Source organism: Salvia hispanica, chromosome 4, assembly GCF_029641045.1.
Source record: "Salvia hispanica isolate PSC_SH4W2 chromosome 4, Shi_PSC_v1, whole genome shotgun sequence".
Classification (NCBI taxonomy): Eukaryota; Viridiplantae; Streptophyta; class Magnoliopsida; order Lamiales; family Lamiaceae; genus Salvia; species Salvia hispanica.
The window spans coordinates 4647232-4785553 of record NC_142695.1 but is presented as its reverse complement, the minus strand read 5'-3'; the positions used below and the strand labels follow the sequence as shown (position 1 = coordinate 4785553).

Here is a 138322-nt window from a genome sequence, read left to right as displayed (position 1 = left end):
AATCATTAGGTGGTCAAATCATTGCCTAAAATTGTGATTATATAAAATAAACTTAGTACTATATTTTCACTATTCCACTAATGATTAATTACTACTATATTAATAAATTTACTTTTTTATGTTTATGTGAATATTTTTATTAAAATTGTAAACTTTTTATAATTGATGTACACTTTAATTTAATTACAGTTTTATTATCACAAGTAATGTTAATGTTAATGTGTTATACTATGATTTTTGTTATTGCATGCATTTATATTATTTTTATGCTAGGTAGATATTGCTTATATTTTTAATATTTAGATTAATCAAATACTCCCTCAGTCTTCCGTATCCTATTTTGACGTGACACGAATTTTAAAAAATATAAAAAAAAAGTGATTGAAAAAAGTTAGTGATATGTGAGTTCAATTTTTATATACTCCCTCCGTCCACAAAAAATAGAGCAATTGGTGTATGTCATGGGTTTTAATGTATAATTGGTAAAGTATGAGAGAAGGGAAAAAAGTAAGAGAGGAGAAAAATAAGTGAGAAGTAGTATTAGTGGAATGATGTGCAGGGTTATTATTTGTTGAAAACTTTCCATAAATGAATGTGCTCTATTTTTTGTGGACGGCCAAAAATGATAAATGTGCTCTATTTTTTTTTTTGGACGGAGGGAGTATTAATACTATAAAGTTAGTGGAATCAAGTTAGTGGAATGTAAAATCTATTACCAACAATTAGGGATGTCAATCTAGCCCGAAACCCGCGGGTCGACCCGAATAATCCGGTAAAGTCATAGGGTTAGGGCCGAAAAATCGCAACCCAAATACAGAATAGGGCTACGCGGCTGACCCGTTCGGGTCAGCGGGTTATGCGGGCTGGCCCGGGTGGGTTGCGGGTTAGCCCATGGGTTGAGCATTTAAAATAAAATGTAATTAAAATTTTGGGTTATATACTTATATGAAGTATATATGGTAATTACAATATTAAAAGCAACATTGATTTGAAGTATGTATGTTAATTATGTATTTTCTCTCAAATTGAAAGTTGAGGTCATATGGAATATAGATGTTATTGATATTTACTCATATTAAATGCCGCATTACGTCTTTCCTCTTGAAGAGAATGATCCAGTCGAAACTTCCAAAGTTATTAATGTACGAAGAATGTCCTTAAGTTCATAGAATTTATTTTTGACACATGCTATCTATACTATCTTTTTTAACTACTTGAATTTATTTTATGAGTATATAATTAAGAATGCAATTCAACTCCTTTTAAATGCATGATTTCCATTTAATTGTAGTCACATTCACGTGTTCTACTAATTAGCGATATGTTTATGTATTTTGTTTCAATTTTCAATTGTTATTATTTTATTTCTCTTGATCACTTTGATAATACTTTACTATTTGTGATAATATGGAGTAGTATTTTTTTTTATAAGTTAGAATATTGAATTGGATAGAAAGTAACACATAAGATCACTTTTGGCCCGAATAGCCCGTGGGTTAACTCGAAACCCGAAGATTTAGGGCTAGGGCCGAAAATTTATAGCCAGAAAAATTTACAATCCGAATAACTCGCACCCAAATAGCCCAACAATCCGAGTGGATTGGCCCGAACCCGAGCGGGTTAGCCCAATTAACATCCCTACCAACAATAATAAAAATGATGTGGGAGAATTAATAAGGGATAAACTAAAATAAAAAACTATACACAGGGTGACAGAGTGAGATTAAATTAATAGTTTGTGCATCGCACACAACATTTAGGTTATCTGGATAAATTATTTAATAGTTGTGTCGCTTTTAAAATATAGTAAATGATTAACGACGATATATACTCCCTATTTAACAATATTAAAAGATGAATCATTACAACTACTATGTCAAATTGTTAATCAGCATGAAGGCAAATGAAGGCATCCAACTAGACCAACGAAAAGTAATTTGAAAGCCCATTAATACAAGGCCTATATATTTACATACACACCAACAAAAAAGTTCATCACCAAATATATTGCTAGTATTTGTTGTTTTCTAATTTCTAGATGTTGGTCTCTACAATTGTTGCTGTGGTGCTAGGATTGATCGTCCACCTCTATATTTCTGTGGTGGCAAAGCCGAGCAAGATACAGAAAGCGTTGAACAAACAAGGAATAAAGGGTCCCCCACCAAAGATCCTCCTCGGCAACATCCTCGAGATCAAGAAATCCCGGGACGCAGCCGCGAACACGCCTTCCGAAGCCCTCCACAACACCGCCTCCGTATTCCCATTTTTAGAGGAATGGAGGAAGCAATACGGTATGACGCAGCACTCATTCCAAAAGGAGCTTCTTAAATTTAACTTTGTTTTTGTTTTTTTTTCCTTTTAGGTAAACTATTCACGTTTTCTATGGGAAGTCTGCAAGTGCTATATGTGAGCGATCCAAATATTGTGAAGGAGATTGCAACAACGACGTCGCACGACTTAGGGAAGCCTGCTTACCAGCAGAAAACACTTGGTCCACTTCTTGGCCAGGGCATCGTCACGTCCAACGCTGCGATCTGGGCACGACAGAGAAAGATCATAGCTCCCGAGTTGTACATGGACAAAGTTAGGGTAAGTAGTAGTAAAATACCGAATTCACCCACTTTTCTTAGGACACATAATTGGAATTGAATTGTAAGGAATTGAACTATACTCCCTCTGTCCCTTAAAATATATATGAACTTTATAATTTAGAAAATTATTTTCTCTCTGATTTAGGATGGATAGAAATTATATTATGTATTTTTTGGGTGATGCAGGGAATGATGGGAATAATCACTGAATCGGCCGACATAGTGGTGAATACTTGGAAGCAAGAAATCGAAGGCCACAATGGTGGAGTTCTCGACATCGCTGTGGACAGTTATATGAAGAGATTTTCGGGAGATATTATTTCAAGAGCTTGTTTTGGGAGTAATTATGCTAAAGGGCGTGACATTTTTTTGAAGCTTGAGGCTCTCCAAAAGCTTGTGTCCAAGAAATTCACGAGTGTCGGCCTTCCCGGATTAAGGTATAACTAGTAATTAATGACTAATTAAGCAGAAAATAGTAGTAATACGCATGTGTCATATATAGGCATCTTCCGACAAAGAGCAATAGGAAGATTTGGGGTTTGGAGAAGGAAATTCGGTCATCAATACTGAAGCTAGTAAAGGAGAGAAAAGAAATTGGATGTGAGAAGGATTTGCTGCAAACTCTTGTTGAAGGAGCAAAGGGGACTTATTCAACGACATCTGCGATGGATCAGTTCATCGTTGATAACTGCAGAAACATATACTTAGCTGGCTTTGAGACATCTGCTGTTTCAGCTTCTTGGTGTTTAATGCTGTTAGCATCGGACCCCGAGTGGCAAACGCGCATTCGGGAAGAAGTAGAGCAAGTCTGTCGGGGCCGAGTCCCTGACTTAGACATGCTACGTGAGATGAATCAGGTTTGATCAGACGATCATTTTATAATTAGATACTATACTTTAGTTTGATTTTAATAGATTTTTTTTTTATATTTGCAGCTACACATGGTGATTCAAGAAACAATGAGGTTGTATCCCCCGGCGCCAACCCTGGGTAGGGAGGTGTCGAAAGACTGGAAGTTAGGGAACGTGCACGTGCCTAAGGGCGCGAACGTGTGGACCATGGTGGCCACGTTGCATACAGACCCTGACATATGGGGTCCAGATGCTCTCCAATTCAAGCCGGAGAGGTTCCAAAATGGGATCTCGGGTGCTTGCAAGAGCCCCAAGTGCTACATGCCCTTCGGGTTTGGACAGCGTGTGTGTGTCGGGCAACATCTGGCCATGGTGGAGCTTAAGTACCTCATGGCTCTAATCATCTCCAACTTCTCCTTCACTTTGTCTCCCAACTATGTCCATAAGCCAGAGATGACGATTAATATAGAGCCTAAGCATGGAGTTCACATTTTAATTAACAAGATATAATTAAGATCAGTACGTACAAGTTGCTTTTTTTTTGTTGGCTAATCTTTTAGTTAAGTTTGTGCGCATATGAGTGTCTTTTTCCTTCTTCTTTTGTAGCAATTTATATATATGGTTATGTGGGTGATTTGAAATTGTACTAGTATTTATTTTCTCTATACTTTTTGACGATATCTCGGAATTACAAATGGTAGATTAGGACTAAAACACAAGTACCTCCTTCTAGAATCAAGTTAGAAACTCGTAAAAGCTCAAGTCTCTCGACTTTATTAATAAAGATGTCAAAACTTTTAAATTATACGCATCTCTCGAATATTGTAGAAAATCCACATAAATTTAGTGATTTAATTATTTATTTTGTGTTACTTATTTTATGTTATTTTGTAGAAACAGTTTATTTAAATTATTAAGTTGAGTTGAGAGTATCTATAAGTTCCATTCGGATTTTTTACCATTTCTTTCCCTAATGTATTATGAGGTCGAATCGCATATGATCCTAATTTATAAATAAGAGGATTGTACTCTCTTTGTCCAATTGAAGATAACTCATTTCCCTTTTTAGTTTGTCCTATCCAAAATAATTCATTACTAAGATAACATCTTTATCTCTATTTTATTCTATTTTTCTTATTTTACTTTCTCCACTCAATATATAAAATAAAACTGTATAACCGTCCAAGAAAGAGGTCATCTTTTTTGGGAGTGGGGGAGTATATATAGCTGTGACATCCGTAACCCAAATCATATATCATATTGCATAATTACATATTTTTATTATAATTATATGATGAAATATTTTTATTAGAATTATAGAGTTTTAAGTAGGTTGCTATATAATATTTTGCTTAGTAAATTATGTGAAAGAAATATAGTTGTACATGCACATATATAAGTATGCGTATGTGTGTGTAAATTTAACTATAAGCGTGGTTATATTTAGTGATCTACTTTAATATTATATAGCTAATTTCTTTTTATGCATATTATATGTACATTTGGGCGTACGCCCAATTTAAGAAACTTTTTAATATGATAAAACCTTAGCCGGCATAGTAATTTAATAAAAGTATATGTACATAAAATGAGATAATACGTGGGAGTTGGAGAAGCAATGCATGTACATTTTTATTACTTGAACTAATTTAAAGCTAGTGACTAAGCTTTTACGAGGACACCTCCATATATTTGAGAGTATAATTGAGGAAATAAGAAAAAGAAGGGGAAGAAGCCTGAGTGCAGAGAGTAAAAGAGCTGGAAAAAAAATAGTACATAGTTTAAGCTTATGCAGTTAGGATCGAGAGTAAATTAGTAGATGGAATCAGGAGTTCAATTAGCTAACTTATCGTATCCAGATGTATATAAATAATATTTTTAATTTTACATATCCAGATGTGTATAAATAATATTTTTAATTTTACATATTTTATGTGCTTCTTTGCTAGGTATTTATATAAAGTGAATAATTGAATTATATGATGTGACTCTGATATGATTATGTGTTACTCTCTCCGTCCCGCTTTAGCAGTCCCATTGACTTTTCTGCCCTCTTTTTGTAAAAATTATAAAAAATAGTTAAAGAGGAGAAATGGTAAATTAAGAAAAAGAATAATATAGAGAAGAGTCTTATCTACATTATTGTCTCTATTACTTTACCATTTCTCCACTTTAACTATTTTTTATCATTTTTCCAAAAAGATGGCAGAAAAGTCAATAGGACTGCTAAAGCGGGACGGAGGGAGTATTTGATATCAATAGTGGAATATGATAGAAATATGTAATTGATGCAATTGTTATGTTTGCACATGGTTTTGGAATTATTTGAATCATTGGATTAAAGAGGATCTGTGACAGTCATGCTCTGGGTCAAATATTATGGCAATGGATCTACGGGTCATATATATGTATACAGTGGCAATGGGACCTATAGGTCATATATACAATGGCAATGGACCTTCGGGTCATATATATGTACAAAGACAATTGGACCTTCGGGTCATATACAATAGAATTTCGGGCAGATACCAGACTTGATTTGTGACAGAATAATAAACTGAACAGAGTGGCATATGCATATGTATATGAAATTATTTCTAATAATTGTTGGTTATTGTTATATGTATTGGTTAAAGAATATGTTCGATTTTTGAGCTGTGGAATTAAAGGTAAGGTTTATATACACTGAGTTGTGGCTCATATAAACCACTAATATTTTTCAGGAATAAGATATCAGTGAACCTTTTGGGTTGACGAGAGCAAAAGGAACTCCACATGTTATCAAGGTCGGCGGCTGACGCATTTTGGCAACCTTCTTCTCCTTATCATTTTTGCATATAGATAAATGTATAGTATATAGAGTGGTGAGAGGGTCCACTACAGTTTAGAATTGTTTGAAATATGTACTTGATAAATATGTACTTGATAAATGTTGATTTTTGAAATGATATAATATATGCATTTTATGTATTCGAAATGTGATTATTTATTTTAAATTTAGAATTTATTTATAGTAAATGCAGAAGTAATAAGAGTTGAGGTCTGACAATAACTTAATAGAAATGCTTTAATATGTAAGAGAAAGGAAAATCATTTGCTAGGACATACTCCCTCCGTCCCAGTTTTATAGTCACATTTTGTCATAAAAGTCCGTCCCATATTTATAGTCACATTTAGAATTTTCCATATTTGGATATAAAATTTTATCCCATTATTCACTAAAATTACACCCAAATGTCATTATCAACATAAAAATAAACCAAAACAAAAATAAAAAACCAAAAAGTCAACAAGGGACCCACCTTCAACCAACTCACTTAATTTATTATACACACCTTCATCTCACTTCATTTATTACACACTCCACTATCTCACTCTTCCATCTCACTTCATTTATTACATACTCCACCATCTCACTTCATTAATTACCACACTCCATCAATTTCTTAAAACTCGTGCCCTAACTAAATATGATTATAAATGTGGGACGAAGGGAGTATTTGTCAAAATAATTGTAACCTTGGGCAAAATCGTCATATCGATACTTTCCACAAACCCCAAACACAAATCAAACGTCAGCCAGCCCATTATCACTGCGACCATATTTTCTATCAAACAGTACATAAGGAATGGAAAAGATTCAATATCAAAACTTTTGAAAGGCCAACTATCAAGTAGTAGTACTAATGGTAGAAATTTTCACCACAGCCAAATGAATTCTAAGAATACTGTTATATTCAGACCAATCAAAAATTCTAAAAATTCTCAATCATTTTAAACATTCTCTTCATTTTCTATCCACAGTACTGCACCCACAGATTAGTCTAGTCAAATGGTGGTGCATAAATTATTAGAAATAAGATTATAAAAATTAAAACCATCAGTTTCCAACACTATTTATTTTCCTTTTCAAAATCCCGCATGACTACCTACATATTGTTGATTCATGTTGAACCATATGCCATTTTCCAAATGCAAACATAGGGATGTGATAAAATTAAAATAACTACTTTTCAATATATAATTAAAAAGGATAATAATATTAATTCTGGTTGTAAATACTCCTCAAAATATCTCAAAAATTTATAATATGTACTTATCTCTCTTGATATAAATTATTTTTCGCAAAAAATATATCAGTTAATAGGAAATTTTATAAGAATTATAACGATATGTTCAGATCACGTTTGGATAATAAAATTTTAGTAATAATTTGTATTTAAATTTTCGTATATTTTAATAAGTAGCTTTATTTCAAAACAAATCTATCAAAGTATTCCAATACAATTTCTCCCTCCACTTAACTCACTTTTAACACAATTTCTAAATTCTCGTGCCGAAATGAAATGTTTCTATTACAGAGGAACGGCGGGAGTAGTATTAAAAAATACTTTAATTTATGTCATTTTTTATATAAGAATTCATTATTATGAATGATAAATTCAAAAGTAGGGTATATGATTTCATCTGAATTCCTTTTTCATAGATTTATTATTGATTCCTTATAAATATAAAATTTTATTTTCATTATAAATATTTTTACAATTATTAATTTAGTATTTAAATATTGGATGTAAATGTAATGCCGATACATGGGATATTGAATTTCATGCGGTCAGAAGCTCTAATGTTTGGCTACTGATCAAACATTTAATAAAGTCAAAAAATCGAATTCCCATTAATCTCACATGAGTCAATCCATAATAGAAAATAATATTTATTAAAGTGCCAAAGTGTCACGGGGTATATAAATCTTGAACGAAATTTTATTTTTTCTGTGGAAAACTTCTAATCAAGAACTTAAAGGTTGAATTCGTCCTGTATATGTTATATTTAAATATAATTATTGACCTTACGGAATAGGTTAATCCTATACTAAATCATTATTTAATTGAATTTGGTCTACAGCCTCTAGCAATAATCTGGAAAATGGATACTAACCCAATAATAGCTCTTCTAGAAATCGTGGAAATGGATACTCACCCAATAATGGACGAACAATATTTTAGTTAATTAATGATAAAATTATCTATAACAGTTCATAGTATTCATAGGAATTCTTGATCAGCTAGTCAAATTTGATCAGCAACTGAAGCACTACTTAATTGTTACCATCAACTATTGACTCATTTACTAAGTCAATCCACATTAACAACAATTGGCTGCCAACCAACTGAACCATGCCATATTTATTTAAAGCCCATAATACTACTCCTACTACATGTGACATGTCTATATATACACACACTAGAACTAAAAGTTGATCACCACATCATCAACCAAATACATTCCTAGTATTTGTGCTTTTTCACTAAAGAAAGATGTTTCTCTCAACAATTCTGGCTCTGGTGCTCGGATTCATTGTCCACCTCTACGTTTCTCTGGTGGCAAAGCCTACTAAGATACAAAAAGCGTTGAAGAAACAAGGAATCAACGGTCCTCCCCCAAAAATCCTCCTAGGCAACATCCTCGAGATCAAGAAATCCCGGGACGCTGCCACGAATGCTGCTGCCAAGTCTGGGCCGCCAGCCGTCCACAACACCGCCTCCGTATTCCCATTTTTAGAGCAATGGAGGAAGCAATACGGTATGATGCATCAGTCATTTTAAAATGTTCATGCATACAAATTTAACTTGTATTTTATTCCTTTTAAATAGGTCAAATGTTCACATTTTCTCTGGGGAGTCTGCAAGTTCTATATGTGAGCGATCCAAACGTCGTGAAGGAGATCACAACGACGACGTCGCAAGACTTGGGAAGGCCTGCTTACCAACAGAAAACATTTGGCCCTCTTCTTGGACAGGGCATCTTGACATCCAACGGTGCGATTTGGGCACGACAAAGAAAGATCATGGCTCCCGAGTTGTTCATGGACAAAGTTAGGGTAAGTAAAATATATAAAAACACCTACTTTCCTTGGTGAATATGTTATGGATTCTAGTGTCTCACATCAATTGTGTAAGACAATTGATGTAGGAATTATGGCCATGACCAATAAGGACGTTGAATCTTAAAGGGGTCGTAACACGGTCAATCTTTAGACTTTATTACCCCACACATTGGTTGTTTAACACAATTACATCTCGTCTAAGAGATTAGTTATTTTGGGATGAATTCTCATATTTAGTCTATAATAGAATTACAAAAAATACTATACTCATAATTTAGAATGAATAGAGTATTTTTTGGTCAAGAAAATACTAGTAGTACTAAGTCAGGGATGGTGATGCAGGGAATGATGAGCATAATCACTGAATCGGCAGACACAGTGGTGAATACATGGAAGCAAGAAATCGAAGCCAACAATGGTGGAGTTCTTGACATCGCTGTCGACAGTTACATGAAGAGATTTTCGGGAGATATTATTTCGAGAGCTTGTTTTGGGAGTAATTATACTAAAGGGCATGATATTTTCTTGAAGCTTGGGGCTCTCCAAGAGCTTGTGTCCAAGAAAACAATGTCTGTTGGCCTTCCCGGATTAAGGTATAACTAGTTATATAGTAATGACTAATTAATGGACTAAGCAAAAAATAATCTTTCTCATGTATATATATAGGCATCTTCCGACAAAGAGCAATAGAAAGATATGGGCTTTGGAGAAGGAAATCCGGACATCAATATTGAAGCTTGTAAAGGAGAGAGAAGAGGCTGGATACGAGAAGGATTTGCTTCAAACTCTTGTGGAAGGAGCAAAGGGGACTTACTCAACAACATCTGCGATGGATCAGTTCATTGTCGATAACTGCAGAAACATATACTTAGCTGGCTTCGAGACATCTGCCATTTCAGCTTCTTGGTGTTTAATGTTGTTAGCTTCGAATCCCGAGTGGCAAACGCGCATTCGGGAAGAAGTAGAGCAAGTGTGTCGGGGGCAGGTCCCCGACGTTGACATGCTTCGTAAAATGAAACAGGTTAGATGAGACGACATAGTAATAAAATGTGAGTAAGATAAAGAAATATTAGTTTGATTTTTATATGTTTGTGTTTGTTGCAGTTGCATACGGTGATTCAAGAGACAATGAGGTTGTATCCGCCATCGCCAACCCTAGCTAGGGAGGTGTCGAAAGATGTTAAGATAGGGAACGTGCACGTGCCAAAGGGCGTGAACGTGTGGACCATGGTGGCCACGTTGCATACGGACCGTGACATATGGGGTCCGGATGCGCTCCAATTCAAGCCCGAGAGGTTCCAAAATGGAATCTCGGGTGCGTGCAAGAACCCGAGTTGCTACATGCCGTTCGGGTTTGGACAGCGCGTGTGCGTTGGGCAACATTTGGCAATGATGGAGCTTAAGTACCTCATGGCTCTAATCATCTCCAACTTCTCCTTCACTTTGTCTCCAAAATATGTTCATAAGCCAGAGATGACCATGATGATAGAGCCAAAGCATGGAGTTCACATTTTAATTAACAAGATTTAATTAAGAAGAGTACGAATAAGTTGCTTTTTGTGTTGGTTATTCTTTCAAATAAGTTTGTACGCAAATAAGTGGTTTTTCTTCTTTTTTTGTATGCATTTAAGATGGTTAATTAGTTGGTCTTATTTGTCATCTCTAACTTAATTGACAATGTATTGAAATGGGAAATTCAGCTGGTCCTACATGGCTGCATTATTATATAATTTGCACATTTATTTACGTAGCTAGTGGAACTAGGCCTAATGATTGAACGATGTATAAAAAGTCCTTAAATCCGTGGAGTTTGGTCGAGTGGCATGGGACTCGTCCATCCTTAACCAAGTGGTCAGGAGATTGATCCTTGCCTTTGAGTATGAAGCAGCTTAAATCCTTGAGCCAGCTGTCTCATCATTCGAGGTGCCTACAAATCAATGTGAGAAATAGTCATTGGGTCAATTGTTTTATCCATCGAGATGCTTACAAATCAGTGTGTGAAATAGTCAATGGGCTCACCAATCGAGGTGCCTACAAATCAATGCGGGAAATAGTCATTGGGTCAGTTGTTTCATCCATCGAGATGCCTACAAATCAGTATAGGAAATAGTCATTGGGCTCATTGATGGATATACTTGGTAACTAAAAAAAATCCATAATATCTAATGTAAGTGTAGATGAGTATTTGTCGTTATATGGTAAGTTTAAGGAATGTTGGACTAAATTTATTTAAGCCATTATTTCTGTTTTAGTAATATTTTTAATCGAATGTTTAAACATGTTAATATATGAGTAATCAAAGCATTTTAATTTTATGCTTATACTACTAAAAATTTTAAAATCATTTAAGCCTAAGTGAGGTGTGTAACATTCTAAGCTCTTTTTATTTTGTAATGGGAAATAAGGCGGCCATCACATTCATTCCTAACGCTACAATTACCATTTTTTAACAGTCATGCACCTTTATTGAAAGTTCAAACCAACTTGTCTGAAAATTCTCTCAAAAAATATTTAAAATTGCAATCATAAATCTACACATGGATATATACTGATGATTGCCGCCTTATATAAAAAGATATGTCTATCTTAGTTAATTAAGCAAGTCAAGCAGAATTAATTTCTTCATTATTTCCCTTTGAAAAGCAATACTGCAAATTCGGAGTTTACTATTTTCTCTTGACTTGAGCGTTAATGTCAATCTTAATCAAAATGCGTTGCCGTCTTGTCAATTCTCGATTTCACAGTTTGTCCCAACGATTGGGTCATAGAATATCTCGGCGCCTTTCGTTTTCTCGTTAGATGGAGTTGTAGACAAGGCATCAAACCTAAGAATCTACTCCCTCTGTCCCATTAAAAATGAAATGTTTTTCTTTTTTTTATTGTCTCATTATAAATGAAATGTTTCCTAAAATAGAAATAATTATATCTCTATTTTTTCATCTCTCTTACTTTACTCTCTTTTTATTAACACACGAAACAACTACATAAAATCTCGTGCTGATTTCTAAATCATTTTAAATGGGACGAAGGGAGTATTTGATTTATGATATTGTTTTGGAACTAGAAAGAATATCGAAATAGACTAGGATTCCACTTGGACTTTGACTAAAGAAATAATACAAGTGTTTCCAGATATCTCAGTTCATTAAATTATCAACGAAAATTTTCATTTTTAAACTTTCATCAATAAATTTGGTCCTGGAATTCATCTCCGGAAAAACCCGATCCAGTATCAGGTTGACTTTTCATATGTAATACTTGCATGACCAACTTAGAGAATTACTATATGATACTCCTCTGGCCCTTGAAATATAGGGACTTTGAATACGACAAAAAATTTATTTGAGATTGATAAAATATGAGAGACATAGGTAAAAAATGATTGAAAAATTTTAGTGGAATTATGAGGCACGCCTCATAAGTGATGAAATTTGCCAAAAATAAAAATTGTGCCTCATAAGTGATGAAAGTTTGCCAAAAATAAAAATGAACTAATTTTTTGAATATAATAATATGGAAAAGGAAGACTATTATAATTTGGGACGAAGAGAATAATATATATAGTATTCCCTCTGTTCCTTTGTAATTGAATCATTTTTTTTTTTCACTCGGAAGGAGTATATTACTTGGACTTGTCGTAAGGCTTGCCTTCATTTGTCAGCCTTGCTCATCCAGTGCTTTTTGTTGAATCGAACATCTTCGGATGAACTCTTAATCTAAAAGCTCCATTATAAATTTATAGTTGATCTTAAATTTGGTACACCATCTTATCTCTATCTCGAATTTTCTTTTACTCTAGTCCTACTACTCTATAGAGATTTTATATGGGCTGAATTAAGAATTCCAAAGAAAATTAGGATTGGGCCTTCAAATGAATCTTGCATACCCAATAATTTTAACTTTTATTCGTTTTACTGTATTAAATAATTAATCTTGCCCTAAATGTTTTGACCTATATTACAAATATGGTTCTTAATTTTTTATATTAATTATTCCCCAGGGTTAGGAGTACAGAAACTCAATTATTATTGTTATATAAAAAAATATTAATTCACATGCACAATTTAACTCAAATAGGAGCTCCTCTAGGAACATTATCAATTAGGACTTGACCATGACAAATATGATAATCAATTAATTATCTATCTGCCATATCATCTACAATAATGTAAAAGATTTATTTAAAGATTATCGTTCAGATATGCAAAACATTATATCAATGACCTTATATGAATTATTTAAATTTTGGCGTTGTCATGTATGCTAGTAGTTTTCTAGATTTGCTTCTTTGTGTTTATGGTTGCATTTGAATTGATGAATCTTCACTGCTTTTTTCAAATTTATTGAATAACTGGAATTGTGTTTCATGTTATTTTCTAGGGCATGAAACTCCACAGCAGGAGTGTTTTAATCTCACAACATAATATTTAAAAAAATAATAGTATTTGATTTTATAAATAAATTACTGTATTGTAAGAGCACAACACCCCTGTTGAGCTTGGATCCATGCCCCATTTTTGTGTATTATTTTCTGATTATTGTTGACTTGATAGTTTGAATATAAATCCGCACAATCAAACTTCTGCGCTACTAATACTATAAAGTTGAGCATAACCGATTTTGGCATTGCATGAAAAAATCTGCTAATAATATTATAAATTGGTCAACTTTCATACATATTTAACAAACTTGCATGGTATGAATTCAAATTCTGCATATTAAATTACACAAATTTAGTGTGCAAGGTAAAATTTCGGCTTACTCATATTATACATATCAAATTATATGCATATTTAATATGAAAGATATGAATTGCATGCATATCATAAATTCAAAGCATATGTATAATGCAGTCAGCGACAGGTAGTATAAGCTAGCTAGCATGATGAAGTTGACGGGATATGTAAGCAGAAATAGATATAAAAATTTATTGACAAAAAAATATGTTAGACTTCTATTTATTTTTGTTTAATTTATAATTATGTTATATTTACTCATCCTATCGTTTAACTTGTCAGATAACATCACCATTCATTGGTTTGAAATAATGTAGTGCTCTAGTTACTTATTTATAATTTTTATTTTGAGGTTAATAGTCTAGCTAGTTAATTCTTATTTGGCACGAATTTCAAGTTTTTACAGCTCAACAAATTCAAGAATATTTGGAGCGTGTGCCATTTCAGTTGAGCTAATATATAAACTAATGGATCCATTAATTGTTCCAAATGCGTTAGATTATATTCAAATTTGAATGCAATCAATGCACCGTGCCTCCAAAGTTGTCTCTGTTCTTTCCGATAATAATTTATACTGTATTAATTTTATATCATATTTTTTTAGAATTATACGAATACTGAAATATCCATAACTACACGACCGGATTTTAACTCAATTTAAAAACAGTAGTACATGGTAAAGAAACAAAATTACAAGGGAAAAATATGTCATATATGATCACACTGTCAATTTCTTATCTATTACAAATATTTACTGTTTTATGGTAGGGGAAATAAATTAACGATAAGATAAAATTAAAAACACTTGGACCAATTGTGTATGTTGCTCCTGTTCACATGTTGTATATATATGTAAAACCAATAAAACGTCACTGTCAAGATATGTTTAAATTGTACTAGTAATATTGATTCAGGGAAACGTTTAAATAATAGTATATTATTTTAGTTATGAGATGGGAGAATTATTTTTTGATTTTTAATCATGAAAATACGAAGGGTGCGCCTGTCTTGATGTATAAGCATTTAATTATAAATCATAGTTGCGACTCTAGTTAATAATTACTATAAATCCAAATAAACTATTAAAACTGAAAATAAAATTATTAAAAAAAGTTTAAGACCTAGAGTATCACACTTGGACAGGGGACCATAGTAATAACTAATAACAAGTCATGACTATCTTTTCTAAATTAAGCACAAAAATTACAAATAGTTTTTGAAATAAAATTATAAATCGAAGTATATCTTCATCAAAATCAATCGACGTTGGCGACACATATATGGCAGTGCAGAACCTCACCTCACATGCAAAATTTTATGTATTTTAGTCATACCAAATAGAACAGACAACACTGATAACTGCACTGACTTTCAGTACATGTAGCAAAGAGACCAGATCTTGGCATTTTATAAGGTCAATTAATAATTTGGCTAATTGCAGCCCAAAATTATAACAAAAATAATGATGGGGCTGTAACATTTTTTCCAAATACTGCCAATGAAGTACAGAATATGGGGTTTTGCAAGTAATTAAAACCCCTTTTGGAAGAAACAATCAATTCACTAATATTGGTGCGAATAAGGGTAGGAAACAACAAAAGAAATAAATGCATAATTTATTATTATTTTTTGTTGTTTAGTAAATTTGTTCGTCCATTTTAGTGTTGGCATTAATGCTTACCGTGTTTTTGCTTGCATGAAAATTTGGATCCTTTTCAAGATATCAACTGGGTCAAACAATTTTCGATTTTAGGGTTAATATTGTTAGTTCTATTCAAATTCATCTTTGTATATTATATGACATTATACTGCAACCACTAATTTGATAGGTTGTTTATCTTATATCAAAATTGTGCAATTTTAATATTCTCTTGTGATCCTTTATTAAATGTAGATCTAATAAAGGATCATTAGTCAAACTTTAGATATAAGATTATCAATAGGGGCTTTAGCCCCTAATGAACCCAATTTTTTAAAAAATCTATTATAAAGTTTCAAAATATGTTCATATTTTACACATATTATAGTATAAAAGCCATTATTGATAATTTAAATTATATAAAAAAAAATTTAAATAAAAATTTAAAAATTTAGCCTCTACTCATATTCATTTTTGTGTCCGCCCCTGCAACAATATATATACTTCCTGTCGAAAGTGTGTTTATCCATACCATTTTTAATTAGTTACATATCTTACCCACAAAACTTCAAACTTTGAGCCTATAAATATATATTGATATATCATCTACTCAACTTGGATTAACAATACACCAATAATTACGATTTTCCAACATAGTCAGACCATGAGTTTTGAACAATTGAATATTTGAATTCTCTCGCCTACGTAATCTTTCGAAAATGTAATCTCAGCTCATTCTCAAATTCACCCGACAATCACCAAATTAAAATTATTGTTTTTTGTTATCAATAAATAGTTTTGATTATTGAATAAAACAATAAATACCCCTCATTTTTATGGAAAAAATATACTAGGGGGTCACTATTTTATTATTAAATGTATGAATCCGATTTCCACTGAGAAAGGAAGTTATCCTGCAAAAGGATAAAGCAAAATGGATAGAAGTTCTTGGGTTTGAAGTTTGAAGTAACGCATAGAAGTGAGAAAAGCATGTAATTGCCCCATATCTGGATTTTACCATGATTGGATACAACCACCAAACAAAATTCTAGGACTCCACAAAGCTGTGTTCGAATTGCATAGATTCTTGTATTAAAGGCTAATTAAAAAGGGTAGAAAATACTTTCTAAAAAGGAGAAATAAAAAGAGAAAAACAAAAAGAATATAAAAGTGGGAATAGAAGCACGCCAAGATACGAACCCCAGGATTATTTACCAGATTTTGCCGGCGTGACGCCAAAGGCTGGCAAAGCCCCCACTATATATACTACTACTATATCCCATCCAAAAATACTCCCATTATATGAAGTAAATTGAATCAAATTAGAAGCCTATAAAAAAAAGGATACTACTACTATTTAGTTTTAAATTGAATAGAAACCGCTATAATATTATTCTTGCTATGATGAGATATCTAAATAATTTTCCTTTTTAATACTATTTTGCAAGAGAAAAAATAAAGAAAAGCAAATCTCTCTAAATACGTTAAGTGTGTATTAATATTTAACTAATTAATTAGTTAGTACCACGCTATGTTTGATAATTTTCAGGCATAGCTTAGAAAGAATATACCAAGCTCATAGGAATTCCAATTTCGAGATACATAAGAATTCAATTTACACACATATGTGTGTGTGCGTCCGTGTGTGTTTTTTGAAGGGCATTTAGCATTCAATTATGATTAGTCAAAATACTAGTATTGTATTAGACCATTAATAGGCATTACACATCTCAATGTTGTCGACTTCAAGTGAAACCAGTTACCACTTTCCTATAAATACAATCATATATAATAGTAATTGTATTATGTTTAAATTCCAATCCTTTTGAGATGGTATTAAATGGATTAATTAATTATTTGATTATACATACACAAATATATAAATGTGTGTTAATATTATATTGTTTGGGCCAGCTTCCATTCTCTTTCTATTCCTCTCGTCCCATCTGTTTTATTGCAAACTCCTATAAAAGATTCCAATCTCCTAATTCTGTTATTCTTTTTTAATGATAAATAGAGAGAGATTCACATGGTACTCACTCATGGTGCACAAAATAATCTGGAATATATATCCAATTTTTAAAGTATAAAATAATTAGTAACAGTTGAAAGTAATGAAAGGACAAAATGCAATTGGGTAGTGGGCAACGTCCCCACATTTTGAAACTAATTAATGGCACTTTCGAATTTGTACTATTTTTTTATTTATATACAACTTTCGAATTCGTATAGTTTCTGTATTTGGTATTTATTTGTTTTGGTCGGAATCTAATGAGCTCGGTATTGTCATTTAGCTATTGACGACAAGCCCTCTAGCTAGTGGCTGGGCTTGGGAGTACCTTTTTCTTTGTATTGCAGTTTTTTTATTCTTTTTTATGTTAACTAACAATAAGAATGTTTATATCTACTTTAATCACACCAAAATTTATATGGAACGAATGCATTTAGAGTCATATACGTACGATTATTCATAACTAGTACTTTTTTAGAGTAATTTGATTGTGGATTCATAATCTCTATTTTGTCATTATTGGTGCTTTTTTTTTAAACTTTATTACTTTGTTGAACTGGTGACTTGCTTTTTATTTGAGATTTCAACACTTTTATTTCATTCAGCCCAAATTAAATTAGTGTAGGTCTTATACTATTTTTCCGGTAATTAAGAGTAATTTAGGTGTTTCGTGTTGTTTTATTGTTTGGTTTGGTTTGGTTTGGCGTTGTCTTTTGTGTGATTTTATCCCTCTCTTGCTGACCTTTTCGTGGATCAATTGGGTCAACTTGCATTGTCTTTGAGTCATGGTACTGTTCATATTGTAGTATAGGTCTGTTGTTTTTCTAGACGTTTTTCATTTGGTTTGTTTTACTGTATAAGTCAAATTCACTTTCTTATGAGTGTAAGCAATACACATTAATTTTTTAACTAAGGAAAAAGCCTAAAATATGTTCTCAGTCATTAACTGTAATATAACTAAGACAAACCAGAGTAATTCATTTTATTTTGTGCGTTATGCAAGAATACTTTTTTTAAAAAAAGTTGATTCTGTATTTTGTATCTCCACCAATGCACTTCTATGTGGATTTTGACATGTCATAGTTAGCTCACAATTATAAGAAAACATTACACAAGGCATAATGTAAAAAAGCATGTCTGGTATCATGCAGGGTATTGCATTGTAATTTATTTATACCTTTGAACATTTACGTGGAGTGTAAATTTTGTTGTCATAAAGTTAGTTTACAAAAATTAATAAAGTTTGGGATGTTTAGTTAATCCTTTTATTGTAAAAAAATAAGCTAAGATTTGAAAACCAATTTTGCTTGTTTGAAATCTCAGTAGCAAGGAGAATATTTATGGATACCGACCATTTATTCTTCCTTGATATTCTATAAGCAACATGGAGATTGGCAGGGAGCAATTAGAGAATAAGAAGTTATGTATCACAGCAATGACTGTATTAATATATGGGCAATCAAATAAATAATACCTCTATTTTTTGAATAAAGATCATCAAATCACACATTTTAAGAAAATTATAAAATTTAATACAATTAATTATCAAATTTGTGAAAATATTAAATGGGGATAAAATGGGAAAAAATGTCACACTTATTTTAAAAAATTTAAACGAAACACTTATTAACAAAATAATGACAAAACGTTAATGTTGATTGACTGGTCTTCTGTTTAAAAAAGATGGCTGACAAGACATATAAACTGTGATCTATATTTCGATAAATAGTTGGGTAGTTACATTACTATTCACTACAAAAAAAGCGCTCGTTTGTGAGCACCAGAGTGCTAGCAAAACTATATAAAAGTGCTCGCAAATATAAGTTTTGCTAGCAGATTGTGAGCAAAAACTCTGCTCGCTATAGCGCTTGTAGCAAATTTGTGAGTAGTTTTTGCGAGCAGAAGTTCATTTGCGACCACCTTTTTGCTCGCTAATGGTGGATGTCGATTAAACTATGTATGTGCTCGCAATATTCCTAGCACCTCCATTTTGCTCGCAATTCTTCTAGCACCTCCATTTTGCTCGCAATATTCCTAGCACCTCCATTTTGCTCGCAATTCTTCTAGCACCTCCATTTTGCTCGCAAATTTTCTAGCACCTCTTGTGCTCATTATCGACAGCTCTTTCTGCTAGCACAAAATTGTGATTTGTTCTCGCATTATCGACAGCTCTTTCTGCTAGCACCTCTTGTGCTCATTATTTTTCTAATTTATTATCTGGATAACCATAAAGAACAAAATTGAAATTGACAATTTATAAAGAACAAAATTCAAAACTTACATTAAATCCAACAATAGTTCTAAAACAAAACAATAGTTCAAAACTTACACTTTCAGTTTTTACTAATTCGGTTAACCTTTTTAGTAAGATCCAACAATAGTTCTAACATCCTCTCATTTTCTTTCTCAAATTCAGCGCGTAACTCCATTTTTTGACGCGCTAAAGCAGCATCACGCTCTGCACTTTGACTATCCAGCTCCGCTTTCAACGCTGCATTTTGCATCTCCAGCTCCGCATATCGCTGCTCCTGCTCCGCGCGCATCTCAATTGTGATTTGTTCTCGCATTGCTTGTAACTCTTCCGTGCTAACGCCTGAGCCCCCAGTGGACGAACTGCTAGCATCAGCGAAATAAATGCTTGTGGCCTGTCCAGCTCCGGGAATTTGTTTTCTCTTCATATTCTTCACAAAAAGGTCAAGGTAAATGCGATCAAAATCTGGATCTACTTCCCCAGCAGCCCGCAACTCATCGGCTCTTGCCTTAACTTGCTCCTATGAACATGTATAATAAGACTTCAAACCAATGCAGTAACTAAAAGATAACAATAAGCAAGTAAGCATCAGTTAAGCATCAGAACTAAAAGAAGAAAACAGTAAGCATCAATGCCCCTTGTTTGCATAACTAAAAGATACAGATATTAATCAATCAAGATATGGTCTACTCCAACCAATGCATGCACATGCTATATACGGTCTATTACAACCTGCATATGACCCTAAAACTCGTAGAAAGCAATGCATTGCTGCCAAATTCAATCTGAAATGGTGCTAAAGGATTTTATCTGCTACTCTCATAAATCAAAAGAGCCAAGAAAACAATTTAATACATGAAATGAGAAGATGGTGAGGTTTCCAAACTACAACACCTCTTATTTCAAGAGTAATCAAGAATCAGATTTATATAGCACACTCACATATATGCTCATCACCTGTTCACTCCTTCATAACAAACCTTTTATTTCAACAGTAATGATATCAGCAAATGGTAAACCCCCTTCAACACTGCCTTGGTTTTTCATGAAATGCTCACATAGAATCAATCATGGAAGCATAGCATAGATGCAAGGCAGTACCCATTTTTCTTCATTTAAAATCCCAAAGATGCAAGACCAAAAAATGCTTGATATCTTATTTAATTTCATATTTTGGGGGTGATCATCAAAGGATCAAGTGATTATCATAGTCACTACTACCATCATATTCATATTTACTTCCAGCAGTTGTCACTAAAATATTAATTATATATAAATAAATTTGTAAGCAAATTAATTTGAGATTACCATTTTTTCTATGGCGCGCTGCGAACACAACTCCCCCGGTGAATCTTTGCCTCTTCGCGTGTGAACCCTTATATAAAATTCTACAAACTTAGGCATCTTCCCATTATTCTCTTTAATCTGCAAAGAATATTCAAAATGATTAATGATAATTAAAAAATGAACAAGTTAAACTACAAAATGTAATGTCTACCATCTTTTCCACTGTAACGTCAAATGAAACAGATCCGTTACAATGTGTGCCGGGGGCTTTCTCATATCCTTGTTTACGATTCTTCGAGCATCTCTCGGAAACCTTGATAGACGCAGCCGTATTCCATGCTTTAGTGTAGTCTTCCCACAATGCATCCGTGAAGTAAGCAGGCTTTCTTTTCCTATTTTTCAGTCTGTAGATATGATTGCCATACTTACGCTTGCATCTTGTGTGAAAAGCACTTTTGGCAAGGTCTTGATTATAGTTCTCAATATTGGCATGGGCCTGCCAAATCATATAAAAGAAAAGAAAAAAAAAAGTTATATAACAAAATATTAAATAAAATATATAAAAATTCTATAGACTTCCCAGCAAATGTTAATAAAGAAAAGAATTCAGTTAGATCAAGAAATTCTAAGCTACAATTAGAATATCAAGTAAAACATTGACCATTCTTTACTCTAATGGATTATAGTTTATACAATTACCTTAAATTCTTGCCAATAGGATTCAATGCATGAATCATCAAGTTTTGCTTGTGAGAATGCAGTTGGGTGCACTATATTTTGGAAAGCATCTTTCAATATGTTCGCCACAGCTCTGGAAGGGTACAATCTGCATATCAATATATAGTTATAAACTTTAAAATTTATAAAAAAATGTATAAAATTATCTATCCACTTACAATCCATCATTCCTGAGATGAATGAATATACGGCCTTCTTGATCATGTGTAGGATGGTCCTTCACTGTACCATTTCCGCTCACTGTATCATTTTCCTCCAATTCTTCCTCTTCGACATGAATTTCTTCCTCATGAGCATTTTCTTCATCATCATCGAGAAGAGCCAACCTGCGTCCTCGTCTTGTAAATCCTCCTCGCATTTTTCTATCCAACCTACTACTGACGATAAGAGTAATAGTAAGTATTATCCAATCTGCGAGCCTATTGCTGCCATGTCAAGCCTAAAAATACAATTTCCTCAGATTTCTATTCAGAGTATCATTCTATAGAATATTGTAAGGAGGCAATACTATAAGACCCACATGTGACCAAACATAGAAAGATTTAAGTGCATAAGCTATATGTTAATGCATACAATTTTAAACAATATTCTATGAACTTATCAGTAACATCATGCTAGATTAATATAAACCAAGCTATACTCACCAATAAGATGAAGCTTCAGTTAGGCCTTTCAGTCTAGGGCCAGTAGCAGCAGATCAACATAAACTACAAAAGAATAGCCAGATTAATAGAATGCCAGACAGTTTAGTTCAACATTCATTTCACACAGCCACTAAATGAGGTTAATTAATTAGGTACTGACATAAAAACGCCCCATTTGAATTTACTAACACATACACATAGATAAACAGAGAAACATTTCATATAAAGTACCAGATGTACCCTATAAACAGAGAAAATTTCATATCTTATTCTGAATGGATGTAATTGTCTACTTTTGAAAATAAAGCACATAAAGTAGGGTAACAAAACAGGCAAGTAGAGCAGCCAATGTAGGATTATCTTTTTTTATTATTACAAGATCATATCCACTTTGTGAGGAGTAAATTAAAAAGGAAACAGCAATATATAAGACATAATAACCATAATCAGCTTGATTAAATGACTCATCAAGATCATAGCTAGAAAACTAAGAAGATGGGTGCAAAACATCAAGCTAGAGCATCAAACACTGTACGTTTCAGGTAGACATCTATACAGTCCAAATGACCATTAGTTGATATAATATCCTTTGCATATCTCAAACTCGAACGCAACCTAAAACGAAATCTTCTATAGCTGCTGTTTCAACAACTTGAGGGTCCATTTCAATTACTTCAGTTTCAACCAAACAAAAAACTACAAGAGGCATATAGAAACTACCCATCCTTCTCAATATGCAATGGTCCAATTTCATCAGCCAGCCCATAGGCAATTGATGAACACCCAGGCCCTGAATAGCACACAACTCAAAACAGTAACACATGAATTTAAAATGGATGTAAGATCATATAATCAAGTCAAAAAGATGAAGCACAATAAAAGCATATCATAGAGATCAGATCCACTTCCATTCTCCTCTAATTCTAAACAGCATCATCACTATATTTAAACATGTAGCAAGTAAGAAAAAATTAAAACTTGAAAACAAAAGTCAAAATTAACATACAACCACATTTAGAAGATGAAAAGCATAATTACTGAGTTGAGTCTAATACAGATAATTATTCAAAATCTCGTTTATTTTGCATGTACAAGAAATCAAAATTTTCATTTCCCAAAGCCTTGTGGTAATAATAGCAAGATCTTGTAAAATTCTTAACAAACAAACGAAAGCAGAGATGTAAAATTAAAATTAGTATATATGAGTTGTTACCTGAGTTATGTTAAACGCTGATCTGAGATTGAGATGTTAAACGAAAGGCAGCAATGAATTCTCCCTGCCTGAACAGCCCCCCTCTTGTGCAAAACAGTAGTAAGTACAACAATAACTGATCTGCACAGAACTGCAAATATCAAACTCATTTCTCTTGAAGCATTTCCTTAGCAACTAAAAATTCACAAGCCTGGAATCAATCATCTAGTTTCAGCAAAACCACTAATAAGTTCCCAAAACTAATTTTTTGCAAATTGAAAAGGAATTTCAGTGCGCCATCAATACAACAGCTCTGTAAAACTTTCATCCATGATTTGATTCATATTCCAGAAATTAGGAAATTTTACAACATATTGATCACAGTGCAGTTTTCATCACTCTATTCAATTGTTGGTTTTCAGAAACAAAATTCACCTCCAAAACTACAGGATGTCTCCAGGAGAGGTTGAAGGCGGCGCAACTACGGCTGATGGGTTTCAAGCTAAAATAGGTAGCCTAACTAAAAATATCACACAGAACTATGAATGTTTGATTAAGATCTGCAAAATCAAATTCAGCAACTATTATGTATTAGTGAGGATCAGTGAATCGATGAGAGGATCAATAACCTCTTTCAAATTAAACAGTTGCAAATAGAAAATAAGCAAGCAAATGCCGACCAACACTTTTCCGGAAATTGTAACAATCAAAACAGAAAATTGTGGAGAATTCCGTAAGCAAGCCGTGAAAAGGAAGAGAGGAATCACCTATTGCAGATGATCGAGCATGCAAACGAAGTCAGAGAGAGAGAAAAACTGCATCGTCGTCGAGCATAGAGGAATCGCCTATTGCAGACGATCAAGCAGGGAAACGAGGTCAGTGAAATCTGCTCCGTGACGGTGAGAATCTCTCGAAGACCAGAAACTGTTGCAAATTCATATCACGGTGAGAATCTATCGAAGACCAGAAACTGTTGCAAATTCATATCACGGTGAGAATCTATCGAAGACCAGAAAACTATCGGTATCGTTTTTCATATCACGGTAGAATCGGTGAGAATTAGGGGGAGGAGATGAGAATTGGGGAAGGAGAATCTGTGAGAATTGGGGGAGGAGAGGTGAGAATTATATCGAGAGATTTATGAGAATACCACTTCAAGGAATTTAAGTCTTTTTCATTTCCAAGACTTCAGAATTGCATTTTCAATATGTTGGACTTCACGATTGCTTTCTCCCAATACACAATTAAGTCTATATTTTACATTTTATAATTTTATTAATATTAATTAATTATAGTTATCATTTTTAAAATAAAATATTTCAAAAATGATAACAACAATTAATATTTTTAGATTTTACGAAATTTCAATAATTAGACGAAACAATAAAAATAAGATAGTACTTACATTTTGAGATAGCATCAATGTCCAAGAACTAGTCGTAGTCATCTTCATCTTCATCGCCATCTTCCTCTTCTTCTTCTTCTTCTTCTTCTTCTTCTTCTTCTTCTTCTTCTTCTTCTTCTTCATCCTCATCCTCATCCTCATCCTCATCTTCATCCTCATCTATAATCTCTCTAAAAATTGGAATCATTGCGCCGCTAGGGTCACGATGTGGTGGGTTTATGAATTGTACATCATCAGATATTTCGTGAACTTCCAGTTCATCTTCTTGGAAAGCTATATCTTCTTCTACCTCTTTCATGGCGATGTAACTAGAATCGAATTTCTTTGCTCGAACCTTGAACACTGCCCGCCAGTTCGCCCTGTCTTTTTTCTTGCTCGGAAAAGGTACAAAATAAACTTGAGATGCTTGTTTAGCTAAGACGAAGGGATCATATTTTGGGTACTCCTTCTGAATATTTACTTCTGTAATTTTGTACCTCGGATGAACAATTGTACCACCACGTGGAGGTGGACCCGGATTATACCATAAACAGTTGAACAAGACAACTTTCTTAATTGGTCTTGCACGATATTTGACCTCCACAACTTCTTTCAAAATGCCATAAAAGTCATCCTCGTCATAGTTGTAATTCGACCCTCTGACGCAAACCCCACTGTTGAATGTGGATTTACTCTTTCCATAAGAGTCTGTGTGGAATTTATATCCATTGACAATACAAGCATTATAACTCGTGACCCCGGTCAATGGTCCTTGTGACAAATAGTATAAATGACTATCGTGAGGTAGGTTATTTTGACCCTGTATATCAACCACTTAGTGAATAAGTTACATATTTCCGACAGTTAAAAATGTACAAAATAAAAATATATAGAAAACTTACATATGCATTAAACCATGACGCATATTGACTTTCTAATTGTTGCTCTATCTCTGACGGTGTTATTCTTGGAAAGCATTCGCGCAATTGCTCGACGAACATGCTGTTTTATGAAAAAAGTAATTAAATAAGTAGCATCTATTTAGTTCAATAAACGAATTTAAGGAAATCAAACTTACTGCTCATATTCCTTTGCTTCTTGAGTATTCAACAATATGTAAGTGTGTGCCGCTCTGTACTCGACTTCTGACAAGAATCGTGCACGTCCCTTCCCAACACATCTGGTATCAAATGTGAAAATTTGAAGCATATCTGTGGAGTGAGTAGATCCCCCTCCGTCGTCATTACGAGGAACATCTCTACCTCGACAACGGACATGTGACTCAAAGTAATGAGTGCAAAAGTGAGATGATTCCTCAGTCAAATACGCATTACATATTGATGCTTCCACAGCAGCCTTGTTCTTTACATTTAACTTCAACTTGCGCATGTACCGTTCAAATGGATACATCCATCGAAATTGTACCGGTCCTGCGATCAATGCCTCATATGCTAAGTGGACTGGAAGATGCTCCATGGAGTCAAAGAAAGACGGAGGAAATATCATCTCAAGCTTGCACAAGGTAACCACAATCGACTCACTGTACTTTGTCATATCAGCCTCTCGTATCACTGTAGCAGTAAGATCTCTAAAGAAATTGCTCAACTCTGTCAGAGGCTCCCATACATCGTGTGGAAGTAACTCACGAAGTCCAATTGGTAGCAATCGTTGCATAAACACATGACAGTCGTGGCTTTTCATACCGTACAACTTATGTTTCTTCATATCAATGCATCTTGACAAGTTAGAAACATAACCATCTGGGAATTTCAAAATGTTGAGCCACTTGAGCAATAATTTCATACTTTCTTTATCAAGTGTGAAATTAGCCTTGTGATATTTCCCATCACACGGCCAAAGTTCAGGCCGTATACCAAGTTCTTCCAAATCTCTTCTTGCATTAGCATTATCTTTTGTCTTGCCTTCCACATTCATGATGGTATTAAAGATATTGTCAAAAACATTTTTTTCTATGTGCATGACATCCAGATTGTGACGAATCACATTTGTCTTCCAATACGGAAGATCCCAAAATATGCTTCGTTTATTCCATCCAAAAATCTTGCTCAACTCTGAGTTTGCTGTTTCTGCACCTTCATCAAACACTCTCTTGTACTCAAATTGTTCCAAGTTATCAAGTATCTGTTCTCCGTTTAAGATCGAAGGAGGACCGGAATGTTCGGTTCTGTTCTTTATGAAATTCTTTTTATCTCTGCGGAACCGGTGATTTCTATTGAGAAACCTCCTGTGACAATCAAACCAAGTAGTTTTCCGTCCATGCTTCAAGGAAAAAGCTTGTGAGTCCTCCATACAATACGGACATGCACGGTGCCCAGATGTACTCCATCCTGATAACATTGAATATGCGGGGAAGTCGCTGATAGTCCACATCAGTGCTGCACGCAACTGGAAGTTTTGTTTTCTAGATATATCGTATGCTGGAATTCCTTCAGCCCATAAATCGTTGAGCTCTGCAATCAAGGGTTGTAGAAATACATCAATTTTCTGTTTTGGACTCTTCGGACCTGGCACGATCACAGTGAGAAACATGTATGGATCTTTCATGCACATCCACGGCGGCAAATTGTATGGAGTTAAAATTACCGGCCATAATGAGTATTGTGAACCACTTTGGCCGAATGGCTGAAATCCATCTGTGCTAAGTGCCAACCTGACATTTCTTGATTCAGAAGCAAATAAGGGATGTGACTTGTCGAAAGTTTTCCAGGCTATAGAATCAGCTGGATGGCGCATCTCTCCTGGAGTCTGGGCGTGCTCTGCGTGCCATCGCATGGATTGAGCTGTAACTTCAGACGCATATAATCGTCTTAATCTTGGGCCCAGAGGAAAATAATACATCTTCTTGAATGGACTCCTACCATTATCCTTGAATCTAGCCTGACCACAAACTTTGCATTCGGTCCTATTCTCGTCTTCTCTCCAATAGATCATGCATCCTTTCTTGCAACAATGTATCTTCAGATGGGGCATATCTAAAGTCTGCATTTGTTTCTTGCACTTGTAGAAACTGTTAGGCATACGATTTGGCTTTGGCAAACGCTCCTCCATAAACTGACACAATTCGTCAACAGCTCGCTGAGACATTCGATGTTCAGATTTCATAGTCATTATTCGAGCATTTGTTGACAGCTCAGAATAATCACACCCATCCCACAAATCAGACTTAGACGCTTCTAACAAATTATAGAACTGCTGCGACTCATTGAATGGGGGCTCTGGCATGTATGTAGGCAGAACATACTGCCAATGCTCGTGAGCACCTGATTGTCCCCACGCATCATGCACCATGTGCTGGTACGGATTCAATGGTGGATCACAATGCATGGATTCTATTTGTCTTGAGCTGGACGACGCTTCAACATCATAGTGAAATCTCCAATCATAATAATTTTTAGTAAACCCCCTTCTCACAAGATGTTCCTTCACCGTGTCCGTATAAAGAAAATTTTTATTATCACATCGTGCACATGGACACCTAATTTTCGAACCATCCATTCTAGAGGGATGTTGCACAGCAAAATTTATAAACTTATCCAAACCATCAATAAAATCAAGATTCAATTCTCCGGTGGAAAATTTTCTCTCATACATCCACTCTCTTCCCGGAATTTGATTCATTTTACTATCTATCATACACAAACAATATAAATCAAATAAAGTACAATAATATTTTTGAATTATTTAGCCCACAAATTAAAATATTCATCAAATAAAAGTTTTACCTTTTAATAATTGGAAAATGCCAAGCTGGGCCGACGGGTAGCGGAAACACCTCCAAATCGCAAAAATCTTAGGCAAGAAACAATATAAATCAAATCAAGTGTAATAATACTTTGAGTTATTTAGCCCACAAATAAGAATAACTAACAAATCAAATATCATAATATAGATCAAATCGAGTATAATAATATTGTGAATTATTTAGTCCACAAATTTAAAAGAATATCTAACAAATCAAGTATATAATAATTTAGCCCACAAATTTAGAAGAATAGCTAACAAATCATGTATAATAATTTAGCCCACAACTTTAGAAGAATGTCTTACAAATTATGTATAATAATTTAGCCCACAACTTTAAAGAATATCTAACAAATCAAGTATAATAATTTAGCCCACAACTTTAGAAGAATAACTAGCAAATCAAAGTTTTACCTTTTAATAATTGGAAAATGCCAAGTTGGGCCGACGGGTAGCGGAAACACCTCCAAATCGCATAAATCTTAGTCAAGAAACAATATAAATCAAATCAAGTGTAATAATACTTTGAGTTATTTAGCCCACAAATAAGAATAACTAACAAATCAAATATCATAATATAGATCAAATCGAGTACACCAATATTTTGAATTATTAAGCCCACAAATTTAGAAAAACATCTAACAAATCAAGTATAATAATATTGTGAATTATTTAGCCCACAAATTTAAAAGAATATCTAACAAATCAAGTATATAATAATTTAGCCCACAAATTTAAAAGAATAGCTAACAAATCATGTATAATAATTTAGCCCACAACTTTAGAAGAAATATCTTACAAATCATGTATAATAATTTAGCCCACAACTTTTAAGAATATCTAACAAATCAAGTATAATAATTTAGCCCACAACTTTAGAAGAATAACTAGCAAATCAAAGTTTTACCTTTCAATAATTGAAAAATATCAAAATTTGATGAGCTTGCTTCCCCACATTTTTCTACCCCCAATTTTCAATAATGTGAAAATATCAAAATTTAATAAGCTTGCTTCCCCATATCTCTACTCCCAACTTTTATGTAAGTAGATCTGGCAAAATTTTTGCAATGAGTGGAAGCTGATGGCAGAAGGGATGGAAGGGATGGAATCTACGGTGTGGAGAAAGGTAACAAATGAGAAAAGAAGAAAGTAGATTTGGATAAGAACTAAAGTTTGCGAGCACCTATTTTTGCTCACTAATTTGCTAGCAGCTATTATTGCTCACTAATTTGCGAGCACATGTATATTTTGTGACAGATGCGAGCACCCTTTGCTCGCAAACTTTCGAGCACTATAGGTGTGCTCGCAAAATCCCTCATTTTATTCCAGCCGGCAAAAAATGGGTGTAAATGGATGTTGTTTTCGTGTATGCTCGCTATTATGCTCGCAAGTTTGCGAGCAAAAGTCGGTGCTCGTAATAAAGTGGTCACAAGTTTGCGAGCAAAAGTCAGTGCTCGCAATAAAGTGGTCACAAACAGCCGCTTTTTTTGTAGTGATTGTAGCTTAATTTAGGGTTACGTTACGTAACGTTACTACTGCAAGTCTGCAACTATAAATGTATTTGCAAAACCAACTTCTATAATTTCAGAACAGTCCCTTCATTAATTAATTCTGTAAAAAACAAATAAAATTATTTGGATATATAATCGTCTCAAGTCTCAAGGTTATGTAAAAGTGAAAATGATGCAAAAATAGTGGTTGAATCGCATAATTTCAAAACAAAATCCAGAAACCAAAAGTTGAAGCCACACCAGTCATAATCTTTTTGATCAGTCATAATTTGTTTGACAATAAGAAGAAAAGATGGGTCTTCATTCATCATTACCACACAATCATATTGTTAATCCACTATATCAAATCCCAAATACCTTCTTATTAATTTTCCGCAGTATATATATTGCAATAATTGCCCTATATTGATTGTGTGTTGGTGCAAGACTGCAATCAATGCGAAATTTTGTTTTTCCATAATTGTTCTGATCGTATCGTATATACAAGTATTAATCACTAATCAATGCATATCTTGGTGTATCATAATATTTGTATTTACTAGTAATAATTAATATAAATAATTTCACGTGGAGATAAATATCTGATGCAGCATTAATGGAGTTTTGTTTGATTTAATTCTCTGTGTCTCTCTACGCTGCAAGATTTATCAGAGGGGCAGTTTGGTCATATTTCACCATGATATACGTATATTATTATATTCCGCAATGTTGTTTGCTCCCATTTATTATCGTGTTTTCTAGGGTTCAGGCGTTCAACATTCAGATTTCATATCAATTTATTAATTCCCAGAAATTTTATGAAAAATGAATATCATATAATAATTCAAAAATCCAAAAATCTAGTACGAAGTACTACCAATTATCATAAAAAATGTTCAACAATATTTGTAACACCACCTGTCCACTATTTAAAGAATCATTTTGACTCGCATGAGTTTTAAAAAATTGTTTAACTTTGTGAAAAAAAAAAGTAGCGGGAGAAAGTAAATGTACTGTGAGACTCATTTTTAATGTTCAGTACTAATAAATTTTGAGTATAAAAAGTTAATGGAATGTGGAGCCCGTAAACCAAAAATGAAATAAATTAAAGGGTCATTTACATTGTTGACCCTCTAAAATGACAAAATGACTCTTTAAATGATGGACAAAGGAAGTACTCCATATTATAATTAATTATAATAATATTATTTTATTATAGTACTAGTATATAAATTAATAAATATACGAATTAGTTTGAGTTATAAAATTACATCCAATCTGAACATCTGAAATTTTAAAAAATCTGATCCAATGCGAACCAAAAATCCGAATAGAATTTTAAATTTCAGCTTAATATTCAAGTTGGATTTTTGAATTTCGGATAATTTGGTGACTCCTAATGTTTGGTTTTTTCACCATATATACCACATATAAAAACCTCTTCCCTACCCACGTTGAATTCTCAGAGATATATTCATTGCGCTGTATGTATCCCAATATACTTACTACTACAATATTTTTACATGCACAAAACATACATTAGTGTAGAGAGAGAAACAGAAAGAGAAAAGAGAGAGAGAGCTCAAATTAAAGCTGAAGGCTGTGAAAGTGGCCAAGACATGGCGAGTGGATGGATGAAGTCATTGCAATGCAAGTCAAAAGCATTAGACGACGTCGTCACCCACCACCACAACTACCGCCGCCGCCGCCACCACGACGACAACGACGACCACCGCCACCACCGCTCATTATCCAACTCCTCCAGCTGCCGAAATAGCTACCAAAATCTCAAAGACATCGTCGAAACCAACAAAAAGAAACCAAAAAAGCCGAAACCCCCAACCCACCACCCATCCCCGCCGTTCAAGCGCCCGGTTTCCCGAAAACCCGAACCCGGTCCGCCCGCTCTCCCGGTCCGGTCCAGCGCCATCGACTCGTTCTTCCCTTCTCTGACCGAGCTGCCCAAAGACCATCCCTCCCGCAATGTGGTGGAAATCATCTTCCACACGAGCTGGGGCGAGAAGAGCTTCTCGGGCCAGATTGAGATGGTCTTCAAGGTCCAGACCCTGCCCCGGACCCTGACCCGCTTCGAGGAGTATCGCGACGCCGTCAAGCTCCGCGCCGGCTCCGCTGGGGACGCCGGCGAGGACCACGCGCGCTGCATTGCCGACGGGAACGAGGTCATGAGGTTCTACTGCCTCGGCGCCACCGCCCCCGGCGGCGCGTACGAGACGTGCGGCGGCGCGTGGGCGTTCCAGGGGTACAAGAGGGCCGCCGTGTGTACATACTCCGGCAGCGGCGAGGCCCACGAGAGCGCCGGCGGGGGGAGGGGGAGGCGGGCCATGCTGGTGTGCCGGGTCATAGCGGGTCGGGTCTGTAAGGATATCGGGCTGGGCTCGGTGATTCAGGAGCGGGTCGGGTACGACTCGGTGGGTGGTGGGAGCGGGGAGATGCTCGTGTTCGACACGCGCGCGTTGCTGCCGTGCTTTCTTATCATCTATAAATTGTAAAATTATTATTTTTGATTTAAGAAGATTTCGAACGTTTATCAACACCGATTTTCTTTTTATATTTTGTTTTGTAATTCGAATTCTGCAGCTTAATTTCATAGTTTTTTTTTTTCTTGATTTGTAATCACGGAAAATGGGGTTGATAAATGTTCTCTACATCTTCTTATGGAATGATATATAATCCCCTTGCATTAATTCCTTGCTTTTATTTGTGTACAACATTGGCTTCAATATAAAAATAAACATGATAGTACCTTCTCACGTTCTTGCTCTTGTGAATTCAAAGATCTCATTTATTTTTGAACTTGCATCGATTTCCGCAGAAGACATCGTTTTCAATACTGATTTTTAACCATGAGTCCATGACCATAGCATTAGGGTCATTATTATTTCCGGTTATAGTGTGAAAATGTTTTGGTTCACAGCTTCCTCTTGGTCTACACATATTTTATCTGTAATTTCCATCATTGTTATGGCATCATAAGTGCATTTCGTTATTTTTATTATTATAAATTCAATTTGAGTTATTAACAATACTCCCTCCGTTTCTTCATAGTTGAGGCGGAACTTTTCGGCATAAAGTTTTAGAATGAAACGTTGGATGTGTTAAATAAATAGATAAAAGAATAAGAGAGAAAAAGGTAGAGAGAATAAAGTATAAAGTGAATAAAGTAGAGATAATAAAGTAAGAGAGAGAAAAAAGTTACTCCCTCCGTCCCAGATAATTTGGGACACTTTGACTCGACACGAGTTTTAAGAAATATAATGGAAAGTGAGTTGAAAAAGTTAGTAGGATGTGGGTCCTACTTTTAAAGTATTAGTTTTATAATAAAATGTGAGTTGGAATGAGTTAGTGGAATATGAGGTCCACTACCAAAAATGGTAGAAGTGAAGTGAGACAAATTATGTGGGATGACCCGAAATGGAATACTGGGTCGAATTATCTGGGACGGAGGGAGTATCATATATGTAAATGACTCAACTATGATGAAACTTCCTGAAATAGAAAAATGACTCAGCTATGAAGGAACGAAAGAGAGTATAATTATGATTAAAATATGAATTAATAAAGTGATTTCATATTCTATGAATTAATTGAAGTGAAACAATGAATAGTGAAAATTAATTAGAGATGTATGGCTTAAAAATTATACTAGCATTGTAAATTTTGTAATGTGACGCAGAAAAAAAAAAAGAATGATGATTAAAGACTAAAGGGAACTTCGTTAGGCAAAATCAGTGTAGGAGAGGTAGTTCAACTTGCCTAATATTGGTAAGTGATATATATCGAACTTGTTTAACATTGGAAATTAGATGCAAAAAAAATTGTCATGATTATTACATTTTGTTAATGATGGAGTTCTTCAGTTATGAGGATATGAGCCATATTTGGTATATGCACATAAGTACAACATGCATTAGTTGTAAAGATTTGACTATATTTTTCTAATAAATGTTGATTGGTGGCAACGCAAATATATTTAGAACTATGTGGGGAGCGAATTAAAACCCTCCAATTCATCGTCAGTTTAAAAACAAAACAAGATTTATTTATGCTTTGAAGTTAAGAAACAATTTGTTAAAGTATAGTTGTTGTCATGAAATTGACGTCTCTTCTTACGCGACATGTGATTTTGTGAAGCAGTACAAAAATGTAGGGTTTTGGATGGTTTTGAGCATGGAATTTGGTGCTACTGAGGGATGTGTAATATGAAGGGGACATTTCACCACATCAATATGGAAATCTCACCTTATATATCAATCTTTTGTTTTTGCGTTGTTTATCCACTAATTATGTATTTTTAGTGGTTTAGGAACTTGCTTGTAAGAATTTAAATTTTCCAGGTATGGTGTAAATTGATTCATTACCAACTCCATAAATATACATTGAGTATATACTAATTTTCTTTATATATTTCATAATGATGATATTGAAAGATTAAATAATATATGTACATAATTTAGGATTTTGTATTATTGTTGTTGGCATTTCTTTATCACGCTAATTTACTAATATGTATTTTGCTGCCCATTATTAATGATCAGAAGTGATCATAGCGTATAAATTATTAAATTTTTATTTAACTTTAGTATTTCTCATCAACTCTTAAATTTGTCCCACATTTTTTATCGGAACATTTCCTGTAAATTTTAAATAGCAAGATTTTCGTTTTTACATACTAGCTTTAAATTCGTCTAGTAAATTACTAAACTACTATTAATTTGTTTTAATTTTACAACTTGTTAAAATTTTAATGCTAACATTACTTAATAAAATACTCATAAATGAAATTATTTAATTTAGTATAATATGATATTGTTTCGCTGCCTAAAACATGACATCTTTTTGTTGATGTCAGATAGTGTCAGGTAAGCAAGTCATCAAGTTATGTCAGTGCTGAAATTTTGATTGGTTGCAAAGTCAGAAATAATATTTTTCATCAAAATCTAACCATATATTGCCTGTATAAATTTAAAGTATAGACCACGTTTTGATAAACGATCCGATTTTATCAGCTTGAATTTTTAGACACCCATATGTAAAAAATCAACTTGTTAGCAAACTAAGACCAAACTGAAAGTTAGTATTTCCTCCGTCCACCAACAAACGTCCTATTTTATCATTTTTGTTCGTCCACCAATAAATGTCTCATTTTTTTTTTCTGTTTTTGGTAATGGACTTCACATTCGATTAACTTATACTGATGGAGTAGTAAATATTTGAGTCTTTTACATACAGTATTTTTAAAAACAAAAGTGACATGGATAATAATATTGTCTTGTTAATAGAAAAGGCCCATCAGGCCATCACTACGTCACAAATCCTGCCATACAAATTGGCCCAAATTCTTAGATTAAAATTCCAAGGCCCAACGGAAAAAAATCTGTGAAAAAAACATTATCCCATTTAGACTCGAATCAAATTCACATTTACTCTCCAGCGTCGCCGGCTGCCGTTCACGCCGGAGCTATCAGACTCTAGCGAGCCACGCCTCTATCTCTTCTTCCCCTATTTATCCCTCCATCCCTCATTCTCCATCTTCCATGAAAAATTATTTAAAAGCTTGAATCTCACAACCATTGCAAAAATTGGTAAGAATTTTTATGTATCTTATTCCTCTTGTAATGTAACATTGAATTCAACTGAAAGATTAAAGTAGAAGAATGTTGGTTACTTGAATTGAGCTAGGGGGGTTTCAATTGGGGGTACTTCATAGTAACTGGCTGGTAGAATTTGTTTTGAATTTATGACTTGAATTGGAGTGTTTCATAGCAATTTGTGACTTCTCCAAATATTATGAGCTCGAACTGGAAGTGGATTATGTGATGCTCAAATCAGAACACTTTTAACCAATAGATAACTTTCCAGCTAAAATAGTATTCCTGTACATTTCTCCAAAACTCCTCTTTTATATATGTATATAGATAGATAGATTTACTCAGAATCATTGCCTTTGTAGCATATCTGATAATTATTTAGAATTTGAAGTTGCAACACTGTATTATCTTTTGCTGAATAATTGTTTAGAATTTAAACATTGGTATCTTATTGTTTGGATGTGTTGATGTGTATGCTTGTGAGGTTATTTATATGGCATTGGATACTCTGCTTTTTTATTTAGGATTATTTTTTCGTGGAAGCATTGTTGTTGAGGAGAATTGCAGATTAAGTATGTGTATAGGTGCTATGCTCTCGTTGAAATTAAATGTATTTTCAGTTATATATGTGGGTTTGTAAATGGATGTTTGCTTCAGGATTTACATGCCATCAAATCTACTTGCACGAACGACACAGTCTAGCGAGTGTCCCACCAGTCACCACATAACAGTTCCTGCTTTTTCATAGGAATGGACGCTGGGTGTCTGCATTCCCATTTCAGCACAGCTCCTTTCTCTCATGGTAAAAGGACATGCTTGCAGTTTGACTATCTGAAATATAGCACACAGCAAGGTCTTAGTTCACTCGATTCTTTAAAGGTACTTCTATATCGAATGCTACTTTCCTACACCTTATTGATTCGTCACCACTTAGCAATGCAACGTAATCTGAATCATGTTTTGATTCAGTTTCATGCAACCCTAATTATAAGCACCTATTAGCTTATGATATGTTAGAGAATACTGATCGAGGTCTCCTGTTTTTATATACTTCTTTGCAGAGAACTTGCAATAGACTCAGCCAATTGAAATTACGAACCCCGTTAGAGAAGTCAAATCACTGTCAAGCTCTAATCGTTAAATGCGACCATCCTCAAAATTCAGATTTTCCTCGTTATTATTCTAAAAAGGAAAAGAAACCTTTTCCTATACCTATTGTTGAGTTACGACGAAATGCCAGGAAGAGGCTGAAAAATCGTGAAAACCAACCAAGAGCACCTATCCCACCTCCAAAACTAGGATTGGTGGTTAAAGGACTGATTCCTCTAGCATACAAAGTGTTGAATGCAAGAACAACATTAGTTAACAATCTGAAGAAACTTCTGAAAGTGATGCCTGTCAATGCCTGCAAGTAATTCTCTACCCAATGCTTGGTTTTCATTCTGCATCTTTACAACTGCTAATATCAATGTTCACTTTTCTCTGTTCATGTCCAATCATTTTATATATCACAAACTAAAATAAATAAGGAATTTTTGGACTTTCTTTTCCTTTCTACTGCATGTTATGATGATCTTAGTTGTGATGGTGTCGTTGGTAATTTGAGATAGATATCACTTTTTCTAACATTTGATTTTCTCTTGACAGTTATAGTCTATTCTTGCAGGTGGTGTACTGAAATTCATGTAGGTCCTATCGGGCATCCTTTCAAGTCTTGCAGAGGGCCACGAGCTTCCATTCGCAAAGGGACTCATGAATGGGGTAAAGCAGTTGTCGAGGACATATTGGTACCGCTTGAGGCATACCACTTGTATGACCGTCTTGGCAACCGTATTACTCATGATGAGAGGTTTTCCATCCCAAGAGTTCCCGCGGTAGTGGAGTTATGCATTCAAGCAGGGGTAGACCTGCCTGAATACCCCACCAAAAGAAGAAGGAAACGCATAATACGCATTGGAAAAAAGGAGTTTGTTGATGCCGATGAGAGTGACTTGCCCGACCTTGACCCAGAAGCTCCAACACCAGAAATATTGGCTGAAATACCAGACTCAGAAATTGTGCCACCATCTAGCAAAGAAGATATAGCACTGCTTGCTGAGGAAACACTCCAAGCATGGGAACAAATGAGGGATGGAGCCCGAAGGTTAATGAAGATGTATCCTGTGAGGGTTTGTGGTTACTGCCCTGAAGTGCACATAGGCCCAAGCGGACACAAAGCCCAGAATTGCGGAGCTCATAAGCACCAACAGCGTAATGGGCAACATGGATGGCAGGCGGCAGTTCTCAATGACTTAATTCCCCCCAGATACGTGTGGCATGTACCTGATGTTGATCAGCCTATGGAGAGGGAGCTCAGGAACTTCTACGGGCAGGCCCCTGCAGTGGTTGAATTATGTGTGCAGGCTGGTGCAGCTGTGCCTGAGCACTACAAACCAACCATGAGGCTGGACGTCGGAATTCCTAGAAACGTTGGTGAAGCAGAAATGGCTGTTTGATATCTTTCCCATTTCAGTCACCCAGTAAGTTTCCATCCAACTAGTTTGTACAACTGTCAGTTACATATTAGATATATAAATGAGAAGTTTATCAAGATATAATATAAACTCTTTCTCTCTCTCTTTCATGTTAAATAAGATTATATAACACATGTGTCTGTCTTTGCTAAGATGTTTTGCTCCAAAACAGTACCAGCATTGAGAATTTCATTGCTTGAAACATTTGAAATGATAGTAGAAAACAAGAAAAATGAAACATACTTAGTTGATTATAACTGAAAGCACCATTAATCATGTAAGCCTCGATCAATCATGAATATATATTTAACGGCATTAACAAAGAATTACAAACAGTAAATACCCAGAACATACCACCAAGCTTACATATAATAGGACAAACTGGAAAACAATAAGAAAAAAAGACAACAATGACTATAAATCAATCATTCTAGAATTATCCATCCCTCTAGAGTAGGGTAAATCTCTGAAATAAGATTTCGGATGACTTTTTCCTATGTCGAAGCAAATCAACGGGATTTGGGTCCTTCTGGCAAAGTTGGTTTGGGAAGTTCTGGAATCTTTGGAAGTTCAGGTAACTTTGGCATTTCTGGTTTAGGTAGAGTTGGCATCACAGGCTTAGGCAAAGTCGGGACCTCAGGATTTGGCACTATTGGAACCTCGGGCTTAGGCAAAGTAGGGACCTCAGGTTTTGGCATTTCAGGTAGAGTAGGCTTTGGTAACTCAGTCTTTTCTGGTGTTGGCTTAGGGAAAGTCGGTACCTCCGGTTTGGGTAGTGTTGGAAGTTCAGACTTTGGTGAATTTGGGATCTCAGGTCTTGGTAGTGTTGGAACCTCAGGCTTAGGCAAAGCCGGGATCTCAGGTTTTGGTAGTGTTGGAACCTCGGGCTTAGGCAAAGTCGGTACCGCAGGTTTTGGCACTGTTGGAACCTCAGACTTAGGGACAGCCGGGACCTCAGGGTTTGGTAATTCTGGGAGCTTTGGTAGCCCAGGCATCGTTGGTTTTGGCAATTCTGGCTTTGGTATTTCAGGTAGAGTAGGCTTTGGCAATTCAGCCTTTTCAAGTTTTGGCTTAGGCAATGTCGGTACCTCTGGCTTGGGTAGTGCTGGAAGTTCAGGCTTTGGCAACACAGGTACCTCCGGCTTGGGTAGTATTGGAATCTCGGGTTTTGGCAACACAGGTATCTCTGGTTTTGGCAGTGTTGGAAACTCGGGCTTGGGCAATACTGGGACTTCAGGTTTTGGTAGTGTTGGAACCTCAGGCTTAGGCAACGATGGCAGCTCAGGCTTGGGTAGTGGAGGTAGCTCTGGCTTCGGTATAGTTGGGATTTCGGGCTTGGGAACCTCAGGGACAGGCGACTCTAGGAGATGACGTGCCACCGCATGGTTTGTTATGGATGACAGAGCGATGAGTAAGAAGAAGAAAAGGGAATGGTGGCGATGTAATGCCATTGTTTGAAGAGGAAATAGCTGAATCAAGAAGGGTTTATTTGTTTTAAGTGAGATGTTCACTTTCTTGGTCGAGTTGTGAGGTTTGGGGGTGCATTCACGGTTTATATAGGCATTGAATGAGGTGGAAGATTCAGTTAATTAGTTCAACTTCCTAATACCCTTCTCTCTTTTAAACTCATGCGAAGGGTTATTAAAATACAATTCAAGAACAGGTTAGGTCATCACTCCATATGTTAAATTAATTAAATGGATCAATGGCCTTGAAACTGCTCTAGTGTGAAACGATGATATAATGTTAGACATGATTTAAAACTTGAATTTAGGGCTTATGTGGTGTGTAATTTTCCAATTTAAAAAAGTGTATGAACGAAACATACGTCTTTATTAAGTTGTTTAATATTGGTCATCTGTAGGAAACAACTACCCCAATTGGAAGAGGTTGGTAAGAAATTCCATTTGACAATGAAAGTTTAATAACCTAATACGTAGCTAAAAAGGGAAAAAACATGTACTACTATTAGGATCCGTTGATAAGCTAATAAAGCCAAGATATAGATATATATCCATTCATTTTTAAATGTTTGGTATCCTATTTACACTATCCTAAAACCCGTGTAATTGACTATGGCCCATCTTGGCCCGACAGATACAACCTCAAAATGTGCAGACACGACACGTATCTTACCAATTTGGTGGGATACTATTCCTACTTCAATTTATGGATCTAGATAAAATAAAAAATCTCCTCTGTACCTTTCTGCCGTCAATCTTCTATTCACAACAAATCCTCTATGCTAGGGCAATCCTCCATTCACAACAATCCTCCGTGGTTGACGCCTAGGGCATCGATTTGATTAGAATTTCATGTGCAAGGATTTCATCTGGTCAGTTATTCCTTTTCCATTTTTTCTCTATTTCTCTATAATCTTTTTCACCATTAAATTTTTTGTGAGTTATCAATTTGTTGTCAATTACGATTGAATTTTTCTACCCCTAATTCTACTGGTCAGTTCTTCCTTTTCCATTCTTTCTCTATTTCTCCATGATCTATTTCCGTTCTTCCTTCATAATTGAAGGAATGAAGAATTTCATGGTGAAAAAGATCATAGAGAAATAGAGAAAGAACGGAAAAGGAAGAACTGACCAGGGGTAGAAAAATTCAATCGTAATTGACAACAAATTGATAACTCACAAAGAATTTGATGGTGAAAAAGATCATAGAGAAATAGAGAAAAAACGGAAAAGAAATAACTGACCAGATGAAATCCTTGCAGATGAAATTCTAATCAAATCGATGCCCTAGGCGTCAACCATGGAGGATTGTTGTGAATGGAGGATTGCCCTAGTGTAGAGGATTTGTTGTGAATAGAAGATTGACGACAGAAGGGTACAGAGGAGATTTTTTGTTTTATTTGGATCCATAAATTGAAGTAGGAATAGTATCCCACCAAATTGGTAAGATACGTATCTGCACATTTTGAGGCTGTATCTGTCGGGCCATAGTCAATTACACGGGCTTTAGGATAGTGTAAATAGGATACCAATGAATGGATATATATCTATATCTTGGCTTCATTAGCTTATCAAACGGACTCTTATAGTGTGTTTGGGTTCAAGAGATTCAATACCACGACTCAAGGCTAGATGGATAATCATAGGATAATTAGTCATAGTTAACCTCATATGATTAAAATAATCTCACAACTCAATCCTAAATTATATCTTGGTACTATTTTATCTTGGAAATCAAACACTACCTATAAATAATAAAATTACTACAACTTTCATTCATATAATTTTATTGGTTGATACATATCTTTTCTATTTCTAAATTAATTAACTTGTTTTCCGGAAAATATAAACTTACGAGCAATGCAACATTATTGTTAATTATTCATTGCCTAATCACATTAATTTGTTATCATGGAATACAAATGATCAGAAATCAAAATTTTAAAATCGTATAAGTAATGGAAAATCTGTGTAGTACATGACTACTTCCAAGGTTAGCTACGCCTCTAAATTACATATCCAAAATGGAGAGACGTGAAGATTTGATTAGCAATTACTAACTTTTATATTGTCGAATAATTTTTTTCTTAAGTGAAAAAAAATGTACTCCTCAATTATGCCACTTGATTGACTAAAAAGAATTAAGTATATCATTTAATAAGATTAACTTTTTGAAAATTTAGATTTCAAATTTAATCAAAATAAAAATATAGTAGTATATAAAAACGAAAAAATAATGAAAGTAATACTGATAGGCAGTGGTTTGCTAACAAAATTATTAAACTATGGAAAAATTATCCTAGCTTTTGCTGTCAAAATGACCTTGGGAAAGAGCAACTACAAATACAAAATACAACACACTTAATCGCTCTTATTTGATTTTCGCCCTTATTTTATTTTCTTCTACTTTCTTCTCGTTCATACTTTAATCTCTCAAAAACTCCAGCTTTATTATTTCTCCAATTACTTTATTAAATATTTATTCCTTAATCTTCATTCCAAAAACCCCAAATTAATTCTGAATTTTATCAAATGAATTACGTACTGATTAATTTCATCCTAACACATGAAAGTAAAAGAGGGGCCTCATTATATTGGATATTCAAACAACTCAAATTCTGAGTTTAATTATGGAATCTTTACAAAAATTAAACGGTCTGATAAATGAGCACTACAGATATATTTCAGCATCATGCACACAGATAGTATATTTCATCATAATGTTTTCTATCCTTAAACGGTCTGATAAGTGAGCACTACAAATCAATCATGTGGTTGGACCGACGTTGGAATTCCTACAAATGTTGGGCAAGGTGAAATGGTTGTTCGATATATTTCCCATTTCAGTTCTAGCATGAGGTTCCTCGTTACATTTGAAAGTGATGGTCGGAAAAAAAAAATGAAACATAGTTGATTTAACTGAAAACCTCAATCAATCATGAATATATATTAAATGACATTAACAAAGAATTACAAACTGTAAACAACCATAACATACAAGCAAGCTTACATACAGTAGAAGGACAAATTGGAAAACAATAAGAAAAGTAAACAGCAACGACAATATAAGTCGATCATTCTAGAAGTATACATCCCTCCACAATAAGGTCAATCTCTGAAACTTGATTCATCCCGGTGTCATGTTCCTATGTCGACGCAAATCAACGGGATTTGGGTCCTTCGGGCAAAGTTGGTTTAGGCAGTTCTGGAATCTTAGGAAGTTCAGGCAACTTTGGCATCTCTGGCTTGGGCAAAGTCGGGACCTCGGGTTTTGGCAATGTTGGAACCTCGGGCTTAGGGACAGCTGGAAGCTCAGGTTTGGGTAATTCTGGCAGCTTTGGTAGCTCTGGCAGTTGAGGTTTTGGTAATTCTGGGAGCTTTGGCAGCTCTGGCAGCTGAGGCTTTGGTATTTCAGGCAGAGTAGGCTTTGGCGTTTCAGCTTTTTCGAGTGTTGACTTGGGCAATGTTGGTACCTCTGGTTTGGGTAGTGTTGGAAGTTCAGGCTTAGGCAAAGTCGGGATCTCGGGCTTAGGCAAAGTTGGTATCTCAGGTTTCGGCACTGCTGGAACCTCAGGCTTAGGTGAAGTTGGGACCTCGGGTTTTGGCAATGTTGGTACCTCAGGCTTAGGGACAGCCGGGATCTCAGGTTTTGGCACAGTTGGAACCTCAGGCTTGGGTAGTGGAGGTAGCTCTGGCTTCGGTATAGATGGGATTTTGGGCTTGGGAACCTCAGGCACGGGCGACTCCAGGAGATGGCGTGCCTCTGCATTGTTCGTTATGGAAGACAGAGTGATGAGCAAGAAGAGAAAAAGGGAATGGCCTCGATGTAATGCCATTGTTTGAAGAGGAAATAGCTGAATCAAGAAGGGTTTATTTGTTTAAGTGAGATCTTCACTTCCTTGGTCGAGTTGTGAGGTTTTGGGGTGCATTCACGGTTTATGTAGGCATTGAGGTGGAAGATTTAGTTAATTAGTTCAACTTCCTAATGCCTTTCTCTCTTTTAAACACATGCGAAGGGACATTTTAAGAAGAGGTTAGGTCATCACTCCCTATGTTAAATTAATTAAATGGATCAATGGCCTTGAAATGTTAGACTTGATTTAAAACTTGAATTTAGGGCTTATGTGGTATGTAATTTTACAATTTAAAAAATTGTATGAACGAAACAAACGTCTATGTTAAGTTGTTTAATTTTGGTCATCTGTAGGAAATGACTTCTCCAATTACGAAAACACAATTGAAATAAAAATACATCAGTAGTCCAAATTTGGTCTTGGAGCACCATAATGCATATATTTGTCATACGTCATCATTTATTCATTCTATTAATTTATTGTATTCACCCGAGTAGGATCACCTAAATTTAAAGATTGTGCGGAGAGCTCTAGACAACAAGCATCACGTGGGATGCAAAATTCTGATTCAGAAAGTCAGGCTCATACTTTGCATGGCTCACAAACTTTGTCTTCATTTCCTATGAGCTGTGATGATGGCGAGGAACAAATCCTCGGTGGTTCTTCTTCATCAAGGCCTATTGGAGTGAAGAAGGCTAAACTTAAGAAAAAGCAGTCTGATAACTCAGAATCAATTATTGCTACTCTAGAAAAACAAAATGAGCAATATGCCGCGGGCATGAAACAAGCATACGAAAATATGGCTCTCTTTTTGAAACAACAAAAGAACAAATCTCAAAACTACGAGGGAAGAAAATAAAATCATGGCTATGGACTTGAGCTCCATAGTTGATCCCGATAGTCGTGCTTATTTTCAAGCCGAGAAAATACGCATTTTACAAAAAAGAGCTCAACAACAAGAACAACCAAATGACTATGCTACTGGAACATATTCTCCGTATTTCGATAATATAGGAGGATCCGGTTCGAGTTTACCGGATTATTAGATTATGTTTTTCATTTTGTTATTGTAATTTGTTGTGTGTCTTTTTTTAATTTCATTGTAACGTAATTTCCATTTGTAGGACCACTTGTGTTATGTTTTTATTACTAAATATTGTATTATTATTAAATTTATTGTATTATAATATTAAATATAATACCACAAATCATACAAAATAAATAATTAATACTCCACTACTAATAATTTATATAAAATAAGATAAATATTAATTAACTTTTTAACTAAATAGTAACCGTGCATCTCCTTGAACAAATAAATACTACATATGATAACATGAATATAGATATATTAATTAATTAGCATACCTCAAATCTAAACAAATAAATACTCCACCGTCAAATAATACTCCACATAATAAAGACAAATTTAATTAGCCCAGCCCATTAACAAATTTAAACATAATCCTCTCTTCGGCGCAGTCTTCTTCCTCTTCTCCTTCTTTTGGTTTTCTCTGTGTATCAGCATCTCCAAATTTTCTTCTCAAGTGTTTCAATCATGAATCTTCTTTGCTTTAATTCGAAAATACAAAAGATGAGGGGAGCCAAGTGCAATTTTCAGGAAGTTTAAAAAGTGAAATGCAGTAGCTACAGTGCTACTGCATCTTTGGTGTATGTTGAAAAACGCAAAATTTGGAGGATATGCGATGCGTTTCGGTGCTGGGTTGGAGGTGATTCTTCCCTCAAATTTCCGTTTTGCAGTATGGGTTGGAGATGCCCTTGGCATTAGTCAAAATTTTGTATTCATAAGTATAATTTCAGGGTTTTAGATGCAGAATTCGATTGAAATTTAGCAGAAGTAGTATATACAGTTCGCAGTCGAAAACGAACACCTGGTGTTTGATTTTACGCCTCTGAGAAATAGTAGGTGAGTTTCAACATGCGTGAGTATGCAAGCAGAGAGAGCAAAAATCTGAAATCCAAGATGTTAGGAGCAACTTCAATTCAAATTGGGGAAGATGATGTTTCGCGGCTGGTTGGTGGCATAGTTGAAAAGGGCTTCTCCGAAGCTCGGCAGACTAGGCCGTTGCCTCCGCCCACAGGGCCGCGCCCCACCGTGCTGCCCTTTCCGTTGGCGCGCCACCGCTCACACGGCCCGGTATTTGTTCTTCTCTATCTACTTCTCTCTGTCACTTGCTTCTTTGTGTATGGGAGGTATCTGTTTTTCTCCCCTTTTTGTTAGGTTCAGTTGTAGCTTCTGATCGTTCCTTTTTCAGATGGAATGATTTAAATTCTATTGATAATGTTGTGTGTTATTCTCTGCTTTGGATGCATTTGATTGTTGAGAATTTGCGGATGCTCTGATTACATTTCTGGTGATGTTGATTGACAGCATTGGGCTCCTAACGTTGGAAATTCGAACGGCAAAGACAGTGAAGATGAGCTTGCTGGAGAAGAGGAAGATTTTGAGGGGAGAGCAGTAGCTGCTGCTGCTAATCCATTACAAAGAAAAGAGAAGAGGGGTTTGGATTTCAGTAGATGGCGGGAGATGGCAAAAAAAGCTGGCAGCTCGGGGTTCCATGAGAAGGAAGAGGGATGGTGCTCGAATGGGGATGAAGTTGAGCCAAAAGAGACAAAAATGGCTTCTAATGGTGATGCACAGTTTCAGTCTATGACAATGACTAGTAATGTTTCGACAATCAGAGAGGCGAAAGGAGAAGCAAAAGACGCATCACATTTGGCAAGTGACAAGGAGTTTTACAGCTCTGAATATGGGAAAAATGGAAATAATGTCCAAACTATGCAATATCAGCAGGATGGCATTGCTGAATCTGATGGAAATACTGTTGTGGAGAAGGCGTCTACATGGCAGAATGGATTGAGGAAAGAAGTGGACCTGAAAAGGGAGAATATGCCAAAACCACATACAGCTTCTGTTTTCTCAGGGCAGGCGTCAGTAGGTGGAGAAGAAAGCAGTCTTCAAAGTCAGATAGATGCTGAGAATCGTGCTCGAATAGCAAATATGTCTGCTGATGAACTTGCTGAAGCACAAGCTGAGATAATGGCTAAGCTAAACCCAAAATTGATTGATGCATTGAAGAAAAGGGGTCAAGGAAAAGACAAGAGGCAAACGTCTTACGAGACAGATGTTACGGGCAGTGCATCAGTTGATATGCAACATGAGGAAGCTTTGCCTAAAATTTCTGGGAACACTGTCTCTCATGAACCAATGGAAATAGAAACTGAAAGTACCTTAAAAAATAAGGAAGACAATGTTTCTACAAATGCAAGCCCAGATAAAGGTAGCATATGGAATGCTTGGAGCAAAAGAGTTGAGCGCGTTAGAGATGTGAGATTTTCCTTAGATGGAAACATTATTGGCTTTGGTATGGAGTCCAATATTGGTAAGTGTACAAGTGAGCTTCATAAGTGTACATATTTAGAATGCTGATGCATGAGCCTTATTTCAGTTTATCGAAACGTGTATTCCGTATTTATTTACAGCTTAGTTTAGGAGCGCATTTATCCAAGGCTGTTCAGGAGCTTTTAACCTCAGCCAAACACCCACATAGTCCCATTTATATGTTTACTTTGAAGGTGTCACACTTTGATCTGTCATAGGTCAATTAGTTTCAGAAGATATTTTTTTCACTTAAATTTTTCCAGGGATGCTGATCAAATTTGTCTAAATGTAGGCCAATTCAATTCAAATAATGTTTCCCAACGTGATTATCTTCGAACTGAAGGTGATCCTGGTGCTGGTGGTTACACAATAAAAGAAGCATTAGCATTAGCTAGAAGTGTGGTAAGTAAGAACTTGTTTTCTACCAGATAACATACTTTTGTAAAAATGAATGTATCCCATAACCATTATTACTTCTGGAACACTTGTTTCAGGTTCCAGGCCAACGGACACTTGCTTTAAGTGTAATTGCAGCTATTCTTAATCGGGCAATTTCTAAAATCATTCAGAATCAAGTTGATTCTGTTTCTAATATTGCTGATTCTGTGGAGCCTGCTGACTGGGTTGCTATTTGGGCTTATGCTCTGGGTCCGGAACCTGAGCTTGCTTTATTACTGAGGTAAATCAGTGACCTTCATGGATTATGTTTGTTCTCTTCCTTTAAATCTGAATAATTATTTGACCGTGATGTTTTCTGATATTTTCTGTAGAATATCTTTTGATGACAACCACAATAGCGTTGTCCTCAATTGTGCCAAGGCCATTCTTAGTGCATTGAGTTATGATACAAACAAGATTTTATTTGACATGTTGGAGGTAGAGTTTTATCTCTCAAAAGATATTTTGTTACTACTTGGCTCCAGTTATGACTTATGCGTTCATCTTTGTAATTTATATGTATTACTTTTTTTTTCAGCGGACACCAACGTATTCGAAGGATGTTTCTACTGCTCCTGTATTCAGAAGTAAACCAGATGTTAATGTTGGTTTTCTTCGTGGTGGCTTTTGGAAGTATAATACTAAGCCTTCCAATATTCTTCGTTGTGGTGAGGAGATGATGGATGACGAAGCTGAAGGTGAGGGCGAGCACACTATTCAGGATGATGTAGTTGTTGCAGGGCAGGATTTTGCTGCTGGTCTTGTTAGAATGGGGACTCTTGAAAGGATCTGCTATCTCTTACAGGTAAAATATTTATTCAAATTGTTTTAGGTTCTCTGCGTCATTTCAGCGATTCTTAATACAAAATGGAAATTTATCAATTCCGTGTCAACAGACAGACCCTGCTGCACCATTAGAAGAATGCTTAATATCAATATTGATAGCTTTAGCAAGGCATTCTCCAACTTGTGCTGCTGCAGTTTTGGACTGTGGAAGGCTTGTTCAGACAATTGCTGGAAGATTTACTTCAAATGAACAAATGGAAACCAATGCCAGTAAAATCAAATCTGTTACTCTATTCAAAGTGAGCTGTACTTTCACAGTTTTTCCCTTTTAAGCTGCCGGATGTATTTTGTTTGCTTATCCATCTTTATACTCTTTCTGATAAATAGTCAATCTTTCTACTCTTGTGGTGGTGTTTAAAGGTATTGGCTCAGCATGGCAGGAAGAATTGCTCAACATTTATTAACAATGGAATTTTTCGTCAGCTGACTTGGCACTTGTACCGGTATCCATTTTCTCTTGATCTATGGGTCAAGTCCGGGAGAGAGTCCTGCATACTTTCATCTGCTATGCTGGTCGAACAATTGCGTTTATGGAAGGTTTCCGTTAATTATGGATATAGTATTTCGGACTTTTCTGACCTATTTACATCATTGTGTGCATGGTTGAGCGTACCTACCTTTGAGAAGTTAAGCAGCTATGACGTGATGAGTGAATACTGTGCCATCACAAGGGAAGCTTATCTTCTTCTTGGAGTTATGGCTGATAGACTTCCGAACTTCTATTCAAGCATGCAAGAACCACCCGCAGATACTGTTCAAGATACAGACCCTTGGTCATGGAGACACTTTGGTCCTATTATAGATTCGGCAGTTGAGTGGATACAAGTTAAAAATATTGCATTCGTATCGAGGCTCTTCAACTCCCAAAGTAATGATGGTGAGAGGATCTGTTTCCAGGATTCAAAAGTAAATTCCTTGCTATGGATAATTTCTTCTGTTTTAAGTATGCTTGCCAGCGTGCTGAAAGCTGTCATCCCAGAGGACTTTACGAGCTTACCTGATGGCCGATTGCCATGGTTGCCAGAGTTTGTTCCTAAGATTGGACTTGCATTTGTTAAAAATGGGTATATCAGGTCTGGAGGATCAAGTGATCCTTCTGAAAATGGCTCTTTTGTAAAGTATCTATGTGATTTGAGACTTCAAGGAAGTCCTGAATTTGCAATATCTTCTCAATGTTGTCTCCAAGGGTTCTTCCAAGTAGCAGATTCAGTTGATAAGTTGGTTACACATGCAAATCTCAATATCCATTCAGCACGAGTTGGATATAACAATTTCTCAAGGGACGATAAGATTCTTGCTAATGGTATACTGAAGTCCTGTTCAACTGAAATACAGTATCTGCTGTCAACTTCAATGGAAGCAATTACTAGTGACTGGAAATTCCTGCGGCCTATTGAGATGTTCAGTAGAGGCGGCCCTGCTCCAGGAGTTGGTGTTGGCTGGGGTGCCTCTGCTGGAGGGTATTGGTCCTTAAATTCTTTGTTGGCTCAGCAAGACGCAAGATTGCTCGTTTACTTGCTTGAAGCTTTTGGGATTCCATCTACTGTGGATCCATCAGAAGCCGAAGAGATGGACTGCACAATGCAAAAGATAGAATGCATCCTTACTGCTTGTTTAATTGTGGGCCCATGGAGTAGCTCAGTCCTTGATAAGTTACTAAAAATCATCTTCCAGGTTCCTGTACTCAAGCATCTGAGTTATGGCATTCATAAGTTCCTCTCTCTTAGAAAAGGATACAGTTCTTTCAAGTGGAACTATGATGATGAAGAATATGCACTGATATCTAATGTTTTGGCCTCTCACTTTAGAACCAGGTGGCTTGGTGCAAAGAAGAAACGAAAAGCCATGCCTGAGACCAACCATCCAAGCCAAAAATCTACAAAGAAAAAGGTTCGTTTTATGGAAACTATTCATGAGGATATGAATGCGACAAGTGAAGCTGGTGAAGTGATGTCTTCTTCATCTTCATTAATATTGGAGTGGGCTCGCCAGAGATTGCCTCTTCCTGAACATTGGTTTCTGAGTGCAATCTCCACCATTCAGTTAAACAATAACACATGTCCGCCCAGTGCTTCTCATGGTGAAATCTATTCAGAGGTGGCCTCAGACATTGTAGAAGTTGCTAAGAGCGGACTCTTTTTCCTCCTGGCTATCGAAGCCATCCCTACCTCTCTTAGCTCTGAGTTCCGCTCACCTGCTAAATGCGTTCCAGTTGTTTGGAAACTGCACGCCATGTCTGCAACATTACTTTCTGGGATGGGTGTTCTGGAAGACGAGAAAAGCAGGACTGTCTATGAAACCTTGCAGAATGTGTATGGCGAAGTTCTTGATGAGAAGAGGTCTTCAGACGTGCTCGGTCACACGGGTGTTGAGCGCCTGAAGTTTGCATCAGACATCCACGATAGCTACCCTACATTCATCGAAACTCTAGTGGAGCAGTTCTCAGCTGAATCGTATGGTGATGTCATATTTGGGAGGCAGGTTGCAATGTATTTACATAAATCCGTTGAAGATTCTGCAAGGCTTGCTGCGTGGAATACCTTGTCTAATGCACGCGTTCTTGAGCTCCTGCCGCCTCTACATAAGTGCCTCGCGAAGGCTGATGGCTACCTTGAACCCATCGAGGTGAGTGTCAGTTTTCTATCATACAGCACTGTGTGCGTGTAGATCTTAATTCAGTTCTGTCTGAAGATAGAGGCACACATCTTACATTGAATAAAATTTACTGAGTTCAAGTTGCCTGCAGGATAACGAGAGCATCCTAGAAGCCTACGTGAAATCGTGGACCTCTGGCGCCCTTGACAAAGCGGCAAACAGGGGCTCAGTAGCATTCTCTCTGGTTCTGCATCATCTTTCATCCTTCATATTTGGCAGTGCTGGTGATGCTACTCTCTCACTGCGCAATAAACTCGCGAAATCTCTGATGCGCGACTATTCTCGCAGGCAGCAACACGAGGTATGACGCTCTTGCATCAACTCATCTTTACATATTGTATAGTATGTTACAAATCCAGGTGAAACCATGCGCATTATACTCTGCCTAGTGCCTGTAATGAACGCGTTTTTTGCCAGAGCGTGTCGTCTACCTTGTTATACGATATGAATATGTGCTCTTTCTACTGCTCTTCTGCAACACTTGTTTATAGTGGTGAATCATTGACAGGGGATGATGGTGAAATTGATATGCGACAAGAAACCTGAGCCCGAGCCGCAAGCATCGGCGACAGCAGCTTCGTCTCTACCTATGTCGGCGATAGAAAAGAGGTTGCAACTTCTGACAAAAATTTGTGATGGATGTGCGCCTCAAGTGGCAAAGCTTGAAGCCTGTATCAGAAAAGAGCGTTCAGAATAAGGTGGCTGTTAGTATGGAGTTAATCATGATTTTGGATGTTTGATGATCTTGTAAACAATCTCAACTCGTCCCGGCCCGGGCCTCTTTTTGGGTCTGGCCGTCTGTCAAATAATAGGTGTAATAAAGTTATACCGCAACTTGTGCCGGCCCGAATTGGGCTGGAAAAAGCTGGATCCAATCAACTCTAAATCATACTTAATTTTAGTATAATAAATAACTATATTCAAAATAATCATAATTATAACTATATTATTACAGTATTTATATATAATTGTTATTATCATAATTATAAATAATAATTTATTAAATAATTAAAATATAATTACATAATATAAATCATATAATAATAAATAATAATAATTATTTTATCAATTAATAATTAATCAATAAAATTGTACTGAAATTTTAAACTATAAAACTATTTACTTATAATATCCATAAATATTATAATAATAATAATAATAATAATAATATTTATTAGTATTACTTATATTATGATGGATAATCCATATTTAAAATTTTATATTATTATTCTTGTGTATAAATAAAAAAATAATAAGTGTATTTTTAATTTGGTATTTAAATCAAATATAAAATTTAAAATCTTGTTATTTTTCAAACACAATAAAATAAAGTTATTAGGAATCATATTCCCATGATTCATTTTCCCAGAAATTATTTTCCATACCAACTTTACTTTCTCGTCAACCAAACATGGCTTTAGTGATTTTTTCACGAATTCATTTTTTTTCCTAACTCATGAAAAATTCAGTACAAGCCTAAGTTCTTGACTTCCTTGACTAAATTTTAAGTTAATGAAATTTACCAAATTATGACAAAATTTGTAATTTTAAAAACCAATAATTTCATGAATATATTAAATCGAAATTCATATCATATTTATATGCAGCAGAATTAAATTTCATATTTGAATCAAGATCCATAACAAATCCTAGTGAATCAGTATTTTATATACGCTACATCCGTCCATAAAAATTTGTCCCATTTTTTCATTTCCGTCTGTCCCCCAAAATTTGTCTCATTTTACTTTTATCATTTTTGGTAGTGGGGCCCATATTCCACTAACGCATTCCTACTCACATTTTATTATAAAACTAAATATAAAAGTAGGACCCACAATCCACTAACTTTTTCAACTCACTTTTTATTACATTTTTTAAAATTCGTGTCGTGTCAAAGTGGAATAAATTTTAGGGGATAGAGGTAGTACTACGTTGTTGTATTGTTAAAGTTGATAATTGTCTTTTGAATTAAAATGAGTGAACTACATAAATGGTACCTGATCTTTATTTTATATCATTTTTGGTACGCAGTGACAAAAATAACCCTAGATACCTAATATGTGATTTTTTTTATAGAGGATATTTTTAGAAATTTCCATTAAATAGTACCAAATATGTGATTATTTTTTCTTCCTTTCTTATTTCTCTTTTTCTTCTTTAGTTTCTTCTTCTTTCTTTTTTCTTCATTTTCTTCTTTCTTTTTAGTATTTTATCTTCCTTTCTTTTATCTTTTTTCTCCTTAGTTTATGTTTCTTCTTCCTTCTTTTTTCTTCTTTCTTTTTAGTAGTTTATACATACATCTAATCTAATTGCATTCATAATATAAATTAAAAACAAAATCTAATTAAATTAATTATTTAAAGTAATTAAATCAATTGAATATTTTTTATTAAATTATTTTATACTCATTTTAAGGTTGAAACACCTAACTAAAAATATTCAACTTTTTATATCATTATGAATACAATTTACAATGTTAAATTTTTATTAAGGCTATATTGATTAGTTACTAATTTAATGTAATAATAATAATAATAGTTATTACATAATATTATGTGATTCATAATTTATATAATTATACGACTATTATTTATTAATTACTATCAATTTTTAATATTATAACAATAATAATCTATATTGATTAGTTACTAATTTAATGTAAAATAATAATAATAATTATTACATAGTGATTCATAATTTATATAATTATACTAAAATTATTTATTAATTACTATCAATTTTTAGTATTAAAATAATAATAATTATAACTATAATTATATTTAAGTATATTTAAATGATATTAAAAATGAATATTAATATTAATATTGATTAATAATAATAGTATAAAGAATTAGGATAAGGAGAGAAGATATTATAATATCACTTTTAGTACTAATTTTATGTTTGCCCAAAATACCCTTTATGACATAAATAAAAAAATATATTTGTTTAAAGAGCATTTTGGGAAGTATATAATTCACTCAATTAAAATATCTAATACTCCCTACGGAAAGTATCTAAACCAAAAATTACTTGTATAAATTTATAATTAATTAAAAAAAACAGCAAAAAATTAATTAACTTGTAGTATGACGTAATTTGTGAGAATTATTAATCAACATTCTAAAAATTATTTTCAGAACGTGGCCAATCTTCTCCCGCTCGATCGATCTCAATACAAGTCCTTCCCGAAGCTCTTTAGTTTCTTAAGAGAATTATATCAATTTCAGAACGACGGCGAGCTCGATTGGGGAGGCTGCGAATCTCTACATGGAGAAAGTCGACGTGTTGTGCTCTTAACAAGGAACGTTTCCGGTTAATTTCCGGTGTGCAAGTCTGGCGGCGCTAATTGATGGTTTGCTATGCTGACGTGATCCTTTGGAAGGGAAATTCGATAACACTGGTCGAATTGTTGTTGTCAACACTGTTGATATGAATTTGAGTGTTGCTGCGTGTTCAATTTTTGGTTGTGATAAGAATCTGATAGAGAATTGTTGGTGGTGGATATGTATCTGAGGCTGATGGCTGGCGGTGTTGGAGTGTTTGATTTGGAGCCGTTGATGGTTAATCGGAGATATTCTCGCTTTGCATTTCGTTTAAAAGATTGGTTTATATGTGTATTGTTTGTGCTTATTGATCAGCATTGTGTGCTGCACTTGATTTTGCTAGTGCTTGGAATATTTTTTAGTTGCTGTATTCAAAATTTTAAGTATCACTATAACATCATTTTAGAGCTGTTGTTGAATGATTTGAAGTACATGTTGCTGAAGCAGCTTCTTTAACTGAATATTGTGCATTTCCTTGACTACTTTCTGCCATCATACTAAAATGCATTAGAGTTGATTCTCTAGCTGTGAAGGTAGATACATGTATTTGCTCTCATCGCTTCTGTTGGTGTCAAGATAGCGATGAGTTAGGGCAGAAACAGAAGTCGGTAGAATGGAGACAACCTCAGATTTTCTAGGATATAATTTTCTTTAAATTGCTGGAAATCAGCAACCACAATTAGTACTACTACTCAACAATTAGTAGGTACCTCTGGTTTGGGTAGTGTTGGAAGTTCAGGCTTAGGCAAAGTCGGTACCTCAGGTTTCGGCACTGTTGGAACCTCGGGTTTAGGTGAAGTTGGGACCTCAGGTTTTGGCAATGTTGGTACCTCAGGCTTAGGGACAGCCGGAATCTCAAGTTTTGGCAATGTTGGTACCTCAGGCGTAGGGACAGCCGGAATCTCAGGTTTTGGCGAAGTTGGGACCTCGGGTTTTGGCACTGTTGGTACCTCAGGCTTAGGGACAGCAGGGATCTCAGGTTTTGGCAATTCTGGGAGCTTTGGTAGCTCTGGCTTAGGGACAGTCGGGACCTCAGGTTTTGGTAATTCAGGGAGCTTTGGTAGCTCTGGCAGTGTAGGTTTTGGCAATTCTGGCATTTGAGGCTTTGGTATTTCAGGTAGAGTAGGTTTTGGTGTTTCAGCTTTTTCCAGTGTTGCGCTTAGGCAATGCCGGTACCTCTGGTTTTGGTACTGTTGGAAGCTCGGGCTTAGGCAAGGCCGGGATCTCAGGTTTTGGTTGTGTTGGAACCTCGGGCTTAGGCAAAGTCGGGACCTCGGGTTTTGGCTTTGTTGGAACCTCAGGCTTAGGCAAAGTTGGGATCTCAGGCTTTGGCACTGTTGGAACCTCGGGCTTAGGCAAAGTCGGGACCTCAGGTTTTGGCACCGTTGGTACCTCAGGCTTAGGGACAGCCGGGATCTCAGGTTTTGGCATTTCTGGGAGCTTTGGTAGCTCTGGCATTTGAGGCTTTGGTATTTCGGGTAGAGTAGGCTTTGGTGTTTCAGCTTTTTCGAGTGTTGGCTTAGGCAATGTCGGTACCTCCGGCTTGGGTAGTGTTGGAAGTTCGGGCTTTGGCAACACAGGGACCTCTGGTTTTGGCAGTGTTGGAAACTCGGGCTTAGGCAATGTTGGGACCTCAGGCTTTGGCAGTGTTGGAATTTCGGGTTTTGGCAGAGTTGGCAGCTCAGGCTTGGGTAGTGGAGGTAGCTTCGGCAGTGGAGGTAGTTCAGGCTTGGGTATAGATGGGATTTCGGGCTTGGGAACCTCAGGCACAGGAGACTCTAGGAGACGGCGCGCCTCTGCATGGTTCGTTATGGATGACAGAGTGATGAGCAAGAAGAGGAAAAGGGAATGGTGGCAATAAGATGACATTGCTTAAGGATGTGGATGTAATAGCTGAATTAAGAAGGGCTTTTTGTTCAAGTGAACTTCACTTTCTTGATTGAGTTATGAAGTTTGGGGGTGCATTAAAGGTTTATATAGGCATTGCATGAAGTGAAAGTTTGAGTTAGTTCAACTTCCTATTGACTCTCTCTAAACTCTGGTAAGGTATTATTAAAATAATATATTCAATAGCAGGTTAGGTCACCCCTGTCTATACCAATGAATAAATTGCCTTGGAAATTAGAAGTATTTGATTGTCTAGCGATACATTATGTTGGAACTTAATTTCAAACTTGACTTTAGAGCTTATTTGCTGTTTAACTTCCGATTTGGAACTGGTATAAAAGACACGTATGCATTAAGTTGTTTAATTTGGTCATCTGTAGGCAAATGAAGTCCAATTCGAATAGGTTGCTAAGAAAATGCAATTGACAATGAAATTATGATATGAACTTTCATAGCTTAAAAAAAAAAAAACAAATAAAGGAGAGGAAGACAGTGGAGATTGAACCTTGGCTCACTATTCGATTTCAATAACCAATTTTTCATCCCAACTTGTCAGGAATAGACATGGCATGCAAGAAGATTGAACTAAATGCATGTGTGTATTTCAATCTAACTGCAAAACTATTTTACTAATAGTTAAACATTCTTGATAAATTTATACATTCTGGATCGTATTAAAGTTTTAGATACTAATTTTAAATTTAAAAAAAAGTAATTTACATTATAACTCAATATAGTAAAAAGAAATATTAGTATTTATAATAAATATTTGACATAAATATAAGGCAATTTTGTAGTACTAGTAGTTAATCATTTGTGATAAATTTATATATTCTGGATTGTATTTAAGTTTTACATACTAATTTCGATTTTTTGAATAGTACTAAATCTCATTATAACTTAAACTAGTAAAAATAAATATTATAGTAATCCTAGCTAATTAATACTAATTGCTTCAAATATAAAAATATTTATATTTTCTTAACAATATGTGTTTACAATTTTGCAATAAGTTTTAATAACTAATAGTAAGTGTTATGTAAATATGTAGATTAAAAAAAAATAGGCTCACATTTAATATAAAGGTATTTTACTTAATTATAAATACTAAGGGCTCGTTTGATAAGAAAGATGAGATATAACAAGATTTGTTAAATAAGATAAGAAATGTGGGCTTCGTGTCAAGATAAGCTCGGATGAAGGTTTTTTCGTTGTTGTTTGGTAGACAAGAAATTATCTAGATTTTGTATTAATAAATCATAATAAATGAGGTAGAAATGCTATCCGACCAAATTTGTGAGATACATATCTTTGTATTTTAAGGAAAAATTTGCGGGCTCGGATGGGCCATAGAGAAAACCACGGGCTAACATAATTGGTTAACTATGGTATCAAACACTTAGAAATAGTCACATAAGTATCTATATCTAGGCATTACTAACTTATCAAACGAACCCTAAGAGCATCGGTAACATGGGGTGAGGAGGGATGTCAAACTGCTTAGGGGTCCGGCACCGGTGTGACTGGGTATGGGCGACCACAACCTAACTCTCAAGTTCAAGGAGTTGTGCACAATGCTTGCCCAAGGTACGATATCGATGCCCCGTCATGTTTGGGAAGTGCATAAAGACGTGGTAGCTCAATCCTAGAAGAATTAAGGAAGAAGTAGTTTCAGGAATTTAATTTTTTTTGGAATTTAAATTTTTTATTTTTAGTAATTTATTAACTAGGGATTTTAAAAGACTAATTTTATTACTCATAGTATTATTTAATTTGTTTGGTTGGATGATGATTAAACAAGGAAAAATTAAAATTAATTTTGTTGTAACAGAAGTATGCACAGAGGTGTGATATGAAATTGGAAGAACTGTGACAAAACAAAGAAAATAGAAATTGAGAGAAATAATGAGATAGTATCCAAATATGAAGAGTACGTAATATTTTTAGGGACAATATATTTAATTATCTTACTAACAAAAATGAGAGAAATTAGAAGAAACATGCTTAAAAATTAAAATAACATAAGAAAGCATGTGATCACAAATAGGGCTGGGTCGATACGATATACCGTATCAAAAAGTTTCGGTATACCGAATTTCGGTATACCGGAATTTCGGTATGGAAAAAAACTATACCGTTACCGTTTCAAAATTTCGGTATATCGTAACGAACTTCGGTATACCGTTCTGAATGGTATATCGATATTTCGTACGATATACTGAAATTTTATACCATTTCGAATACCTTTATACCAAAAATTATAATTTCAAAACTAAAAAATAAAACCAAAATTAATATAATTTTAACATAATAAAATAAACATTGTCCACATCTTCATAATAAAAAATATATAATTAAGTTATATGGATATATTTATGATTTAAACTTCTAATCTTAAAAAAATAAATTATATTATTATTATTATTATTATTATTATTATTATTATTATTATTATTATTATTATTATTATTATTATCGATATAAATGGTATAAACGATATGTATCGATAACTCGATACGTATTGATTTTCGATATATTTCGGTATACCGATAATATCGATATATACCATATATTCGATATAAAACGGTATATCGCGGTATAAGAAAATTCATATCGTTATCATACCGAAAACTTTTGATACGGTATAGTATCGTACCGAAAGTTTCGGTATACCGAAAATTCGATATATTTCGATATTTTTCAGTACGATACGATCGATATACCATTTTTTCAGTATATTTACCCAGCCCTAATCACAAAGGCCAAAGCTATTTTGGTGAATACTTGTCTCTCATAATATATGACGTGTTGATAGGGACCTGATATTCTATTTTATTCCGGAAGGGAGCTGATATTCTCTCCGTATATTTATTTAGTTTATTTATGTTTTAGTATTATTTAGTTATTATGATTTTATTTACTTTCCATAGTAGTTAGGATTTGATTTGCTTTTGATTTGTTTTCCTAGTTTATAGAGATCTTTTTGTACCACATATATTATAAATATGTGTGGAGTCTTTTATTATTAAAAAGCAGAATGAAGAATTAAATTATTAATCTCGTTTTCTCCTCCGCATCTCCCTCTTGGAGAAACCGCCAGTTCTCTCAAATCTCTCAAAGTCACGCTAGTTTCCACCCTCTCTAATCTCTTTTCATATAATTTCTCTAGATAGGAATTAATCCCATATTAATTCCTATCAAATTGGTGCTTTCATTAGGTTCTCATCCTCCTATTGATACCACCATGTCCGTCTTGTTGTCAAACTCTCCTCCAGACTCTCCTCCTCAGTTTTCTGGTGTTAACCCCGTGAGATGGATTTTGGAAATTCAGGAATATTTTGACTATCACTTGTTCTCCGATGCTGATCGTCTATTTTTTGTGAGGAGGTTTTTTGACCATCCAGCATCCATATGGCTCCACGAGTATCGACGTTCGAATCCTAAGTGCTCATGGCAAGAATTTCTAGATGCTGTTTATCATAATTTTGATGAGGATGCCATTTATTTCGCCGAGACGAATAAACTTCTCAACAAAATTATAGAGTGAGTGGCATATTTAGCTAAAAAGGAGGCTATGGCTAAAAAGGAGGCCACATCTGATTATGTCATCAAGCCTGTTGCAACAAAGGATGATGAGTCAACAAATTTGATAGGAATTAATAGAGAAATTATATGAAAAGAGATTAGAGAGGGTGAAAACTAGCGTGACTTTGAGAGATTTGGTCCCTATCACATGTTCGTTTGAATATTTTAATAACCATTCTGCCTCTTTGAAACTTGAGAGTTTAGACTTGAGACAATAAAACTTATCTGTTTTTAATTATTGTTAGGTAATTACCTCGTTAATTCGTGTAGCTGCGTTGATTTACATCATGGCAGAAACATATATAGGTCGCGGTAGAAAACAAGAAAAATGAGACAGTTGATTATCACTGCAAACACCATATACTAATCATGCAAACCTCAATCAATCATGAATATATATTAAATGACATTATACAACCAGAACATACAAGCTTACATATAATAAAAAGAGGATAAATTGGAAAGCAATAAGAAAAGAAGACAGCAACGACTATATGAATCGATCATTCTAGAATTATAGTACATCCTTCCATAATAAGGTCAATCTCTGAAACTAGATTAATCCCGGTGTCATGTTCCTATGTCGATGCAAATCAACGGGATTTGGGTCCTTCGGGCAAAGATGGTTTAGGCAGTTCCGGAATCTTGGGAAGTTCAGGCAACTTTGGCAACTCAGGCTTAGGCAAAGTTGGGACCTCAGTTTTTGGCAATGTTGGAAGCTCGGGCTTAGGGACAGCTGGAAGCTCAGGTTTGGGCAATTCTGGGAGCTTTGGTAGCTCTGGTAGTTGAGGTTTTGGCACGGTTGGTACCTCGGGCTTAGGGACAGTCAGGACCTCAGGTTTTGGTAATTCAGGGAGCTTTGGTAGCTCTGGCACCGTTGGTTTTGGCAATTATGGTATTTGAGGCTTTGGTATTTCGGGTAGAGTAGGCTTTGGCGTCTCAGCCTTTTCCGGTGCTGGCTTATGTAATGTTGGTACCTCTGGTTTGGGTAGTGTTGGAAGTTCGGGCTTTGGCAAAGTCGGGATCTCAGGCTTAGGCACAGTTGGTACCTCAGGTTTTGGCACTGTTGGAACCTCAGGCTTAGGCAAAGTCGGGATCTCGGGCTTAGGCACTGTTGGAACCTCAGGTTTTGGCACTGTTGGAACCTCAGGCTTAGGTGAAGTTGGGACCTCAGGTTTTGGCAATGCTGGTACCTCAGGCTTAGGGACAGCCGGGATCTCAGGTTTTGGCACGGTTGGAACCTCAGGCTTAGGCAAAGTTGGGACCTCGGATTTTGGCAATGTTGGTACCTCAGGCTTAGGGACAGCCGGGATCTCAGGTTTTGGCAATTCTGGGAGCTTTGGTAGCTCTGGCATTTGAGGCTTTGGTATTTCCGGTAGAGTAGGCTTTGGCGTTTCAGCCTTTTCTAGTGTTGGCTTAGGCAATGCCGGTATCTCAGGCTTGGGTAGTGCTGGAATTTCGGGCTTTGGCAACACAGGTACCCTCTGGCTTGGGTAGTGTTGGAATCTCGGGTTTTGGCAATACAGGTACCTCTGGTTTAGGCAGTGTTGGAAATTCAGGCTTGGGCAATACTGGGATTTCAGGTTTTGGCAGTGTTGGAATCTCGGGCTTAGGCAACGATGGCAGCTCAGGCTTGAAACCAGACAGCAAGGAGAGATCAAACTCAGAACCTCTATGTTAAAAGGGGAGCAGGCGAACCACTAGACCACCAACGCTTTCTTAAAAAATTAGCTTAATACATGGTATATTAGTATTTTGATTTGGGGGTACAGTTGTACCCCTTGTTCTAGCCTGAATACACCACTGACTACTAGTAACTACTCCCTCCGTCCCATTGAAGATGACTCACTTTTCTTTTTAGTTTGTCCCGACTAAGATGACCCATTACTTAAAATGGAAACACCTTTGCCTCTACTTTATTCTCTCTTTTATTTTACTCTCTCCTCTCAACACACAAAATAAAGTTGCATAAAATCTCGTGCCAAATTAATTAACTTGTTTTCCAGAAAATATAAATTTACGAGCAATGCAACATCATTGCTAATTATTCATTGCCAAATCACATTTGCAATTATGGAATATAAATGATCAGAAATTAAAATTTCAAAATTATATGAGTAATGGAAAATCTGTGTAGCAGTACATGACTAATTCCAAGGTTAGTACGTCTCTAAATTACATATCCAAACAGAGAACATGAGACATGAAGATTTGATTACCAATTAATTTTTATATTGTCGGATAACTTTTTTCATGTGAAAAATAATGTACTACAATCTTATTTAACCTCAATTATGCCACTTGATCGACTAAAAGAATTAATTATGGAGTACTTATACCATTTAATAAGCTAATAAGTTATTGGAAAATTTAGATTTTAAATTTGACCAAATTAAAAATATAGTATTATATAAAAACGAAAAAATAATGAAAGTAATATTGATAGGCAATGAGGTTTGCTATAAAATTCTAAAACTATGGAAAAGTTATCCTAGCTTTTGCTGTCAAAATGACCTTGGTAAAGAGCAACTACAAATACAAAATATAGCACACTTAACCTCTCTTATTTTATTTTTGCTCTTATTTTATTTTCTTCTATTTTGTTTTCATTCATACTTTAGTCTCTCAAAACTCCGACTTAATTATTTCTCCAATTAATTTATTAAATATTTATTCCCTGATCTCCATTCCAAAAACCCCAAATTAATTTAGAATTTTGATATTAAATGAATTACTGATTAATTTCAGCTACAAATAAATGAAAGAAAAGAGGTGCCTAATTATATTGGATATTCAAACAAATCAAATTCTGATTTTTAATTATGCAACCTTCACAAAAGTTAAATCTTTAAAAAAAATAAGTTTATAATATTAGAAATAGTTTCGTTTCGATATTTGCTGAAGTAGACTGCATGCACTCACACAGATACATTTTCATCATAATGTTGGGCAAGGAGAAATGGTTGTTCCATATCTTTCCCATTTCAGTACTAGCATGGGGAATTTAATTCCTCTTAACATTTGAAAGTGATGATCGAAAAAAAAAAATGAAACATAGTTGATTATAACTGAAAACCTCAATCAATCATGAATATATACTAAATGACATTAACAAAGAATTACAAACTGTAAACAACCATAACATACAAGCAAGCTTACATATAATAGAAGGACAAATTGGAAAACAATAAGAAAAGAAAACAGCAACAACAATATAAGTCGATCATTCTAGAATTATGCATCCCTCCTCAGTAAGTCGATCTCCGGAACTCGATTCCTGATGTCATGTTCCTCTGTCGACATAAATCAACGAGATTTGGGTCCTTCCGGCAAAGTTGGTTTAGGCAGTTCAGGTATCTTAGGAAGTTCAGGCAACTTTGGCATCTCAGGCTTAGGAAAAGTTGGGAGCTCAGGTTTTGGCAATGTTGGAATCTCGGGCTTAGGGACAGCTGGAAGCTCAGGTTTGGGCAATTCTGGCAGCTTTGGTAGCTCTGGCAGTTGAGGTTTTGGTAATTCTGGGAGCTTTGGCAGCTCTGGCAGCTGAGGCTTTGGTATTTCAGGCAGAGTAGGCTTTGGCGTTTCAGCTTTTTCGAGTGTTGGCTTAGGCAATGTTGGTACCTCTGGTTTGGGTAGTGTTGGAAGTTCAGGCTTAGGCAAAGTCGGGATCTCGGGCTTAGGCAAAGTTGGTATCTCAGGTTTCGGCACTGCTGGAACCTCAGGCTTAGGTGAAGTTGGGATCTCAGGTTTTGGCAATGCTGGTACCTCAGGCTTAGGGACAGCCGGGATCTCAGGTTTTGGCAAAGTTGGGACCTCGGGTTTTGGCACTGTTGGTACCTCAGGCTTAGGGACAGCCGGGATCTCAGGTTTTGGCAATTCTGGGAGCTTTGGTAGCTCTGGAATTTGAGGCTTTGGTATTTCAGGTAGGGTAGGCTTTGGTGATTCTGCCTTTTCTAGTGTTGGCTTAGGCGATGTCGGTAATTCTGGCTTAGGTAGTGTTGGAAGTTCAGGCTTTGGCAGCACAGGTACCTCTAGTTTTGGTAGTGTTGGAAGCTCGGGCTTTGGCAGTGTTGGAATCTCAAGCTTAGGCAACGGTGGCAGCTCAGGCTTGGGTAATGTTGGGACCTCAAGCTTAGGCAACGGTGGCAACTCAGGCTTGGGTATAGATGGGATTTCGGGCTTGGGAGACGACTCTAGGAGATGGCGCGCATCTGCATGGTTCGTTATGGATGACAGTGCGATGAGCAAGAAGAGGAAAAGGGAATGGCGGCGATGAAATGCCATTGTTTGAAGAGGTAATAGCTGAATCAAGAAAGCTTTTTTGTTCTAAGTGATTTAACTTTGTTGGATGAGTTATGATGTTTGGGGGTGCATGAGGGTTTATATAGGCATTGTTTGAGGTGGAAGATAAAGTTAGTTCAACTTCCTAATGCCTTTGTCTCTCTTAAAGTCGTGTAATGTGGTTATTAAAGTACTAGTACAATTCAAGAACGGGTTAGGTGACCACCAATGGAGTTAGACGAATTCATCGTGAATCAATAGCCTTGGAAACTAGTATTTCATTTTGTGAATCAATAATTTAATTAATGTTGTACTTGATTTAAAACTTTAATCTAAATTTGTACTACAAAAGACACGTCTATAAAAGCTGTTTAATTTGGTCATCTGTAGGCAATAAATTGACAGTTTGGTAAGAAAATCCAATTGAGAATGAAATAATGCATGTGAACTAATTCGCAGCTCATAAAGAGAAAAATATGTGCTTATTCTTATATCACTCCACCAAACTATAGTATTAATCATTAACCAAACTATATGTACATAATTGAACATTTTAGTTATTAGTACGTAGTAGTACTATTAAAAATCACTTCTAAAGATTAATTAATTTTTAAAAAAAAATTAATACTTCATAGTATTATATATTAAACCTTTGCAAGTAAAAAATTACAGTGCTTTTGAAATTTTATACTCTCTCCGTCCCAGAGAAGTTGGCATACTTTGAAAATGGCACGAGATTTTAGGAGGTTTTGTTTTGTGTGTTAAATGGAGAGAGAAAATATAATTTTTATATTCATGTGAGAGAGAACTTTTTCCAAAAAGGGAAATGTGACATCTTTTGTGGGACAAACTAAAAAGGAAAGTGTGTCAACTTCTCCGGGACGGAGGGAGTAGTATACTAGTATCATTGTATGAAATCTGAAATCATAAATATATAGAATAAAAAATAATTATTAAAAAATATAAAATCAGACAGGAAAAAAAAATAACATATATAGCGGATGAGAAACAATATTATTATTTCAAGTTCTAAAATCACAAATTTTTACAATACCAATTTATTGTACCAATAACTTAAACATAAAATACAGTTGATAACAATGAAGCAAAAACTAATTATAAAGACAAATATCTTACAACAGAAACCCGACATTTTCACGAACAGTGAGAGAATCAAAAAGTGCTGCACCCTGAAAAACCTGTTACATTGGGCAGTAGATTCAAGAACTGTCTAGATTAGAATCACTGAAATAATTGAGGAGGTGCAAACATATTTCACCAAGCCAATTCTTAGGCCAGATAGTTCCTCATCACTGATCAACCCGTACCGTCTTCTCCCGCGAATCAACACCTCACCCTAGTTGTTCATAATTAATGAGAGACCACAAGAAGACAGTCAATCCCAATCTAAATTAGCTTCTATCAATAATAATAATAATATCAGTATAAAATACAACATAATACCAAATGAAAGGAACGAACTTGGAAGAATCAAGATTATCTTGTCTGGAGCAAGAAGCCCGACCATAATATTCAAGATGGTTGACTTGTACATCCACATACATATTTAAATTGATATCTTCATAATTTGACGACTATATAAATCCCAAAATTAATAGGTTAGTAGGTAAGTGGCGATGAATGTCATTAGTGAGTAGTTAATCATGAAAAAATGAAGAGTCATGGTATTAATATTTTATTTAGGTTATACAATATTTAAATTTAATAATATAGTAAGTATATTAAAAAATAAATTTATATTATTATTGGCATTCATGTAATTATTCATAAAATTCCCCTTTTATATATTTATAGACAAATAAAAGAAAAGATTAACTTTTTTTTTTTTTTTTTTTTTGTAGCTATAAAATATATACTTACAAAATTAATTTATACAAATAATTTTATTGATGGATATCTTTACCGTCTCTAAATTAACTTTTTATTAAGTACGTTTATTGCGAGCACAACATCATTGTCAATTTTGCATTTCGATACACATTTGCAATTATGGAATTAAGATGATTTCGAACTTCAAAATTACATATAAATAATGACAAAATAGACGTATAATTAAATTGAATACTCCCCTCCCCTCGTTCCATAAAAATAAGAACACTTTCCTTTTTCGTGAGTCTCATAAAATTATTCCATTTCCATTAATTTATAGAAACTTATCTCAAACTCATTACTCGTATACATCAATTTATTTACAATTTATACCACTAATATTATTTTAACTATCTTTCTCCTCTTCTCTTGCTTTACTAATTTAGTATGTATTAATTCATATGTCGTCCCAAATGTCCTTAGTTTTTGGGATGGAAGGAGTATCTAAAATGGATGTATAAAAGTTATACAGTATATGCAAAACTAATTCTTAGTGCCGAAACTAATCAAAATCGGTTACGTCGTTGTTTGAATTTTGTATTCTCAATTTATTTGTCGAGCCTCCGAAATTATGATTCAAATAGTATATTAGATTTATAAATGAGAAGATTATTTATAAATAAGATAATGCTTAGCATTCAGAGTTTTGTTGCTTGAAACATTTGAAAGTGATGTCAGAAGACAAGAAAAATGAAACATATACTAACAGTAAACCTCAATCAATCATGAAAATACATTAACAAAGAATTACAAACTGTAAACACCAAAAACATACAAACAATAATAAAACCATACATCAACGAGTTTTAAATCGGTCATACTAGAATTATCCATCCCTCCAAAATATGGACAATATCAGAAACATGATTCCTGATGGCATGTCGATGCTAATCAACCGGATTTGGTTTCTTCTTGCAAAGTTGGTTTAGGCGGGTATCTTTGGAAGTTCAGGCAACTTTGGTAGTTCTGGCTTAGGTAGAGTTGGGACCTCGGGTTTTGGCACTGTTGGAACCTCAGGCTTAGGCAAAGTTGGGAACTCAGGTTTGGGCAATTCTGGGAGCTTTGGTACCTCAGGCTTAGGGACAGTCGGGACCTCGGGTTTTGGCAATTCTGGGAGCTTTGGTAGCTCTGGCACCGTTGGTTTTGGCAATGTTGGAACCTCAGGCTTAGGGACAGTCGGAACCTCAGGTTTTGGTAATTCAGGGAGCTTTGGTAGCTCTGGCACCGCAGGTTTGGGCAATTCTGGCATTTGAGGCTTTGGTATCTCAGGTAGAGTAGGCTTTGGTGATTCAGCCTTTTCTAGTGTTGCCTTAGGCAATGTCGGTAGTGGTGGAAGCTCAGGCTTAGGCAAAGTCGGGATCTCAAATTTTGGTAGTGTTGGAACCTCGGGCTTTGGTAGAGTCGGGATCTCAGGTTTTGGTAGTGTTGGAAGTTCGGGCTTTGGCAACACAGGTACCTCTGGCTTTGGCAGTGTTGGAATCTCGGGCTTAGGCAACGATGGCAGCTCAGGCTTGGGCAACGATGGCAGCTCCGGCTTGGGTAGTGGAGGTAGCTCTGGCTTCGGTATAGATGGGATTTCGGGCTTGGGAACCTCAGGCACAGGAGACTCCAAGAGACGACGTGCCTCTGCATGGTTAGTTATGGATGACAGAGCGATGAGCAAGAAGAGAAAAAGGGAATGGTGGCGATGGAATGCCATTGCTTGAGAAGACAATAGGTGAATCAAGAAGGTTTTTATGTTGAAGTGATCTTCAATTACTTGGATAAATTATGAAGTTTGGGTTGCATTGAGGGTTTAAATAGGCTTTGTATGAGGTGGAAGATCGAGTTAGTTCAACTTCTTAATGCATTTCTCTCTAAAACTCATGTATGTGGTTACGAAAATATAATTCAATAATATGTTAGGTCACCACTCTCTACGTTAAACCACATGAATCAATTGGCTTTAAAACTATTTGAGTCTGTAGCAATATGTTGTACTACTTAATTTAAATCTTGAATTTAGTGCTTATGTAATGTGTAACTTTCCAATTTAAAATTGTTTAAAAGTCATCACTATGTTAGGTTGTTTAGTTATGGTAATCTGTAGACAAATGACTTCACCAATTCGCAGACTTTGGTAAGACAATCGAATTATAATCTTAACTAATTTGTACTTTTGTAGCTAAAATGGGAAAAATATGTGCTCATTTTATACTAGGAGTAACATATTTACCTTCTCCTTAATTTCTGGCAACGAGCACTCCACCAAACTCTATAAATAAAATCAAATACAGCATCCAAAACATATAATTTTATTGCTTGATATCTTAATTCATTCTAAATTAACAATTAGATGCAACATCGATTGTATCACAAAATTAATTAAAATATCAAAATTAGTATGTCACTTGATTGACTATAAGAATTTTGATTACATCGGTTAATAAGAGTGGCCTAATTGGAACATTTAAAAATTAAAATTTTATCAAAATAATAAAAATAAAAATAACAACAAATATATAATGAAAATATTACTAATAACAATAATATTTGTAACGGTGTATTAATGGCCGTGATCATAATGTTGACTAGTAAAGTTTGCAACTACAAATGTCAAAATTAATATTCAAATTGTGTGGACTGAGGACCGTGTTTCAAACTAGATACGACAATTTTCGAATTATTTTGATAAGATTTTTATACTTTCTATTTTATTGCATTTGCACGGTTTGGAGCTTGGATTAACGGCTTTTGAAACACGTTGTCTTGATTATTCTCTTATATTCTCAATTATATTCTTAAACGTCTGAAGTTATAGTTCAAATCATTTTGAAGCCCTAAATATTATTTAGAGACTAATCAAATGCAAATTCTAGTTATTTTATAAATTCCAAACTATGTTATGAATCATTAAAAATTATTAACAAATGACAAAATAATATTAATTCAAGATTGACGCCGTTATATTATGTTGATATCAAAATTTTGAAATTATTAAATCTCATCTCCAAACAAGTGGAAAAAAGCGCCTAACTGCTTGATACAAGTCAAGATATTGGATATTCAAACAACTCAAATTATAATGATCACTACAAATCAACCATGTAATCTCGGATATCCTACAAATGTTGGCGAAGCAGAAATGGTTGTTCGATATCTTTCCCATTCCGTATTAGCATTGAGAATTTAATTTCGAAACATTTAAAAGTGATGGTATAGAAAATAAAAAAAATTGAAGCATATAATCATAAATGAAAACCTCAATAAATCATGAATATATATATCAACAGAGAATTAAAAACTGCAAACACTCAGAACATACAAGTAAGCTTACATATAATAAGAAGAAGAAAATTTGGAAAACAATAAGAAAAGAAGACAGCAACGACTATATAAGTCCATCATTCTAGTATTATACATCTTCCACAGTAAGGTCGATCTCCTAATCTTGATTCTTGATTATATGCTGTTATGTCGACGCAAATCAACGGGATTTAGGTCCTTCTGGCAAAGTTGGTTTAGGCAGTTCTGGAATCTTAGGAAGTTCAGGCAACTTTGGCATCTCTGGCTTAGGCAAAGTCGGGACCTCGGGTTTTGGCAATGTTGGAACCTCGGGCTTAGGGACAGCTGGAAGCTCAGGTTTGGGCAATTCTGGCAGCTTTGGTAGCTCTGGCAGTTGAGGTTTCGGCAATTCTGGGAGCTTTGGTAACTCTGGCAGTGTAGGTTTTGGCAATTCTGGCATTTGAGGATTTGGTATTTCAGGCAGGGTAGGCTTTGGCGTTTCAGCTTTTTCGAGTGTTGGCTTAGGCAATGTTGGTACCTCTGGTTTGGGTAGTGTTGGAAGTTCAGGCTTAGGCAAAGTCGATACCTCAGGTTTCGGCACTGTTGGAACCTCGGGCTTAGGTGAAGTTGGGACCTCAGGTTTTGGCAATGTTGGTACCTCAGGCTTAGGGTCAGCCGGAATCTCAGGTTTTGGCAATGTTGGTACCTCAGGCCTAGGGACAGCCGGAATCTCAGGTTTTGGCGAAGTTGGGACCTCAGGTTTTGGCACTGTTGGTACCTCAGGCTTAGGGACAGCCGGGATCTCAGGTTTTGGCAATTCTGGGAGCTTTGGTAGCTCTGGCTTAGGGACAGTCGATCCCTCAGGTTTTGGTAATTCAGGGAGCTTTGGTAGCTCTGGCAGTGTAGGTTTTGGCAATTCTGGCATTTGAGGCTTTGGTATTTCAGGTAGAGTAGGTTTTGGTGTTTCAGCTTTTTCCAGTGTTGGCTTAGGCAATGCCGGTACCTCTGGTTTTGGTACTGTTGGAAGCTCGGGCTTAGGCAAAGCCGGGATCTCAGGTTTTGGTTGTGTTGGAACCTCAGGCTTAGGCAAAGTCGGGACCTCGGGTTTTGGCTTTGTTGGAACCTCAGGCTTAGGCAAAGTCGGGACCTCGGGTTTTGGCTTTGTTGGAACCTCAGGCTTAGGCAAAGTTGGGACCTCAGGCTTTGGCACTGTTGGAACCTCGGGCTTAGGCAAAGTCGGGACCTCAGGTTTTGGCACTGTTGGAACCTCAGGCTTAGGTAAAGTTGGGATCTCAGGTTTTGGCACTGCTGGAACCTCAGGCTTAGGTACCTCAGGTTTCGGCACTGCTGGAACCTCAGGCTTAGGTGAAGTTGGGACCTCGGGTTTTGGCAATGTTGGTACCTCAGGCTTAGGGACAGCCGGGATCTCAGGTTTTGGCAATTCTGGAAGCTTTGGTAGCTCTGGCACTTGAGGCTTTGGTAATTCAGCCTTTTCTAGTGTTGGCTTAGGCGATGTTGGTAATTCAGGCTTGGGTAGTGTTGGAAGTTCGGGCTTTGGCAACACAGGGACCTCTGGTTTTGGCAGTGTTGGAAACTCGGGCTTAGGCAATGTTGGGACCTCGGGTTTTGGCAGTGTTGGAACTTCGGGTTTTGGCAGAGTTGGCAGCTCCGGCTTGGGTAGAGGAGGTAGTTCTAGCTTCGGTAGTGGAGGTAGCTCAGGCTTGGGTATAGATGGGATTTGAGGCTTGGGAACCTCAGGTACAGGCGACTCTAGGAGACGGCGCGCCTCTGCATGGTTCGTTAGGGATGTCAGAGTGATGAGCAAGAAGAGGAAAAGGGGATAGTGGCAATAAGATGACATTGCTTGAGGATGTAATAGCTGAATTAAGAAGGGCTTTTTGTTCAAGTGAACTTCACTTTCTTGATTGAGTTATGAAGTTTGGGGGTGCATTAAGGATTTATATGGGCATTGCATGCAGTGAAAGTTTAAGTTAGTTCAACGTCCTATTGACTCTCTCTAAACTCTGTTAAGGTATTATTAAAATAATATATTCAATAGCAGGTTAGGTCACCACTGTATATACCAATGAATAAATTGCCTTAGAAACTAGTAGTATTTGATTGTGTAGCGATAAATTATGTTGAACTTAATTTCAAAAACTTGACTTTAGAGCTTATTTGCTGTTTAATTTGGTCATCTGTAGGCAAATGAAGTCCAATTCGAATAGGTTGGTAAGAAAATGCAATTGACAATGAAATTATGATATGAACTACTTCGTAGCTGAAAAAATGAAAACAAAGAAAGGAGAGGAAGATAGTGGAGATTGAACCTTGACCTCACTATTCGATTTCAAATAATTCAATAACCAATTTTTCATCCCAACTTGTCAAGAATAGACATGGTATGATCGTCTCATATATGAAAGAAGATTGAACTAAATGCATGTGTGTATTTCAATCTAACTGCTAAACTATTTTACTAATAGTTAAACATTCTTGATAAATTTATACATTCTGGATCGTACTAAAGTTTTAGTTACTAATTTTAAATATTTAAAAAGTAATTGACATTATAACTCAATATAGTAAAAAGAAATATTAGTATAATAAATATTTGATATAAAATATAAGGCAATATTGTAGTAGTAGTAGTTAATCATGATTTGTGATAAATTTATATATTCTGGATTGTATTTAAGTTTTACATACTAATTAATTTCGATTTTTTGAATAGTACTAATTAAAAGAGATATTATTGTAATCGTAATTAATGCTAATTGTTTCAAATATTAAAATATTTATATTTTCTTAACAATATGTGCTTACAGTTTTGCAATAAGTTTTAAAAACTAATAGTAAGTGTTATGTAATTATGTAGATTAAAAAAACATAGACTCACATTTAATGTAAAGGTATTTTACTTTAACTATAAATACTATGAGCATCGGAAACATGGGGTGAGGAGGGATGTCGGACTGCTCGGGGGGTGCGGTGTCCGGCACCGGTGTGACTGGGTATGGGCGACCACAACCAAACTCTCAAGTTCAAGAGTTGTACACAATGCTTGCCCAAGGTACAATATCGATGCCCAGTCATGTTTGGGAAGTGCATAAGGCCATCCACAGCGGCAAAAAAATATGTCCCGATCTCGTCTCGGAGGGACGAGACGCCAGCGAGACGGCGTTGTGAGCGTCGTCTCGTCCCCATCTCGTCGCCAGCGCGTCCCGCGTCCCGTCGCGGCGAGGCACCCCGCGAGACGTCTCGCCACGCGCTTGGGCGACGTGGCGAGCTCCGGTTCGTGCGTGACGCCCACTCGCCGTCCCGCGAGTGGGCGTCGTTTATATCCCTTAAAATTGATTTTTTTCAGAAAAAATTCAAAAAAATAAAAAATATATATAAAAAAAAATTCAAAAATTATACTAGCCATTTATAGCCGTTTTTTACAAATTTTTAATTTTTTTTAAATTTTTTTTAAGCCCCAAATAACTTCTATAAATACCAAATCATTCCCACAAATTATCCACCATAAAAAAACTCTCTATTCTCACTCAAACACACTACATTCTTCATCTCAAAACATTTTTCTTCTCCCAAATTTAATCAATTCATGGATCCATTTGAGCTAATGCGTCAACTAATGGAACAATCGCTAGAAGAAGATCGACGTAGGGAGGAGGAGGAAGCCGCGGCGCGTCAAAAGCGAACCCGGAAATACATCCATCGTGACCGGGAGCAAGCCGCCGCAAGGTTGGTACGCGATTACTTCTCTAACAACCCGAGATGGGATGATACCTACTTCCGTCGCCGTTTCCGTATGTCACGCCCGCTATTTTTGCATATCGCAAATACATTGGCGGCCCGGGAAGAGTACTTCAAAGAAGGTTTCGACGCTACTAGCCGTCCCAGTCACACGACGCTCCAGAAATGTACTGCAGCAATCCGTCAGCTTGCTACTGGACAAACGGCGGATTTGTTCGACGAATACCTACACGTCGGAGAAACCACTGGGAGACTTTGTTTGATGAACTTCTGCAAAGGCGTCCGGGCAGCCTTCACCGACGAATTTCTGAAGAAGCCAAACACCGTGGATTGTCAGTTTCTGCTTCAACTTCACGAACAAGCACACGGGTTTCCCGGGATGCTCGGGAGCGTCGATTGCATGCATTGGCAATGGAAGAATTGCCCAACGGCGTTGAGAGGGTCATACACGAGCGGCCACAAAGGCACCCACCCCACCGTTATACTCGAGGTCGTCGCCGACTACCGGCTATGGATTTGGCATGCGTATTTCAGGGTCCCCGGCTCGAACAAGGACATCAACGTGCTCAACCACTCCGACCTCTTCACCGAAGTTCTGAATGGTAAAGCGCCGGCCATCAACTTCGTCACTAACAACCGCCAGTATAAAATGGGGTACTATCTTGCCGACGACATCTATCCGAAGTGGCCAACCTTCGTGAAGACGTTCAACAGGCCTACGAACGAAAAACAGGCTCTTTTTGCGCAGAAGCAAGAGGCTGCTCGCAAGGATGTGGAGAGAGCGTTCGGGGTTCTCCAAGCTCGATGGAACATTATCAAAGCCCCGGCTCGTACGTGGTTTATGGATAATATGGTCGACATCATGTATACGTGCATAATCTTGCACAACATGATTGTTGCCGACGAAGGACCTCAGGCGGGAAATTGGTTCGACCCTGAGACCGCGGGAAGCTCTACCGCAAGTAGTCCGCCTCGCAGTGGATTGCATCCGTCTTTGGAAGAGCGGATGTGTATTCGGGCTAGGACACGTGATTCTACCGCCCACGGCCAACTCCAGGAGGATCTAATGGAGCACATTTGGGCAAAATTTGGCAACGAGTAGACGCAAATGATCTTCATTAGACAACTCTTTGCCTCCATTTTTTTTAATGGTGTGTATTTTTATTTTTTTAGGATTCTAATTATGTGTGTTTTTATTTTTTTAGGATTTTAATTATGTATTTTTTTTATTTTTAGGATTTTAAATTGTAATTTTATTTTATTTAATGAAGTGTGTTTTTTATTAATTGGATTTGTTGAAAATAAAAATGAAAAATGAAATTGAATGAATAATTAAGAGATGAGATGGTTAAGAGATGGATGGATGTGGGTGCTATCTCTTAGTTAAGAGATGGAGTGAAAAGTACAGTGGGGCTCATGAATAGTGAAGAGATGAGAGGGTTAAGAGACGGATAAGAGACACCGCTGTGGATGCTCTAAAGACGTGGTAGCTCAATCCTAGAAGAACTAAGGAAGAAGTAGTTTCGGGAATTTAAATTTTTTTGGATTTAAATTTTTAATTTTTATTAATTTCGATTAATGTAATATTAATTATGGATTTTAAAAGACTAAGTTTATTACTTATAGTATTAATTATTTAATTTGGTTGATTGGATGATGATTAAACAAGTATTATTAACAGTGGCGGAGCCAGATTTTTAACGATGGGAGGCCCATTTTTCATTTTTATAAATGAAACTATGTTTTGTGGACATTTCAAAATAACTAAATGAGATTTTTTTCGTTAACGGAGATAGTATTAAAATTTATTGAGTATGTTCTGTGTTCGGAAACAACTAAACTATAGAAAAAGTCATGCGTGAGAATAAGATTCATATTTTTAGGGCATAGCTACTGATATTGGTTATTTAGAATACATATATTATACTACATGCTAAATATTCAAACTGCTGAGGAGCCCAAGGGCCCCCTGGCCCACCGTGGCTCCGCCGGCCACTAATTATTAGTGTAATATTAATTTTGGATTTTAAAAACAAATATGAAGAGTACGTAATATCAATTATGAAAACAAGTATTACATAATTTAAAACAAGTATTACATAATTAATTTAAAACAAATATTACATAATTAATTTAAAAACAAGTACTATTACGTAATATTAATTTAAAAACAAGTACTTATTACATAATTAATGTAATATTAATTATGGATTTTAAAAACAAATATGAAGAGTACGTAATATTAATTTAAAAACAAGTACTTATTACATAATTAATGTAATATTAATTATGGATTTTAAAAACAAATATGAAGAGTACGTACTATTTTTAGGGACAATATATTTAATTATCTTAAAAATTAAAATAACATAAGAAAACATGTGATCACAAAGCTATTTTTGTGAATACTTGTCTCTCATACTATATGCCACATGTTTGTATCTAAAAATACATTAGAGTGTCATTTGAATATTGAAATAAGCATTCTGCCTCGTTGAAACTTGAGATCTGTTTTTACTTATATTGTTTGGTAATTAACTCGTTAATTCGTGTAGCCAGCAGCTCTGTTAGGCTGCGCTGATTTACATCATGGTAGAAACATATATAGGTCGCGGTAGAAAACAAGAAAAATGAGACAGTTGATTATCACTGCAAACACCATATACTAATCATTCAAACCTCAATCAATCATGAATATATATTAAATGACATTATACAACCAGACCAGAACATACAAGCTTACATATAAATAATAAGAGGACAAATTGGAAAGCAATAAGATAAAAGAAGACAACAAACTATATGAATCGAGCATTCTAGAAGTATACATCCCTCCACAATAAGGTCAATCTCTGAAACGTGATTCATCCCGGTGTCATGTTCCTATGTCGATGCAAATCAACGGGATTTGGGTCCTTCGGGCAAAGATGGTTTAGGCAGTTCCGGAATCTTGGGAAGTTCAGGCAACTTTGGCAACTCAGGCTTAGGCAAAGTTGGGACCTCAGTTTTTGGCAATGTTGGAAGCTCGGGCTTAGGGACAGCTGGAAGCTCAGGTTTGGGCAATTCTGGGAGCTTTGGTAGCTCTGGAAGTTGAGGTTTTGGCACGGTTGGTACCTCGGGCTTAGGGACAGTCGGGACCTCAGGTTTTGGTAATTCAGGGAGCTTTGGTAGCTCTGGCACCGTTGGTTTTGGCAATTCTGGTATTTGAGACTTTGGTATTTCAGGTAGAGTAGGCTTTGGTGTTTCAGCTTTTTCCAGTGTTGGCTTAGGCAATGTTGGTACCTCTGGTTTGGGTAGTGTTGGAAGTTCGGGCTTTGGCAAAGTCGGGATCTCAGGCTTAGGCACAGTCGGTACCTCAGGTTTTGGCACTGTTGGAACCTCAGGCTTAGGCAAAGTCGGGATCTCGGGCTTAGGCACTGTTGGAACCTCAGGCTTAGGTGAAGTTGGGACCTCGGGTTTTGGCAATGTTGGTACCTCAGGCTTAGGGACAGCCGGGATCTCAGGTTTTGGCACAGTTGGGACCTCGGGTTTTGGCACTGTTGGTACCTCAGGCTTAGGGACAGCCGGGATCTCAGGTTTTGGCACGGTTGGAACCTCAGGCTTAGGCAAAGTTGGGACCTCGGGTTTTGGCACTGTTGGTACCTCAGGCTTAGGGACAGCCGGGATCTCAGGTTTTGGCAATTCTGGGAGCTTTGGTAGCTCTGGCATTTGAGGCTTTGGTATTTCCGGTAGAGTAGGCTTTGGCGTTTCAGCCTTTTCTAGTGTTGGCTTAGGCAATGCCGGTATCTCAGGCTTTGGTAGTGCTGGAATTTCGGGCTTTGGCAACACAGGTACCTCTGGCTTGGGTAGTGTTGGAATCTCGGGTTTTGGTAATACAGGTACCTCTGGTTTAGGCAGTGTTGGAAACTCAGGCTTGGGCAATACTGGGATTTCAGGTTTTGGCAGTGTTGGAATCTCGGGCTTAGGCAACGGTGGCAGCTCAGGCTTGGGTAGTGGAGGTAGTTCCGGCTTTGGTATAGATGGGATTTCGGGCTTGGGAACCTCTGGCACGGGCGACTCCAGGAGACGGCGTGCCTCTGCATGGTTCGTTACAGATGACAGAGTGATGAGCAAGAAGAGGAAAAGGGAATGGCCGCGATGAAATGCCATTGCTTGAAGAGGCAATAGCTGAATCAAGAAGGTTTGTTTTTTTGTTTGTTTAGTAAAATGTTCACTTTCTTGGATGAGTTATGAAGTTTGGAGGACATTCAAGCTTTATATAGGCATTGTATGAGGTGGAAGATTGAGTTAGTTCAACTTCCTAATGTCTTTCTTTCTTTTAAATCTCATGTTAATGGTATATTAAAACACAATTCAACAGGTTAGGTCACCACTATCGATGTTAAACCAAATGGATCAATTGCCTTGGATACTATGTCTATTTGTGTGTGAATCGATAATTCAAAGATGGACTTTATTTTTAACTTTAATTTAGTGCTTATATGTTCTGTGTATAAAATAAATAAAATTGTTTAAAAGACACGTCTATATTAAGTTTATCAATTTTGGTCATCTGTAGGCAATGGATTCACCAATTCGAAGAGGTTGGTGAGAAAATCCTTGTAATTCTTAGCTAGAAAAGAGAAAATTATGTGCTTAGTCTAAACCATACGTACCTTTTTTCAGCAGCGAGCAGTCCACCAAACTCTAAAAATAATTAAATACTCATTTAAATCAAATAATTTTATTGCTATATATCTCTGGACTCTTTAAAAAATACTACTAACTTATTTCCGGGAAATGGAGTATATTTTAACGAGCAATGCAACGTTGCACTGTCAGTTTTCTGTATCCATGCATATTTGCAGTGATGAAATATATGATCAGAAATTAAAATTTCAAAAATTCACATAAAATTAATGGCAAATCTGTGTAGGGTACATGAACATGACTAATTTAAAGGTCACTACTACTTGTCTAAATTACATATCAAAAATAGAAGTAGAATTGCTATGAAGTCAAAAGATTGAGATTTGATTAGCAATTAACTCTGTACCAAGGAGTATATATATTTATAATTTCAAGTTTATTTTGTTGATTTGTTTTTTTTTTCACATTATAAATAATACGTACGATCTTATTCAACCTCAATTATGCCGATTGATTGACTACAAGAAATATGTACTCCGTACGTATATCATTTAATAAGAGTAATCCATTGCGACAACTAGATTTTTTAAAAATTATGAAAATAATAAAAATAAATAACTATACAAAATATAATGAAAGAAAAAACTCCTCCCTTCTGTCAAAGATAAAAAAATAACATCTTATATTCTCAATTTTGTTATCGAACACTATCAACTACTAGTATAAATAAAAGCCATCAATCAATTTTCGATATTAGATGGAAATTGGAATACTAAATCTTAGCTCCAAAGATATAAACAAAAAAGGTCTAATTATTTACAAGAAATCTTGATATTTAGTTTAGAACAAAGTTCAAAGGTAGGATTTGATATGCAATTATCATTTAATTAGTTACTCAGCCTTCACCAAGATTAAATTTTTAAATAAGTAGGTTGATTTTATAAGTATGCTGCAGCACTTCAGCATTGCATAATGCCAATACACTGTAAAATGGAATATGATTTTTTGAAACAATATAAGATGGTTTTGTAGAAGCCTCATTGATACGAGTATATACCCAAACAAGTCTTTCATCATAACGTTTCTTATCCTCACGTGTCTGAAAATTGAGAATTGATGGCAATATGGGGAAGAAGACGGACATTCGAAAATTTTCCAGACAAGAACTCGAACAATGAGAGTTATGATGTACATTGCATTGCAGATGCTGCATTCTTGTCGGAGAGCATCACTGAGAGTCGACAAGTACATATACAGGCTTACCATTTAACCGATCACGCCCCTGCAACAACGTAAGAGGAGAGGTGTAAATCAGAGATTACATGTAATAACATGCCTAAATGGAAACAAGACCAATGTAAAATCAAACAAAGTTCCAATTCATTGCCATATTTAGAATACACTTGTTGACAGCATTTTCTTCCCTGATTTTTTGAATCATTTTAGTTGTTAAAGCCTCAACATATAGAACATTTATCTGTGTGAGATTGGTGTAAATTAGAGGATCAGACGAAATGCCTAACTCATAAATCTAAGACGCTTGCGAAGAAAGTGAGATGATGAAATGCAATGAGGGATTAAGTCTATATAACTAGAGAACGAATTCAGAGCAAATAACACCTTTAGAGTAAAGGGAAGGAGATTGTAGAAAAAGGATTACCTTGAGAGCAGGTATTTCAATGACGCAAGCACACTCGACTACTTCAGCCCCAGCACATTCTGCAAATAATAATCAAACATGTCCGTTTAAGAGAATCAAAGCAGGGAAAGGGAGATGGTGGGAATTGAACCCTAGACCTCACTCTTAGCACTGGATTTTAATATTTACAGTTTACCTAATGTTTGTGCCAAGCTTGAACTAATTGTTTGTCGCATACTAACTGCTAAACTATATGCAATAGTTGTGCTCAACGTAGCATGGTTTCAAGCAATATGACACAAGATTGATCAACAAGGCCAGGGTACATTAGCACTAAACATGCACCATTGATAAATAAAATACCTAAGAGTTTCATGGCAGCACAGAGAGTGCCTCCAGTAGCGATTAGATCATCAACTACCAGGGCACGTTCGCCAGAGGCCACTGCGCCAACATGCATTTCAAGACAATCGCTTCCATATTCCAAGTCATACTCTTGTCTGAAAACTTCACCTATAAATTAGGAACAAGATTCTATTATGAAATATTCACAATAAAAGTCATGAATAGATTATAAAGGGTCAATGACAAAGGTTGTGAAAAATCCTTAGTACGCCAAGGACTTTGATTTCAGATAGAACTGGAACACAAGAATCAGTAGCCAAGGATGTGTAAGAAAATGCTACATCAGACATTTAGTAGAACTTATAATACTAGGATAATTTAAGGTAAAAGAGTTGAGGAAGTTATGTGTGCAGGTCAACTTTAAGTTCAGTTGCAATCTTAATGTTCAATTGACCGATTCCGTGAAGATGAAGTCAAACTTTAATAACTTGAAATGAGATATCAATGATTAAGATTACCTGGCAGTTTCTTTGGCTTTCGCAGTGGAACAAACTTTGCTCCGATTGCTAATGCAATAGGGGGACCGAATATAAAGCCACGAGCCTCGATCCCTGAGTTGAAAAAACATTTTGGGTTAAGCAAAATAAAATTAGCAATGAAAATCTACTTCATACTATAATTTTTTTAACTAGGCTGCAGTGTTTTTATTTTCCCTGAAAAACTCATATATGTTCCAAGTAAAAGAAAGACCAGGCTGTGACTATGCTTGACCTTCTCTTTACGAGTATCTAAATGATCGATAACCTAGGTCAAACTAGAGGCAACATCACCACCCATACATATTAGATGGCATACAATCCATACACTCAAACAGAATGATCGAAAGACTTCAATTCAACCGTTTGTTCAGAAGCGACACTAAGTTCACAATATCTCATAAAAGCAGTCCTTCATTCGGGATAACTGAGCAGAAAAGTAGATGGATAAGATGTATTAGGATATGTAGAAGAAAGCCTGGCTTACAAAAAACTACACTAACACAATCAACCAGTAAGTTGCCAAAAAAAAAAAAACTGAAATGTGTATTCTGAGATGGCATAATAAGCCATTGACACTGTCCCAAATATACGGAAAAGAAGCAACAGGAAAGACACTACTCACTCCCACTTTTATAAAGTTAACAGTACAAAAAAAGTTTGATCAGCCATTTTATATGATAGTGAAAACCAATACCAGTGGGGGTAGACAAAGGTGCTAGTGATTATTAATGGACTCTGGACCTCATAAAACAACCTTTCCTACAACAAAATTTTCATCATTTCTCATTCAGAAAAAAAACTCAATGCCACTAACAAACAATCATACTTCACAATCATGAGACCACACAACCAGTTCTTCAAAACGACAGATATCCACAGAAGTCTTGCCAAAAATAAATGGATACATCGAAGGGAAAATGAAGGCATCACAACACAATGGGCCCTACACCCCTTATTCAAACAATGTGGATTGTGGGAACCCATCCATCACCAACCACCACCACAATTTTAACCTTTGATGTCCAAATGAAATTTATGAAGCACATGCCAACATTCAGAAACACTCTGAGCCGTTCAAATTCACCATTCTATATAAACACCAACAGAAATAAACAAAACCCATAAACCTCCACATTACAAAATCAGAACACACCATCTCCCCCACTGAATCCCAATTTCTCATAAAATCAGCAGATAAAAAGATTCAAAGAACAATTCGTTGTCAAGATAAATGGTTTATAGGGAAAAAAATCTGAAAAACAGGACCACACAAGAAACGAAATAGGCCACAAATAGAAACACATGTCTCTAACAACTGCAAGAAGACAAAAAAAGGGGAAGAAAAATGTACCAGCAACGACAGAAATGTTCTTGCTTTTGTAGCGCTCAACGAACAAATCAATGGTGTCTCTGAAAACCTTGGGGTCAAGTAGAAGTGTCGTGATATCTTGAAACATTATCCCTGCCGAGAACCCATACAGCTAAATCATCAAATTCAGCGAGTTGGGACATTGAAAAATGCAATCTTGAGCCGCGAAATGCTCTGCAACACGTGAGTTGTTGCAACATGCGTGAGAGATGAAGAAAAAGAACCTGGTTTTGGGAAGTCGGGAACGACGCGGATGCTTGACTGAATGGCTTGAATGCGTGGATCGTCGGCTTTGAGAGCTGACATTGTCGCTGTGTGAGGGAAGGGAGGAAGAGAGGGAAAACTGCGACCAGAAATTGGGAGTATTTAAAGGGAAGAGAGACTGAAGAGAGTGAGTGTTGGGCCAAATATCAATTCATACCTTAATATTCCACCTCTTTTTTTTAAATATAATGTCTCCATATTTGATAAATTATTGATTGATGTTTCATTTTTTTAATATCTTTATAATTAGGTTTTGATGTGATTTTTTTCGACAAATAGAATCTTAACCGGCATGCGACAGTCAAATGTAGAATTACATTCTCATATACTTTACATGTGTGCATTATCTAATATACTTTCAATTGGGTATAAGTGCAATAGGATATCACATGACATTTTTGTAGATACCAAAATACTAAAAGATGGGATATCAATTTACAATTTAATTAATACTATTTTTCTTATTAATAAATTACATGAGCATTTTAAAAAGTTGAGTGGATAACTAATAAAAAATTCAACTTGTGAGCTCATTAGTTGATGGTACTTGATAATATCGAACTATAGTTTGCTAAGTCAACTCCAAAATTTGGGAGACTATAATATGAACATCTGAAATTGAAATATATTTAGCATGCATGTCAATTTTGAAATTGATAGATTCAATTTCAACTATTGTTATAGCTGTATTATACTACTACTCTTGTTAAATGTAAAGTGTTTTCTCTTTTATGTTTATAGAAATCTTGAGTTTCTATTACACTTGGTAGACTCATGTTCTTAAGCAAATTAGTATGCAAATCACATTTAATTTGAAAACCTCCACATTTTGAAAAGTGAGTGTTACAAATTTAAACCTACAAAAACATGGATTAAGACGCTACATTTAACCTAATGAACTCACTCCTTGCACCATTGGATTATTCAATTACCTTTAACATATATAGGAGTATAAGTTTTTGTTGTAATATTTTAAGCAGAAAGGTTAGTAAATCGTTCTTGAATTTCGCAATACTCAACTTCAACTTATTTATGTTCAAAGTTACGTGAAGTGGTTGTTGATGATGGAGAATCATTAGAGGTATTTAGTTTCAAGTTTTATAGAGTGATTACAATGTTGTCTTTACCTTACATCATGTATGCCTAACTATTTGACCTTTTTGGGTTTTTAGTTTCCTTTTTTTATAGCAATAGTATTCATTGGTGGACTTACACATTATTCTTCGTGCTGATTTGTGTGAATTTCAGAGAACATGACAATTGAGCTAATGATTTAAGGTGGCTTAATCCAAAGACAAAGATTGAATATACTGACCATAATTCAAGATAGACAAGTCATGTGCCACTCGATCACACCTATTGGATTATTATTTCTTTCCTTTTTTTCTTTTTGCATAGCTAGCTGTCAATATTTGATTTTAAAAAAGAATTAATGAAAGTTAAATTTATTAGAAATGTTATTAAAAGAAGTTGGTTTTCTAGAAGGAATAATAATTTAATAGTACTATAACTACAAACTCTTCGTTCTGTTTTTTGTGTCCCATTTGTCTGACAAGAATAATCTGATTTTTTTTCTGTTCTTATATTTATGCCTGCTGACAAATAGAAAATGAAAATTTACTAAATTAGGTAGCATTGGGGTGTAGTACAAATAATAATACTACATTTTTAATAAAAATACGCATACTAGATAGCTAACATGCGCATGCAGATTAATTACTCCTACAATTTTAAAAGATTGATGACAAACACAATACAATAATCAGATCGATACAAAATTAGAAATAAAAAACATATAAACAAAAGCTGTATTCTTGGTCAGCCGTCTTTTTACTAACAGCGCATTGCATCTCATCGATTAGGCATTTTTTTTTATTGTTTTAACCAAAATAAAATTTAATCTCAATGTTGTCGTCCTTCCAGAAAAGGAATAATCCTCGAGTTTATTAATAGTACTATTATTTGGTACTGTAAAACAAATTTTCGTATTTGAGTAACGAGATTCCTTTTTGGAGCATTTAAGTGATGCTGCAATATTAAAATTAAAGTTAATTATTTTTTTATAGTTCACAAAAGAAACAATAATTCTGTAGATTTTTCAAAAGTAATTAATTTAAGTAGTATCATTTTAATTATATACTAGTATCATAATTCATAATATTAAGAGGATAAATCATATAGTACAATATTATTAAATTATATATTTATTTATTAAATTATATTTTCATGAAAATATCAATTTTCATGAGAACCAACCCAGGACCAACACACATAATTATGTCTAACTGCTAGATCTAGCAAATATTTTATGGACCACATATCATTGTTTCAAATTTAGCAATCACAAAATCATGCTTGCTAGATCTTATTGTACATTTTGATTAAACAGCTGTCACAAATAAGGTCAGGTCATATAATCACTTCTCATATTTATTAATTTAGACATAAATTTGTATTAATGATTCTTTTTGCCAGCTTCCATCTTCAGAAAATGAGTAATGAGTGACAGACATATATACCTTAATCATTAATTGTAGAGTATTATCGAGTAGTACTTGATACCCGATTTATTTGAAACCTAGACAAACTAAATACACATCATGATTGGGTACACAATTCTTAATTGTGTTAATTTTTTCAAAAAATTACTCTATTAAAGTTTTGATTCAATTTCGAATTAAAATTTACTTTACCCTCTGAAGTCTATTCATAATTATTAACTAAATACAACTGTAAACTGTAGTACAAAAATAGTGTTGAGCATGAGGTCTAAATTCTAATTCAATTTCACTGCAGCATCATAATAGTACTATCATACCAATACATCATGATAACACTATAGAGTGAAAATGAAGAATAATAAATAGTGAAATTCTTTTTAAGAATTAATTAAGGAGGTAAAAGAAATGAGGAATTCTCACACTATAAATTCTAATTATATTTTGCTAACCATAACAAAAAAAATTATTTGAAATAGTGGAAAATTGGAAATTGGTAATGGAGCAATACTTTTTCTTTTGTTGGTGATGGTTACATGCAGTTAAAGATTTACAACAAGTTATTCCATATTTTACATTTAATTGTACACGCAAATGTTGTTTCTTTGCCAAGATTAATTATATAAAACTGAAACTACCATTTTAATTAGTATACTCAATAACTCAATAAAATCGACATTTTATTTCCTTATTCTTTTTTAAATGGATATACTATTATCTTAACCATCAATTCGTGTTCTAGAAAACAAATTCTTATCATTCGTCCCACTGAAGATGATTCACTTTTCTTTTTAGTTTGTCCAAATCAAGATGACTCATTACTAAATATGAAAACATATTTATTTATACTTTTTTTCTCTCTCTCTCTCTTTCTTTACTCTCACGACTTAACCACAAAATAAAGTTGTATAAAATTTTGTCGTCTTTCTTGGGACCGGAGGAAGAGGTTCAAGATTTTGTCACAGTCGAAGAAGGTACTATGACTTATGTCTAGATGACTAGATCCATGAAAACATAGCTTCTATCTCTCTACTGAGGGGCACAACAGCCCTTGCTGTTCCACACATACAATAAAATAATCAAATAAATTTAATTAAATAAATATATATATTATTTTATTCAATTGTTAAAAGCAGCAACTCTTGCCGTGCATTTGTGCATAGAAGAGGATCTCCTCCCTCTGCTCAGCGCTAACTATCACATAAATCAATGAAATGATTATTTACATATTAACATGAGCTTAGCTCTCATATAGTAGGAGTAATATTCTAGAGAGAAATAAATGAGCGAAAAAAAGATAAATGAATGATAATGGAAACATATGATTCTACATTAGAGTGAAATGTAAATTTAGTCTTTTAACATTACTATTTTCCTTTTTTATGGCCCCTATAAAATTTTATTAGCACCACTAATCTCTAACTATCGTGAAAAGATTTTTGCACTATTTTAGGTTATTTTTGCCTTTTCTTCAAATTTTTTTACCTCAATGAGCATTTTTCCATCTATATTCACTATTCATTTTTTTTCTTTTTCTCGTAATTAATAACCTATGCTTCAAAAAAAACTAGAGACCTCAAATTCAATTTTAGTGACACTCTTCCTTAATTGAATAACTCAATTATGTTAGATAATTTGGAGTAAGAATTATAAAATTATGCGTTTGTATTTTATACAAATATTAATAAAAACTCATTCGAAATTTATTTTCAGAATTGAAGAGGTATTTTTATTAGAATCTGAGTTCTCTTCTACTTTTTATATCCTTGAAACTTCTTAAATAGAAATGTTAGCGTGTAGTTTTATACATTTATATATTAATTTAATTCTTATAAAGTTTACGCAACTAGAGTTGACATTTGGCAAGCATAACTTCAATTGAGAAATGTGACACTAGTATTTAGATAAGACAGAGAGTAGAAATCTAAACTACTATTCATCTACTTGTATTTAATCAAAATTATTTAATTTTGAGTTATTTGTTATCGTTATAAGCGTATAATTAATAATTCTTACATGGAGAAATTTATAGTTACAATTTGATATGCTAATATATTAACAAATTAACTAATTTATGAATGATACTTTTACTGGTTTAAAAATTGCAGATTAGGACTTGTATTCCCTGCCAACAAATATTAATGACTTTGGTAGTTTTATGACATTAATTTTCATGTCTTATAGTACTAATTTCTTGTTCTATCAAACTATTCAATTGACGCCAATAAAATATTGGGGTTGTAGCTTAGAGACAACGTGGCCATCTCTTTCTTGCTTCATCACAAGTTGCTATCAAAATATCTAAGAAATATTCTCTCTAAGATTAATATTTGTGAAATGTTATCATTGGTGGTTTAGTAAAAATATATATTAATGAATTAAGGTAACCTGCCTAACTCTTCCCTACTTCCACAACCACTTGTGCATAAAAAAAATAATTGATTTTCATGTGCCTGATTAATGAGAGGAGGACAACTCACTTGAAATTTGTTATCATTATTGTCCCCAATCATTTACCGTAAATACTACTATTATTTTTACTTCATAGACTTCTTATACACTGCATTAATTTGGATTGAAGATTGAACAACTAAAACTAAACGTTTAGATAACGATAAGTTTATTGATATTGTCGTGTAAAATAAGATAAAAGAATAACTCAAGATTAGACTGGCTAGCAACGACTTTAATCGAGAGTGACCTTATAGAGAAGAATGCAATTAGCATTTGAGGGTACCGATTTTGATTGCTACGCATTTGCTAATTAGAATCATTAGAATGCCACAATTTATGTGCATATATTAGATGTGCAAAATTTGCATTAATTTGGCATCTCAATCTATTATCCAAATTTTATAAATATGAAAAATTTGGGTGCTCATCCATATTTTAATTTTATTTAATATTTTAGTTTAAATACTTTAACTGCTCGGTTTGTGCTCTAAAATTTTGTGACGAGCTCTATACTGTATAGAGCTCTTCTTGTACTCGGTATTTTATCTTTATCGAGCACAATGCTTGGTAAATAGCATTTTTTAGAGGGGGACTATATTCAGAAACCAAATTAACATGCTATATATTAAATCGAATAAATCCTCGATCATTTTCCTATTAGTAAGGTTGGTCTAAGTCTAATCCAATACCGAATACAACTTTTTCTACATTTACAATTAATTAATCTCCAACTAAATATGAGCTTTTATATAAGTGGTCACAGCTCAGAAGGGTTAGGCCCCCAAACTATACTTGACAAAAAGCATAATTAGTTTGAATTTTCTAAAATCCTATTCTATCCTATCCAAAATGATCTTTCAGTCTATCATCTGCGCCAAATCCTGCTTGATTTGATAAAAAGCAAACAATCTTGGTTTTGGACCGTAATCAGTCACATCTCTATGAACTTTTAAACTTTTAGTATCCGAGTTTGGAGCAATATTGTTTCCCATTATGTAATCTACTAGTAGGAGTACATGTTTTACGAGACAGGAATCTGAATCTCTCCAATGATAATGGGTTTATGGCTATGGCTAATTTTTTTATTTTTTTTTTCGTTTATGGCTATGGCTAATTCTTTAAGAAGTGTTGTGACCCTATATATTGGGAAGTGGGTGTAGGGTTAATCGAATTTTCGTACTCCCTCCGTCTAAAAAGAATATACACTTTGAGTTCGGTATGTATTTTATGTAAAATTGGTAAGTAAGAGAGAGGTAGAGAAAAAAAGTAACTAAAGTATTATTAGTGAGAAATGAGTCCACCTTATTAGAGAGAAAACAATTTCTAAAATTAAAAAAATACATATTCTTGTGTGACAGATGAAGTACTATTTCTTTTATATGCACTAGAATGCATGCGGGTAGTTAGGCTCGGCTGGTGCCCGGTGTTGCAAGTGACGGTTTCACATGACACTGAAAGATATATGGAGCAAAAAGTGCAGTGGGCCCACGAATAGTTAAGGGATGAGGAAGTATTGAGACGGTATTGAGACAGAGATGTGGATGGCCGGATGGACATGGCTGAGTATAAAATAATCTTTACATATTTAAATTTTAATAATCAATTAGCAAGAAACAAACTGAAATTGCATTAAATTGAAAATTTTGTAGGTGGATGCGGGAAAAATCAATATTACGAGTATAAAACTTGATTAAAAATATTTTGAATGATAAATAGTTATAACATTGGGCCTCTATATATTTTGGGCTTGGCAGACCATAGATTATATAATGTAATTAAATATGACATGCAAACTGCTAGGTGTGGTGGGACTGGGAGGAGGAGTCGCCGACGGGCGACGGACTCTTTCTAAATTTGTGCATTTATATGTTTTTTTTAATTATAATTTATTACTACTATTAATTGCATTTATTGTTACTTTGTGTATTTATATATTTTTTATTTCAAGTATTATTACTATTCATTGTATGTACAATAATTTCAAATTAATTACATTTTGCGATAATTTAAATAATTATGCATTAATCTGTGAAAAGTTTGGGAGAGGAAGAGTTTGTCCATTGTGGAAGTTCATAGTGAGGAATGATGGCATATAGTAGTACTTTATAAGAGAATTGAGATGTAGGTACTTTATAACAGAACTAGTATCACGCCTGTGCGATGCACATAATAAAATATTTCAAAATATTAGTTTTAGATCGTAAATTAATTAAATAAAATTAGAAACAATATTATTATATTAAAAAGTGTAAACAAAATGACTATGAATTATACAACTAAAACATATTCCCTCCGTTCCTTATAACTAAAAGAATAACTCTAATCTACAATCAGGGGCGGAGCCACCTTATAAGAAGGTGGGGCAAATGCCCCTCCTCAAATATGTTTGCATGTACTAATTTATTGTGCAATTTTGTAAAAATATTTGAATTTCCTTGTATTTGCCCCTTCTCAAATGCTCAAAATTTCCTCACATATAATTTTGCCCCCTTTCATTTTTAATCCTAGCTCCGCCCCTGTCTACAATTAACCAAACTAATAGTTATAATTTAAGGGGTTGTTTGGTTTGCATAATTGTATCCGAGATTAAATTTGTAGTGTGTTTGGTTCATGAGATTCAACCCCACAACTCAATCCTAGATGGATAATTATGGGATAGTTAGTCATAGCTAACCCCCTATGACTAAAATAATCTCACAACTCAATCTTAAATTGTATCTTGGTATTATTTTATCTTGGAAACCGAACACCACATAAATGTCAAAAAAGACTAAACCCGGACATGCAAATTAGACATGAATTGTTTCTCCTAAAATTTCAACATGTGAGAAGTATTTATAGAGATTTTGCTTTGTTTCATTATATTTTTTAACTTCCCTCAATCATCTTTCAAAACATTATTTTAATTGCAATATAGTGATCCTAAATACTAAAAACCCAAACCTTGAAGCCTAAATTCTAAACCCTTAACTTTAAAATATACTCATAATGATCAACAAATGATTCAAATATAAATCTGTATTCATATCTTATACTGGGTGAGCCTAATTGATAATCCTTGGGATATAGCTAAGGTTGTGATTGGGATCTCTATCATGAAAGGGCTTTTTAAATGTCAAGTTTTCAGAAAATTAGAAGAAAAATTATATAAGTAGTATTGATCTATGTAGTTAGTCACTTAAAAGTCTTAAAGAGAAAAAAGAATCTAGACACCAAATATGATGATTTCTCAAAGGAAAGTAACGACTAAAACTTCAGTAAAATTGAGCAAACACCCATGCGATGCTCGGAAATTAATTTATTTTATATTAATTTAAATTTTAAAAATTAAGTAATATCTATATATTATGAAATAATATAAATAGATATGTGTGCAACAACAATTTAGCCTTATACAAAATAATGATAAAATAAGTATATTCACAAATAATATGACACACTATAAAAGTGAATTTATCAATATAACAATTGGTCATTAATAGAAGAGAGAAAATATAAATTGTAGTTTAATTTATTATCTAGTTCAGTACTTACAATTGTATACCAAGACTATCAAATTCATAATTTTGTACTATTCATTTAATTTTTTACAATTAGATTATTACCACTAAAACCATATATTGTTAAATTTATAATAAGATATAAAATCCTAACCCCTAAACCTTAAATTCTAAACTCATATCATAATAATTTTAAAAACCTTTTTAACGTCTATCAATCTTCTTTTAAAATATTTTCACTTCTTTCATTTATTTATCATAAGAATCTTTTGATTTCTCTCACTTATGACATGATTTTATAGCAATTATATGACTTTATGTTAATTTTTTCAAAACACCCCTAATTTAAATTTGTTAAAATTAAGTAATATCTACATGGCATAAAAATAATATAATTTAGCTTCGTACAATATAATAAGAGTAACAAATTGTTTAAATTTACAAATAATAGTCAATACCTTTAATTATTTGATAATAATCCTAAAATTAAACAAAAGTATGCATTATCAATTATTGAAAGTTTAGATTTTTTATAAAAAAATATTTACATATACATATAAAGTAAATTTATAAACACAATAATAATTGTCAATCAATAAAATAGAGAAAATATAAATTATAATTTAATTTACTTATTTATTTAAGGAGTACAATAAATCACGTAACAATTGTAACATTTTTAAAATGTAATTTTTAAATAGCAGTACATTATTACAATAATCTAACTACATTCCTGATTCCGTTTTCTAATCTACAGCCCTCAGATCCTATCCACAACGGAATGCCTTGATTGTCAAAATTTTCGGTATTCTAACTATTACAATCGAAGAAAGAAAACAACAATAAGTGGAATGTAAAATTACAATGAAAATAATAAAACAAATAGAACTATGATTTAGAATATGAAATTACAAATGAAAATAATAAAACAAATAGAACTACTATAATTAGTCAAGTCGAGGACATTATTCTTTCAGCAAGACAAATTATGTCGCGGCTAGTATTCTTGAATTGACGCATTATTCTAAAGATAAAACGACTTTCCTAGCATATAGAAGCACCACAAACCCGCTAGGCACCGACGAAATTAATTGAGCTTCGAGAATCCAATAACCTAAAATATGTACCAAACTGTAAATGCTTTTGTTGGTGTGCAATTCATCTGCAAATCTATAACTTTTATAGCCACAAAATAAGGATATGAAAAGTCATGGAATTAATACACTATAAACCACAAAATTAAGATAAAGAATGTTACTTATATGCAATGAAAAGCCAAAAGTCTTCTCATGGCTATGATCACCCTCCCATACACACGCCATTATTCCCATATTTAATTGCTTTCTTAATTTCTTTGCATACTTGGTTAGATGTATTCTGACGTGGGAAATTGATGTATATAATTGTAACGTAATATTAGTGATGGATACGGAAACGGAATATATTATAGTGTCGGCTTGTATTTTCATTTATTTGTATAAATGAAAACTTTTGGTCTCTCTAATTACTACATAAATAAATAAAAATCTTTTCATTTTTCTAATTTTATTAAAAAAAATTATAATGGCAATCTTGTTATTTTCTCCAAAACTCCCCTTTTATATATGTATAGATTGAGATGTAGCTGAGGCTATCCTTTATAAATGCTAGTATTAGGTAAAGTTGGAATCTTAGAATATTTTGTTAAGATATTACTATGATTTTAATTTAGGTCAATCCAATCATACACCAAATTTTATTTATAGTCTAGAAAATTTCTCCAATTATAAGTAAAATTAAAATATTTTATAATTTAGTAACATATACTCAAAATGTGTTTGAATTTTATGTGAATAGTTGAAGATAAACCATATTTTAGTAAATCTTATATTAATTGAATTAAACACTAGTAGTAGGCATTTCCTCCGATTTCTGTTAAAAAGAGTCCATACAACCTGAATTCTGCTGGAACGGCAAAAGCCAATTTTGACATGCATAAACCGTCAAATTTTATTAATTAAAAAATAAATTGAGTGATGATTGATGCATTGAACAACACTCCAAATGATTATTCCCAATCCCAACCCAACTCCCAAACTCCACTTCCCCCTCGCCTCGATGCCATCGCCCATCTCCAGAACCGTCGCCGTCATCGGCGCCGGCGCCGCCGGACTCTCCGCCGCCCTTGAACTCCGGCGCGAAGGCCACCGCGTCGTCGTCTACGAGCGGGAAGACAAGCTAGGCGGCACCTGGGTTTACACGCCGCAAACCGAGGCCGACCCGTTAGGCCTCGACCCGACCCGGGACGTGGTCCACTCCAGCGTCTACGCTTCGCTCCGCACCAACCTGCCCCGCGAGGTCATGGGCTTCCGGGCCTACCCGTTTGTGGCGAGCGAGAAGCCGGGCCGGGACCCGAGGAGGTTCCCGGGTCACGGCGAGGTGTTGGAGTATTTGAGGGATTTCGCGGAGGAGTTCGGATTGGAGGAGATGGTCAGGTATGGGAGGGAGGTGTGGCATGTCGGGATGGCGCCGGATGATCGGCGCTGGGTGGTCAAGTCGAGGGGGAGCGGCGGCGGCGGCGATGATGATGATGAAGTGTATGATGCGGTGGTGATCTGTAATGGACACTATTCGGAGCCCCGGATTGCGGATTTACCCGGTAATTAATCCGGATTCTCATTGCTTGTTGGTAAAAATTTGATCTTTAGTTTCAACACTAGACAAGTTTTGATTTCTCTATTCTTGATTTGTCGAAATGATTTTGATGCTAACAGGCTGTGACCTTTCTTTTAGGCTCATAACCCCTTTTTATTAGATTGTGATTCTTAGCTGAGACAGATATATATGGCTCTGAAATTGAGACATGTTTGCAATTTGACTTCAGCTGCTGTATTCATTCATTCATTAGCTATTTATGGCTTAGTTTTATGACACAATAATTGATTTTCCATTTACCATTCAGGCATTGATGAGTGGCCGGGGAAACAGATACATAGTCACAACTATCGCATTCCCGATCCCTTTCGTGATCAGGTATGTATCTGCTGCATTATTTTCTCCTCATGTTTGTTTACAGATGAACTTTTTCATTGTTGGAGAGGTGCTACTCTAACTATAGCAGCTTGTATAGTGATCTATATGTGGAAACAGATCTGTGAAAGTGAAATTTATGTAAGTTGGAATAGTCATACATACTCTTATTTTGGTACGCGCTGGTTAAATTCGTGTTCTTATGCAATAGCCTACAAACCATACTTGGAAAACTAGACATGATTTGTGGAGGCTTTGATGGGATTCACATTTCAGTTTCTTTATTCTGATGCTAGTATAATTCTAGACCTCATTACTACATATGAAAATATTTGTTGCCCGAGTATCACAATTTTCTTGAAATTCCAAGCTATAAGTTTGCAGTGCATCCAAATCTTCTTGCGTTGCCTATCTTTACATGGTCATCTGTTTGTGTCTATATGCGCATTTACTTGAATTCAAACTCTATTTTACAAGTGAAAAATGAAAATGATTCAGAAATTAAAGGATAGCATTCAGTTGATTTGGGTAAGTTTCGCAGGTTGTGGTGCTAATTGGGAGTGCTGCAAGTGCTGATGATATCTCCCGAGATATTGCCAGATTCGCGAAAGAAGTCCATGTTGCATCTAGATCAGCAGAAGTAGACAAAATTGGAAAGTTTCCGGGGCACGATAACATTTGGCTACATTCAATGGTTAAGCCGGATTTAAGTCCTTTGAGTTTATGTTTGGAGAACCTCTCAACAATGTGCTGACATAACAACATCCGCAGATCAAAAGCGTTCACAGAGATGGCACAGTGGCTTTCCATGACGGAGATAAAACCATCGCTGATGTTATCCTTCACTGCACGGGGTGAGTCATGAACACAAGTTATATCAGCATTCTTTGCATGAATACTTGTACTGTAGTAGATACTTGTCTTGAACCACTGCTGATCTTGCAGGTATAAATTTTATTTTCCTTTTCTCGAGACGAACAAGGCTGTGACTGTGGAGGATAATAGAGTTGGCCCACTTTATCAGCATATTTTTCCTCCTACATTGGCACCTTGGCTTTCATTTGTTGGTTTGCCATGGAAGGTAATTTGCTATTTACTTTCATATAGTTTAACATATGTATGTCACAATTTTATAATTGAATTAAATAGAACCTAAAACTCAGTTACATATACATTCAGGTTGTGCCCTTTCCTCAATTTGAACTTCAGAGCAGGTGGATAGCTGGAGTTTTATCGGGGCGGATTACACTGGAGTCGGCTGAGGAAATGGCTATGGCAACTGAAGCGTTTTACTCGTCACTGGAAGCAGCCGGCATTCCCAAGCGTTATACTCATCAAATGGGAGAATCTCAGGTAGGTTTGCTCACTAACCTATCTTTGCTATGGCAACTGATTTGCTGGTATAGTTGATGGCTCGAATCGATTGTTGGTGTAGTTTGAGTATGATGATTGGTTGGCTGCTAAGAGCGGGACTCCTCCCATCGAAGAATGGAGAAAGCAAATGTATATGGTGACTGGAAGGAGAAAGAGGAGCGTGCCGGAGACGTACCGTGATCAGTGGGAGGATGAAGAGTTAATGGCTTTGGCTTATCAAGAATTCAAGCTATTGAAGCTCTCTGTATGATAAAAAAATTTCATTATAGAGATAAAAGTCTAATTGCTATTGACAAATGAACCATAAGTTAAATATTTCTTGTGTTACAAATCACTAATGGACTAAAACTATTACAAAATCAATTTATGAGGCTGGATAAATTATCAAAATATTCTCTTTTTATTTTCATTGAAGTAAATAAAAAATAACAATTGAGCCGTACTACACTATTATTGGAAAAAAATCATCTTCAACACTACCATGAGTTTCGCTCATTCATGGTGCTTGAAGATCTTAAAGATGCATGTTAACTAACTAAAGCTAATTCCACGGGTGTAATCATGTAGAAAAATACTTGAATTTTGACTCAAATGAACTCAATTTTAATCTAATTTCATAATCAATTTTCTATTCCACAAATATGAGATACATACTCCGATACGATTCCGACACTCTATTGCTAATTGCCTCCTCCCCAGATGCCGTCAGCCATCTCCAGAACTGTGGCCGTCATCGGAGCCGGTCCCGCCGGACTCATCGCCGCCCTTGAACTCCGCCGAGAAGGCCACCGCGTCGTTGTCTACGAGCGTGAAGACAAGCTAGGCGGCACCTGGCTTTACTCGCCCCAAACAGAGACTGACCCCTTAGGACTCGACCCGACCCGAGTCGTGGTCCACTCCAGCGTCTACGCTTCGCTCCGCACCAACCTGCCCCGCGAACTCATGGGCTTCCGGGTCTACCCATTTGTGGCCACCGGGAAGCCCGGGCGGGATCCGAGGAGGTTCCCGGGTCACGGGGAAGTGTTGGAGTATTTGAGGGATTTCGCAGAGGAGTTCGGATTGGAGGAGATGGTCAGGTATGGGAGGGAGGTGTGGGATGTTGGGATGGCGGCGGATGATCGGCGGTGGGTGGTCAAGTCGAGGAGGAGGGACGGCGGAGATGGGGATGATGAGGTGTATGATGCGGTGGTGGTCTGTAGCAGCCACTTTACGGAGCCCCGGGTTGCGGATGTACCCGGTAATATCCGGATTCTTATTATGCTTACTGTTTTGTTTAAAATTTGGTGGTAAAAAAATGATCTTTACATCTTTTAGTGATCAAGAAATCTGAATGCTACATTAATCCTTAATCTTTGGGAGTGAACTTAGATGCCTATTATTGCTAGAAGTATCTTTAGAAGGGGTGTTTACTGTTTAGGCATAACCACACACTTAACTTGGTGTCAAAAGTGGACAACTTTATGCATATCATAATAAGAAATTCTACTTGAAGCTCTATTAATTGTTAGGCTTTTATGTAGTGGGACTGGGAAGCATGGTGTGATTTCGTAGGAGGCAAACCTAGATGCAATGTGGGTGGACTCGATTAGCTATACTGTTGTTTATGGCTGTAGGCTATATCTTTTATGGATAGGAGTTGGGTTCAGGTATGAACTGATTCATTGGGAAGAGGAGTTTAGTATGAACTACTACCCTTTGTGTGCGTTTCGCTTCCTTGTATATGGACTTTCTTTACTCACCATTGATTATATTGTCGTGTCGAAAGAGCATTTGAAAGTGTGCATTATTGACATCAATCATTGTCTTATTTCGGAAATGGTTTCACTTTTGATGCCAACTATTAAGTTCATTAACAGAACATTGTTCAATAAATTGATCTGTCAAAATGATTTTCCAACTACAATTCAGGCATTGATGAGTGGCCAGGGAAACAAATGCACAGTCACAACTACCGAGTTCCTGATCCCTTTCGTGATCAAGTATGTGACTGCTGCATTATTTTCCTCTTACGATTGTTGAAAAATTATTCATTTGAGTATTGGCATGTTACCTACAAAAGTTTCTGATGCACTAAATTGACAGGGAACACTATATCAAAATTAAACATGCAATACATTTGAAGTATGAACTTAAAATATAAAAACAGCAAATGGATTCTGTCTGAACACATTTTATCTGCAGATGTTCACAGTAGAATTCAAATCTTCTTGAAGTGTATCTGCTAGTTGGCAAATAGTTTCCTTGTGAATTTGTGTTTATACAAAGCATTCAGTTTGGGTGAGTTTTGCAGGTTGTGGTGCTGATTGGGAGTGCTGCAAGTGCTGAGGATCTCTCCAGAGATATTGCCAGAGTTGCAAAAGAAGTCCATGTTGCATCTAGATCTGCACCAGTTGACAAAATTGGAAAAATTTCGGGGCATGATAACATTTGGCTACATTCAATGGTTAAGATGGAATGAATCAAGTCAGTCGAGTTTATGTTTGGAACGTTCGATTCTAATGCTGACGGAAAAACATCTGCAGATCAAAAGTGTTCACAGAGATGGCACAGTGGCTTTCCATGATGGAGATCAAACCATTGCTGATGTCATCCTTCACTGCACCGGGTGAGTCATGAAAACAAGCTATACGCAGTCTTTATACGAGTGGGCTGCTGTAAAATGTAGTGAATACTTGACTGAATACTGTTTTTCTTGCAGGTATAAATATTTTTTCCCATTTCTTGAGAAGAACAATGCTGTGAATGTGGAGGATAATAGAGTTGGCCCACTTTATCAGCATGTTTTTCCTCCGACAATGGCCCCTTGGCTTTCGTTTGTTGGCTTACCATGGAAGGTAATTTGCTGATTATTTTCAGATAATTTATTTAGCACACTCAAAATTGAAGTAAAGCGCACCCTCAAGTTGATTGCATCTAGGTTGCGCCTTTTCCTCAATTTGAACTCCAGACCAAATGGATAGCTGGAGTTTTATCAGGACGGATCACACTGGAATCGACTGAGGAAATGACAGCAGATATTGAAGCATTTTACTCGTCTCTGGAAGCCGCTGGCATTCCTAAGCGATATACTCATCGAATGGAAGACTCTCAGGTATATGCAACTTACCTATTAATCACAAGCTATTCTTGTGGTCTCAGCTGTAAATATAGTAGTACTTTATAAACTTTGATCTTGAAGTATTTGAATAGTTATGAGAAGACATGGGCGAAGATTAGTGAACGAAGTTCATGATCTAGGAAAAAAGTAATCCTTGTTTGTTATCAGATCCCCTCTCTCTCTTCCATGTTCATAGAAGATATGACTTGGAGGAGGTTATTCATTATTCATTTTTCTGATATTGCATTCATGTATTCAAACTGTGCTGGCTGAAGTGCAACAACTCCATCCTATCTTTTCACATGTTCAAGCATCCCTGGCGTCTTTCAAATCCATCTGCTCGTGTTTGATGCTTTGATTGTTGGTGCAGTATGAGTACGATGATTGGTTGGCTGCAAAGAGCGGGTCTCCTCCCATTGAAGAATGGAGAAAGGAAATGTATTTGGTGACGGGAAGGAGGAGAATGAACATGCCAGACACGTACCGTGATGAGTGGGAAGATGAAGATTTACTATCATTGGCTTATCAAGAATTCAATCTATTGAAGCTCTCTGTGTGATCACTTCTTCCAAAATTTCTTCAAAGAGATTTGTCGAAATGTAAACGATGCAGGTAACTGCTGTTCTTCTCAACATTTCCAGTTGAATTGATATTGTTGTATGAGTGATTGAGATTATATCTTCCAGGAGATGAGGAGATGTATAGTTATATTATTAATCTACTTCGAATTGAAATTGAAGATATTAAATTATAATTCAATTCTGTATCCAAATATTTTGGGATATCAAATATTGGATTTAGATATGAAGCCTCCATTTCCAATTTCATAAGCTCATGATACTGAATGGATCCTTATAATTATAAGACAGGTTTAGTTTCACGCATTAATTATAAATTAGTAAGTCTTTCTATTTTATTTGTTCTTTATTAGTGTATCGGTGCATGACTTAATTTTGTATTTCACTAAATCCATATAGGTGTGCCAAACAGGAGGTTCCATTCCATGATAAGCGAAATCATGCTTGTCGAATTCAACACTGTGATTTTAGCCAATTTGTACATTAGGCCAAAATCAACACAAATTCATTCCCAGGAAGAAGCTCGTTTGATAGTATTTAAACTAAGTACTGTATAACCCATCCAAAACCAAAATTAATGTAAATTAGCTAACTAATTACACATAATTTCTTGAAATATATATTCAGTGCATCTATTTGCAGTTTGTATATTTCAAGATAAATAACTTTTCATTATTGTTACATATTTTGGGCTTGGCATACATTAATTTTATATGACATGCTAAACGCTAAGACATTGAGCATCCACAACGAGGAGTCCCCTACGTTGTGGATGCTCGGTGATGAGTGGGGAAGGGGGGGCGACGGGTGTGGCGAGGGGCGACCTTCGTTGTGGGTGCTTGATCCGTGACGGGGCTGAGAGGTGGGGGGTGGTTTTCGATAGGCTACCAGAAAAAGAATAGCCGGGCAAGTATGTATAATAATTTCAAATTAATGAAGTACTATGTTTATTATTGAAATTGTGCATTGATTGTGAAAAGTTTGGTAGAGAGTAGAGACGTTAAAGAGTGTGTCTATTGTGGGAGTGTGACTAGTCACCAGATGTAGTGAGGCAGGAAGCGCATTCGTTGTGCAGGAGACTCCTAAATCGGTAAAGGGTGAGTTGTGGATGTAGATGGAGATGGAGATGGAGATGGAGATGGAGAATTGTATGAGGGCATTTTCAACTCATGAAAGAATGCAGCAGATAGAGACTCCCAAATCCGGACGAAAACAAGCAGACTGAGCAAAGTGATTTTTCATCCAATTATGTGGGTCCCACATATTTAATTAGCACTAGTTTTAATTTTAATCTGCCAAAAGTTCAACTTTGAAGGTGAACACACCTTAGAGTTTTTTTTTAGAAATTATGTCGATTTTGTTTAATTACAACTAAATCAATTGCTGTCATCCTGATTCCTGTGAATAGCACTTTTCCGATTTATATGTCTTTTTCTTTTAATTGGAAGTAGAAAAAAAATTAGTAAAAAAGGGTCCATACTCCATACAATATGAATATAGTTTTCAGTTCACATGCACAAAACAAATTTTCCCTTTCACAACAACGAAGTCATTTTACTATTTTATTACGTTCCAATGGAATCATTTTCTTTTATAGCTAAAGTAACATATTTCGCGTGTCAAAGAAAAACACTATGGAAACGGAGGGAGTTGTATTTAATTTTCTAGAATATGAGTGATGCATATCATGCATGAACAACAATCCAAATGGTTATTCCCAGTCCCAACCCCGCGATGCCATCACCCATCTCCAGAACCGTCGCCGTCATCGGAGCCGGGGCCGCCGGACTCTCCGCCGCCCTTGCACTCCGCCGAGAAGGCCACCGCGTCACTGTCTACGAGCGGGAAGACAAGCTAGGCGGCACCTGGCTTTACACGCCCCAAACCGAGGCCGACCCGTTAGGCCTCGACCCGACCCGGGACGTGGTCCACTCCAGCGTCTACGCTTCCCTCCGCACCAACCTGCCCCGCGAGCTCATGGGCTTCCGGGCCTACCCGTTTGTGCCCACCGGGAAGCCGGGCCGGGACCCTAGGAGGTTCCCGGGCCACGCTGAGGTGCTGGAGTATTTGAGGGATTTTGCGGAGGAGTTCGGATTGGTGGAGATGATCAGGTATGGGAGGGAGGTGTGGCATGTCGGGATGTCGGTGGATGATCGGCGCTGGGTGGTCAAGTCGAGGAGGAGCGGCGGCGGAGATGATGAGGAGGAGGAGGTTTATGATGCCGTGGTGATCTGTAATGGCCACTTTTCAGAGCCCCGGATTGCGGATTTACCCGGTAACTAATCCGGATTCACCTTGCTTGTTTCAGATTATTTGGTAAAAAATTTATCTTTAATTTGATCATTATAAGAAATTCTGGTTGGGAATTTTGGTGCTTGAAAATTCTGTTGACATGGTTACACTTGTTATGCTGATTTCTCTATTCTTTGATGTTGAAATGATTTTGATGAAAATAGGCTGTAGGCCTCCCTTTTAGCAGGTACATATAACCTTTTTGATCCGTTTATAATTCTTAGCTAACACATATATATAGCTCTAAAATTGAGAGATTATTGCAATTTGGCTTCAGCTACTACATTCATTCCCTAGCTATTTATGGCTTAATTTTTGGACACAGTATTTGATTTTCCAACTACAATGCAGGTATTGATGAATGGCCGGGGAAACAGATCCACAGTCACAACTATCGCATTCCCGATCCCTTTCGTGATCAAGTATGTATCTGCTGCATTATTTTCCCCTCATGCTTGTTTACATATGAACTTTTTGATTCTGCAGAATGAATGTAGTTTTCAGGAGGGTAAAATGAATATAGTACATAATACAAAAAAAAGCATACTAATAAATACAACAAAAGTATAATTTATAGACATCATTACTACACATGAAAACATTTCTTGCTAGAGTATCATGATTTTCTTGAAATTCAATGTTAGAAGTTTGTAGTGCATCCAAATCTTCTTGCATTGCTTGAAGTGTATCCGCTAGGCAATGCATATCTCTACATGTGCATATGTGCGTGTCTAAGTGTGCATTTACCTGAATTCCAACTCTTTTTTACAAGTGGAAAATGATTCAGAAATTAAATGAAAGTATTCAGTTAATTTGGGTGAATTTTGCAGGTTATGGTACTAATTGGGAGTTCTTCAAGTGCTGATGATATCTCCCGAGATATTGCCAGATTTGCGAAAGAAGTCCATGTTGCATCTAGATCAGCAGAAGTAGACAAAATCGGAAAGTTTCCGGGCCATGATAACATTTGGCTACATTCAATGGTTAAGCCAGATTTAAGTCCTTTGAGTTTATGTTTGGAGAACCTCCCAACACTATGCTGACATAACAACATCCGCAGATCAGAAGCGTTCACAAAGATGGCACAATGGCTTTCCATGACGGAGATAAAACCATCGCTGATGTTATCCTTCATTGCACGGGGTGAGTCATGAACACAAGTTATATCATCATTCTTTGTTCGAATACGTGTTTGAATCACTTCTGATCTTGCAGGTATAAATTTTATTTTCCTTTTCTCGAGACGAACAAGGCGGTGACTGTGGAGGATAATAGAGTTGGCCCTCTTTATCAGCATGTTTTTCCTCCTACATTGGCACCTTGGCTTTCATTTGTTGGTTTGCCATGGAGGGTAATTTGCTGTTTACTTTCATATACTTTAGCATATGTATGTCACAAATTCTAAAACTGAACTAAATAGAACCTAAAACTCAATTACAATTACATTTACATCCAGGTTGTGCCCTTTCCTAAATTTGAACTCCAGAGCAAGTGGATAGCTGGAGTTTTATCGGGACGGATTACACTGGAGTCGACTGAGGAAATGGCAGCAGATATCGATGCCTTTTACTCATCACTGGAAGCAGCCGGCATTCCCAAGCGTTATACTCATCAAATGGAAGAATATCAGGTAAGTTTTCTCACTTACCTATCTTTGCTCTGGCAACTGATTTGATGGCTCGAATCAATCGTTGGTGTAGTTTGAGTACGATGACTGGTTGGCTGCAAAGAGCGGGTCTCCTCCCATTGAAGAATGGAGAAAGCAAATGTATTTGGTGACCCGAAGGAGGAAGAGGAGTGCGCTGGAGACGTACCGTGATCAGTGGGAGGATGAAGATTTAATGGCTTTGGCCGATCAAGAATTCAAGCTATTGAAGCTATCTGTATGATAAAGTCTAATTGTCATTGACACATGAACCATAAGTTAAATATTTCTGGTGTTACATATTACTAATGGATTATTAAAACTGGGGAAAATCACAGTTGAAAACTGACAAATTCAATTCAAAACTGCGATTGTCAGCCAATTTGTGCATTAGGCCAAAATCAGGGGTCGTAATCACAAATTAATTCCCAGAAAGAAGCTGGTATTAATCATATAAACTAATCCAAAACCAAAATTGATGTAAATTAACTAACTAATTACACATGAGAATGGAGTCAGTGAGGCAAAATTTGATTAAGTCTAGAGTTAATCCTCTGCAAAGCTCCATCAACAGCAATGTCGAACGCATCCTTCTTACTCCGGAGCCCTAACGAGCTCCCATGCTTCCGATACACCACTCTCTCAATCAACCCCACCACTCTCTCCCTCATCCGCCTCACCTCCGCCCTCGGAATCCCCATCAGCACATCCATGATCCTCACCCCCTTCCCCACCACCTCCTCCTTCGCTATGAACACCGACCACTCCCCGTACTCCTCCTCCGCCATGTGCCACGCGTACTGCTTCTTCGCCGACTGCTCCTCGAAGAACACCGGTATGCACCCCGCCACCATCGCGTCGAACGTCGACCGCCGCGTCGGCGTGTCCCCGGGCGGCTGCAGGCAGAAGCTCGCCCTCAGCATCGGCCGCATGAACCGGATCGGATCGTGCTCGCAGATCCCGCTCGAGCAGTCCACGAAATCGCAGAATTTCTCGAATCCGCTCCCCTCCGCGCTCAAGGAGGTCACGTTGTCGCACTCGATCCGGATGCTGCGGCGGATGTTCGGATTCGCAGAGATCCCGCCGCCGCCGGCGAAGAGCATCAGAGAGGATCGGCGCGTGCGTCTCACGCGCTGGATCCAGGATTGGAGGAATCGGAGATTTTGGGGGTGGAATGAGGTAGGGTAAGGGATTGCCTGCTCCTGCCAGGGGTAAGCGCGGGATTCGAGAGTCAAGGCGGTTACATTGAAGAATTCCGGCGATTCGAGGAAGGATGTGCCGAAAATTGGGGGATCATTGGAGAGGGGCTGGGAGAAGTCCCAGGCGGGGCGGGCCATGACGAGGAAATGGTCGTGGCCGTGGCGGCGGTTCCAGATCTCGGGGCGGTGGGAGCGGGTGAGGAAGCGGAAGAGATCGAGGCCGTGGAGGAAGCTGGAGTTCTGGTCGGGGCCGTAGAGGTAGCGGAGGGCGTCGAGGGCGGCGTAGTAAGGGAGGTAGACGGCGGAGGCGAGGGAGGGGTCGGGGGTGAGGCAGGGGTACTCGAGCATGCGGCGGTGGAAGATGAGCTCCAGCATGAGGGGGTCGGTGCGGTACCAGCTGCGGGAGGAGTTGTGCGTTTTCTGGCCGAGGCCGTGGTTGCCGACGAAGGGGCAGAAGTCGCCGGAGACTGGATATTCGGAGCAGTTGGAGAGGAGGTCCAGATTGAATTGAGGGGGGAGCTGCCGGATGTGGATCCATCGGCCGGTGCAGTCGGGGCCGGGATCGGAGTCCTGGGCGGCGGCGGTGAGGAGGAGGAAGAAGAGAGTGGGGAGGAGTGGTGGAGGCATGGTGGAGGTGGTGGTGATGGGAGTGAGTGGTGGAGGATGAATGGTAGTTACTGAATTTTCTGATCTGATGATTGTGTTAGTGTATTCAATTATGCTTCTCTCTCATCAAATTTGAGAATTTTTAGACATTTGGACTTTTGACGGTTTTTTTCATTGTATTTTTTTTACATATTCTTGTTTTTTGAAGTTATGTGTGTTGAATTGAATTTGCTAGGTATTGTTATGATAAAGCATAAAGTAAAATTATTTATTGCGGTCATTTAATAATCCTACTAAGTATACTTACTAACTGTATCAGAGTGGAATTACAGCCTTTTTACTTTTAAAAAAAGTGGTGCTAAATAGCTGTATTATGATAATTTATGCAAGGTTAATTTAATAAATTTAGCATTTTGAGATTATTGGAGACGGATATGAATTTAAGTAAATAGAGAATGTGGAATGGAGAATGGTACCATAGGAAAAAGTGAATAAAAAGCTTTATTCTAAGAGCCATTTAGAAAAGCAAATGGCCTCAAGTCGGTGACGATGAGTCCAAAGAGTGAACAGAAACAACAGATAGTTTGAAAAGGTCCTAAAAAACCCGAATCCGGATCCGGTATTTCTGGTCACCTGTATTTTGATGAGAAGATAAATTAAGTTTTAAGTTTAATGTGAGTATAAAATTGAAAACTATATGTGGTGTCAGCGTTAATTTAGCATTTTCTTCACTTAAACACCTCTTTGTTTGTCCTTTTGTTTCGTTCATTTCTAATTTTCTATTGCCACCTTTTTAAAAATTTCGGTTCATCGCATATTTATTGCAATTGATTTCGATTAGACTACTTGCAGGTAGGCTCACGTACAATTATACTCTCTCCGTTCCACAAAGATTGTCCCACTTTCATCGGACACGAGTTTTAAGAAATGTAAAGAAAAGTAAGTTGAAAAAGTTAGTAGAATGTGGGTCCTACTTTTATATATTAGTTTTATAATAAAATGTGAGTAGGAATGAGTTAGTGGAATATGAGGTTCACTACCAAAAATGGTAAAAAGTGAAATGAGACAAACTTTGTGGGACAGACCAAAATGGAAAAATGAGATAATCTTTGTGGGACGGAGGTAGTATTTGTATTCTCAGTTTATTTTCAATTAATTACACCACTTATTTATCCTTTCTTAGGCTCTAACATAAACAATGAATAGAGTTGATATGGAGGATTTAATGGTTTATCCATTAGACTTGGCCCAATAAGAATCCAAGCAAAAATGCCAGAGGCCCAAAAGTTTGCATGCCACTTTAATTTCTCAAATCCCCTTTAATTTTACTACTTCTTGATTGTACAAGTGAAGTTAAACGCAAGACTCAATTTGGAGACTGAATATTGAAGTTACAAAAAATATATGCATAAATAAAAATAAAGAAAAAAGGTGTATAAGTATATAACTCAACAAACCCCCCTTTTTCAATTTCATCATCATTTCACAAATCAAGAAATCTGAATCTTCTTCTCCAATGCTGAAATCCGGGCTGTTCGGGCGCAAGAAAACGGCGGGCACGCCGTTCGCAGAGTTCTACAACAAGTGGTTCGAGACCCTATCGACGAGCCTCCTCCCCCAGCTCCGCTGCGCCCTGTCGTCCCTAGCCGCCCCTCCCGCCCTCCTGTCCATCCACGTGGAGGCGGTCCACCACCACCTCCAGTCCTACTACAACGCCCTCGACGAGGCCGCCGCCGCCGACGTGGCCCTCTGCCTGTCCCCCGAGTGGCGCAACTCCCTCGAGAAGCCCTTCCTCTGGCTCGCCGACCTCCACCCCTACCTCTTCACCAACCTCCTCCGATCATTCCTCGATGATCAAGACTCCCCCACCCCCTCCTCCTCCGACTCCGGCTCCGGATCCGACCGGGAACACCCCGTGGCGGCGGCGTGGCGGAGCCCCTCCAAGGTGCTGACGATGCGGGTGGACCAGATCGAGTGCGGGCTGCGGCTGATGGCGCCGGCGCTGGCGGCGCGGGGGAGGGAGGCGCAGGCGAATCTGGTGAGGGAGGTGGGGGCGGAGTGGGAGGGGAAGGAGGGGGTCAGGGCGGCGGTGGAGGCGGAGATGGAGGAGCTGGTTGGGGTGGTGGTGGACGCGAACCGGCTGCGGCGGAGCGTGCTGGCGGATGTGCTGAGCGTGACGAATGTGTATCAGGCGGCGCTGTTTCTGGAGGCGGTGGCGACGTTCTTGGTGGGGTTTAGGGATGAGGATTTGCTTCGGGAGTTCGAAGACTGCGACAGGCCTATCAATGTCAATTCTGCTGAGTAATCATTGCTTAATTATGATTCTTGCGTTTCTCAATTAGGGTTTTTTCATTTGTAACCATTTTCTCTTTTTTGGGGGAAAAGAGGTGATCAATTGTTAGGGGGATTCACTGCATCTGCATGCTTGAAATTTCAGTTTATTTGGAGTTTGTGTGTGTATTTTTTTGTAAAGAATTGTTTGTACAAAGATGGGTACATTTGGATTGGTAGATTTGTTTTGTAAAGTCTCTCCCTCGTCTAATTTCTTGCGATTCTTGAGATTTTTTTCTATGGAAATGGGTAGAAATTGCTGGTGGTAAACTGTAAACCTTAATCAGTATAATAGTACAAGCACTATAATTTCCAAAGATTATAATTCCACTATGATTTTGAGTCAAATATACTTACTGTTATTACAGTTGCATTTGTTCAAGATTTGAGCGGAAATGAGTAATACTACCTCCATCCACGCGGATAGGAGTCTCGTCTTGTCATTTTAGTCCGCTCGCGAATAGGAGTCTCGTATTGCCATTTTAGTCCTCCCGCGAATAGGAGTCTCAATTCATTATAACTATAAGTGGCATGAGGTCATCATATTCTATTAACTCATTCCACTCACAAATTAATATATACAAGTGAGACTCATATAATTACACTAACTTTTCTTAACATTTCTTAAAACTCGTACCCAGGAGAAATGAGACTCCTATTGGCGGACGGAGGGGAGTATTTGTTATCCTACAAAATAAATGCAACAAATCTAGTAGTAATATAACAAGAATTGCAGAAGGTCGCAATTTTGGCAGATATGATTATAAAGACCCGACTTTGGCATTTTCTAAATCATTGTGTCTATGTGACAGAAATTTCACGATCTAAATTGGTAAGATTGTTTTATGGAAAACAGGAGATGTCCAAATTCCAATTTACATACTGCAGTACTGCTACAATTTGTGAACTTGCAGTTATACCCCGCATAATTGCAGGCATGGGTTTTATGCATTGAATAATTCTTTTTAAACGTGTAAAATGAACTTTTTTTTTTCAAAATAAAGCCAAAAAATAATCAAAGAGTGAAAATGAATAAAATGGAGAGTTTATTTAAACTAAAGTTCTGATATGAATTATATGGTTAAGTTCTGATACGGAGAGAGTACTCTTACCCCAAAACATACTAGTACTTACTAGTACTACATATCATGCGATTCAAACTTAAACAACAAAACACTGGATTTAATATGGAAATGGCATTTTAAAGTGGACGAAGAAATCCTCCAAAGAATGGCAACTAAATAGCCTGTCGAAACTCACAACCACACTTTCCAATTATTGAAATTACTCCTGCTATATTAATAATCATTATTCCGTTAGTTTGAAGGTTAAAATGATTTTGAACGTGACAAGATTCATATATAGGAGTAGTGGATGATAAATATTTCCTGGATAAAGTCAAGATATAATCCCAGGGCCCATTGGGTACTTAACTCATGCCCAATTAATCCTTCTGAAATTCACATACTAGATCAAATTTTTAGGTACCTACATAAGTGATAAAAACAATAACTCAGCCCATTTACATTAGATATATTGGGCCTTACATGGTTTAACACTTGTTTTTCTATTGCATGGTTTGCAATTTCATGAATAAAAATACGGTCAGATATATTTACGAAGTGAAAAAAGAGAATAGATGTAAATATAAGATTAGATTCTAGGTATCAAGTAATACTCCTTTAATGCTATTGGAGAGGTAAGGACGGTTCCAATTAATGCTATTGGTTCTCTATATTCAATCATATGTATATCTTAATTAAGATATACCTATGTTAAAAATACTAAGTTAGAATAATAACTAATATCAATTTTATATGTGAAAAATATCAACACAAAAATATAAATTTTTTAAATTTTCTTGTGTTGATAAACTTATGTGTTTGTGTTGATATTTAAATTTACATGTTGTATCGATATAATTATGTCTTTGTGTTGATAATTTTAATACACAGAATTGAAAGTTATTAGTTACTATTACTGTAAATTAGTTAGCACACTAACGCAACCCGTATATCTTATATCTATATTTAATCATATACCACAAACATGTTTCTATCATATAACCAAACTGAATTACGATTATATCTTTAATATAATAAAATCATCACTGACAGCTTCAAAATTATGAAAAATATCTGGACCTATATAAATGAGATTAATCGATGGAATTGACGAGTGTATGTACTACTTAAAATTGGGGTACCATAGGATCCCAATTCTACACAAATATATATACATATGCTACGTAGTTTTTTAGACAATATATACATGCTAGCTTTAAGAAGTCCTGGCAAGAAAAAATTTCACTACGAGTAGCTATTTCTAAAACTCCTACTCCTATAATTGCTAATTTATACTACTATTATTATTTATCCGACCTACACATGTTGATTATATGAAAGAGATGGGGAAACGATGCTGATCTAATCAAGAATATTGTCTTTCTTTTAATGATACACCAGATTACTAGTTCAATCAACCTTATCCATTAATCCAAGTTGCCTCTCAATCTACTTCAGATAGATTTGAGATTTCGAGAAGGATTAATTTATAACACAGATGTCTGAACTCTGAAGATCATTTACACTTAACATAAATATATTTGGACTATATATATGTCGTGAGATTAGATTCCCTTGCTGAAACAAACATGTGGTATTTCATGATACCTGTCCGAACAGTAATTTTCTTAAATTTTAAAGTATTTATTTAAATAAATCTGTATTTTAAAAATATCGAGACATTACAATTAATTATGGATTGACCCATGAGTCAGGGATAGTTAAATTGGTACTACATGTAATAAATTAGTTCTGGACCTCGGTTTCGATCAGTTAATGTAGTAGTAGTATATTATAAAATTGAGTGCTCACTGGAACTATGTAAAAGAGATTACCTATATGTACTATTTTTCATAATAAATTGGTGTAAATATCTTTTGATTCCTTGGTATGTTTTGATTATGGAGTTTATGGTTTATATTAATATACAGGTATCTGACGCAAGTATATTTTAATGGTTCAACTGCTGGAGAAAGTTGTTGTTTCGACTTCGGTAGATCTACTTATGAAAAGGACTGGGTATACTAATTCCTTATATATTACCACAATATATGTTAAGTACAATTACATCCCACGTCGGGAGTCTGAGGGAAGTTGGAGGGTGTTTATAAATCTTGTCCAACCTCAAACTGTTTAAGGCCTTTTGGGGTGACCTAAAAAATAAATCCGTGTGGGGAGGCTTAGGATGACTCGAGTTCGAGTCGGGCCTAAAAGGCCTTATTTTAAATTTAAATAATTAGTAAATAAATTTAAAAGGTATTAATGTCGATTCTCTCTCATCAAAATCATCTCAAAACTTTAAATTTACATAACTCTCTTGATTTAAATTAATTTTTTGCAAAAATTATATAAAATTAAAATAATTTTATAAGGATTCCAATCAGATCTCAATTGCATATGTTCCGACGATGTTCTGGTGATGAAATTTGATAATTTATATTTCAATTTTCGTACATGTTGATAAGCAGATTTTATCAACAAATGCAAAAAGAAATCTCAATACAGTGTATGTAAAATATCATTAAAACTATATTGATATTTTATTGTACTTGTGTTGATATTCTCATGCTATATTGTTGATATTTGTAATACATTATGTTGATATAATAAAAACTACGAGAATTATCATATGATAATATAATAACGATATTACCCTTTTGTTGATACTTGGTCTACTATAAATTGAAATTTGTGACTTTAATCTCATCCACTTATTTTAAAATTTAAGGGTGTGAATTCAGTCTTAGTTTTTGATTATGGTGTTAGTTTTTGATTATGGTGTTATAAGTCTTAGTAGAGTATCCATACTTACAATATTGGAAAAATATGAGGTAACATTGAGGGCCGTAGTGAAGTCGATTGTTTGAGTATAGTTGCTATTTAAAAATATAGTGAGGCAACAGTGCAATATTGCATTAGATTATGATCGGAGCAAATTAAATGGTAAATTGGGACACTAATTGGTGGATTGATTGAGTAGATGATGATGCTTAGAATTAATGTTAATCTTCATAGTTAAATGTCTAAAATTGAAATTGATAACCAAGCAGATTTATGCATTGAAAAATGACTGATGAAATCTTGATGATGCTATGATGATTTAATTTGTACTGTCTCACAAATGTTAGAAGATCTCATTTGTTTTAACAATGATTTGATCCTTACTTTATGGCTAATTCCACTTTGTAGTTTATAGGTAAAGTTATGCGACCATGCAAACATTGAGGAACATCAAAATTGATGAACAACGAAGAAATCATCTAAGAAATGTCATGGAAGACATGATTGAACTGAATAGGTGATCAGATAGATTGGATGGATCTTCACCTCCCTTGAGCGAATTCAAGAATGTGGACTGATAAAATGACGTCACAATCGCAAAAAAGTGTTACTCCCTCCGTCCCACAAGAATTTGCACTTTTCAGTTTTGAAAACTCTTTTCTCTCTAATGAAGTGAGACTCATTCTCCACTAACAATATTTTAATTAATTTTCACTCTATCTTTCTCTCTTACTTTATCAATTTTGCATTAAAACCCGCGCCAAACCCAAAGTGCATATTTTTGGGAACGGAGGGAGTATTATTAATTTGGTAAGTTGGATAAATTTCTCAATAAATTGAATATATGAGAGAAAGATGAAAAGAGAATTAATGATCAAATCTCTATTAGTATTATTATTGTTATTATTGGTGCTCGATAGTCATTACACGAACACTAGTCTAAGATATGCATTAATTTATTTATGACATGTAGCCAACATGAGCAAGTTGCGAAGCTAGAACATATGGCAGTTGTTAGCAATCACATGCTTTCACAGTTTAATTACTAATCCATCCAAACCTTTGCAGATGGAAAATTCTGAAATATACGTGTTCACCAATGTATTTAATAATACGACGTGTCACTTACATATGAAAACTTAATTATATAAACGACGATACAACTAATGCATGATTTGTTTTCCTAGAAACTTTTGCTTAATAATTATACATCATTTTACCCATACTTTGTCATTGGTGTTTTAGTCACATGTTGCATTAATTTTATGCAAAGCACGAGCTGCAGAGGAATCTTTACAATAAAATAGGGTTGTTATAGTATCAAGTTGCTACAAATGGAATAGAGTTTTACCTAAATAAGGCCTTTCACATATGTACTTTTCTTCTGATTTTACCCTTTCTGGCATAGTTTCATGTCAACTAATTTTGTCGTATGGCATCGGATTCTTATTCATGTTCTCCTTGCGTTGTTTGCGGCTAACTATCCTCTCCACTATGTTGAAGAGATACGATCGATGTTGTTCACATTCAACATTATGTTATTGATTTGAATTTGTATTATTTTATGTTCTCAACATTTTTTAGGAGTATATACAACTTATAATTACTTTAAAAACAATTCAATTTACAAAAATATAAATAAATCAGTTACTCCCTCCGTCCACAAAAAATATAGCACAATTACCATTTTTTGCCGTCCATAAAAAATAGAGCACATTCTTTTAAGGAAAGTTTTCAACAAATAATAATTATACACATCATTACACTAACAATACTTCTCACTTATTTTTTCTCCTTCTCTCTTACTTTTTTCTTTCTCTCTTACTTTACCAATTTTACATTAAAACTCGTGCCATACGCAAATTGCTCTATTTTTTTTGGACGAAGGGAGTATATTTTAATTATATTAACATTAACTCTCCCATGTAAGATTAATCAATTTGTCTCTTCAAATTTCCTTCTATTAATACTCATACGCATTTCAATCTTCGATTCTTACATTCTCTGATAAATCAGCTATGGAAGAAGACTGAAATTTTATGTCGATGTCGCCTTCTTCCCCTCTTCCACCTTCCTATATAATTAAATTGGTGAATATACAATCAAATTACAATATATTCACATTATCGTTCATAATTTGTTTAATATTACAATATATTCACCTTATCCTTCATAATTTGTTTAATGTAAATGTATCAAAGAAGAACTCCATTTTAGTCTTTGAAATATAAATTTGTGCAAAGAGTAATATTAGTTTCTGTTATAAAACAGCTATGCTTAACAACATTACACTTGCTAGTAACGCTGAATACGATATCTCTACATAGTCCAAGTGTAATGTTTGTACTTAAAGGCTACTTGCATTAGTTAATTATTCAACATACTAAATAGAAAGTTAGAAACAAAAGTCCATATAATAATAATGTAAGTGGGTGCTTCTATTGCACTTTCTCCTTTTGATTTAAGGAAGAAATAATGGATGGAACAAGTTGCTCGTGTCACGTGACAAGTCACACGTGAATCAAGAGGACTTTCCCACATTCAAAAAGAGGCAAGAAATAATTAACGTGACTTATCCTCAAAAAGTGAAAAAGGATAATTAGAAAATAATATTTCCATGTCAGCGCAGCAGCACGTGTCCACCATGCAGTAGTCAGGTGCCACGTAACGCGTCTGAACACAGTGTGCTGCCTGCCAATTGGCATCGTCCTCGTCCCGCCACGTGTCGCTTTGCTCTGAAGGGCCGCTTTTGTGCTATGTAGATAGCTTTCTTTCTTCCAATCCACAATTTGTTTTTTTTCCACAAGAGACAAATTAAGCCTGCATGGATTGGCTCTAAATCTTCAACAGAGTTGTCATTTATTCATTTTTTAATTAAAATAATACTATTTGATTTTTTAAGATTCATGGGATTCAAATGACTTTGTGTGAGAGTTTAATTTCATCAAAAATAGACCATATGCACTGTCTATTTAGTGAGAGAGAGGGGACCTCTCACATCATGAATATTGAATAGTATTTAGTATTAAAACTTTAATAAAAAAAATGGTTGTATAAGTCAAAGAAGTTGATATGGCATGTAGGAAACAAATCTTCCTTTTATAAAGAAAATCCGTATGCACTTCTTTTTTACGCTAAATAAATAAAGTGTGTTAATTAAGTAAATTAGGAGATCCGAACCGAAATCATTTGGTCGTGTTGATGATTCATTCTGACATCACTCCGACATGTCCATTGAATATTTCATTGTTTAAAAAAAAAGGTAAACGAATATTCAAGGGGTTTAATTAGGTTAAGAAATTAGTGGCAATGACTTTTGTTCTCAATTTGATTTTCTGGTTGGTTATTTACAAGTAATTGGATTTGTGTAACGTCAGGAATCTTTATATCTTAATGCAGTTCACATAAAAAGTCACATCGTATATACTGATTCAATTAACATTGAATAAATTCTTAATGGACAAGGAAAGTTTCTTATATACGGTCTAACGTAATGTTTTAGCCTACTAGATGAAATTCATATAAATATATATTGTGTCATTGTCCAAGCATCTATATTATATGTAAAATAGTACTCCATATATTTGTACATAATGACTCTATGGCTGGTCAAGAAGAAAAAAGACCGATTACTAGTTAATTAGCAAAATCGCGTACTATTTTTACGAGCTACATTTCATATTTACAAGTTATAATGATATTAGTTAAAGTAATTAAAATCTCCTCTATATTTGGTATAATATTCAAACTTAGTCTACGTGTACAAATATGTATCATGCCTTTCTTTCTTTAATTTCCTTTTTATACGGAGTAAGTATATTTTAAGAATGGGAGACACTTAGAAAATATAACTAAAATACGAAAAATAAAAGACTGTATTAAATAGGAGTAATGAATAATAGTAAATAATTTATTCTTGAATATATTATCTTTATTAATATCTACATTGATTTTTAATTTTCTTAAATAGGCTCTTTTTCCTTATTCTGATACTATTATACTTAGGTGTCATTTAATTACCATTATCATATAATTATTCATTTAAGATTAATCACAATTATAACTAATTATCATACGATTATCCATGTAAAATTAAATTGTGACATTATTTTAAATAGAAAGAATTAGATTATGACGCATGATTATAAAATGATCCATGTCAGATTAAATTGTGAAATACACAGCGTACTTGCAATACATATCTTTTGGGCTGAATTTCTTTTTGATTTATAGTGAAAATATTTTTCTTGAAAAAGGTGCTCCCCTCCTTTTTCAGAAACCAGTAGCCATTTCTGCCAGCCTTAAAGAAGAAACCACCAAACACCTAAACCAAACCTTTAAAAGGTAAAATCACCAAAAATAAAACCATTTAATTCACGATTAAATAAATGTAGAATTAATTAGATTTTGTAATTGGTTCCTAATTAAAGGAAAGGAAGAGTGGCTGCCTTGTTTGGCACGTCTTTTTCTTTTTTCAGCTCTATAAATAAATGCATTGCCTTTTCACCTCCTCCTCTCCTTTTCCATTCTGTCTCTGTCTCTCTCCAATTTCAGTTTTCTGTTTCTCCATATTTCCTTTTCCTAGGGTTTCTGCCGTCGTTTGTTTTGAGGTTGATTTTCCCCTCATCTCTCTCCTTCCCACCCTCGTTTTCTGCGTTTTTTCCCTCTTTTTTTTATCTCTTGAAAATCCCATTCAATTTTTTCTTGTTTTTGACGGAGATTCTCTTGATGTTGATGATCTTTCAGGGCGCCAATTTGATTCCTCCATTGCCGTTCTGTTAATTTCAGAGAGGCATCAGGTGTGTGGTCCTTATTTATTTATTTTGTTGATTTTTTTATATACGTTTGATGCTAACATTGATTGCATATTTTGTGCCTGTGTTTCTACACAATGTCCTTAACTCATCGTTGCATCGTTCAATGCTCTTTCAATTAATATGGAATTCATGTGTTTTTCCGTTCAATAATGATCTAATCGTGTTAATCTTATTGCCTTTTTTGGTTATTTCATGTCGCAAAAAGATTTTATTTTTTTGTTAAAAATCGAGTCTTTATCACATTTTGTACATGGGTTCTTGCCCAATTTCAATTATGGTTAGCTGGCTCCAACCGTTTTGTGAATTTTGTATGGAGAGGTCTGCGAACGTGTGTGTGTTTATGGGGGGTTTCTTGATTTTGACAGAAACCATTATTTGTTTGTCTGTTGATTGTGGGAGCATGATCTTGTCGGTTGCTGTTAGATGTGGAGATATTAATCTGTTCATGTGTCTTAATCAATTGGTTATCTTTCCATTGAGATTATGAGGTTATAATTTATGTTTTGTTTAGCCTAGTTGCGTGTTAATCAACGCCACCAATAAAAACAGTATCTTTGTTTCAAGTCAAGGTGCCTGTTTGGATGCCCGTGGGGCCAAACGCACGTCTCCGAGACCGATCTCGAAAGCCCTTTTCAACTTCCATGAATGATCTTATAAATAATTACATGTTTGCATAATATTGGTAACATCATATGATCACAATTATGTTTGACTATCATTCTATTCAAAACTCTAATTTTTAAAGTCTTTTGTCCTTTTGCATTTGGCTCATTCAAGTTTGACCACACTGAAAATTATGAATATTTTTAATAGGGGTAAGGTTCTTGAGTGTTTTCGATCCTCATATGTTATTTTGTTTCACATCACATGTATGAAGCTTTTGTTGAAGTAGTGTTATAAAATGATATTTTAGGAATATGTTTATATTGATGTACCTAAAATGTCCCAATATAGCGGTGGTGAGTGGGATGCATTTAATGTTTCTTTTAGTATAAAACTATATGTTTGGGGAGGAGAGTGACTAGACAAGTCATGGAAATTAAATCATGTATGGGAATGCATAAATGTGCAAGGAGATGGCATAAAAGGCCGCCCATGTGGTTTGAAAAACATTTGCCAATTAAATTTTAGTATGCTTGAAATCTCTCTCATGGGTGGTGGGGTCTTCAGAAATTTATATATATGTTTTAGGTAGTTGTAAGTCATGTTCTTAATCTGTAGACTAAGAAGATATATAGGCTGATTCCACTTCAATATTATTTATGGCTTGCTTTAATTATTACTCTTTGTGATTATTCGGTTTTCCCAGATCCGTGGCGTTAGAAATATATTTTTACTGTGACATAATACAGCTTAACATGATTCATGTGATTGTCATGGTGGTTATCAGTTGGTGTCATTTAATATTTAATGTTTGTCCTCTTTAACTTTTGTGTGCATAGAGATCTAATTGTTGTCGTAAAAGGATACCTGGACACTGTTGTTTTCACTTTAATTAGGTATATATATGTGGGAGTTGTATCCCCAATCATTCAAACAGTTCATGGTTTTGTATTGCATTGAACTTTTGCAACTTTTTTCTTAGGTGGTTTAAACTTTTCTTATTTGTCACCTCTTGAAGCCGGATCTAATCATTAAGATTAGATAGATGCTGTAAATCAATTCGTTCGAACTATTTGCCCCTATGATGTTTTCACATACTTGGGCTTAGATTATAATTAATCTAATCCCTAGGCCAGTGCTACACGTGGCGAAATTCACTATAAGAATGTGTGGGAAGATTGAGGAGGGGAGATGCACCTATTAGTTTCATTGGGTCTGAAATCTTCATATTTATCCAGGAAGAAAATATTGTTAAACCATGTAACTGCCTAGTTTGACACTGCTTCACATAGGGGGGACGCACCGATTCGTATCTCTAGGTCTAAAATCTAATATTATCAACCGAAAGAAAATATTGACGAAATCATCATGTAACTGCCCTATTTCTATCACGTGTGAATAATTTTCTCTGGGGCGGCAGAGCGTTACAAATATCTACCATATAGGACGTACTAATAACGTATTTTCCGGTCACTTTGTAGGTCTGAGAATATATTTTTATAATTTTAACGTGTGAATTAATAGCTCGGCAACTTTATGTATCGGCAGTATTTGTATTATTCTACTTTAATGTATTTTTTTAACTTCTTTTGCCTCATTAAAAACTGTGAATGCATTGTCAAAACATGCATTTTAGATCTAAGGCAAACAGCAAACTGCAGCAAGGAAGAGCAGTTTCTGGTCAGCTCATACATTAGCAGCAACACAGTTGTTCATTGTAATCTAAAGTACTAGCTTGGGTGGTTTGTAGATGAATATCTGATTATGCTAGACACTTATTTAGCAATGATTCTATATTTTAGTTGGATCAGGTGATACACCTGGAATATTTGTTTCTCTGTTAGTTTTATTCATCTATTAACTTCATTGATTTTTCATCATTTTAGGACAACAGGCAAGTCAAGTGGTGGGATTGACTGTCTGCCTGGTGTTTGTGTATAGAGGGTCGGAGATGAGGTATCTTACGTTCAAGAAATTGCTTTTGCTGTGATTTTGTTTCTTGAAAATCTAATACTTGAATAATTTTGCAATATCACCAGATTGTGCAGAGTCTCAATTTAATGGACTATTTCCCAAGCAGCAGTTGCAAAAAGACATTAAAGCGGTGGTTTTTCATTGATAAGAGGGTTGGATAGAAGGATTTTAGTCATACATTCCAATTTTAGCGTTTGATCATCAATAAGCAAGTTCTTTAAAAAGTCACCTGGTACCGATGGATTTGAAGTCGACAAAAGGTTCTCCGGTTCTTGCGGATCCTGCACCAATAAACAAGTCTCGACTGGGGATCCATTCTAGTCTCCTGCCTTGCTCACAATCTGGGCAGTCTTTCTCTACTGCTGTCCCATCAATTCCCAGAAAAAAGCCAGGGAAGCTCGATGATGTCTGTTCCAATGGCTGGCTCGATGCTATGAAATCATCTTCCCCTCCTCGCAAGAAGGTTCTCAAGGATTTCAACTTTGCTGATTTGGTTCCCGATGATGGAGAAACTGCGTACGAGTCTTGGAAGGTAAATGCCGTCCTTTTTCAGTTACTAATAATAACATTGGCCTTTTCTTTCTTTTTATAATAACATTTCTCAATATCCTTATTTCTGTCTTGACCTCGCAGATCAGGTACCCATCAGCACTCAACTCCTTCCGGACAATAAGTACTCGTGCAAGGAATAGGAAGATAGTCGTGTTTCTGGATTATGACGGGACACTTTCCCCCATTGTGGACGACCCTGATCGTGCTTTTATGTCTGATGATGTGAGAAGTTATTTGGCATTCGATTACTGTCTTATCATACCAAGTTTCTGTCCTATCGTATAACAAAAGTAACATGTTTTTCAGATGCGGTCTGCAGTAAGGAGTGTTGCAGAGCATTTTCCAACAGCCATCATCAGCGGAAGAAGCCGTGACATGGTAGATATACAAACTTATAATAAATCTGAACAATTAAAATCTTATGATCTCACAAGCTGAATTGTTAATATCGTTCGATTAAGCATAACTCTAATTAAACGCGGTTCTTCCATTTGAAGGTCTTCAAACTGGTAGGACTAACCGAACTCTACTATGCCGGTAGTCATGGAATGGACATCATATTCCCGGGCAGGGACATTGTGTCGAGAAACAATGTAAATTGTGTTAAGTCAACTGACAACGAGGTAATTGTGTGTTTTAGCGTGAATGGCATCATCATCTCTCTCGTCTAATATCACCTTTTTGCCTTACTAATCATTCCGTTATGTGCAGGGCAAGGAGATTAATCTATTCCAGCCTGCTAGGGAATTTTTACCTATGATTGATGAGGTGTGCAATTTTGTACTTTGCGACAAAGCTATATGGAGAAACATCTTTTAAGAATCGTTGGTGATCTTGTTTGTTGATTTTTCGTTGCAGGTTTTTGCTAAACTTGTTGAGACTTGTAAAGACATAAAAGGCGCAAAAGTGGAGAACCACAAATTTTGTGCCTCTGTACATTATCGCAATGTGGATCAGGAGGTGAGCATCGATGTTTTGCTATCGCCCCTGTGATTTACAAAATTTCCGAGTTTGTAGTGATATTTGTGTTTTTTTTTTTTCATTCTGAATTCCAGAGTTGGCATATAATTGCACAATATGTTCATGACATTCTGAAAGACTATCCGAGATTGCGACTAACTCATGGACGAAAGGTAACACTTTCGGGATTATTCATGCACAAGCATTAGTTTGGAGATCAAAATTCTTATGCTATTTTATATTTCTACAGGTTTTAGAGATTCGTCCTGTTATTAACTGGGATAAGGGAAAGGCAGTTGAATTTCTTCTTGAATCTCTAGGTCAGTTACATTCAAAATAATAGACACGCGCATATATATAATAGGGAGAACTCGTGCACTGGACTTATAAAGCAACTGTATTGAACGTTCAGTGGTACATGATTTGCATATTGATCAACGGAACATGGCATTGCAGGGTTTAGCAACTGTGATGATGTGCTCCCCATTTACATCGGAGATGACAGAACTGATGAAGATGCATTCAAGGTAGCAAAGAACACACGCACGTGCACACACGTTAAAACTATTTTCGATTTGGTCATCTAGTTGGGATTGTATCCTGATTTGGAAACAAACTTTCTTCTTCTGTAGGTTCTGAAGAAAAGGAATTGTGGCTACGGAATCCTTGTATCTGCTGTCACGAAAGAGAGCAATGCTTTCTTTTCTCTCAAGGACACTTCCGAGGTATGACATCATATCACTAATACTCTTCATCGTTTCCATTCATGGATCGAGTTTCTGAGACCTTGGAAAATCTCGTTCAGGTTCAAGATTTCCTCGAATCCCTGGTGAAAATGGCACAAGGTGATGCAAGGAAAAACGGAACGAGCAGGAAATCATCCGAATAAGATATGAAAAAAACTAGGCCTTTCCATAATTCTACAGCAAAATGGAAGGCTGTGAAAATGTTGAGCATTTGGTTTTTGCTGGATATAAGTCCTCTTTCTTTGCATGTAATCATCTATTGCATTAAATAATTTTCTCTTACAGTATAGTAAAGCTTTAATCCTATTCTATTTATTAATTTTCTGGGACAAACAAGGGGGGCTTTTCCTACCTCCTTTACATAGCAATGCTACCATTACAATTTGATTTTGTCTATCTTATCTGTAAATGATAAGTAAGTATTTGATAATTGTACAAAAAGTTGCTGCAATATATCGTTTGATAATGGAATGGAAATTGGATTATTGGCATCTGAGTTTTGTGATTTCCATATTTCCTATTGATGATCTGTTGTTCCACCTACGTTTCTGAATAATTTGTGATACACAACATTCGGTAATCCAAATTTTATTTTAAACTACGAAATTATACTTCCTTTGTTCCAAGGTACTTAGTAGCATTATTTCTTTTTGGATTCTTCTAACTAGTCATTTTTTTTTTTGGTAAAAATATTATCTTTTTTTATTTTATTTTCTATATTTCTTTATTCTATCTACTTTAACATGTACATTAAATTAATTTTGTAAATCCAATGTCTCAAAGAAATGTCTCATTTGCCGTTGGACGGATGGAGTTAGTGTAACGTGAGATTTATTACTTAAAGTAATGATAAAAATAAATAGTAAAATTAAATAGATTTGTTATTGATGAACAAAGAAATGTCTCATTTGCCGTTGGACGGATGGAGTTAGTGTAACGTGAGATTTATTACTTAAAGTAATGATAAAAATAAATAGTAAAATTAAATAGATTTGTTATTGATGAACAGATCAAAATGTCAAGATGATTATTGATGGATAGATGTACTTTCTATAAATGTGTGTGGAAGAGTTGTTTAATATCGAGATCAAAACCACTACTACAATTTTTAATCTTGAACAAATTTTAAAAAGATAACAATGCTCTAATTCGAACAATGCCTAAATTGTCAATACCTTATGCCCCTTCCTATTCAATTGGCTTTATAAGGCTTTCCGTCAAAGCCTTCTTCCTTGATGAATTCAGAAACAAATTGGAAAAACTTAACGATTTTCAGATAACGTAAGGGGAAATTAGCTGTGAGGGGAGGGGTTGGTTAGGTAGAAAAAAAAGAACCCACAATTTTTTTGAGGGATGGGTGCGCTCTCCTGCGCGTGCGCACACACAAGTACTGGTCGCAACTTGCAAGGGATGGTGTCCAAAGTTTGACTGTACGGGGAGGTAAAGCAAAACAAAACGAGGGCGCTCAAACAACACCAAACTCCATGTACGCTACTACAAGTTCGACAACAAACACGATATAATTAATGCATAGCGTAGACACTATAACTTGGATGTTCTTTATAATAATCCTTATTTAACGGTTCCGTCAAAACATATTGTATAGTACTAGAAGCTAACACACTTAATGTGTAGGACTAAATAGATATTTTGTCCAAATATATGGGACTAATTTTGAACTTTAAAACGGAGAACCAAAATATATTGCTTAGGACCAAAAGCTGACATACTTGATGTATGGAATCAAAAAGCTTTTTAAGAAAATGTATAAGATCAATTTTGGACTTTAGTAATTAATTAATTATAGCTTATTTTCATACTCCTCTCCAACTTGTTACGCAACAGTACTACTAGTATATAGTATATGGAATATAATTCTCAACAATGAATCTTATATTGAGAGTAATAAGAAAATTCCCCCCTATTGACTAGTTACAATGTGAAAGAAAACAAACCATATCAAAATAGTATACATGTGAAATAGAATTCTCTACAATGAATCTTAATTTGAGAGTAACAAACCATAGTAATATAGTGTATAGCGTATTATATAGAACTCATTACAACGAATCGTAGCTTGAGAGTAACAAGAAAATTCCTCCTTATTGACTAGTTAAAACGTGAAAGAAATCAAACCATACCATATCAAAATAGTAGTATATGAAATAGAAATCGCTACCATAAATCTTACTATTTCGAGAGTAACAAGAATTTAAATTCCCCCCTATTGACTAGTTAAAACGTGTAAGAAAACAAAATGTGATTCTAATATCATGTCAATATTTTCATCCACAATCTTCCACGCCACGACCATTTCCCTGGCCTCATGCCTTCTCTCTCTAGATGAATTTTCAATCCACATAAACACATCTCCGCAACACAATTCTCGGGAATTTCGTGATTAATATAAAGCAAGTCTCTTGCAAACTTAAAATTTATTTTCACAATAAAGAAAAAAAAAGATTACATTCCCATGCAAAATATGTCTATCCCCAATCCATCTTTCCATCCCAACGATGAGCTATCACAGGTGACCGTCGAAGCCCCGTCCGCCCCATTGCTCGTCCGCCGCCCCTCCAAGGATCGGGAGGAGCTCCGGCGCCAACCGTCCACGGTGATCCTCCTGTGTATGGTAGGGCTGTTGGGCGTCGGACTGTTTCTTGTGGTCAGATCATCGACACGTGGCTATGATGAAAGCCCGAAGCCAGCCCCCGCGGCGCCGGGCGGCCGAGGGGTGAGGGAAGGTGTGTCGGCCAAGAGTGGGCCAAAGTTGGGACCTGCATATCCATGGACTTCTAGGTTGTTGGCATGGCAAAGAACTGCCTACCATTTTCAGCCTAAGAAGAATTGGATGAATGGTGAGATTTGTTTTTCACTTCTTTTCCTAATTTTCTATGTAGTGACTTCTTGTTAGTGTGTATAAATCCCCTTATTTTTCATGCTTTAATTTAATCAAGGAAATATTTTCCTTCATTACTACATAATTTCCATTTCAGTTTTTCTAATCATGTTCATATTATTTGTCTTGAATTTTGGGGGTTCGTGATTGCGTTGGTGGAATTTGGCATGTCTCAACTCAGATCCAAATGGTAAGTCCATTTATTTCTGTACCACATAAATTTGTTTCTATTTAGTGATAGTGTAAATATTTTTGTATATACCTCAAATGACATTTATGTACTCCTAATTAACATTTGGACTTGCAAATCGAAAATAGTGAAAACATGCATGGCCATATAATCTTAATAATTTATTTAAAATATAACCATAAACATGCATTAGATCTTATATGATACAAATCGTGCATACCTCATATGCCTACATAATACTAATAAATTCAAAAATCAGTTTTTTTACTATCAACCTTAGTCATAGACAAATAGTGTTGAATAATAACCAATTATATTAACTAACCCTGATATAATATAGGTCCATTGTTCTATAAGGGATGGTACCATTTCTTCTACCAATACAATCCATACGGCGCCGTATGGGGCAACATTGTTTGGGGCCACGCAGTTTCATCCGATCTCATAAACTGGCGCCACCTCCCCATCGCCATGATCCCGGATCAATGGTACGACATCAACGGCGTTTGGACCGGGTCCGCCACCTTCCTCGATGATGGCAAATTGATCATGCTCTACACGGGGGCCACCAACGAGTCGGTCCAGGTCCAAAATCTCGCGTACCCGGCCGACTCTTCCGACCCCTTCCTCATTGACTGGGTCAAGTACTCAGGCAACCCGGTCCTGGTCCCACCACCTGGCATTGACATTAAGGACTTTCGGGACCCCACCACCGCCTGGAAGACCGCAGAAGGAAAGTGGCGCATCGCTATTGGCTCTAAGATTAAAAAGACCGGCATGACATTGGTCTACGAGACCAAGGACTTTGCAAGATACGAGCTCCTTCACGACGTGCTCCATGCAGTGCCCCGTACGGGCATGTGGGAGTGCGTTGACTTTTACCCGGTTTCCACCACCGAAGAAAGAGGGCTTGACACGTCGGTCATCGGCCCTAAAGTGAAGCACATTGTCAAAACTAGCCTCGATGATGATAGAAATGACTATTATGCCATTGGAACTTATGATACCAAGGATGGAACTTGGTCGCCCGAAAACCCTAAATTCGATGCCGGTATCGGACTGAGGTACGATTATGGAATTTTCTACGCATCGAAGACGTTTTACGATCAAGATAAAGAGAGGAGAGTTTTGTGGGGTTGGGTCAAAGAAACGGATAGTGAAGAGGCCGACATAAAGAAGGGTTGGGCTTCACTTCAGGTACTTATACTTACCAACTTATAACATAGTAGTAATAACTAATAATAATGTGTTTTGATACATACAAAAATTTTACTTAAACTTCACTAACTCATCATTATGTTGATGTATATAGGCTATTCCAAGGACAGTTGTATACGACAAGAAAACAGGCACCAATCTCTTGCAATGGCCGGTGAAGGAGGTCGAGACACTGCGAATGGACAAGAAGGTTTTCGACATGGAGGCCAACGCAGGTGTTGTCGTGCCACTCGACGTGGGCCCCACGTCTCAGGTCAAAACACTCTATAGTATTTTATCTATCTAAATTTTTGTTAAAAGAAAATGACACAAGTCACACAACACATAAAAACCAATGCATCTTGGCAATTTTTTTTTGCAGCTAGACATTGTGGCAGAGTTCGAAATAGACGAGGAGGCCATGAAGAAGGCAGACGGCAGCGGCAATGAGTATGAATGCTCCAGGAGTGGCGGCGCAGCCTCGAGAGGCGCATTAGGACCATTCGGCTTGGTGGTTCTCGCTAATGAAGGCCTAACCGAACTCTCTCCCATTTATTTCTACATCTACAAGAATGAAAAGGGAAACTTCCAGACATTCTTCTGTGCTGATCACTCAAGGTCTAGAAACTTCTACAACTTTCTTCACTATAAAAAACAAATCTCTTCTAAAATTAATGCACGGGAATGTGTGTGTCTCAGGTCGTCTGAGGCAACTGATGTGAGCAAAGCAATCTATGGAAGCACTGTCCCTGTGCTTGAAGGCGAAAAATTGTCTATGAGAATCATGGTAAATACTTATAACTATTGTCATTTTTAATTTGTTTAAATGATTAAATGAAAATTGATGGGGAAAATGAATTTGTGGTGCAGATTGATCATTCGATTGTTGAGAGCTTCGCGCAAGGGGGGAGAACGTGCATCACGTCGCGCGTGTATCCAACGAAGGCTTTGGGCAACGAAGCGCAGATTATGCTGTTTAACAATGCTACTGATGTGAATGTTACTGCTTCGTTGCAGATATGGCAGATGGGATCTTCTGCGTTCAGAAACGGTGCCGTTTTCTGCGTGCATGCGCTTGTTGTTTTCGTCGTTTCGATTATTTTGTAGGTGGTTTTGAGTATTTTTTTTGTTAGCTCCATTTGTGGAGGGAAAATTTATGCAAAAAGATGGACTTGAGAATTTGTAGGGAGGGAATAAGAGGCGGGAATGAGGCAATAAAAATGTTTATTTATGTAAAGATTGTTTTGTCATAAGCTTGAAATACTAAAGAGCATTATCACATGGAGCTTGAATGACAGTAACCAACTTCTAAGCATCGACTCTTCTTCAGCATGACTTTTGAATTTTAAGCATGCAATAGTCTGAAGTTGAGTGACATCATCTGAATTTCTTAGTTATAATAATATTGCAAACATCACATTTTACTTTGACGGTGGGTACTTCCTCTGTCGGTCGTTAATTGGCAGTAATTTATTTAGGGAAATACTGTTGTTATAAAAAAATAAATTTTTAGATATAGAATTTATAGTGGATTTTTATTTTTAATCAAAAATATTTTTAACAAATATATCCATGGGTTAAATAGAAACTGATGTTGGAGCTAAGTTCCATGATTTGTGGGGAAGATACAATTTTAACGGTTAAAGTTACAATCTATCAAGTGAGAACTTACATATGTACGCATGCATATTGATTATTGAAACTGTTTCATTAATTTGTATGTATAATTAATATAATGTGGGGTAACTAATTTTAATCCTTTTAAGAGAATTAGTGGGCTGAATTGGCCACAACGTGGCCGGATAATAGCATAATGGTCATCAATGAAGGCTTCATTGTCAATTACTCGTAGTCTCGACAAAGACGTACACATGTAAGGATGTATGTATGGAGATAACGCTAAATTGTATAGTAAGTAAAATTACTCTCCTCCCCCGATAAAAAATTGATATAGTAGTACTTTTTTTTTTGGTTCAGGTCTTAAAATTAGTTCATTTTTATTTTTGGTACGTTTCTCATCATTCTTCACTAATAATATTTCAATTACTTTTTCTTTTGATTGAACACATGTCGTCCCAAAAATTTCTATTTTTATGGACAGAATGAGTGTCAATTAATAAAATCTAGCTAAATTAATAAATCAAAAAATAATGCTTTCAGGAATTGCTCATAGAAGTGAAACAGGACAGATTGCACCATAGTCCATAGGCATTTCTTTTAAATAACCGCGTACTTGTAAACACAATAATTTAGGAATCAATTTTAAAGTTAAACTCTTAACAAAAATAGCATAATCATTGAAATTTTGGATAGCGCACAGAGTTAAACGAGATATAGAAGACTTCTCATTATAGCAATGAAAATTAGTATATCCCTAATTCCCTATAGATAAAAATGTGAAAATTTTATCACTCAAACACAATGTAATTAAACTACCCAAATCTTAGTTCCACTGTTACTCAAATTTATGATTTTGTGTAACAATGTAGGACTCCCTCCGTCCCAAGGTATTAGATCAACTTTCCTTTTTGGGATGTCCCAACATATTAGACTCATTTCCTTTTTTAGCAAAAAGCATCTATCTTATTTTATTCTCCACCTACTTTTTTCTCTCTTCTCTCCCCTACTTTTTCCCTCTCTCATACTTTACTCTCTCCACTTTAATTATTTAAATATCAATTCCTTAAATCATGTGCCCAAAAGAAGTGAGTTTAATACTCCGGGACGGAGGAAGTAATTAATATTGTTACATGCTGTAAATTCGTGTATTAAGTTTTAGGGGTATTACATTAAATTTTTGGTGTACCGTATTAAAGTAAAATTACCATTATAGTGTCGCATCGCATTCATCCTAAATCTCATTAAAACTGTCAAATTAGGGATCTTAATGATGATAAAAATACCCAATTAAAGTATCTAACCGTCATGAGCATTTAGTCCACTCCACCTCCCTAGTCATAGAGTATCTAACTCAATTTAATACTCCATTTATTTGCGGTTAAAATTGAAAAAAGAAATTCAAAATTTATGGCCCTCGATTCCCATCCCATCATCACCCCAATGTGCGCACACAATAATTGCATTTAAGTGTGGTGGAGCCTTCATCTACACATCAATAAACGAAAGATACGCGTGGAATCCAGTGTTGTTTATGAACTGTCATTTGCTTTGACAATTCTACCCCTCTCCCTGTCACGTGCACACGCATTGTATACCCCTGTGTGTATTGTATTTTAGGGGGCTGAGGTTGAACGGTGCCTTTTTTCCATTTCTTCACACGCTGTGGGGACCGACACCCATTTCTTCACCTCACCACAGCCAACGCATACACAACCAATCCCAATTTAAACTGTAGTAGATAAAGAGCCGTTTCTCCCTACTCCTATATTTAATTTTTGAAACACTCTCTTCATCTCTGTAGTGTGTCATTATTGTCTCTTTTCTGTGTAACTTTCTCTTGAGACCCTTTCTCCTCCAATTGATAATGTAAAACGCAGCAACCAAAAAAAGCAAGCAAAAAGTGGGCTTTTCCCCCCTTCTTCGATTGTTTTCTTTGATTTTAACAAGTCTTGTTGTCGAGCTACGGAGCATGGCTGGTTTCTGCAGTTTCTCTCTTTTGGCTCTCAGTGTCTGCTTGCTGCTGGGCTCTTCTTTTGCTGATGATCCATATGTTAACTTTGAGTTCGAGGTTTCGTACATTACTGCTTCCCCACTTGGTGTTCCTCAGCAGGTATACTTCTTTTTAAGTTCGTTTTCCCCATTTTGCTACAATGGGCTTGTTTGTAATGTAGTTTTTGTTAATGGGTTTGCTTTATTTTACTGAAAGCTTGAATCTTTAGCTTCAGATCTGGGAATGTGGGTGGAGAACCCCATTTTGCTACAATGGGCATGTTTATACTGTAGTTTTTGTTAATGGGTTTGCTTTATAGTTCTCAAAGCTTGAATCTTTAGCTTCAGATCTAGCAATGTGGATGAGGAACTATTGTTTTGTTGCTAATTTTTAGTAAAGATTCAAACTTTATGCCCACTAGTTGAAGCGTAGATCTAGGTTTGATGCTGATGTGATTTTGAAGAGTTAAGACTTAAGATTCCTTGACTGAAATGCAATGTGCTGCTGCAGGTAATTGCTGTGAATAAAAAGTTTCCTGGTCCCACAATCAATATAACAACCAACAACAATGTTGTTGTCAATGTGAGAAACAAACTAGATGAGAACCTCTTAATGCATTGGTAAGTTTGTGAAAATTATTCTCACTTTGAGATTTCTTGTGAAAAGCTTGTCACATTATTCAATGGTGATAACATGTGATTTGTGTTGAGTGAATTTAGGTCTGGGATTCAGCAGAGGAGGAGTTCTTGGCAGGATGGGCTGCTGGGCACGAATTGCCCCATCCCACCAAAGTGGAACTGGACTTACCAGTTTCAGGTCAAGGACCAAGTTGGGAGCTTCTACTACTTCCCTTCACTCAACTTCCAGAAGGCATCAGGAGGTTTTGGGAGCATCATTGTGAATAATAGGGCGATTATTCCTATCCCTTTTGACACCCCTTATGGGGATATCACCATTGTGATAGGTGACTGGTACATCCAGAATCATACGGTGAGTGCTTCTCTCATGGTATAAGAATTAGGATTGTGAAGAAGTTTGTGTGTTATGTTCTAGCTTTATTCATGATATTTGGTTTGTGTTTTAGGCGCTGAGGAAGACCCTCAATGCTGGAAAAGATCTTGGGATGCCAGATGGGGTCCTGATTAATGGAAAAGGACCTTATAGGTATAATGATACTCTTGTCCCTGCCGGCATTGACTATGAAACACTTTCAGTGGAACCAGGTGAGTTTTTAAGATGGTGGTTGTGTATCACATGTCTGTTTTGCCACTTTTGAAGTCTCTGTTTACTCAGAAAGAACTGCTATTATTGGAAAATGGAACTTTCTCAATCACATGGAAAATGCTTAGCAAGATATGGAAATATCTAGTACGTTAATACACAAAGTTCACATGAAGCTCCTTAAAACCAAAGTCAATGCCAAAATTATGTGTGTCCTTCAAATGTGTGTCACAACGATGTTAAGCATATACTACTTAGTATTTTGTAAAGAAAAGTTTGAACATATAATGATTTTCCGTACTTCTTTTTCACTTGCTCTTTTTCTTCACCTTCTATTAATAGCTAGCGAATACATGTGCATACCAGAATCTTGTGAAAAGGAAGCAGCTCCTGTTTTCAATGTGGCAGTTTTGCTTCTTATTCTGTCTATTGGAGAGCTAATGCTATGATTTTTTGCAGGCAAGACCTATCGGCTCCGTGTCAGCAATGTTGGAATTTCAACTAGTTTAAATTTCAGAATTCAGAACCATAACTTGCTCTTAGCAGAAAGTGAGGGTTCATATACAGTACAGCAGAACTACACTAGCTTAGACATACATGTCGGACAATCATACTCCTTTCTGGTGACCATGGATCAAAATGCAAGCAGTGATTACTATATTGTTGCTAGTGCAAGGTTTGTCAACGAGACCATATGGCAGAGAGTCACTGGTGTTGGCATCTTGCATTACTCAAATTCCAAAGGAAAGGCATCTGGTCCACTTCCTGCCGGACCACAAGACCAATTTGATAAGACATATTCAATGAATCAGGCGAGATCTATTAGGTATCAAGCAATAATTTGTTTCTTGAGCTTCACGTATCCAATGTCCAACATCTTTATCCACAAAAGCTCATCTTTTGCTGTGATTACGCAGGTGGAATGTGACTGCTAGTGGTGCTCGCCCAAATCCTCAAGGTTCCTTTAGATATGGTTCAATCAATGTGACCGATGTGTATGTTCTCAGGAACAAGCCTCCGGTCACGATTGATGGGAAAAGACGAACCACATTAAGTGGGATTTCCTTTGTTAATCCTGCAACACCAATCAGACTTGCAGATGAGTTCAAGGTGAAGGGAGTATACAAGCTAGACTTCCCTACCAAGCCGATTACGGGGCCACCTCGGATGGAAACATCAGTTATCAATGGCACGTACAGGGGATTTATGGAAGTGATACTTCAGAACAACGACACCAAGGTTCAAACATATCACATGAGTGGATATGCCTTTTTTGTAGTGGGGTATGTACAGTACAGCTCCCTTCTCACTACTGCACATCATATATTTTATATGAAATTGAGATATGTTAGGTTATATATGGTCTAATCTTGCAATCTTGGTCGTTTATCCGCAGTATGGACTATGGTGAATGGACAGAGAATAGTAGGGGTACATACAATAAGTGGGATGGTATTGCTAGAAGCACAGCACAGGTACATACTTTTTGGCGTCTCTCTCTACATATATATGAAACACGAGTCCTTTTGCATGTATTATTATCTTCACAGACAATAAAGGAGACGAGCCTTCCTTAATATCTCATACATTGCAGCAATCATGACCTCATTTTTCCTACAATGTTTAGGTATATCCTGGAGCATGGACAGCAATTCTGATCTCCATGGACAATGTCGGAGTCTGGAATCTGAGAACTGAAAACCTCGACTCCTGGTATCTAGGACAGGAAACGTACGTGAGGGTGGTGAATCCAGAGCCAAATAACAAGACCGAGTTCCCAATGCCAGATAATGCCCTCTTCTGTGGTGCACTAAGCAGTAAGCAGAAGTATGTTCCGTCCTCAACCATTGTCTCGTACAATCTCTCACCTTCTTATCATTTTGTTGGTCGTTTCTAACTTGATCTGCTCGACATATGCAGGCCACAGGATATTTCCTCTGCAGGTAGCATGGAGAAGTGGTTGGCCGGCTTCATACTGATGATCTCTGCGCTGTTTTCAGCGTTTGCCTGAGAAGTTCTTCGTTGGCGCCTCGTTTGTTGCTGTCTGCGGGGGAGCCTGGCCTTTGGTTTTGAGAACTGTTATTGTGATTTCATGCTGTGATTCTAGTAATTGTTGATAGGAATTTTAAGACATTTTAACCTCTCTTTTTTTCTTCTTTTTCAATATTCTATTGCCGGCTGTAGTATTATTATATGCTCCCGGAGTCTTTGTTTAAACTGTGTGGATTCATTATCATTCTTTTATCACTTTAATTTAACTCGATGTAATGAAGATTCATCAAATTTTCTTACATTTATATGTTCTTTAGCTTTAGCAATTCACAAATCACAATATGCTTGCTTACTCCATTTGTCCAGCTATTCTTATTTTAATGTGTACAAATAATCCTACTTCTAGGTATTAGAAAACAATCTGGGCTCGTAGACAGTTAAGACTGTTTTTTTCATAGAACAATCTTTCTTTATAAAATAGTACTCCCTCCGTCCTAGATAGTTTATCTCACTTTGATCGGCACGAGTTTTAAGAAATGTAATGAAGAGTGAGTTGAAAAAGTTAGAGGCATGTGTCCTATTTTTCTATATTAGTTTTATAATAAAATGTGAGTAGGAATGAGTTAGTGGAATATGAGGTCAACTACCAAAAATGGTAAAAAAAAAATGAATGAGACAAACTATGTGGGAGTCGGACAGACCAAAATGAAAAAATGGGACAAACTATTTTGGACGGAGGGAGTAATAATTTAAATCATGATTTTTGGACAAATTCTTTAGTCCCATAAGGTTTCAAATTGAAATATCAATCCACGAAGTTCCCTCAATTGTCAGATTCCTCTATAATTAACCCCTAACGTTATTTATTATGACTTGTGAGATTGGAAATTTGGAAGCAAGACAATTTTTGATGATATATTGCATGTGAGATAGGGACATATTAGTTTGCAAAATTGAATCTTTACAGCCAAGATGGCCAACCTGTCATCATATATTTCTTTCTTTTTTACCAACTTCATAATGTATTCATGTGGCTGGTCTGATAGATCTGCACATTGATTTATTCCTTCAGCCACAAGTATGAGTTTATATTATATACATTTCTCACAAATGTGTTATCTGGCAATGGGTCATTATCAATGCCCATGGGACAACTGGTGCCATGCATACTTGTTTTGTCTCTAGTTAATTGACATTCTATTTTGTCCCACACATGGAGTTATTAAAAAATATTACTATTAGACTATTTCTATATTTTTTTCTTATTGATTTGTCGGTTAAGATTCAGGCTACCTTTATAAGTTTTAAGTATTTCACACTTTATGTGTACACTTTGCCTGGATTGATTATGTCTTTTAGTCACACCACACTTCAGCATCTTAATCTATTAGTTGAAGTGAAATCATCTTATCATATGAGATGGACTTTGCCCATTAACCTAAACTGATACACCTGAAATAAGAGATGAGATGCTACTTCAAATTAGATCATTTAAATTTGAATAACATCATTTTATGGGTATATAATCTATTTGTATATATAGGAATTGTAATGTTGTTTCATTCTATAATTGTGGACCGACTCACATAGCTTGCCAAATTTAGCAGATTTGAGTTGGAAATTTAACCCATTAAATGTATAGCCCAATGAGTTTGTACCCAATTAGCCCGCAATATAAATAGAGTTGACTCGAATCCTAATAGATTAACCTTAATTGCAACTATTGTCTATTCTTCTGCCTTGTTTTGCATTGATTCGATACTTCGTCAATAACTTGAATAACATGAATAACGACACATGTAATAGTAAAATAAATTTAACCTTCTAACTTATATTCCATCCGTTCCACAAGAATATGCATTGTTTTCTTTTTAGTCCGTCCCACAAGAATATACACTTTCCAATTTTAGAAACTTTTTTTTATCTCTAATGAGGTGGGACTCATTCCCCACTAACAATAGTTTAATTACTTTTTCTCTTTATATCTCTCATACTTTACCAATTTTGCATTAAACCTCGTGCCGAACCCAAAATGCATATTCTTTGAGGAAGGAGGAAGTAGTATTTAATACTCCCTTTGTCTCTTAAAAATAAAAATTCTTTCTTTTTTGGTCCGCCCCTAAAAATAAAAACTTTCATTTTAAAGAAATTTCTCCCTCTAATGAGGTAGGAATAATTTTCCACTAACACTCTTTTTTTTTCCTCTCTATCTTACTTTATCAATTTTACGTTAAAACTCGCGTCGTTTCAAGTTTACTTTGTAGTTCATATATACATTTTATACAAGAAAGCCCATTTCCAAGACGATTTGAAATGTTAAAAATCTTGACCACTACTCTAAAGCACCTTTCTGTTTAATACTAATATCCTCAATTCCTATGTTCCCTTTTTGCAGTCAATTACTATTTTCTAACATATAAACATGTATCATCAATTGTTTTAGCAATAGCAAACTAACAATAAAATACAATTTTAAATTTCAATACACCCGAGTATTCAGCTGTTAACCTTTACCCAATAAGTTCTATATTGACCATGTTATTTAGATGCAGAGGCAATTATTTAGTAGTTAAACAAACTTAATCAAGTCAACAATTCGTTATATCGGGAATTCAGGATGCATACTTTTTTATTATCAAATTCTAATTTTTCTTACCAAAACTCATTTCCACCACATATTGAACCTAGGACTGCCTAATATGCCCCCGCGTGAGGCCCGATCATATCATATAATATTTCCACCGCGTATGGACTGATTGAATAAGCCGCAACATTGCGCATTGATACATGTACCACCTGGCCTTATAGCTCATGGGGCAATTCATCATCATATATCATGAACCGCCTGGCCTTATTGCCCCATGAGTGAACATGGTGCACCCACATACTTATACCACCTGGCCGTATAGCTCATAGGGCAAATCATCAAATGTCATAAACCGCCTGGCCTTATAGCCACATGAGCAGATATGGTGCACAGAGCATATTATTGCCACCGCGCGTGGCCTGATCGTAACGTGACATACTCATTATTCGACATCAACCAAGCACGTGTTGACACGTAAATCCGATCTCATTCTCAATTCATTAATCAAATCATTCATTACCATATTTCATCTAATATTTTCATATTTTATACCTCATGTCCAACTATGCCAACATATAGCAAATGCATAAATAATCAAACAGAAATCATATGCTTACGATTAACACATAGTAGCATATAGCACCACGCGAGAGAATTAAGCTCTTAATGTTAATTATATTACCTCATAGGCTTATGAGCATAAGCCATTAACCACCTTAACATTCCGGTCACTCCTAATCCTTTTTCCGTTTTACTGTCGCCGATAAGCTTCTCGCTTCATTTATTAATTAATCACATAAAACTCCTAGTAATCTCATATCCTCACATTTATTCTATAAGCTTCAACAATAATCTCAATTTCTATTTTTCTTTTATTCTCAATCATATTTCTTCAATTATTATTCAACGGTCCTCCTTATCATCATATTCTATATATTTATACTTTAATCTCATTTATTCTTCATTCTTCGGCATTAGAATAACAGTCACTATTTATCGGCAAATATAAATAGTTTGATTCCAATTATGTTATAGATTCACTAAATATACTAAACGGCTAAATAAATTCTAAAGGTTAATTCTACTTGCTTTCCATAACATTATTAACCACATATTTCATTTTCATACTTATTTCACGTCATTAAGTTATTTGATTAAAAAGAATCAAAGTTTCTTTTACTATTCACCCAACACTATTCACAACAAATATTAATAACTTTAAAAAAAAAAAAACCATATGGTTATAACTAATACTCAAATTAATTATGCTCATTCCTTATATCTTCATTTAAGATTGTATTCACTTCTTATCCTTCTTTTTTTTTTCCTCATTGAACCTATCAAATAAAAATTAGCAATCATTTTATTACTATTCATGAGTTACTAATCAAAGTTTATTTCTTAAAAGAAAGAAAAAGATGTTCAAAAATATTAAACCTTCTAAGAAGATCCTCCTAAGTTTATACCCATACTTATAGTTATGCTAAACCAATCCAAAATCAAAACATCTAAATAATTTCATTACTATATTAATTTAACTTCCCCCATCTCCAATATTTTATCTAAATTTCGAAATCCATTCATTCTTAAACAATGAATTTCTATAAAATCATAACATATATATCAAATCAATGTCAGGCATATATTCATATGATTTAATCATTAGTTATATAAACTTAAAAGTTTTTATCAAATTTCCGAAGTCTTTGATATTATTGATTCTAATAAAATTAGATTATGCATATCATCAAGTCTAAATTATATGTATGCATCAAAATCAAGCAAATAAGATTTACAACCATGAGCACCACTCAAATGAGATTCTTAGTCATCTCTAATTTTCCATAAAAATTACTCTAAATCATTTCTGTCCCATCACATATCTAACATGCTATAAAGTATAAACATATAAATTTAATTCAACCAATTAGCACCTAATTCTCAAGCTTCGTCAATTCCCTTTATCTTCGAGTTAACAACTTTGAATCGAACAATCAAAATATAATATTTGACATTCTATAATAGCAGTTGCATACTAACTAATAAATAGTAAATCAAAAGGCTCATAAATCATCCCTATAATTTCCCTTTTTTTTTGAATTCCAATATATAATTCAATATTAATTTCATTAGCTTTTGAAGCTATAAAAGAATAAGATAAGAGTGTTACCTCGATAACGCCCTTCTCCAATTGTCGTGTATACTTTTTATTTCTTGATTTTGCATTGGCAATAGCCCTCAAATTGGAGGAAGATTATTCAGATACCTGACATTTTTCTCGACTTCCTGTTGATTCACACTTGAAACTCATGTTAGAATCAAAAAGGAAAAATCTTTCTAAATGTATATAGTGAGAGGGCCGAGTCTCCTCCCCCACCAAAAGTAAATAGAGTGATGTGTGTATATATATTTGCAAGAAGGTGACAAATAAAATCATGGTTTTAGCTTCTGAAATATTCTCGCCTATTCCTCACTTTTCATGTTTTCTAGTTAATTAATAATTTCTTTGTTACTTATTATTATTTTTGTGTAAATACATTAGTTCAATATAAGCATGCATATATAGATCTACATTTCTCTAGATCATTCCATTTCCACTCTTGGGAGGATATTCATCTATTGCCGCACATAATTCTCGGTACTAGAAAAAAAAGGATCTGTTCAATCAATTTATAATTATTGCATACTAAAAATAATACTAATAATAATTGCGACTCTTTCTTAGATTGTTGAACATTATTTAACTATGATTAATATCATTCTCTTCTAGGTAATTCATAATATCTCACGGCACCTTTTCTATTTAATACTCTATTTATTCTTACAAGTACTAATACTACTATTTAGCATTTCATATCTATAAGATATAAATCCCTTATAGAAATACTAGTCATAAACAATTTCAAAAATTAAATTTTATCCATGAACTCCAATTTGAGGAGTTTTTGTGAAATTAAATAAATAAATTTTTCTAACCCTATTTTCGGGACGTTACAACTCTACCCTCCTAATAAAAATTTCGTCCTCGAAATTTATCTGATTCTGATATGTGTTAGTATGTAAGTTCAATGATTAAAATATGCGTATTAACTTGAATCATATAAGTTTAATTAACATATCACTTACTAAACTAGATCTTAATTTCAGCCAGTATCCAAGTATTCCTTAGTAAAGACTACAAATGATGGACCCTTTTTTAATTTTCTAAAGTTTGCAATTTTGCCGAGTCATTAAGTTGCAACCTAGTCAGCAAAATAACTAAAACTATACTCCAAGTTTTTCTAACACAAGTTCTTGATTTAAAACTCAAATTTCAACTTCAAATTAAACCAATTTATAGGTTGCCTCATTTATTTTCTCTACTCATCTAGCACAGATCAAAGCTTTTGTGCTCCTAAAATTAATTCCCAAGAAAGGCAAAGCAATAGCAAAACATACACCTATACTCTTTTTAATTCCCAACCAAAAGACTAAATTTTTGCTCTTCATTTTTTTTAAAACCTAGGAAGAAATTAACCAAAAATAAAATCAATAACATGCTTAGGAGAAAGATTAACAACCTTGATGAATAATCTAACCTCCAATTCCAAGGATTTTTGAAGTTCGGTGGATATGGGTTTGAGGCTTAGATTCTAAAATTAAGAGAAAAAGTGGGAGTTGGGGTGGTGGAGTCCCGCGGAGTCACCAGGGGTGCACGGTGGCTGACCGGCGAGAAGTGATGGTGGGTTTAGCGGAAGGGCCCACCCCAGTTACTACAATTACTTGTTGATTCTTCTAATAAAGATTTAAGGCTAAAACTGGTCCTGAACATATACCCATTTTATGATTTTGGTCTTATACTTTATCTTTTAAATTTTTGCATCCTGAACATTTCAACTCGGATCACAATTGGTCCTACACTAACAATTTCGTCAATTTTTAAACGGTTTTAACCCGATTTTGATGGTTTTAACAGTCCCATTCGGGTTAAAACCATTTAAAAATCAATCAAAATCGGGTTAAAACCGTTTAAAAATTGACGGAATTGTTAGTGTAGGACCAATTGTGATCCGAGTTGAAATGTTCAGGATGCAAAAATTCAAAAGGTAAAGTATAGGACCAAAATCATAAAATTGGCATATGTTCATGACCAGTTTTGGCCTTTATTCTCTAATAAAACTAAACCATGTCGCTCATGGTTTTCATATTAATATTTGATATCTATAATCTATAATCTATAAATATATAAAAGGGGAGTTTTGGAGATATTTTCAAAACTATCATTATGAATATTATAATAAAATAAATTGAAATAAAGACTTCAAAATCTTAAATTACAGTATTTATATGTAACTGCTTTGTAGTTGGTTTAGTGGAGTAGTGGAGCACATGAAGTATTTGATGGAACCGGCAGCGGAAGCGGTGTTATACATGATTATCATAATTTTACAATTATTAATCACACCAATAAATCACATAATAATCAGATCTATTTAGCAGATTATTTAGACAAAATCTATTCACGTAATTATCACATGTATCATGC

The 138322-nt window shown here is 35.6% G+C and overlaps 25 protein-coding genes and 1 pseudogene across 34 annotated transcripts; 14 read left to right on the top strand and 12 right to left on the bottom strand.

The window, feature by feature from the left end:
- Positions 1-2028: 2028 nt before the first annotated feature.
- Positions 2029-4034, top strand: LOC125193778 (cytochrome P450 714C2-like). The gene is made up of 5 exons (XM_048091653.2): positions 2029-2291; positions 2363-2589; positions 2778-3028; positions 3094-3448; positions 3527-4034. The coding sequence occupies exons 1-5, from the start codon at positions 2039-2041 to the stop codon at positions 3950-3952; spliced, it is 1512 nt and encodes a 503-aa protein (XP_047947610.1). The 5' UTR covers positions 2029-2038; the 3' UTR covers positions 3953-4034.
- Positions 4035-8695: 4661 nt separating this feature from the next.
- Positions 8696-11029, top strand: LOC125193777 (cytochrome P450 714C2-like). Its single transcript, XM_048091652.2, has 5 exons — positions 8696-9028; positions 9100-9326; positions 9675-9925; positions 9999-10353; positions 10437-11029. Exons 1-5 carry the CDS (start codon positions 8764-8766, stop codon positions 10860-10862), a joined length of 1524 nt encoding a protein of 507 aa, XP_047947609.1. The 5' UTR covers positions 8696-8763; the 3' UTR covers positions 10863-11029.
- An 8922-nt stretch (positions 11030-19951) lies between these two features.
- LOC125197983 (uncharacterized) lies at positions 19952-24941 on the bottom strand. Of its 3 annotated transcripts, XM_089057773.1 has the most exons (8): positions 24598-24941; positions 23852-23971; positions 22639-22701; positions 22153-22368; positions 21956-22082; positions 21468-21752; positions 21278-21394; positions 19952-20489 (listed from the first exon to the last, which is right to left on the bottom strand). In XM_089057773.1, the coding sequence occupies exons 4-8, from the start codon at positions 22350-22352 to the stop codon at positions 20052-20054; spliced, it is 1167 nt and encodes a 388-aa protein (XP_088913899.1). In that variant the 5' UTR covers positions 22353-22368; positions 22639-22701; positions 23852-23971; positions 24598-24941; the 3' UTR covers positions 19952-20051. The 3 variants fall into 3 exon arrangements, with proteins under 3 accessions (XP_088913899.1, XP_088913898.1, XP_047952415.1); XM_089057772.1 differs by lacking the exons at positions 23852-23971; positions 24598-24941 and adding an exon at positions 23359-23487; XM_048096458.2 differs by lacking the exons at positions 23852-23971; positions 24598-24941 and having other exon boundaries at positions 22639-22857.
- LOC148927111 (uncharacterized) lies at positions 23237-28559 on the bottom strand. The gene is made up of 4 exons (XM_089056017.1): positions 26293-28559; positions 26117-26216; positions 25465-26034; positions 23237-23428 (listed from the first exon to the last, which is right to left on the bottom strand). Exons 1-4 carry the CDS (start codon positions 28557-28559, stop codon positions 23237-23239), a joined length of 3129 nt encoding a protein of 1042 aa, XP_088912143.1.
- A 3371-nt stretch (positions 28560-31930) lies between these two features.
- On the top strand, positions 31931-33171 carry LOC125193032 (sulfated surface-like glycoprotein). The gene has a single exon (XM_048090736.2). It carries the CDS (start codon positions 31990-31992, stop codon positions 32974-32976), a length of 987 nt encoding a protein of 328 aa, XP_047946693.2. The 5' UTR covers positions 31931-31989; the 3' UTR covers positions 32977-33171.
- Positions 33172-35869: 2698 nt separating this feature from the next.
- LOC125192590 (APO protein 2, chloroplastic-like) lies at positions 35870-38690 on the top strand. 2 transcript variants are annotated; one of them, XM_048090212.2, is made up of 4 exons: positions 35870-36069; positions 36824-36954; positions 37137-37486; positions 37742-38690. In XM_048090212.2, the coding sequence occupies exons 2-4, from the start codon at positions 36826-36828 to the stop codon at positions 38568-38570; spliced, it is 1308 nt and encodes a 435-aa protein (XP_047946169.1). In that variant the 5' UTR covers positions 35870-36069; positions 36824-36825; the 3' UTR covers positions 38571-38690. The 2 variants fall into 2 exon arrangements, with proteins under 2 accessions (XP_047946169.1, XP_047946168.1); XM_048090211.2 differs by having other exon boundaries at positions 36733-36954.
- A 167-nt stretch (positions 38691-38857) lies between these two features.
- Positions 38858-40108, bottom strand: LOC125196874 (uncharacterized). The gene has a single exon (XM_048095534.2). It carries the CDS (start codon positions 40037-40039, stop codon positions 39098-39100), a length of 942 nt encoding a protein of 313 aa, XP_047951491.2. The 5' UTR covers positions 40040-40108; the 3' UTR covers positions 38858-39097.
- A 2857-nt stretch (positions 40109-42965) lies between these two features.
- Positions 42966-43946, bottom strand: LOC125192063 (uncharacterized). Its single transcript, XM_048089517.1, has one exon. The coding sequence runs from the start codon at positions 43885-43887 to the stop codon at positions 43213-43215; it is 675 nt and encodes a 224-aa protein (XP_047945474.1). The 5' UTR covers positions 43888-43946; the 3' UTR covers positions 42966-43212.
- A 113-nt stretch (positions 43947-44059) lies between these two features.
- On the top strand, positions 44060-45065 carry LOC148927110 (uncharacterized; annotated as a pseudogene).
- A 304-nt stretch (positions 45066-45369) lies between these two features.
- LOC125192057 (transcriptional elongation regulator MINIYO) lies at positions 45370-52111 on the top strand. 3 transcript variants are annotated; one of them, XM_089056080.1, is made up of 11 exons: positions 45370-45635; positions 45741-46063; positions 46298-47309; positions 47601-47710; positions 47803-47987; positions 48079-48184; positions 48285-48551; positions 48643-48831; positions 48953-51217; positions 51339-51548; positions 51756-52111. In XM_089056080.1, the coding sequence occupies exons 2-11, from the start codon at positions 45845-45847 to the stop codon at positions 51942-51944; spliced, it is 4752 nt and encodes a 1583-aa protein (XP_088912206.1). In that variant the 5' UTR covers positions 45370-45635; positions 45741-45844; the 3' UTR covers positions 51945-52111. The 3 variants fall into 3 exon arrangements, with proteins under 3 accessions (XP_088912206.1, XP_047945468.2, XP_047945467.2); XM_048089511.2 differs by having other exon boundaries at positions 45735-46063; XM_048089510.2 differs by having other exon boundaries at positions 45727-46063.
- A 3092-nt stretch (positions 52112-55203) lies between these two features.
- On the bottom strand, positions 55204-56503 carry LOC125192065 (uncharacterized). Its single transcript, XM_089056153.1, has one exon. The coding sequence runs from the start codon at positions 56440-56442 to the stop codon at positions 55711-55713; it is 732 nt and encodes a 243-aa protein (XP_088912279.1). The 5' UTR covers positions 56443-56503; the 3' UTR covers positions 55204-55710.
- Positions 56504-60935: 4432 nt separating this feature from the next.
- On the bottom strand, positions 60936-63028 carry LOC148927109 (uncharacterized). The gene is made up of 2 exons (XM_089056014.1): positions 62976-63028; positions 60936-61677 (listed from the first exon to the last, which is right to left on the bottom strand). The coding sequence occupies exons 1-2, from the start codon at positions 63026-63028 to the stop codon at positions 60936-60938; spliced, it is 795 nt and encodes a 264-aa protein (XP_088912140.1).
- A 79-nt stretch (positions 63029-63107) lies between these two features.
- On the bottom strand, positions 63108-64382 carry LOC125192059 (uncharacterized). The gene has a single exon (XM_048089515.2). The coding sequence runs from the start codon at positions 64324-64326 to the stop codon at positions 63352-63354; it is 975 nt and encodes a 324-aa protein (XP_047945472.2). The 5' UTR covers positions 64327-64382; the 3' UTR covers positions 63108-63351.
- A 2534-nt stretch (positions 64383-66916) lies between these two features.
- LOC125192060 (uncharacterized) lies at positions 66917-67968 on the bottom strand. Its single transcript, XM_048089516.2, has one exon. It carries the CDS (start codon positions 67910-67912, stop codon positions 67139-67141), a length of 774 nt encoding a protein of 257 aa, XP_047945473.2. The 5' UTR covers positions 67913-67968; the 3' UTR covers positions 66917-67138.
- A 1479-nt stretch (positions 67969-69447) lies between these two features.
- Positions 69448-71403, bottom strand: LOC125192058 (uncharacterized). 3 transcript variants are annotated; one of them, XM_089055998.1, is made up of 2 exons: positions 70843-71403; positions 69448-70803 (listed from the first exon to the last, which is right to left on the bottom strand). In XM_089055998.1, the coding sequence occupies exons 1-2, from the start codon at positions 71336-71338 to the stop codon at positions 69680-69682; spliced, it is 1620 nt and encodes a 539-aa protein (XP_088912124.1). In that variant the 5' UTR covers positions 71339-71403; the 3' UTR covers positions 69448-69679. The 3 variants fall into 3 exon arrangements, with proteins under 3 accessions (XP_088912124.1, XP_088912125.1, XP_047945470.2); XM_089055999.1 differs by having other exon boundaries at positions 69448-70842; positions 70891-71403; XM_048089513.2 differs by having other exon boundaries at positions 69448-71403.
- Positions 71404-73114: 1711 nt separating this feature from the next.
- Positions 73115-75817, top strand: LOC148927108 (uncharacterized). The gene is made up of 2 exons (XM_089056011.1): positions 73115-74198; positions 75792-75817. The coding sequence occupies exons 1-2, from the start codon at positions 73115-73117 to the stop codon at positions 75815-75817; spliced, it is 1110 nt and encodes a 369-aa protein (XP_088912137.1).
- An 85-nt stretch (positions 75818-75902) lies between these two features.
- LOC148927107 (uncharacterized) lies at positions 75903-77472 on the bottom strand. The gene has a single exon (XM_089070052.1). It carries the CDS (start codon positions 77383-77385, stop codon positions 76135-76137), a length of 1251 nt encoding a protein of 416 aa, XP_088926178.1. The 5' UTR covers positions 77386-77472; the 3' UTR covers positions 75903-76134.
- Positions 77473-78846: 1374 nt separating this feature from the next.
- Positions 78847-82168, bottom strand: APT3 (adenine phosphoribosyl transferase 3). The gene is made up of 6 exons (XM_048089518.2): positions 81982-82168; positions 81740-81850; positions 80368-80460; positions 79868-80017; positions 79526-79584; positions 78847-79147 (listed from the first exon to the last, which is right to left on the bottom strand). Exons 1-6 carry the CDS (start codon positions 82061-82063, stop codon positions 79094-79096), a joined length of 549 nt encoding a protein of 182 aa, XP_047945475.1. The 5' UTR covers positions 82064-82168; the 3' UTR covers positions 78847-79093.
- Positions 82169-92473: 10305 nt separating this feature from the next.
- On the top strand, positions 92474-95190 carry LOC148927106 (flavin-containing monooxygenase FMO GS-OX-like 4). The gene is made up of 7 exons (XM_089057206.1): positions 92474-93111; positions 93415-93485; positions 94024-94176; positions 94254-94336; positions 94428-94563; positions 94662-94835; positions 94918-95190. The coding sequence occupies exons 1-7, from the start codon at positions 92517-92519 to the stop codon at positions 95104-95106; spliced, it is 1401 nt and encodes a 466-aa protein (XP_088913332.1). The 5' UTR covers positions 92474-92516; the 3' UTR covers positions 95107-95190.
- Positions 95191-95317: 127 nt separating this feature from the next.
- On the top strand, positions 95318-99782 carry LOC148927105 (flavin-containing monooxygenase FMO GS-OX-like 3). 3 transcript variants are annotated; one of them, XR_016128941.1, is made up of 8 exons: positions 95318-96093; positions 96765-96835; positions 97147-97299; positions 97379-97461; positions 97555-97690; positions 97774-97947; positions 98324-98565; positions 99607-99782. XR_016128941.1 is itself a non-coding variant. In XM_089057208.1 (7 exons), exons 1-7 carry the CDS (start codon positions 95556-95558, stop codon positions 98510-98512), a joined length of 1344 nt encoding a protein of 447 aa, XP_088913334.1. In that variant the 5' UTR covers positions 95318-95555; the 3' UTR covers positions 98513-98761. The 3 variants fall into 3 exon arrangements, 1 of the variants encoding a protein (XP_088913334.1); XR_016128940.1 differs by lacking the exon at positions 99607-99782 and adding an exon at positions 98931-99169; XM_089057208.1 differs by lacking the exon at positions 99607-99782 and having other exon boundaries at positions 98324-98761.
- Positions 99783-100076: 294 nt separating this feature from the next.
- On the top strand, positions 100077-102773 carry LOC125193275 (flavin-containing monooxygenase FMO GS-OX-like 4). The gene is made up of 7 exons (XM_089057207.1): positions 100077-100806; positions 101175-101245; positions 101654-101806; positions 101884-101966; positions 102039-102174; positions 102280-102453; positions 102524-102773. The coding sequence occupies exons 1-7, from the start codon at positions 100239-100241 to the stop codon at positions 102710-102712; spliced, it is 1374 nt and encodes a 457-aa protein (XP_088913333.1). The 5' UTR covers positions 100077-100238; the 3' UTR covers positions 102713-102773.
- A 120-nt stretch (positions 102774-102893) lies between these two features.
- On the bottom strand, positions 102894-104435 carry LOC148927104 (Exostosin family protein). The gene has a single exon (XM_089057209.1). The coding sequence runs from the start codon at positions 104292-104294 to the stop codon at positions 102984-102986; it is 1311 nt and encodes a 436-aa protein (XP_088913335.1). The 5' UTR covers positions 104295-104435; the 3' UTR covers positions 102894-102983.
- Positions 104436-105754: 1319 nt separating this feature from the next.
- On the top strand, positions 105755-106910 carry INP1 (transcription factor). The gene has a single exon (XM_089069579.1). It carries the CDS (start codon positions 105790-105792, stop codon positions 106576-106578), a length of 789 nt encoding a protein of 262 aa, XP_088925705.1. The 5' UTR covers positions 105755-105789; the 3' UTR covers positions 106579-106910.
- Positions 106911-115081: 8171 nt separating this feature from the next.
- On the top strand, positions 115082-120594 carry LOC148927102 (putative trehalose-phosphate phosphatase F). The gene is made up of 13 exons (XM_089056150.1): positions 115082-115248; positions 117756-117825; positions 117909-118375; positions 118477-118617; positions 118702-118773; positions 118893-119018; positions 119107-119163; positions 119254-119355; positions 119451-119528; positions 119606-119675; positions 119812-119882; positions 119988-120080; positions 120161-120594. The coding sequence occupies exons 3-13, from the start codon at positions 118082-118084 to the stop codon at positions 120242-120244; spliced, it is 1188 nt and encodes a 395-aa protein (XP_088912276.1). The 5' UTR covers positions 115082-115248; positions 117756-117825; positions 117909-118081; the 3' UTR covers positions 120245-120594.
- A 1942-nt stretch (positions 120595-122536) lies between these two features.
- Positions 122537-125624, top strand: LOC148927101 (acid beta-fructofuranosidase 2, vacuolar-like). The gene is made up of 7 exons (XM_089056151.1): positions 122537-122959; positions 123182-123190; positions 123531-124387; positions 124503-124661; positions 124770-125005; positions 125087-125174; positions 125258-125624. Exons 1-7 carry the CDS (start codon positions 122575-122577, stop codon positions 125492-125494), a joined length of 1971 nt encoding a protein of 656 aa, XP_088912277.1. The 5' UTR covers positions 122537-122574; the 3' UTR covers positions 125495-125624.
- Positions 125625-127712: 2088 nt separating this feature from the next.
- On the top strand, positions 127713-131522 carry LOC148927100 (monocopper oxidase-like protein SKU5). The gene is made up of 9 exons (XM_089057280.1): positions 127713-128117; positions 128508-128617; positions 128717-128987; positions 129082-129220; positions 129678-130044; positions 130136-130501; positions 130615-130693; positions 130846-131045; positions 131139-131522. The coding sequence occupies exons 1-9, from the start codon at positions 127977-127979 to the stop codon at positions 131227-131229; spliced, it is 1764 nt and encodes a 587-aa protein (XP_088913406.1). The 5' UTR covers positions 127713-127976; the 3' UTR covers positions 131230-131522.
- The last annotated feature ends 6800 nt before the right edge of the window (positions 131523-138322 follow it).

Excerpts from the sequence above, each read along its gene's own strand:
- LOC125193778 (XM_048091653.2), top strand. The coding sequence starts at position 2,039 with ATGTTGGTCTCTACAATTGTTGCTGTGGTGCTAGGATTGATCGTCCAC. Across the intron at positions 2,292-2,362 it reads GGAATGGAGGAAGCAATACG|GTAAACTATTCACGTTTTCT; the intron begins GTATGACGCAGC and ends TTTTCCTTTTAG. Across the intron at positions 3,029-3,093 it reads GTCGGCCTTCCCGGATTAAG|GCATCTTCCGACAAAGAGCA; the intron begins GTATAACTAGTA and ends TGTCATATATAG.
- LOC125193777 (XM_048091652.2), top strand. The coding sequence starts at position 8,764 with ATGTTTCTCTCAACAATTCTGGCTCTGGTGCTCGGATTCATTGTCCAC. Across the intron at positions 9,926-9,998 it reads GTTGGCCTTCCCGGATTAAG|GCATCTTCCGACAAAGAGCA; the intron begins GTATAACTAGTT and ends GTATATATATAG. Across the intron at positions 10,354-10,436 it reads TGCTTCGTAAAATGAAACAG|TTGCATACGGTGATTCAAGA; the intron begins GTTAGATGAGAC and ends TGTTTGTTGCAG.
- LOC125197983 (XM_089057773.1), bottom strand. The coding sequence starts at position 22,352 with ATGCGAGGAGGATTTACAAGACGAGGACGCAGGTTGGCTCTTCTCGAT. Across the intron at positions 22,083-22,152 it reads CATCTCAGGAATGATGGATT|ATTGTACCCTTCCAGAGCTG; the intron begins GTAAGTGGATAG and ends ATTGATATGCAG. Across the intron at positions 21,395-21,467 it reads ACGTTACAGTGGAAAAGATG|ATTAAAGAGAATAATGGGAA; the intron begins GTAGACATTACA and ends TATTCTTTGCAG.
- LOC148927111 (XM_089056017.1), bottom strand. The coding sequence starts at position 28,559 with ATGCATTGTGATCCACCATTGAATCCGTACCAGCACATGGTGCATGAT. Across the intron at positions 26,217-26,292 it reads GAAGCAAAGGAATATGAGCA|CATGTTCGTCGAGCAATTGC; the intron begins GTAAGTTTGATT and ends TTCATAAAACAG. Across the intron at positions 26,035-26,116 it reads CGTCATGGTTTAATGCATAT|GGTCAAAATAACCTACCTCA; the intron begins GTAAGTTTTCTA and ends GTTGATATACAG.
- LOC125193032 (XM_048090736.2), top strand. The coding sequence starts at position 31,990 with ATGCACAAAACATACATTAGTGTAGAGAGAGAAACAGAAAGAGAAAAG.
- LOC125192590 (XM_048090212.2), top strand. The coding sequence starts at position 36,826 with ATGGACGCTGGGTGTCTGCATTCCCATTTCAGCACAGCTCCTTTCTCT. Across the intron at positions 36,955-37,136 it reads GTTCACTCGATTCTTTAAAG|AGAACTTGCAATAGACTCAG; the intron begins GTACTTCTATAT and ends ACTTCTTTGCAG. Across the intron at positions 37,487-37,741 it reads ATGCCTGTCAATGCCTGCAA|GTGGTGTACTGAAATTCATG; the intron begins GTAATTCTCTAC and ends CTATTCTTGCAG.
- LOC125196874 (XM_048095534.2), bottom strand. The coding sequence starts at position 40,039 with ATGGCATTACATCGCCACCATTCCCTTTTCTTCTTCTTACTCATCGCT.
- LOC125192063 (XM_048089517.1), bottom strand. The coding sequence starts at position 43,887 with ATGGCATTACATCGAGGCCATTCCCTTTTTCTCTTCTTGCTCATCACT.
- LOC125192057 (XM_089056080.1), top strand. The coding sequence starts at position 45,845 with ATGCGTGAGTATGCAAGCAGAGAGAGCAAAAATCTGAAATCCAAGATG. Across the intron at positions 47,711-47,802 it reads TAGCATTAGCTAGAAGTGTG|GTTCCAGGCCAACGGACACT; the intron begins GTAAGTAAGAAC and ends CACTTGTTTCAG. Across the intron at positions 48,185-48,284 it reads TTTTATTTGACATGTTGGAG|CGGACACCAACGTATTCGAA; the intron begins GTAGAGTTTTAT and ends TTTTTTTTTCAG.
- LOC125192065 (XM_089056153.1), bottom strand. The coding sequence starts at position 56,442 with ATGTCATCTTATTGCCACCATTCCCTTTTCCTCTTCTTGCTCATCACT.
- LOC148927109 (XM_089056014.1), bottom strand. The coding sequence starts at position 63,028 with ATGGGAAAGATATGGAACAACCATTTCTCCTTGCCCAACATTATGATG. Across the intron at positions 61,678-62,975 it reads CCCAACATTATGATGAAAAT|CCTGAGCTGCCATCGTTGCC; the intron begins GTATCTGTGTGA and ends TCTGGTTTCAAG.
- LOC125192059 (XM_048089515.2), bottom strand. The coding sequence starts at position 64,326 with ATGGCATTTCATCGCCGCCATTCCCTTTTCCTCTTCTTGCTCATCGCA.
- LOC125192060 (XM_048089516.2), bottom strand. The coding sequence starts at position 67,912 with ATGGCATTCCATCGCCACCATTCCCTTTTTCTCTTCTTGCTCATCGCT.
- LOC125192058 (XM_048089513.2), bottom strand. The coding sequence starts at position 71,338 with ATGTCATCTTATTGCCACTATCCCCTTTTCCTCTTCTTGCTCATCACT.
- LOC148927108 (XM_089056011.1), top strand. The coding sequence starts at position 73,115 with ATGGAACAATCGCTAGAAGAAGATCGACGTAGGGAGGAGGAGGAAGCC. Across the intron at positions 74,199-75,791 it reads CGCGGGAAGCTCTACCGCAA|CCAGCAGCTCTGTTAGGCTG; the intron begins GTAGTCCGCCTC and ends TAATTCGTGTAG.
- LOC148927107 (XM_089070052.1), bottom strand. The coding sequence starts at position 77,385 with ATGGCATTTCATCGCGGCCATTCCCTTTTCCTCTTCTTGCTCATCACT.
- APT3 (XM_048089518.2), bottom strand. The coding sequence starts at position 82,063 with ATGTCAGCTCTCAAAGCCGACGATCCACGCATTCAAGCCATTCAGTCA. Across the intron at positions 81,851-81,981 it reads TCCCGACTTCCCAAAACCAG|GGATAATGTTTCAAGATATC; the intron begins GTTCTTTTTCTT and ends GGTTCTCGGCAG. Across the intron at positions 80,461-81,739 it reads GAACATTTCTGTCGTTGCTG|GGATCGAGGCTCGTGGCTTT; the intron begins GTACATTTTTCT and ends TTTTCAACTCAG.
- LOC148927106 (XM_089057206.1), top strand. The coding sequence starts at position 92,517 with ATGATTATTCCCAATCCCAACCCAACTCCCAAACTCCACTTCCCCCTC. Across the intron at positions 93,112-93,414 it reads CCGGATTGCGGATTTACCCG|GCATTGATGAGTGGCCGGGG; the intron begins GTAATTAATCCG and ends TTTACCATTCAG. Across the intron at positions 94,337-94,427 it reads GTTATCCTTCACTGCACGGG|GTATAAATTTTATTTTCCTT; the intron begins GTGAGTCATGAA and ends CTGATCTTGCAG.
- LOC148927105 (XM_089057208.1), top strand. The coding sequence starts at position 95,556 with ATGCCGTCAGCCATCTCCAGAACTGTGGCCGTCATCGGAGCCGGTCCC. Across the intron at positions 96,836-97,146 it reads CTGATCCCTTTCGTGATCAA|GTTGTGGTGCTGATTGGGAG; the intron begins GTATGTGACTGC and ends TGAGTTTTGCAG. Across the intron at positions 97,691-97,773 it reads TTGTTGGCTTACCATGGAAG|GTTGCGCCTTTTCCTCAATT; the intron begins GTAATTTGCTGA and ends GATTGCATCTAG.
- LOC125193275 (XM_089057207.1), top strand. The coding sequence starts at position 100,239 with ATGGTTATTCCCAGTCCCAACCCCGCGATGCCATCACCCATCTCCAGA. Across the intron at positions 101,246-101,653 it reads CCGATCCCTTTCGTGATCAA|GTTATGGTACTAATTGGGAG; the intron begins GTATGTATCTGC and ends TGAATTTTGCAG. Across the intron at positions 101,807-101,883 it reads ACATTTGGCTACATTCAATG|ATCAGAAGCGTTCACAAAGA; the intron begins GTTAAGCCAGAT and ends CAACATCCGCAG.
- LOC148927104 (XM_089057209.1), bottom strand. The coding sequence starts at position 104,294 with ATGCCTCCACCACTCCTCCCCACTCTCTTCTTCCTCCTCCTCACCGCC.
- INP1 (XM_089069579.1), top strand. The coding sequence starts at position 105,790 with ATGCTGAAATCCGGGCTGTTCGGGCGCAAGAAAACGGCGGGCACGCCG.
- LOC148927102 (XM_089056150.1), top strand. The coding sequence starts at position 118,082 with ATGGATTTGAAGTCGACAAAAGGTTCTCCGGTTCTTGCGGATCCTGCA. Across the intron at positions 119,529-119,605 it reads GACTAACTCATGGACGAAAG|GTTTTAGAGATTCGTCCTGT; the intron begins GTAACACTTTCG and ends ATATTTCTACAG. Across the intron at positions 119,883-119,987 it reads CTGATGAAGATGCATTCAAG|GTTCTGAAGAAAAGGAATTG; the intron begins GTAGCAAAGAAC and ends CTTCTTCTGTAG.
- LOC148927101 (XM_089056151.1), top strand. The coding sequence starts at position 122,575 with ATGCAAAATATGTCTATCCCCAATCCATCTTTCCATCCCAACGATGAG. Across the intron at positions 124,388-124,502 it reads AGGGTTGGGCTTCACTTCAG|GCTATTCCAAGGACAGTTGT; the intron begins GTACTTATACTT and ends TGATGTATATAG. Across the intron at positions 124,662-124,769 it reads ACGTGGGCCCCACGTCTCAG|CTAGACATTGTGGCAGAGTT; the intron begins GTCAAAACACTC and ends TTTTTTTTGCAG.
- LOC148927100 (XM_089057280.1), top strand. The coding sequence starts at position 127,977 with ATGGCTGGTTTCTGCAGTTTCTCTCTTTTGGCTCTCAGTGTCTGCTTG. Across the intron at positions 128,618-128,716 it reads GAGAACCTCTTAATGCATTG|GTCTGGGATTCAGCAGAGGA; the intron begins GTAAGTTTGTGA and ends GAGTGAATTTAG. Across the intron at positions 130,502-130,614 it reads TATGCCTTTTTTGTAGTGGG|TATGGACTATGGTGAATGGA; the intron begins GTATGTACAGTA and ends GTTTATCCGCAG.